General features: G+C 43.7%; 2 protein-coding genes and 1 non-coding gene across 10 annotated transcripts; 2 read left to right on the plus strand and 1 right to left on the minus strand.

The window, feature by feature from the left end:
* Window positions 1-15,001: 15,001 nt before the first annotated feature.
* C23H4orf19 (chromosome 23 C4orf19 homolog) lies at window positions 15,002-121,182 on the minus strand. 8 transcript variants are annotated; one of them, XM_053577643.1, is made up of 4 exons: window positions 121,165-121,182; window positions 48,160-48,209; window positions 18,428-18,482; window positions 15,002-16,689 (listed from the first exon to the last, which is right to left on the minus strand). In XM_053577643.1, the coding sequence occupies exons 3-4, from the start codon at window positions 18,457-18,459 to the stop codon at window positions 15,780-15,782; spliced, it is 942 nt and encodes a 313-aa protein (XP_053433618.1). In that variant the 5' UTR covers window positions 18,460-18,482; window positions 48,160-48,209; window positions 121,165-121,182; the 3' UTR covers window positions 15,002-15,779. The 8 variants fall into 8 exon arrangements, with proteins under 8 accessions (XP_053433618.1, XP_053433614.1, XP_053433616.1 ...); XM_053577639.1 differs by lacking the exon at window positions 121,165-121,182 and adding an exon at window positions 120,971-121,071; XM_053577641.1 differs by lacking the exon at window positions 121,165-121,182 and adding an exon at window positions 120,869-121,013.
* Window positions 36,065-37,540, plus strand: LOC128575874 (heterogeneous nuclear ribonucleoprotein A3-like). Its single transcript, XM_053577638.1, has one exon. The coding sequence runs from the start codon at window positions 36,096-36,098 to the stop codon at window positions 37,161-37,163; it is 1,068 nt and encodes a 355-aa protein (XP_053433613.1). The 5' UTR covers window positions 36,065-36,095; the 3' UTR covers window positions 37,164-37,540.
* LOC128576186 (U6 spliceosomal RNA) lies at window positions 54,169-54,275 on the plus strand. Its single transcript, XR_008377290.1, has one exon. It is a non-coding gene; the product is annotated as a U6 spliceosomal RNA (small nuclear RNA).
* Window positions 121,183-123,205: the final 2,023 nt, after the last annotated feature.

Here is a 123,205-nt window from a genome sequence, read left to right on the forward strand (position 1 = left end):
GAGGAATCACTATGTGTACAAAATGTATTTCTAAAACAAGAAGACTTGAAAGTCAAAATTACTCTTTGAACTGTGGGCTACAGACTGTGAGCAGGCATGAAAACAACACTCACCATGTCGGAGCTCTTGGGTGACCAGGTGTGTTGTTAGTGAGCAGTAATGTTTTGAAAGGAATCTTTTTTTTTTTTTTTTTTTAATTCCTGAGCAGTAGATCTCAACAGTGGGCTTAAAATGTTCAGTGCACCATGCTATTATATAATGACATGTGCTATCATTTAGGCTTTGTAGTTTCATATATAGAGTGCAGACAGGGTAGAATTAGCCAAATTGTCCTGTGGTCCCCACCATTTTCAGAATGGTAAATGAGCACTGGCTTTAACTTAAAGTCACCAGATGCTTTAGCCCGTAACAGTAAAGTCAGCCTGTCCTTAGAAGCTTTTAAGCCAGGTGTTGACTTCTCTCCAGCTCCGAAAGTCCTAGATGTCACATTCTTCCAACAGAAGGCTGTTTGTTTTGTAAAGTGGAACACTGTTGTGTAGTGCAGCCACCTCCATCAATGATCTTGGCTGGATCTTCTGGATAACTTGCTGCAGCTTCTTCATCAGCACTGTTGCTCCACTTTCTGCATCTCTGTTACAGAGTTGGCTTCTTTTGAGCCTCATGAATCAACCTCTGCTAGCTTCTAACTTTTCTCCTGCAGCTTCCTCTCCTCTCTCAGCCTTCATAGGATTGAAGAGTGTATCAAACTTGCTCTGTATTAATTAGGCTTTGGTTTGAGGGAATGTTGTAGCTAGTTTGATCTTCTATGCAAACCACTAAAACTTTTTCTAATAAGTCTGTTTACTTTCTTATCATTCATGGGTTCACTGGAGTAGCCCTTTTAATTTCCTCCCAGAACTTTTTTTACTTTGCGTTCACAGCTTGGCTAACTGGTGTGGGAGGCTTAGCTTTCAGCCTCTCTTGGCTTCCCTCAAGCCTTCCTCACCAAGCTTATTTCTAGAGTTTGATGTAAAGAGAGAGATATGTGACTCTTTCATTAGAGACAACTATAGGGTTATTAATTGGCCTACTCTAAATATTGTTCAGGGAATAGGCCCGAGAAGAGGGAGAAAAGTAGGGAAACGGCTGGTTGGTAGTCAGAACACTCACACCATTTATTAATTAAGTTTGCCACAAAACTTCAATTTGTAAAAAACCAGCAGTATCTACAAAACGCTTTGTAAAGCAAAGTGCAATATAAGCAAGGTATGTCTGTTAATATTTTTTTAATTTGGAGACAATTTTGGTCTTATGTGTGTCCTTCACCCCATTTCCCCTTATGTCTTACATAATCATAGAACAATGACCCAAACTGAAGTTAACAGGGGCACAACATTAACTAGACTGCAACTGGGTCTCTGCCATTGTCCGACTCGTATCCCTTTGCTGGTCCAGGATCTCCCATTTTGTTTTTTGTTGGATCTAGTCTCTGAGCTGTGGTAATTACCCCTTACTGAGTAAGTATTTTCTTGTGTTTCATGGTTTTGACACTTTTTAATCTTTTAATTTATGGCAAACTAATTTATGGATCTAGTCTCTGAGCTGTGGTAATTACCCCTTTGAGTAAGTATTTTCTTGTGTTTCATGGTTTTGACACTTTTTTTTTTTTTATTGTTGGGGATTCATTGAGGGTACAATAAGCCAGGTTACACTGATTGCAGGTTTTGACACTTTTTAATCTTTTAATTTATGGCAAACTAATTTATGGATCTAGTCTCTGAGCTGTGGTAATTACCCCTTACCGAGTAAGTATTTTCTTGTGTTTCATGGTTTTGACACTTTTTAATCTTTTAATTTATGGCAAACTTCAACTCTTTTTTTTTTTTCTTTTTTTTCGAGACAGAGTGTTAAGCTGTCACCCTGGGTAGAGTGCCATTGCGTCACAGCTAACAGCAACTTCAAACTCTTGGGCTCAAGTGATTCTCTTGCCTCAGCGTCCCAAGTAGCTGGGACTATAGGCACCCGCCACAACACTCAGCTATTTTTTTGTTGCAGTTGTCATTGTTGTTTTAGCTGGCCCAGGCCTTGGTGTATGTGGCTGGTGCCCTACCCACTGAGTACAGGTGCCACCCAAACTCCAACTCCGGAGCTTGAGTGATCCCTTAGCCTCCTGGGTAGCTGGGACTATACAAGCACATGGCCCCTCATCCAGCTAATTTTTTTATTTTTTGTAGAAATGGAGTCTTTTTCTTTTCTTTCTTTTTTTTTTTTTGGAGATAGTCTTACTTTGTCACCCTCGGTTGAGTGCTATGGCATCATAGCTCACAGCAACCTCAAACTCCTGGGCTCAAGAGATCCTCTTGCCTTAGACTCAAGTAGCTGGGCTACAGGTGCCCACCACAATACCTGGCTTTTTTAGAGATGAGGTCTCCCTCTGGCTCAGGTGGTCCTGAACCTGTGAGCTCAGGGAAACCACCTGCCTCAGCCTCCCAAGTGGCTCACAGGTGTGAGCCAGTGTACCTGACCCTGATACTTTATAAAGAATGCCTTTCACCTTGTGTTTGCCAGCTGTTTCTTATGATTAGATGGAGACCTTATACCAGGGAAAGGATGAGGGGAACCTGACAATGTGTGTTACCAGTTATGTAAACTTCCTTTCACTGTTGAAGTTGGTGCCCACAGGTTTTGCTTTGACAAAGTCACTGTTTTCCCCTTTGTATTATAGATATTCGAGGGAAGTTACTTTGAGATTCAGCAAATCCCCAAGTATCATATTTCTGTTTAAACTTTTACCCAGTAATTTTATCATCTGTATTAGTTTCCTAGGGTTTCCATGACAAATTAACTAAAACTGGGTGGCCTAGAACAGAAATTTGTTCTTCGCGATTATAGTCTGTAATCGGGGCTCCTGCAGCCTTGATTCGTTCTGACATTTCTGAAGGAGAATCTGTTCCGTTCCTTCCCTGAGCTTCTGGGAGCTGACGGCGGTTCTTGGTATTGCGTGGTTTGTAGCTGCTTCGCCCCAACACCTGCATCCGTCTCCACGCGGCCTTCCTGCCTGTATGACTGTCTCTGTCCTTTCCTCATGAGGCCCCTGGACTTAGGGCCCACCTTAGTCCAGTATGACCTCATCTTAATTTGATTGCAAATTAAGGCGAAGACCCTATTTCCAGTTAAGGTCACATCCACCTGTCCTGGGAGTTAGGAGTAACACCAACACGTCTTGGGGGCGGGGCACAATTTGATTCGCTACATCATCTGTTGGTTGATCTTCGGTGGTTATTGCTATGGCAGGAGCTCTTCCAGGTTCCTGCCTGGGTCCTTTGATACGGATCCTTCCCTCCCCTCCTGTTCTTCATCTCTCTCCACTCTTTCTTCTCTCTCTCCCTCTCTCAGCAGTCTCACTCTTTTGCCCAGTCTAGAGTGCCATGGCATCAGCCTAGCTCACAACAACCTAAATCTCTTGGGCTCAGGTGATCCTCCTGCCTCAGCCTTCCTAGCAGCTGGACTACAGTTGTGTACCACCATGCCCAGCTAACATTTTTATTTTTAGTAGAGATGGGTCTCACTCCTGCTCAGGCTGGTCTCCAACTCCTGGCCTCAAGGGATCCACCTGCCTCTGCTGTCCAGAGTGCTGGGATCACAGGTGAGAGCCACCGCACCCTCTCTCTTTTTAAAAAGCCCTTTACTGCTTTCTGACACCACAAGATTCTCCAGGCTCTTCTCATCTTGTATTTTCCACGCTTCATCCTGGAATCAACCACTCATCCAAGGAGCCCTGGTTCCTTTTATTGGAGAATGATGTTTAGAAATAAAGACCAGGTGGACTCAGTGCTGTAGCTTAGTGGTTAGGGTGCCGGCCACATACACTGAGGGTGGTGGGTTCGAACCCAGCCTGGACCTGCTAAACAACAATGACAACTGCAACAACAACAACAAAAATAGTCGGGTGTTGTGATGAGTGCCTGTAGTCTCAGCTACTTGGGAGATTGAGGCAAGAGAATTGCTTAAGCCTAACAGTTTGAGGTTGCTGTGAGCTGTGACGCCACGGTACTCTACGGAAGGTGACATAGTGAGACACTGTCTCCAAAAAAAAAAGAAAGAAAGAAAGGTCAAGGCATTAGGTGCTCACTGATGTTGGGCTGTCACAGCTTCTAGCCCCCCACAATCTTTATATATTTCTGCATCCATTATCTGTAAAACAAAAGAACACACCTGTACTGATACCCCCTGACTCCCATCTTGCCCCAGAGGACTTGCTCTTATCTTCCTGCCTTCTTTTTATTTATTTATTTTTTTGAGACAGAGCCTTACTTTGTGGCCCTCGATAGAGTGCTGTGGCATCCCAGCTCACAGCAACCTCCAGCTCTTGGGCTTAGGCTAATCTCGTGCCTCAGCCTCCCGCATAGCTGGGACTGTCTTCCTGCCTTTTTAATATATGACTTTATTCTCCTGTAGTGAGAAAACCCAGCTCCTCCTATCTAACACTTTTACATAATAGTTCAACCCTAGTGTACATATTAAGTAGTTTCCAAATACACCCCTGTGAGAAACTCACCACCTGGAGTACGGAGTGGGTCCAGTTCCGTGGGTTCAGCCTCACAGTATCTGGGCCCAGCTGTTTGCCAGAGCTCCTCAGGTCAGCTCTTAGTTGTGAACCCCCTTTCACATGTGGTTATGATTCATTTGTAACACAGAGTCACCTGTCACCCTCTGTATTCCATCTCTCCTTCACATTGTGATGAAAAATTTTAGAATGTATATACAGCAAACAGGGCTGTTTGTGGGGCCTCATTGGACAGTGACTTTGAATTTATGTGTGTGTGTTTCCTTGAAAGCAAGATGATCAATAACAGTATGCTGAGGACGTGGTGAAGCTGACTTGGTAATTTTGGGCCCAGGGAAAGCAAACGCCCAAAATATATGCACTAGGGAGGACGTTAGAAATTCCCCCAATCCCCATTTATAGTTGAAAGGGGTCACTTGGGGTCACAGGCCTTGTTTCTGATTTATCAGGCTTTCTGATGTCCCCGCTAGAAGCAGCATCTTGCAGAATGAGGCACTGTTCTGCTTTCGTGTCTTTCCTGCCAGTCAGGGGAGGAGGGCGCAGCTGGGACTGTGGCACCCGGGGTCATTCTCTTCCACCGGAAACAGACGCCAGCCTGGCGGTTCCAGCCCGAAGGTGGTTCGGCCATCACCCAGCCCTGGAAGCTCCAGGTGGATTGGCGCGGGGAGACGACTGTCCCTGGGACTTGTTCTTATCTTCCTCCTTCTTTCTTCCTGGGAGACTGCCCATGGCCTTGAATGCTCCAGCACTTCCTTTCCAAATCTACCTTGACATCTGCCTCCCTCCATCCCGTCTGTAGGGAGCCCTTCCATCCCGCTCACGGAGGACAGCAGAATCGCACGGTTTTGTGGTTCTGGCTGAAGGCTCACAGCACGGCCAAAGGGGACTGTGTTTTGCAACTAGGGTCCAACCTGCGAATTCTTGGACCCTCTTGACTGTTTTGTCAGGGTGGGACATGTTGATTGTACCCAAAAAGTCCCTCGTTTTTTCTCTCCTCTTCCCAGTACTATATGGCAGGACCGTTCTCAGATCCTCCCCCCATCTCCCCGCACCGAACACCTGCAAGGACAGCTGGACATCTTTGTCTCGGCATTCTGTGGGTTGCCCAGGTGGCGTCGCTGCCACCCGGTTCAACAGGTGTCCGGCCGCTCGGAGCCGGCACTCCGCCTTCTGCTGGCCGAACGCGGGAACCGCAGCGAGGACGCTTCGGGCCGTTTGTTGGCGACGCTGTCTTCCCCCTCACCCCTCCTGGGTGCACTGAGAGCGCTCAATGAAATTTTGCTGAATGAATAAAAAAACAAAAGCTCAAGTTTACAAATGAAAAAAGATCATCAGCTATTTTATGAGAGTAAAGTTGGGGTTTTTCTGCAACCCATCCGCTGTCCCTGCTGACTTGTCTATTTTTCTCATCAGAAGCTCTAGTTTCTTGCGTCCCTGAGGGTGTTACCTTGGATGCTGGTAGGGCTGATTGAGTCGCGTTTGGGGAGAAACCCCAGGCATCCATCCCGTCACGGAAGTGGTGTGACTACCGGATGCAGTCACAAGGAGGCAGCCTGACCTGTTGCATTTGAACCCCAGGACGGCTACTCACCACTGTGTGATATTGGAAAAAATCACTTCACCTTTCTTTTTTTATTTTGTAGAGATGGGATCTTGCTATGTTGCCCAGGCTTACCTCGAATTTCTGGCCTCAAACCATCCTCCCACTCTAGCCTCCCAAAGTCCTGTGATTACAGGCCTGAGCAATGTTGGATGGCTGCCTTGCCTTTCTGAGCCTCTGCATCCTCATCTGTAACATGACCTGTCTCACCTGGGGTTGAAGGGTTAGAGAATGCATGCAAGATCACAGCGCCTGCCCCAGTCTCCACGTCCACCCTTCTGAGGATGCTTCTGTTGTACATGGCATGTTTGGTAACTTGGTAGAGGGTCTGTGTGCGTCTGTCCCCCCACAGCTGATCTAAGTGGCCTGGGAATGGCCCGGCACATACAGCACTGTCTAAGAGGTGGGCTGAGCCAGCACTGTCTTTGCTGTGAGTTCAAAGACTTCATGGGAGAATCACAGAACAAAAGAGGGGAAAGACAGGTGTGGGGGTGGGAGAAAGATCCAGACACTGTTGTGGTGTATCAGCCCCTCTCCTTTCTGGGAGAGACGCCCCCTCCCAGTTCTGGAGAACTCCTAGCCTTCCCTGGAAACCTTCCTGATCTGAGAAGACAGCAGCACATGCTGGAGTGAGAACACAGCCATGTGCAGCCTGGCCTAATGGTGCCTCTCCCTGGCAGGTTTGTAAACTGCAACTAGGGAAAGTGGCTTATTCCTCTGGTTGCTAAAGCTGTAGGCTCAGGGGCTGGAGGAGGCCACGTTTCCCAGCGTGTAGAGGTCGCTGGTATGAGAAAAGAAAGGCGACACATGGAGGGAGGAAAGGCAGTGACGATTGCTTTGAGCCCCAGATTCACTTGTCCCTGAGGCCCTGCTCCCCTTTTGAGTTTCATGAACATTTCAAGGAAATTCCTCTTTTGTCTTACCTAGTTTGAGTTTCTGTCACTTGCAGACAACCAACCAACCAACCAAACAAAAAGGACCCATGACTAATGCAGTTATTTACAGAAAAGCAAATATGAGGAGTTGTAGAGCCACAAGGCTGGTGAAGCCCAGGCATTCGGCCCTGCAGCTTAGTCTGTCTAGAGCTGCCTTGATCTGTGGCCAGGAGGCTTGGCCACAGTGCAGTTTTTGTTCTGAGATGCTCCTTCAAACCCTCTCCCCTTACTGCCTGGAGACAACCTCCTGCCTCTGCTTCTCCTTGCTAGATTAACTTGGGCTCCCAGTAAGAACATGGATTTGGCATTCAGAGGCCTCTGGCCATCTGTGATCTTAAACTCTTTGGATCTTAGTCTTCTAACTATTCACTGAAGATAATACGTGCCTGTATGGTGGTTGTGAAGGTCATATGAGGTCAAACATTATGTGCTCCCTTGGTATCTCTGAGACTAAATAGAACAGTCCCTTGGCCTCAGAGCTGTGGCATTCTGACCCCCTTTAGGAGAGGGAAATTTGGCCATTTGAGAGTCAGTTCTTGATGTTTCTACCACAGCTACTTTGCTTAATATTCAAGTGTCAGGTATAAGATGTAATTCTTGTCTCCAGGTCAAATACCTTATTTGAGAGAATGATGCTCTGATGTTGGATGGACCCCGATCTGTAAGATAAGGGGCATGTTCTCTGTTTATTTAGGCATCTCACTCCTATGATAAGGTGTGCATGCCATATAGGCATCTCAGTGGGTTTAAAAAGAACTCAGTTTATTTTCATTTCCACGTTAATTTAGTAGAGAAGTCATAGACAAAATGTTCTTGGAATCATAGCACTGCAGCCAAATTGCCAAATTTTACAGGTTTCCTTATTGTGGATAAGTATTTAGTGTTGACCAAATCAAACCAAAATCATACCCCCAAACCATACTAAACAAAAAGCGAACTAAACACAACCCCTCTAGAATAACCGCCCAATGGTCTCAAATCTCCCATGGTTTCCATCTCACATTATGCTTTTATTTATTTTATTTTATATTTTAATCTTATTTTAGACTGAGTCTCGCTCTGCCACCCAGGCTAGAGTGCAGTGGTACAATCAGTGCTCACTGGATCCTTGAACGCTTGGCTCTAGTGATCCTCCTATTTCAGCCTCTGCAGTAGCTGAGATATGTCTCATGTTACCACTCCTGGTTAATTGTTTTAGTTTTTGTAGAAACAGGGTTTTCCTATGTTACCCAAGTCAGTCTCCAACTCCTCATCTCAAGCACTTCACCCTCCTCGGCCTCCCAAAGTGTTGGGATTACAGGGATGAGCCACTGAAAATGCATTTTATTTTATAAAAACTTCTTCAGTGCAAGGAAGGGTAAAGAAATGACCAGTTTTAATGCCATAAATATTCACTTCAAACACGATGTGACTTGGAATACTAAGTAAGCATAAACTCCTGTGTATTCCTTAACTGTTAAATGATGAAAATAATGACAATGAAAATACATATGCTAAAATTTAAGTTCCCCCAAGAAGCATTTTGGCCTTTAGATGATTATTAATGATGTAGGTCGAAAAGGATTTACCCAGTTTAGAAATTAATATGATCAGAAGCGGCTCAGAAAGCTTTGGTGGGTGGCATCTAAGATTCAGTTATTAAATCAGGTGTCAAGTGTTACTCATATAAGTGATCCATTGACCTTCAGTGGGCAATAAAATCACATGTAACATTTGTTGTTTGCCCCATGCTGGGTGTGTGCTAAGTATTTCGTATATCGTTTAAGTCTAATTACAGGCAGAGGGAGGTACAGACATCACCTGGGCTTTATAGAACATGAAACTGAATATCGCCAGTGGCTCTTCATGGATGGGCGTGTATGGGCCCCCTAGATCCGCCTCCAAAAGGGGAGAGGAAATTCATGGTCCTGTGATGGTTATAAGAGCAGCCCTGATAGTAGACAGTCTCAGAGACTTTACAGATAAGGCCTGGACTAACTTTTCTATTTTTTATTAAAATCTTCTGCAGACAATGTTAAGTGTAGTCTAGCTAGGGGGAGGGAATAGGAGGAAGAGTGGGGGGGTGGAGGGAGAGTGATTAGTGGGATCTGACCTAACATGCACAATGTGAGGGCATTCAGCAAGCCCCCTGGGTGAAGGGCTTAACCACAACTTGAACTTTACTTTAGGAATAAAAACAGTGTCACCTAAACATTTGCACCCTCATATTAATCTGAAATAAAAACAAAATAAAATAAAATCTTATGCAGAACCAGAAAAAATACTTTTATCCCTGATTGACAATACGTATAATTGTGTGTATACAAGTGAGGATGCTCTTATTTCCACAACCTTGTTTTTTTTTTTTTGTAGAGACAGAGTCTCACTTTATGGCCCTCGGTAGAGTGCCGTGGCGTCACACAGCTCACAGCAACCTCCAAGTCCTGGGCTTAAGTGATTCTCCTGCCTCAGCCTCCCAAGTAGCTGGGACTACAGGCGCCCGCCACAACGCCCGGCTATTTTTTGGTTGCAGTTTGGCCGGGGCTGGGTTTGAACCCGCCACCCTCGGTATATGGGGCTGACGCCTTACCGACTGAGCCACAGGCGCCGCCCATCCACAACCTTGTTTTAAAGTTTCCTTACCTTTTTGATTTTTTTTTTTTTATACAGAGTCTCACTTTGTAGAGTGCTGTGATGGCATAGATCACAGCAACCTCAAACTCTTGGGCTCAAGTGATCCCATTGCCTCAGCTTCCCGAGTAGCTGGGACTACAGGAGCCCACCACAACACCGGGCTATTTTTTTTTTTTTTTTTTTTGTAGAGACAGAGTCTCACTTTATGGCCCTCGGTAGAGTGCCGTGGCCTCACACAGCTCACAGCAACCTCCAACTCCTGGGCTTAAGCCATTCTCTTGCCTCAGCCTCCCGAGTAGCTGGGACTACAGGCGCCCGCCACAACGCCCGGCTATTTTTTGGTTGCAGTTTGGCCGGGGCCGGGTTTGAACCCGCCACCCTCGGTATATGGGGCCGGCGCCCTACCGACTGAGCCACAGGCGCCGCCCAACACCGGGCTATTTTTAAGACGGGATCTCGCTCTGCCTCAAGCTGGTCTCAAACTCGTGAGCTCAGGTGATCCACCCACCTCAGGCTCCCAGAATTCTTTTGGATCCTAGAATTCAATTTATTGCTACTTGCTCTGTTACCTAACAGAGTAGAAACCTAAGGCTTTCTTTTTTTAGAAACTTTGAGTCTGGAAGGACAGCTCACATTTTGATTCAGCCCAAGGTTTTGTCTAATGGCAATGTGGGTGTCACCACAGAGAGGTTTTATTATATAGTCTGTGAAAGCACAACTTCTTGTTCAGTCTATCGGTTCAGTTGAGATTCTGGCCCTGTGTGTGATTGTTGTGTGACTGTTATCAGCTTTTTGGGTCTCCACTCCTCCATCTTCCTACAACTCCCCTGATCCTGACAGCCTTAAATGAGAGGATGCACCTGCCAGACTCAGGCCGTGCCTGGCTGGGGTGGGTGGGGGAGAGTGGCTCATGCCTGTAATCCTAGCACTTGGAGGCCTAGAGAGGTGGAATGCCTGAGCTTAGAGTTCGAGACCAGCCAGAGCAAAGTGAGACTCCGTTTCACTTAAAATAGAAACAAACAAACAAACAAAACACTAGCCAGGTGTTGTGGCGGGCACCTGTAGTCCCAGCTACTGGGGAGGCTGAGGCAAGAGGATCTCTTGAGCCCAAGCGTTTGAAGTTGCTGTGAGCTATGATGTCACAGCACCCTACCTAGGGTGACTGAGACTCTGTCTCAAAAATAAATAAATAAATAAGAAAAGCCATATTTGTGCCTATAAAATACCAAAAACTATAACTTTGCAGAATTTTTTCTCTCATTACCTTCTTTTCCCCTATGAACTTTTAATTTAAAAACTGTAATACTGTAGTCCCAGCTACTTGGAAGGCTGAGGCAAGAGGAGCTCTTAAGTCCAAGAGTTTGAGGTTGCTGTGAGCTGTGATGCCACAGCACTCTACCTCATAAAAAAAAAAATTTGTCTTAAGAAAAACAACTGTAATAGTCCTTACTGGTTTGTCACCTGGCTTATGACTGATGTCATGAAAATCTCATTGTAACTTAAGAGCAAACTCAAACTCTTGGGCTCAAGTGATCATTTTGCCTCAGCCAACGAGTAGCTGGGACTATTAAAATGCCCAACTATTTCAGTCTGGTCTTGAACTGGTGAGCTCAAGCAATCTGCCCGCCTCAGCCTCCTAGAGTGCAGGTGTGAGCCATGGCCTTCGGTGACTTACTTTAATGTGCATGCAAAAATCATCTGTAGGCTTGGCACCCGTTCTCAGTGGTTAGAGCACCGGGCACATACACTGGGGCTGGTGGGTTCGAACCTGGCCCAGGCCTGCTAAAAAACAATGACAACTATAGCAAAAAAACAGTTGGGCGTTGTGGCAGGCGCCTGTAGTCCCAGCTACTTGGGAGGCTGAGGCAAGAGAATCAATTAAGCCCCAAGAGTTTGAGGTTGTTGTGAGCTGTGAAAAAAAAAAAAAAATCATCTGTAGTCAGTGTACTGGCTTGCCTGAAATGTCATACCTTAAAGTGACCGAGGGTGCTTCAGAAGTTAGTTATGTTTGCTATAACCGGAAACATAAGAAGAACTAAATTTGTTAAGTAAATAAATGAGCTCCTTATTTTTCTGTAAGTTAACAGGAAAAGCATTTGCCAGGAAAAACAAATGTCAGCTTATCTGTGTTTGTCACCAACTACCAAAATAGAGGATTTTAAAATGAATGAGGTTAATCTAGAGAACAAAACAAAACAGAAAGCAAGACTACATTTTTGTCATAAAGTCATCTGCAAACAGGAGCGCCCCTGATGAAGAAGGAAGTCCAAGGCTGGAGGCTGCATCTGCTATCACGGTAGTGACCCTGCTCCATCTGCTGCCTGGCTGCACACAGGTGACCAAACTGGGAGGTCAGGAGATCTTTGCTGTGTGCTCGCATTTGGAGACTTGTTCATTTTTCCCAGAGCCTCCTGCTTGGAGGTACCGATGGGAGAGGTAGAAAGAAAATCCGAGAGACACAGTGGGACAGAAAAGAGGGAAATGACAGATGGCCACACTTGTGAGCAAGGACAAATGGCCACGTGCCACGTATAACACCTCTTCATTCATTGGGGCATCTGATCACCATCATAACGGTTTGCTACTATCTGTCTTGGCAACCAGGAAAAACATTTAATTCCATCTTTATATGACAGTTTAATTTCTCCTAACAAAAAGTCGAATGTAATTGCTTAGTGCAAGAAAGCTGTATGTAATATATAAATAAAATAATCTTAAATCAAAATCAAGATTTAACCTGACAAATATCCATACAGTGCAGTAGGCTAAGGATTGTGGAGAACTGTGATGTCTGTACCTAATTACAGCTCATGCCCTATAGTCAGAATTCATCTGTGCTTTCAAATTGTCCAGAATGTTTGAAAAGGGTCACCTTTTCAGCATCACCTTTCTGATAGATGTTGGCAGCAGCTACAGAGAGCAGAAATCACACACCAGGGTGCGCAGGAGTTACCAGACAACCTGATGGATAAGGCCAAAGGCTGGAACTGCAACCAAAAGATTCACTTTTCCTCCAATGCTTTTGGGGGAGCCCAGATACTAAGGTAAAGGTGAAAGGGGCCAAGACTGCTTTTAAAAAACACTTGGAGTTCTTGGCCATCTGTTAGCCTTTTGGAGCAGTTATTCACCAAAACACAATCTTCAAAACTTAAGAAAGTTGTCAATGACAGTGAACTCTGCAACTGTTCTAAATGTAAAATTACATATGTAAATGCAAATGTCTATTTCTGGGCAAGAGAAACAGACCTGTCTGCCTCAATCCCTCACCTCTTCCTTGTCTGAGTTTTCTTCTTCCATTTGATTTGGAGATAACACCAGGATGCTGGGAAGATGGTTGCTCTCCAGTCCTCCTGCCCCTGGACCTAAGGCTTCAACCCCTTCCGTGTCATGCTAAACGTAGATACAGTCTATCAACCTTCTGCAAACCAGCTGTAACGTAGGCGTTTACATTTTGAGGACCTGGTGTGGCAGAGACTGTCAGCTGACCATCTCAAAACACACTGTCTGTTTCCCCCTCTCTGTGTGTGTGCATTCGGAATTATTTGGGAGTAAACAGCTCACAGCTAGAAAGAACTTTTCCTACTCTCTCTTGCAGCTAGTTATGGGCAGGTGACCAGATGTTGGCCAATGAGGTATAGGTAGAAGGTTGAATATACTTCTGAGAGGCCCTTCAGAGAGAGGGAGGCTTTTGGCCTTTTATTTTTTTTTCTGCATGGAATGCAAATGTAATGTCTGGAGCCCCAGCAGCATTTAAGACCAGCAGGAACCTTGAGAAGAAAGCCAAAATGAGTGAAGGATCTTGGGTCACTGATACATGGAACACTTTACTAGGCTGGGCTGCTGCCTTCAGACTTCTTTTACATGCAAAATAAATAAACCTCTATTTGTATAAGATACAGATCCTTATAGCGGAACATCACATTTCTAATACCCTTGGGAAATTGTTGAAGGAATATACATTCTAAAATATTAAGCATTGGTATACTAAATTCAACAAGCAGACACACGCCAAACGTTTATCTTTGAAAGGTTCTGTGTGACGTTGTAGGTAGAGGTGGCTTGTCATTACAATACTAAATAAACCGAGGGTAGGTAATTAATGTACATCCAGTAAGCGCTTACAAGGGTGCCATCCTTAAAGGTGCTGGGAGGCTCAGAATTACCAAAGCAAAGTGATGACAAGATAAATACTTAATAGTATTAGAGTTTCTGATTGTGAGTATGCAAACAATTTTTTTTGAAACAGAGCCTCAAGCTGTTGCCCTGGGTAGAATGCCGTGGCATCACAGCTCACCGCAACCTCCAACTCTTGGGCTCAAGTGATTCTCCTGCCTCTGCCTCCCAAGTAGCTGGGACTACAGGCGCCCGCCACAATGCCCAGCTTTTTATTTCTGTTTTTTTTGGTTGCAGTCATCATTGTTGTTTGGCGGGCTGGGCTGGATTTGAACCCGCCAGCTCAGGTGTATGTGGCTGGTGCCTTAGCCGCTTGAGCCACAGGTGCCGAGCCAAAGAATTCATTTTTAACGAATAAGACACTATTTTTTGAGTACTTGCTGAGTGCCAGGCACCTAATTTCATTTAATCTTTACAATCACACACTATCATTATTCTCACTTAGAAAATGGCACAAGAGAAGGGATAAATTACTTGCCCAAGGCCACGTGGCGAAGCTGGAAGTCGAACCAAAGTAGTCAGATTTCAGGGCCTATATCAGGAAACACCAGACTAAAGCACTTTCCATGGTAATTTTTTCTGGATAGCTTTGAGCATCCTTAACTCCTCTCAATCCTCCAATGGCCTCTGAATGACTGCCTTTTTTTTTTTTTTTTTGAGACAGAGTCTTACTCTGTCACCCTCAGTAGAGTGCTGTGGCGTCACAGCTCACAGCAACCTCCAGCTCCTGGGCTTAGGCGATTCTCTTGCCTCAGCCTCCCAAGTAGCTGGGACTAGAGGCGCCCCTGACAACGCCCGGCTATTTTTTGTTGCAGTTTGGCCAGGGCCAGGTTCAAACCCGCCACCCTTGGTATATGGGGCCGGCGCCCTACTCATTGAGCCATAGGTCCGCCCAGAATGACTGCCTTTGTTTTTGTAAATTAGAAGGCTGAATCCAGAGATGGCTTGTTCATCCTTAAGGTAAGATTGGCACATGTCATTGTAGAATCACCAGTTTGACCTCACTCCATGGACAGAGAGGTATTGTCATTTAGCTCTTTAAATTGAAGGAAATTTCCAGCATCACTAATACCCAGTCTGGGAAAATTAGAACTACCTCTGAATTAAGACAAAAAAACACGTATGATGGTTATATTTTAATCAGAATCAGATATTTAATGGCAAAAAAAGTTCCGTATATGGCTTTGCTGTTCTGAAACTCATGAACTTAAACCCCAAATATGACACAAGCAGTTTTAAGAATCATTTTGGCCAGCCTCCCCAACCCCAAAGGAGATTAAAAAGTAATAATGTAAAAAAGTTAAGGTCAAGGTATCTTTAAAATCCCATCACAGCAATGACTAACCATTTGTTTACCTGTGACTTCTCCACCCAGAAAGCTGCTGGACTTAACTTGCTGTTGAACAAGTGGTTAGTTATTAGTTCCCTGGGCAATTGTCCCTGAAGTTAAAAGCCACGCTCTGGGGACACATTAGGCACTTTAAGTGGTGTAGTTACCTTTTCCAGGCTTGGGTACCATGATTGGCTCTCAAAAGCCAGGTAAGGAATTTATAGTCAAGCAGAACACTCTGTGAGGCTAAGTGTTGGGATCTCAGCGCGTTCTACAGAGTAACAGGTGTTCTGGAGAGCTTTGAGTGTTGGCAAGCAGGCTGCTTCATTTCTGCATTTGCTGTGGACGTGGGCATAATGACCCATGCAGACTTTTAATCTGGCATCCGAAATACACAGAGCCTTGTTACAGATACTTAACAAGCGGTACTGATAATTAGAACAGGTACTGATGCTGGATGTAAACAACTGGTAAGGCTGCACGGGTGCATGCTGGCAGAATTATCAGCTCCGCTTCGTGGAGCGGATGACCCTTCACACGCTCAGCATGCACTAGCTTACTTGCCTGCACACATCCCCTTTCCTAATCTGTCTCATCCACATCTTCTCCTGCGGTAGCAGCTTCTAAAGCCGCAAGGGCTTCTGCCACTGCTGCGTCCTCATCCACTGTCTCCCCGTCCCTGTCGGAGCCACGGTCATCCTCCTGCCTGTTTCCTGAGTCACCCACAGGCATGGCCTGAGCAGGACCCTCCTCTTTAAAGTAGACATTTAGAACTTCTGTGGCCACAGCCTCGTTTAATGAATCCCAGCTCCTCTTTACCGAGAAGGGCATGTTTAAACCATGCTCTCCCACCCCAGGGGGAGAGTCCTCCGGGGGCTCATCTGCAGTGTGGTTCTCGAAAAGACAATCTTTTTCTTCATGATCAACACTGTCTACAGCTGGACCCCATAGCTGAGGGTAATCTGGGGCTGGAATCTGGGGGACAAGCTCTTGTGAGTCTAAGCTGAGAGTTTGTGCCTTGGAAGGAGCTCTGGAGTCTCCTCTGTGTGTGACTTGGGTCGCTTCCAAGGCTGGCAGCGCACGGTCCTGGTTCCCGGTGCTCCCTGCTTCCAGGAAAGGTTGAGTTGGGTGGATGCTGTTGGCAGTACTGGCCCAGGAGTTCTTGCCATCCTGGGTGGGCCTGGGATTCCCGCCGGGCTGCGGAGCAGCAGTGGGGCTGATGCCATTGACAGCACCATCTGCAAAGTATCCCCCTCCAGAGTCCCCCTGCGGGAGCCACCCTTGCTGTGGCCGGTTGGCCTCCTGTGGACCAGTTCCTCTGGCTCTGCTCTGGGTCCTCCTCAAGCCCTCCCTTGGAGGGTCATTCTTCTGCACCAGGAATTCGCTGCTCTGTTTGCCTTTTAATTTAACAGTGTCCTCTTCATCCAACTTGCAGCTGTTGACTTCATTGTCGTAGCCGGGAGAGGGCAGTGGAACTGGATCAAAGAGATAGCTGGGGGGTGAGAAAAATGAACACAAAGCACTCAGGTTTGCCCCAGGATTCAAACTTCCTACCACAGGCTTTGCTTCTTTCTACTATTCCTGCTAATTGAATTTCTGTGATTAGTTACTTTTAAAATCTATTTAAGTGCATTGAAATCATATAGATATAGTTGGTATAAAAATGTTCTATCACTGGACATAGATCTTAATGAGAGATCCAAGTGGGGATGAGAGGGAGAGGTAACATACAGATTGGTTCATGGAACCTTAAAATAAAGTAAATAAAATGAATGTCCACTAATAGAGATATATAAGGTTAAGTATGAATGGTAATAATCCCATGAGGGATTATTCTTCAGTTAATATACTGATAAATATGAAGTCTGTAGTTACATGAAAGATATTTATAATAAATATTTTAAAAATAAAGCCAAGGTGGTGCATGTAGCTCTGTCGGCAGGGTGCCGGCCCATACACTGAGGGTGGCAGGTTTGAACCTGGCCCGGGCCAGCTAAAACAACGACAGCAGCAGCAGCAACAACAACAACAAAATAAAGCCAAACATGGCTCAGTGCGTAGGGCACCAGCCACATGCACCGGGGCTGGTGGGTTCGAACCCGGCCCAGGCCTACTAAACAACTGCAACAACAACAACAAAAGCCAGGCATTGTGGCAGGTGCCTCCCAAGTAGCTGAGGCAAGAGGATCGCCTAAGCCCAAGAGTTTGAGGTTGCTGCGAGCTGTGATGCCATGGCACTCTACCCAGGGAGACATAGTGAGACTCTGTCTCTCAAAGAATAAATAAGTAAAATGAAAAGAAAGAAAGAAAGGGAGGGAGGGAGAGGAGGAAGGAAGGAAGGAAGGAAAGAAAGAAAGAAAAAAAAGAAAAGAAAGAAAGAGAGAGAAAGCCAAATATCACATTCTGACTACAGTGGAGTGAAGCTTATAAATGTATGGGGCTGGAGCATAAATAGAATTAAAAACAGTTTTTCGCCAGGCATGGTGGCTCATGCCTGTAACCCTAGCACTCTGGGAGGCTGAGGTGGGTGGACTGCCTGAGCTCACAGGTTCGAGACCAGCCTGAGCCAGAGTGAGACCTTGTCTCTAAAAATAGCTGGGCATTGTGGCAGACACCTATAGTCCCAGCTACTGGGGAGGCTGAGGCAAGAGGATCACTTTAGCCCAAGAGTTGGAGGTTGCTGTGAGCTATGACACCATAGCATTCTATTGAGGGTGACGAAGTGAAACTCTGTCTCAAAACAAACAAAAACAAAAAACTCATAGTTTTATTTGTTAAGGAAGGAAGACCTAATTTTTTCCCCCTTTATCTTCTGTAGTTTACTCACATTATTGAAACTTTTATAAAATGTAATGTGGACAAAATTAAGAGCACATATGCATTTGGGGCAATTTATTTTCAGCAATGCCATTTCAGGCATCCTCTAAAACCCAAGCTTTTCTTTGCGTTGAGGATCTCTGGAGAAATGTAAATTCAACTCCAACCAAATTCAGTCTTAGAGAATGACGGTGTTCCCAACGTTCTTGGGGAAGTGAGTAAAAGAAACTTAAAAATCTAGGCCACATGTCCTCCTATATGTTACCTAAATAGTTCCAAACCCTTAATGTATCCAGCACCGTTGATGGTGTCCCAGGTTGGATAAATTCACTGAATTCGGGCCTGGTCTTTAAAAGTGACTCCAGGACAATCATCTATCCCTCCCTGTAGATGCAGTAGTTTTTCAACCTTACCTTTGAATCATTTTACAGCACCTGCACCCCATCTGGATGATTTTTTTGTTACCATCTGGAAAACAAAGGTAGGGAATGTAGTAAATGACATTTTCGTGGGAATTATGTTTGCTTGTTCTTTCGTAGATACTCAAAATTAATAGAGTCACAAATTTTGGCAAAAAGGTGACTGACAACTTGAGTCAGGAAGGGGCTGGTTACTGGAAATACCTCCAGGTTCCCAGGTTCTTCTTCTTCTTTTTTTTGGATAAAGCGTATATCATAGTAGAAAATTTATCAGTGTAAGTTCAGAGGCCTGGATTGTCAAGTGTAATCAGGCAATCACAAGCTGTGTGACCTTGGATAAGTTGCTCACCCTTCTCTGGTCCCTTTTTTTTTTTTTTTTTTTGAGACAGAGTCTCACTCTGTTGCTCAGACTAGAGTGCCTCAGCATCTTCAGCCTAGCTCACAGCAACCTCAAACCCAGGTTCAAGGGATCCTCCTGCTCAGCCCCCTGAGTAGCTGGGACTACAGATGCCCATCACAATGCTTGGCTAATTTATCTATTTTTAGTGGAGATGGGGTCTCTCTCTTGCTCAGGCTGGTCTTGAGCTCTGAGCTTAAGGAGTCCTCCCTCCTTAGCACCCCAGAGTGCTAGGGTTACAGGTGTGAGCCACTGTGCCCGCCCACCTCTGGTCCTAAAATCGTCGATTCCGAGTTCTCAAATGTCACTGACACCTGCTTCTGTGCCAGGACTCTCTCCCTAAATCTCTGAGTTATGTATTTCATCTCTACTTTGCAGATGAGGAGAACACACAAGGAAGAATGCCAGACAGTGAGAAAGGAGATTCTAATAAAATGAAAAGAAAGAAAGAAAGAAAGAGAGAGAGAGAGAGGGACAGAGAGAGGGAGGGAGGAAGGGGAGGGAAGGAAAGAAGGAAGGAAGGAAAGAAGGAAAGGAAGGAAGGAAAGGAAGGAAGGAAGGAAAGGAAGGAAGGAAAGGAAAGAAGAAAGGAAGGAAAGGAAGGAAGGAAAGGAAGGAAGGAAAGGAAGGAAAGGAAGGAAGGAAGGAAAGGAAGGAAGGAAGGAAAGGAAGGAAAGGAAGGAAGGAAGGAAGGAAGGAAAGGAAGGAAGGAAAGGAAGGAAAGGAAGGAAGGAAGGAAAGGAAGGAAGGAAGCAAGGAAGGAAAGGAAGGAAGGAAAGGAAAGAAGAAAGGAAGGAAAGGAAGGAAGGAAAGGAAGGAAGGAAAGGAAGGAAGGAAAGGAAGGAAAGGAAGGAAAGGAAGGAAGGAAAGGAAGGAAGGAAGGAAGGAAGGAAGGAAGGAAGGAAGGAAGGAAGGAAGGAAGGAAGGAAAGGAAGGAAGGAAAGGAAGGAAGGAAGGAAGGAAGGAAGGAAGGAAGGAAGGAAAGGAAGGAAGGAAAGGAAAGAAGGAAGGAAGGAAAGGAAGGAAGGAAAGAAGGAAAGAAAGAAAGAAGAAAGGAAGGAAGGAAGGAAGGAAGGAAGGAAAGAAGGAAAGAAAGAAAGAAGAAAGCCAAACATCACATTCTGACTACGGTGGAGTGAAGCTTATAAATGTCACATTCTAATGCACTGCCTTCTACGGAGGACCTGGGCCCGTACCGGGGCATGGTCTGCTGCAGGCGGTGTGAGAGCTTCTGAGAGGGCTCCCTGGCAGGGGTTAGTTCCTGAGAATTAAAGGACATCTGAGTAAGATGGCTGATCGATCATGCTCCATGATGCAGACCCTGAGGGGGTGTTACCATATTTTGGTGTGTACAATGCACACTATTTTACCCAAATTTTTGATGGAAAAATAAGGACATGCTTTATACATGGGTAGTATGACTCAGGAGCAGGTGAACCCAGTGGGCTTCCAGTCAGGGAGAACCTGGGATTGGGATCTGATGGAAGCAGGCTGGAGCAGCCTTTCCCAGGCACTGCAATCAGGGCAGGGGGTGGTAGCAGAGCTGGCAAGGTGGGCCATGGATATGTGGGGCAAGGGCCAGGGCTGCCTGTAGGCCAAGTGACCTCAGAAGCTCCTACCCTGCTGACCACATACACGGCTATCTCTGCCACATCCCCCAGTGTGGCAAGAAGGGCAGGGCTCCCAGGAGAGAGGGAAGGGACAGCCTCCACAGAGCTGGCAGCTGCAGGAGGCTGTGCGATCTGCACATTTACCAGGGGAGTGGTAACCCTCCCCAGATGTGTCTCTCCTGGCTAAGAGCTGGCCACTTCCTTGGGGAGAAAGTTTGGGGGAAAATGTGGGTGCACATTATATACAAGAGCACATTATGACCGGAGTCATCAGTAGCTACCCTAATGCCTCCTGTTTTGCCTTTCCCATCGCTAGGCCAACTTCAGCTCTGACTCATGGTCTCCTTTCTCTCACAGCTCAAAAATGTCCCCCAATGGGAACCCTAGCAGAACGGAGACTCACTTCCCACCTGCCCACTGGCCCCTGCCCTCCCCCAAGCTGCATTTTCCCCACCTTTTCCCTCTGAACAAAATCTTCTCTTCACATAAAATGGACCATGCTGGTCTGCTCTTTCCACAGAAAATCCTGAAAATCAGTGTGGAAGGATCTATCTCTAAGTTGTTCTCCATTTTTAACAGGTACGGTCTTTAGAAGGACAAGCCAACAGCAGACTCTAAAGCCCCTGCCCTCTGTCTCCGTGAGCCGCGGGCCCTGGGAAGACGAAGACCCTTCATCACTGGCTGTGTCCCTGCCTCCCTGTCATCCCTCTTTTCTCTTTCACTATGGATGGATTTCTGGAGATGCTACTTCATAAGCCTTTATGAAGTGAAATGACTTGTTGCTTTTTAAGATATACAGATTTGTCAGTTGGCTAAAGGGAACTAGATTTACACTGAAAAAGAAAATCTACAAATAACCTCCTGTGGTAGGCTGAAAAATGGCTCCCCAAAAGATATCGGGGTCCTGATCCCTGGACCCTGTGAATATCACCTTATGTGCACCCCTCCTCCTGAACGTCTTTGCAGATGTGATTAAGGATTTTGACATTGTGAGATCTGCCTGGATTTTGTGGGTGGACCCTAAATACAAGGATATGAATGCTTATGGGAAAGAGGTGCTGGGAAATTTGATCCTGGATAGAAGTGGAAAAGGCAACGTAACCATAAAGGCAAAGACTGGAGGAAAGAGGTCACAGGCCAAGGATCACGGGCAGCCAGCAGGAGCATGCGAGAGACAATGAATGGATTGACCTCTCTGGAAGGAGTGTGGCCCTGGGGACACCTTGATTTCAGCCCAACATACCAGTTTCAGGCTTGTGGCCTCTAGAACCAAGAGAGAATAAACTTCCATTGTTTAAAACTCCCAAGTTTGTAGTAATTTGCAACAGCAGCATGGGAAACTAGAAATCCCCAAATCACGTCGCTCTTGGGCACCAAACCCCTTGTCAGTCAGACTTTTCTCAGGAGGACTAACTAATCTGTAGAGTCCCTTGGGCCACCCCACGCCCCGTCTCTTGTCATCCTTCCTCTTCTCACTGTGTCTCATTTTTCATCCTGGCACATGTACGTTACCACTGCATTTTTTTTTTTTTTGAGACAGAGTCTCACTGTGTCACCCTCAGTAGAGTGCCCTGAGGACAGAGTCACACAGCAACCTCCAACTCCTGGGCTTAAGCGATTCTCTTGCCGCAGCCTCCCAAGTAGCTGGGACTACAGGCACCCACCATAATGCCCCGCTATTTTTGGTTGTAATTGTCATTGTTGTTTGGCAGGCCCTCAGGATTCGGACCCACCAGCTCCAGTGTATGTGGCTGGCGCCCTACCTGCTGAGCTACAGGCTCCAAGCCACCACTGCACTTTTTATCGTGCATTTATTTGTTTATGATTCATCTTTTCCCCAATGAAGTAAGGCTATGAGGGGTAGAGCCTTTCTTCAAGCCTGATTCTGTAGCACTCAGGAAGATACCTGGCACACAGTAGATAGTTAATAAATATTTATGGAATGAATAAATTACCTAATGGTAGATAGTTAATAAATATTTATGGAATGAATAAATTACCTAATGGCCATATGTTAAAAGAGCTGAGAGGGTCTGTGCCAGTCAAGGCATTCACAGACGTGACAAGGGTGGGCCCTGGGGACAGAAAACTCAGACGCAGGGCTCAGCTCTGCTTCCCACTTGCTGTGTGACTCTGTCCTCAGCCATCTCATCGGTAAACAAGGACAATAAAATTCTGACCACATGCCACAGTTGGGGGATTATGTAAGTTAATTCTCATAATAAGGATAGACCAGTGTCTTACCCAGTCCTATATGAATATAGTGTATTTAAAAAAAAAAATGGTGGCCTGGCACCCAAGGAAGGTACTATTCAATATTTTGGTTGCACAACATGGGCACACGAACAAGAGTATGAAGGAGCTAAGGAAATTTCACCCCCAAATATGACTTAACATAAAGAATATTTTGAAATTAAAGGCCAGTCACAATCGGAAAGCATGAGGGGCTGTCCCTCTATCTGCCAAAATCAGACCGATCTGATCAGGGGATCAGAGGGGGCAACTGACCTCTTTTCGTCCTGGCACATGTATGTTACCACTGCATTTTTTTTTTTTTTTGTAGTGGTAACTTTTTTTTCTTTTCCTCCCTGAAAGCTAGCAGACCTGGCCCAAATCATTTAAGACAAAATACCTGTCTCTCAGGATAAGTTACAAGTCAATCTGTTTCCCCCACCTATTCATCCTCCCTAGCAACCACTTTCTGCATCCATACTCGCCTTCTCCCCTTCCCTTCAAAAAGCATGTATAAAAGCATGACCATCTTTAAGACACTGGGTAATCACTCTTGTGGTTCTTCCTGTGCACATGGTATTTGGAAATAAACCTTTCTCTTCTTAATCTGCCATAATTATGAGTTGGTCTTTTAGCAAACCAAACAAGGGAAAAGGGGTGAGTTTCGCCATAATCCCTACAAGCATTAACAATACTCAGTAGTACTTGTGAGGGTTCCCCCGTTCAGATTGGACAGGGACCCCCATTTTCTGGTAAACAGGCCTTTCCAGCCCACATTCTCTGGACTGAGGCAAGATCAGAGAAAAGCAGCTTGATCTCATCTGGGTGGTCTCCCTTGCCCCCAGTGAAAACACAGACCCTGCTGCCTCAGTAGGGACGTCCACTGTGAAGACCAAGTTCATTTGCTAACGTAGTCACCTGCTGATCAACATGGGCCAAGTGGGACGTATATTCCTGTTACCCACTCTGCTCAGTATAAGAACCCCTGTTCTTAATTAATATTAATTATTAAGACACCTCAGGTCAACTTTATGATTAGAGCCATACACGGGGAAGGATTTCTTCTAAAACAAATGAGAGAAACAGAAAGAAAAGAAAAGAAATAAAAAAGAGAGAAGAAGAAAAAGAAAGGCATGTGTGGAGGGCCACCTGTGTCCCTAGCTCCTCAGTGGCTGACCAAGGTTGTCCCTGGGGCACCCTCCCCAGGGAGGATCGGGAAACCTCTCTTCACCTCCTGGTTCCGTGGCTCAGGCCACAGGAGCAATCTGTGCCAAAAAGAAATGACTGCTGAGATTTAAAAGCCCAACTCCAACACTACCACTTCCCTGCGTAATAAATTACACATGTCTGTGGCTTTCAGCCTCTTCTCCTCCCTCAGGCAAACCCCAGGACCAATTTAACACTGTTCTTCAGAGCCCTGCCATCCCATGGGAGGTTTGGGGGTCTCCCCCTGTCAGCACCAGGCCTGCAGTTTGGATTCTCTCCCATTACCTCTCTCCGGCCCCCTCCCCGACATGTTTCCTACAGACCTGGCCGTGCTTCCGTGCCTTTCCCAGCTCGGTGGGGACAGCCTCTTCCTGGTCACCTCACCCCGTGTTCTCCTTTCCCAGCGACATTCCTTCTCTCAACCAGCCAGGTTGTAATGTTCAAGGTTGTGTGACCACTGACAAAAAGGGTGGGGACTAATGTATTTACACCCAGCCCCTACACACCCTCACGGACAATTATTCTTCCTTGTATGATGTGTCAGATCAAATCCAGTCCATTTCTCTTTCCATATGTCACTCCCACATCCACATCTTGCTTTTCAGCAAGGAGTTCTCCCCAGTCCAGGTGCAAAAAGGAAACACTCTTGAGTTTGGCTTGTGACATATGCTCTTTCACACTGAGACTGAGTTCAAAACAAGCAGTCTGCCTGACTTCTCCCTCTCTTCCCTTTTGACAACAGCGAGCTTAAAGGTAAGAGCTCAGTCATTACTGAGCAGAACAGAAATTTGCTTTCTCTTTGGAGTAATGGAAGCAAAGGGCAAATCCTTTGCAACCACACGTTGGTTTACACAAGGGAAAAATAAACACCACTAGGACAGATGCTGGTGTGACCACTCCTGGAGCCCTTAGTCAGGGGCTCGACCCTGTCCTGTGTTTTGTGTTGAAGTTAAATCATCTTGTATTTGAAGGTGGCCATGCTAATACCTGGTCAGCTGCCAGTGAAGCCTCCTTGCTGGAAAATCCTATTTCACAAAGGGGGTAGCTTGCTCATGCTTGTAATCCTAGCCTGTAATCCTTTGGGACTCTGAGAGGCCTAAGTGGGCAGATTAGTTGAGCTCAGGAGTTCAAGACCAGCCTTAGCAAGAGCGAGACCCCCCCGTCTTTAAAAATAGCCAGGTGTTGTGGTGGCTGTCCGTAGTCCCAGCTACTTGGGAGGCTAAGGCAAGAGGATCGCTTGAGCCCAAAAGTTTGAAGTTGCTGTGAGCTATGATGCTATGGCACTCTGCTGAGGGTGACCAAGTGAGACTCTGTCTCAAAACAAACAAAAACACACACACAAACCCGCCCCCCCCAAAAAAAAATCAAAGTGGGTAGCTTTGGAGGTGGGGGAAGAGAAGACCAGAGAGGGCCAGGAATTTACTAACCAGGCAGAAAAACTGATGATTTGTTAAGAAGTTATGGGAATATAGAAAAAGCCTCAGCGCATCTGGAAAGAGCTACTTTTGAGCAGTGACAGTCTTACAAAATAACAAGGATAGGTCAGAAGGACAGAGGAGTCAGCCTGTAAGAAGCTAGCTGAAGCTGGAACAACGAGCATTAGAATAAATACTACTTCAATGGGGGTGCCTGTTGCCCAGTGGTTAGGGCTCGGGCCACAGGCTCCGTGGCTGGTGGGATAGAACCTGGCCCAGGCCTACTAAACCAAATAAATAAATAAAAAATAGCTGGGCATTGTAGTGGGCACCTGTAGTCCCAGCTACTACGGAGGCTGAGGCAAGAGAATTGCTTGAACCTAGCAGTTTGAGGTTACTGTGAGCTATGACGCCACAGTGCTCTACCCAGGGTGACAGAGTGAGACTCTATACTACTTCAAGGATTCATGAGTCCACACTGAGACAAATAAAATAAGGGAAATGGAATGATTTGTCTTACAAGTAGGAAGCCAGCTAACAGAGGAGAAATAATGGAGGTAGAAATGGCACCGCTTGGCAGCCATCCTGATAATATACATACATATTTTAGAGACAGAGTCTCACTTTATTGCCCTCGGTAGACTGCCGTGGCATCACAGCTCACAGAAACCTCCAACTCCTGTGCGTAGGTGATTCTCTTGCCTCAGCCTCCTGAGTAGCTGGGACTACAGGCGCCCGTCACAACGCCCAGCTATTTTCTGTTGCAGTTTGGCTGGGGCCAGGTTTGAACCCGGCACCCTCAGTATATGGGGATTGCACCCTACTCACTGAGCCAGAGGTGCCGCCCTGCCATCATGATACTATTATAACCGATCTGAGTCAGAATCATCAGTGATTCTGAGCCTAGTGAGTGAACAGTGTATTTAGTCTCAAGTATCTTCCCATCATAGCATCCTTACAGTTGAGAAATCTGGCACACAGCACTATAACTTAGTGATCAAAGACAATGTCGCCATAACGAGACTAATAAATTACACGTAGTTCCTGACACGGTGCCCTGAGAACTCAGCACCAGTTCTGTGACTTTCCTGCCAAAAGAGCAAACTCTAATTGAAACATGCAGAGTATTCTTTAAAGCAAGTGTCCTGAACTCTTTTAAAACAATACAATGTGCCTGTAGTCCCAGCTACTCAGGAGGCTGAGGCAAGAGAATCGCTTAAGCCCAGGAGTTGGAGGTTGCTGTGAGCTGTGTGAGGCCACGGCACTCTACCGAGGGCCATAAAGTGAGACTCTGTCTCTACAAAAAAAAAAAAAAAAAAACAACAATACAATGTGATGAAAAAACACAGAAAGACTGAGGAACTATCCAGGCTCAAAGAGACATCAACTGAACGCTGCACATTCTTCTTGCCAAAAGGTCATAGTTTATGTAATAGCACACATATTCCATCTGATTTCCTGATTTTCATGATTGTAGCAGGGTTATGCAAGAGAATGCCTTTGTTTTTAAGAACTTCATAGTGAGTTATTTAGAGGTAAAGGAATATAACTTACTAAAGTGTAACTTACTAAACTATGGATAACTTAGCAAAATGATTCAGAAAAAAATTGTGTGTGTGCACGTGTGAAGAGAGGACAAGAAAGCAAGTGTGGTAAATGTTAATATTCAGAGATTCTAGGCTGAGGATATGTGAGGATTCTTCACAGTTTTATTCCAACTCTTCTGACAAAGTCCGAAATGATGTCAAAATAAAAAATTGAGGCTGGGGATAGAGAGCAAGATGGCGGCCGAGTAACAGCTTCCCTGCATCTGGACACCGTGAGTCTGGGGAGATAGTACTCCAGGCATCTCTGGCTGGTGGGATCTGCCTATAATCATCCCTTTGAGGATACAGGGAGTCAGCGAGAGACTTTTGGACCCCAAAAGGAGGACAAAAACAGTGGAAAACTGGCAAGTGGTCGTGTGTGTTCGATCAGTCTAATCCCGCCAGCAGCTGTAAGTACAGCAGCAGCGAGACTGCAAACTGGAAAGGCCTTACCTGTGAACTGTTTTGGTGTTTTTGGACTTGACACTCAGTTGAACTGCCTTGGGGAGAGCTTGAGCAGGAGTGTGGAGAACTTTGGGCGTTCTCCAAAGGGCCCCAGACTGAGCTGCTGAGCCAGACGGAGCTAACAGTGTTTGGCTGTGGGCCACAGGGAGCCATTGTGAGAGAACTGCCCCGGCAAGCTCCGCCCTTAGGGTTGCAGAGCAAGGATTGGGCAGGAGCTAGTAACCTAGTGACTGAGCAGCCTAAAGGCAGGTACTGAGCCGCCTTACAGCCTTAACCCTCAGGGGCAGAGTAAGACCGGTTTTGGCACACTGGGTAAGTGGATAGCCACTTCAGCAGTGATCCCAGCCACAAGCACTTTCCTGGGAAAGCTTCTGCTTAGCAAGTTTAGAAGTTTAAAGTGCCCTTTAAGAGGGCTGAAGAGAGATTTAGGGTGTCTATCCTGTGGGGTTTGAGAAATCAGTAGAGGCCTCCAGTTGTATCAGCATTGTGATTAACATCTCATACCCCAGAAGACCACCTGTTGCCCAAACAATATTCAACAAGATATATATACTGCTTTGTTTTTGGTTGTTTTTTGTTTGTTTTTTGTTTATTTTGATGTTGTTGTTGTTTTGTTTTTTAATTTCAACCTTTTCCATACAGATTTTTTCTTTTCTTTTTTTTCTTCTTTTCTTTCTCCATTTTTCTAGTTTAAATACAATTTCCCATCGCTGCCTTTTTCAATAATTAGAACTTCATTTTTGCTAGTGTTTCTACCCCTATTATTTGGTTTTTCACCCAATTTTATCCTGTAAAGTTTTCTGTTTGCTTGTTTTGGTTTGATTTATAGCATTTTTGTCTTTCCTCTCTACTTGGTGGAGGGGGGGTACTGTGTCTGATCAGGCTAGCAAAGAGCTGCTGACCTCAAGGGAACCACCCAATCGGGCACCCCCAGAGGTTGGGGTTTTTTAAGGTTGTGTCAAAGTACTGTACTGTACACCTATATTGCTCTGTCTCCCTCTTTCTGTGCCTCTCTTCTTTTTGTCAATATTCCCTTTTACCCACCCCCTCTCCTTTCCCTATTTTCTTTTCATTCTTTCTTTCTTTCTTCTATCCCTTCTTGCTCTTCAACCTTCTCATCCTTCTGGTCCTGTACCAAAAGGACTCATCGAAACCTTAGTCCACAGTCACGGGAACTTAAAGAGCAAGAGGAAGTGAAAGGAAAATTAGGGCAAGGAAACAGATAAAAGAAATCACTCATGAGGAAGAATCAGCAGACAACTCCAGGCAACATGAAGAACCAGTCCAGAACTGGTCAAAAAAGACAAAGATGGTCACTTTATATTGGTGAAGGGAAAAATACAACAAGAAGATGTTTCAATTCCAAATATTTATGCACCCAATTTAAATGCTCCCAGATTCTCGAAACAGACCTTACTCAGTCTGAGCAATATGATATCTGATAATCTCATGCTGCAAGGGACCATGAGGTAGCTACTGCAGAGGATTCCACCAATAAACAAATGTTAGGAATGACAGAAAGGGAATTTAGAATATACATGATAAAAAAAATGAAGGAAATGATGGAAACAATGAAGGAAACTGCTAATAAAGTGGAAAATAACCAAAAGGAAATCCAAAAACAGAATCAATTAAGAGATGAACAATATGAAGAATATAGAAAGGATATAGCAGAGGCTGAAGGAACTGAATCAGTCAATTAGGGAACTTAAAGATGCAATGGAAAGTATCAGCAACAGGTTAGACCGTGCAGAAGAAAGAATTTCAGAGGTAGAGGACAAAGTTCTTGAGATAACTCAGATAGTAAAAGAGGCAGAAAGGCGGCGCCTGTGGCTCAGTGAGTAGGGCGCCGGCCCCATATGCTGAGGGTGGCGGGTTCAAACCCAGCCCCGGCCAAACTGCAACAAAAAAATAGCCGGGTGTTGTGGCGGGCGCCTGTAGTCCCAGCTACTCGGGAGGCTGAGGCAGGAGAATCGCCTAAGCCCAGGAGTTGGAGGTTGCTGTGAGCCGTGTGACGCCACAGCACTCTACCGAGGGCAATAAAGTGAAACTCTGTCTCTACAAAAAAAAAGAGGCAGAAAAGAAGAGAGAGAAAGCAGAACGTTCACTGTCAGAATTATGGGACTTTATGAAGCGTTCCAACATATGAGTTATAGGAATCCCAGAAGTGGAAGAAGAATGCCCCAGAGGAATGGAAGCCATACTAGAGAATATTATAAAAGAAAATTTCCCAAATATCACCAAAGATTCTGACACCCTGCCTTCAGAGGGATATCGGACCCCAGGTCACCTCTGAGCTTCTCCAAGACACATTGTGATGAACCTGTCCAAAGTCAAGACAAAAGAAAAGATTCTGCAAGCTGCCAGGGGTAAGCACCAGTTGACCTACAGGGGCAAATCCATCAGAGTGACCACAGACTTCTCTAATGAAACTTTCCAAGCAAGAAGACAATGGTCATCTACCTTTAATCTACTTAAACAGAACAATTTCCAGCCCAGAATTCTGTACCCTATTAAGCTAAGCTTTAAAAATGACGGAGAAATCAAATCACTTACGGATATAAAAACATTGAGGAAATTCTCAACAAGACCAGCTTTACAGGAAATACTTCAACCTGTTCTACACACTGACCATCACAATGGATCAGCAGCAAAGTAAGAACCCAGAAATTAAAGGACAGAACCTAACCTCCACACTGATGCAAAAAATAAAACTAAGCAATGGACTTTCACAAAATAAGATGAATAGAATACTACCACACTTATCAATTATCTCAATAAATGTTAATGGCTTGAATTCCCCACTGAAGAGACATGGATTGGCTGACTGGATTAAAAAACACAAGCCATTCATTTGCTGTCTGCAAGAAACACACCTGTCTTCAAAAGACAAATTAAAACTCAAGTCAAGGGGTAGAAGACAATTTTTCAGGCAAATGGAATTGAGAAGAAAAGAGGAGTTGCAATCTTATTTTCAGATACTTGTAGATTTAAAGCAACTAAAGTCAAAAAAGACAAAGATGGTCACTTTATATTGGTGAAGGGAAAAATACAACAAGAAGATGTTTCAATTCTAAATATTTATGCACCCAATTTAAATGCTCCCAGATTCTCGAAACAGACCTTACTCAGTCTGAGCAATATGATATCTGATAATACCATAATAACAGGGGACTTTAACACTCCTCTTACAGAGCTGGACAGATCCTCTAAACAGAAATTAAACAAAGATATAAGAGATTTAAATCAGACCCTAGAACAAATGTGCTTGATAGATGCATATAGAACACTCCATCCCAAAGATAAAGAATATACATTCTTCTCATCACCCCATGGAACATTCTCCAAAATTGATCATATCCTGGGACACAAAACAAATATCAACAGAATCAAAAGAATTGAAATTTTACCTTGTATCTTCTCAGAGCATAAGGCACTAAAGGTAGAACTCAACTCTAACAAAAACATTCAACCCCACACAAAGGCATGGAAATTAAACAACCTTGTGTTGAATAAAAGATGGGTGCAAGAAGAAATAAAACAGGAAATCATTAACTTCCTTGAGCATAACAACAATGAAGACACAAGCTACCAAAACCTGTGGGATACTGCAAAAGCAGTTTTGAGAGGAAAATGTATCACTTTAGATGCCTACATTCGAAAAACAGAGAGAGCACATCAACAAACTCACAAGCCATCTTACAGAATTGGAAAAAGAAGAACAATCTAAGCCTAAACTCAGTAGAAGAAAAGAAATATACAATATCAAATCAGAGATCAATGAAATTGAAAACAAAAGAATCATTCAGAAAATTAATGAAACAAGGAGTTGGTTTTTTTGAAAAAATAAATAAGGGCGGCGCCTGTGGTTCAGTTGGTAAGGCGCCGGCCCCATATACCGAGGGTGGCGGGTTCAAACCCGGCCCCGGCTGAACTGCAACCAAAGAATTGCTGGGCGTTGTGGCGGGCGTCTGTAGTCCCAGCTACTCGGGAGGCTGAGGCAAGAGAATTGCTTAAGCCCAGGAGTTGGAGGTTGCTGTGAGCTGTGTGATGCCATGGCACTGTACCCGAGGGCCATAAAGTGACACTCTGTCTCTACAAAAAAAAAAAAAAACATATGCAAGTCCATAAACGTTATCCACCATATTAACAGAGGCAAAAAGAAAGATCACATGATCCTCTCAATAGATGCAGAAAAAGCATTTGATAAAATCCAGCATCCTTTTCTAATTAGAACTCTGAAGAGTATAGGCATAGGTGGCACATTTCTTAAACTGATTGAAGCTATCTATGACAAACCCACAGCCAATATTTTACTGAATGGAGTAAAACTGAAAGCTTTTTCTCTTAGAACTGGAACCAGACAAGGTTGTCCTCTGTCACCTTTACTATTCAACATAGTGCTGGAAGTTCTAGCCAATACAATTAGGCAAGATAAGGAAATAAAGGGAATCCAAGTGGGAGCAGAGGAGGTCAAACTCTCCCTCTTTGCTGATGACATGATCTTACACTTAGAGAATCTCAAAGACTCAACCACAAGACTCGTAGAAGTCATCAAAAAATACAGTAATGTTTCAGGATATAAAATCAATGACTACAAGTCGGTAGCCTTTGTATACGCCAATAATAGTCAAGATGAGAAGCTAATTAAGGACACAACTCCCTTCACCATAGTTTTAAGGAAAATGAAATACCTAGGAATATAACTAATGAAGGAGGTGAAGGACCTCTACAAAGAAAATTATGAAATCCTCAGAAAGGAAATAGCAGAGGATATTAACAAATGGAAGAACATACCATGCTCATGGATGGGAAGAATCAACATTATTAAAATGTCTATACTTCCCAAAGCAATCTATCAAAATACCAACATCGTACTTTCAAGATTTGGAGAAAATGATTCTGCGTTTTGTATGGAACCGGAAAAAACCCCGTATAGCTAAGGCAGTTCTTAGTAATAAAAATAAAGCTGGGGGCATCAGCATACCAGATTTTAGTCTGTACTACAAAGCCATAGTGGTCAAGACAGCATAGTACTGGCACAAAAACAGAGACGTAGACACTTGTAATCGAATTGAAAACCAAGAAATGAAACTAACATCTTACAACCACCTAATCTTCCATAAACCAAACAAGAACATACCTTGGGGGAAAAGACTGAAACTGGACCCACATCTTTCCCCACTCACAAAAATTGATTCAAGATGGATAAAGGACTTAAGTTTAAGGCATGAAACAATAAAAATCTTCAAAGAAAGCATAGGAAAAACACTGGAAGATATTGGCCTGGGGAAAGCCTTCATGAAGAAGACTGCCATGGCAATTGCAACAACAACAAAAATAAAAAAATGGGACTTCATTAAGCTGAAAAGCTTCTGTACAGCTAAGGAGACAACAACCAAAGCAAATAGACAACCTACACAATGGGAAAAGATATTTGCATATTTTGAATCAGACAAAAGCTCAATAACTAGGATCTATAGAGAACTCAAATTAACCCACATGAAAAAAGCCAACAATCCCATATATCAATGGGCAAGAGACATGAATAGAACCCTCTCTAAAGAAGACAGATGAATTGCTAACAAACATATGAAAAAATGTTCATTATCCCTAATTATTAGAGAAATGCAAATCAAAACCACCCTGAGATACCATCTAACCCCAGCGAGAATGGCCCACATCACAAAATCTCAAAACTACAGATGCTGGCATGGATGTGGAGAGAAGGGAACACTTTTACTCTGCTGGTGAGACTGCAAACTAGTACAACCTTTCTGGAAGGAAGTATGGAGAAACCTCAAAGCACTAAAACTAGACCTCCCATTTGATCCTGCAATCCCATTACTGGGCATCTACCCAGAAGGAAAAAAATCTTTTATCATAAGGACACTTGTACTAGACTGTTTATTGCAGCTCAATTTACAATCGACAAAATGTGGAAACAGCCTAAATGCCCACCAACCCAGGAATGGATTAACAAGCTGTGGTATATGTATACCATGGAATACTATTCAGCTATTAAAAAAATAGAGACTTTACAGCCTTCGTATTAACCTGAATGGAAGTGGAAGACATTATTCTTAGTAAAGCATCACAAGAATGGAGAAGCATGAATCCTATGTACTGAATTTTGATATGAGGACAATTAATGACAATTAAGGTTATGGGGGGGAAGGAAAAGCAGAGAGAGGGAAGGAAGGAGGTGGGTGGGGCCTAGGTGTGTGCCACACCTTCTGGGGGCAAGACATGATTGCAAGAGGGACTTTACCTAACAAATGCAATCAGTGTAACCTGGCTTATTGTACCCTCAATGAATCCCCAACAATAAAAATAAATAAATAAATAAAAAAGATTAAAAATTGCTGTCCAATTTTAGGAAAAAAAAAATTGAGGCTGGGCACACTAGCCCATGCCTGTAATCTAAGCACTCTGGGAGGCTGAGGTGGGTGGATTGCTTGAGCTCAGGAGTTTGAGACCAACCTGAGCCATAGCGAAACCTGGGGTGTTGTGGCAGGCGCCTTTAGTCCCAGCTACTCTGGAGGCTGAGGCAAGAGGATCACTTGAGTTCAGGAGTTTGAGGTTGCTGTGAGCTATGATGCCACGACACTCCACTGAGGTGACAGAGTGAGATTCTGTCTCAAAAAAAAGAAAAGGTGTTGAAAAGAAAAAAAAAGTGTGACAGTAAATGAAAAAAGAAAGCAAGCAAGCACTAATCTAATGCCAGTTTTTTCTTTTTTTTTGAGACAGTTTCATTTTTGTTGCCCTCGGTAGAGTGCCGTGGTGTGACAGCTCACAGCAACCTCAAACTCTCGGGCTTAAGCAATTCTCTTGACTCAGCCTCCCAAATAGCTGGGACTACAGGTACCCGCACCATGCCCAGCTGTTTTTACAGAGGTCTCACTCAGGCTCCGGCTGGTCTCAAACTCATACGCTCAGGCAACCCACCTGCCTTGGCCTCCCAGAGTGCTAGGATCACAGGCGCTGCCCCCGCGCCCAGTCTTAATGTCAGTTCTTATTATACTTCTTACAACCTGGGTTAGGGCCCAATATCTCCAGGGATCACTGATGTTAAGATATTCCCTATAATTTAGATCATGGAGAAAGGTCTTGGAAGGGAGTTCATCAAAAGTTCTCTGGCCTTTCTGAATTTAGCTATTGTCCATCCTTCCTATGTCCTGAAGACCTTTGCTCAATACACAGCCCCACATACTAGAACTCAGGGGGCAAATAAGGGATATGATTCCTGTTCCGTGCTGCTGTTTCATCTTGGAGAAGGACTCACTCTCCAGAGCTCTGGTGCTGGCCAGCTGTTTGCCTCCCCTATCATATACATGCTTTTCCCAGGCAATGCCTAACCCCGCAAGCTTCAACACTTTATATTTGTTACTTAAAACAAAGAATTAACCAGTGAGTGGCAGGTGGGAATGAAAGAGTGATGAGTATGAGATTTTATGAATCATTCTCATAGAAGGTCTCTCCCCTTTCCATGATCAAATCTCACCCTACCCACTGATCCAAACTACAAGCCAAATGCATGAGCTGGAAGAGTAGGGAGAGACTGCAGTTCCCCTCTCCCAACCTGGGAAACAGCAAAACCTCCCTGTGCAGTTCTAAGGGTCAAAGACACTCTGCTTCAAGGGTTCTATCTAATTAGCTTTGAAAGCAGCTGCTGGGAACTGGTTTGAGTTTATAGAAGTTGGGATATTCAGGAGAGGTACAAGAAAATGGAGCACCTACATTTCAGCTCCGTCTTAGAAAACCACCGCGTCAATGTTTAGAAAACACAGCCTGCGATTTCACATAAGCTGGCCAGTGGAGAAGTCAGCAAATCTTTAGTGAGGCACTACCGTCTCCTGAGGTCCAGGCTCAAGAGAAATGAATGAAAGTAGGTATCAGGGCTTGGCTCCCGTAGCACAGTAGTTACGGCGCCAGCCACATACACCCAGGCTGGGTGATTTGAACCCAGCCCAGGCCAGCTAAATAACAATGACAACTGAAAGAACAACAACAACAAAACTAGCTAGGCGTTGTGGCAGGCGCTTAGTCCCAGCTACTTGGGAAGCTGGGGCAAGAGAATTGCTTAAGCCCAAGAGTTGGAGGTTGCTGTGAGCTATGATGCCACGGCACTACCGAGGGCGACACAGTGAGACTCTGTCTCAAAAAGAAAAAAAAAAAAGTTAAGTATCAGGTGAGCCCCTTTATAGAAGAAAGGAGAGCCTGCCTAACTAACCTCACAGTACTGAAACCCTTGTCCAATCGATTTCCATGGCACAATCTTTCTGGACAGGCTTAGAAAACTCACTGGAGGCCAGGTGCAGTGGCTCCCGCCTATAATCCTAGCACTCTGAGAAGCCTAAGCAGGTGGGCAGATTGCTTGAGCTCAGGAGTTCAAGACCAGCCTGAGCAAGAATCAAACCCCATCTCTACTAAAAATAGAAAAACTAGCTGGGTGCCTACTACTCGGGAGGCTAAGGCAAGAGGATCACTTGATCCCTGGAGTTTGAGGTTGCTGTGAGCTGTGATACCAGGGCACTCTACCCAAGGTGACAGAGTGAGACTCTGTTCTCAAAAAAACAAAAACAAAACAAACAACAACAACAACAAAAAAAAACCCCAAACCAAAAATCAAAAACCAACCAAACAAAAACAGTCACTGGGACCAGTTTTGCTGATGTGTTGGCTTTTGTCCTCAAGAAGCTGAGCTTCGGATATTGAACTCGAGTTGGAAGAGGCGAGTCCGGTCTCAAAATGGAGGGCCATGATCCAAAGGAACCAGAGCAGTTGAGAAAACTGTTTATTGGTGGTCTGAGCTTTGAAACTACAGACGATAGTTTAAGAGAACATTTTGAGAAATGGGGCACACTCACAGATTGTGTGGTAATGAGAGATCCCCAAACAAAACGTCCCAGGGGCCTTGGTTTTGTGACTTACTCTTGTGTGGAAGAGGTGGATGCAGCAATGCGTGCTCAACCACACAAGGTTGATGGGCGTGTTGTGGAACCAAAGAGAGCTGTTTCTAGAGAGGATTCTGTAAAGCCTGGGGCCCATCTCACAGTGAAGAAAATTTTTGTTGGTGGTATTAAAGAAGATACAGAAGAATATAATTTGAGAGACTACTTTGAAAAGTATGGCAAGATTGAAACCATAGAAGTTATGGAAGACAGGCAGAGTGGAAAAAAGAGAGGATTTGCTTTTGTAACTTTTGATGATCATGATACTGTTGATAAAATTGTTGTTCAGAAATACCACACTATTAATGGGCGTAATTGTGAAGTGAAAAAGGCCCTTTCTAAACAAGAGATGCAGTCTGCTGGATGGCAAAGAGGTCGTGGAGGTGGATCTGGCAACTTTATGGGTCGGGGAGGAAACTTTGGAGGTGGTGGAGGTAATTTTGGCCGTGGTGGAAACTTTGGTGGAAGAGGAGGATATGGTGGTGGAGGTGGTGGCAGCAGAGGTAGTTATGGAGGAGGTGATGGTGGATACAATGGATTTGGAGGTGACGGTGGGAACTATGGTGGTGGTCCTGGTTACAGTAGTAGAGGGGGCTATGGTGGTGGTGGACCAGGATATGGAAACCAAGGTGGCGGATATGGTGGTGGAGGATATGATGGTTACAATGAAGGAGGAAATTTTGGAGGTGGTAACTATGGTGGTGGTGGGAACTATAATGATTTTGGAAATTATAGTGGACAACAGCAATCAAATTATGGACCCATGAAAGGGGGCAGTTTTGGTGGAAGAAGCTCGGGCAGTCCATATGGTGGTGGTTATGGATCTGGTGGTGGAAGTGGTGGATATGGTAGCAGAAGGTTCTAAAAACACCATAAAAGGGCTATAGTTCCTAGCAGGAGAGAGAGCGAGGAGTTGTCAGGAAAGCTGCAGGTTACTTTGAGACAGTCGTCCCAAATGCATTAGAGGAACTGTAAAAATCTGCCACAGAAGGAACGATGATCCATAGTCAGAAAAGTTACTGCAGCTTAAACAGGAAACCCTTCTTGTTCAGGACTGTCATAGCCATGGTTTGCAAAAAGTGCAGCTATTGATTAATGCAATGTAGTGTCAATTAGATGTACATTCCTGAGGTCTTTTATCTGTTGTAGCTTTGTCTTTCTTTTTCTTTTCATTACATCAGGTATATTGCCCTGTAAATTGTGGTAGTGGTACCAGGAATAAAAAATTAAGGAATTTTTAACTTTTCAAAAAAAAAAAAAAAAAGAAGCTGAGCTTCGGTTATGTTTGAGAACTCGAAAAACTATGATTATCACCATCAAATAGTCCATTTTCTGCAGTCTCACTTGTCCGTGTGCTAGGATGTATGTGTTGGCATCTAGAGCTGGGATCGGTGATATATTTGTATGCAGAGATGTGCCTCCAGCCCCCCAAAAGGGCTCCCTGGTCAAAACAGGTTTGAGAATAGCAGAGATTAATCCTCTGATGAGCACGTTCATGGCTAGGAGAAGGAACTATTTCACTTTGTTTAACCCAATATTTCCCTGAGTTATTTGACCACAGAACTTTTATTTTCATATCAAACCAATTTTTATTTATTTATTTTTGGAGACAGAGTCTCACTATGTCACCCTTGGTAGAGTGCTGTGGCGTCACAGCTCACAGCAACCTCAAACTATTGGGTTTAAGTGATTCTCTTGCCTCAGCCTTCCAAGTAGCTGGGACTCCAGTGCCCACCACAACGCCTGGCTATTTTTTTGGTTGTAATTGTCATTGTTGGTTTTTTTTTTTTTTTTTTGTAGAGACAGAGTCTCACTTTATCACCCTCGATAGAGTGCCATGGCATCACACAGCTCACAGCAACCTCCAACTCCTGGGCTTAAGCGATTCTCTTGCCTCAGCCTCCCGAGTAGCTGGGACTACAGGCGCCCGCCACAGCGCCCAGCTATTTTTTGGTTTGCAGTTCAGCCGGGGCCGGGTTTGAACCCGCCACCCTCAGTATATGGGGCCGGCTCCCTACCGACTGAGCCACAGGTGCCGCCCAATTGTCATTGTTGTTTGGCAGGCCTGGGCTGGGTTCAAATCCGCCAGCTTCCGTGTAGATGGCTGGCGCCCTAGCCACTGAACTATAGGCACCAAGCCTTCATAACAAACTTATTAACAACCAACAGAACTCCTGTTTTGGGGGAAGATTACTAACGAAGCAACAGTCCTAATCATAGCGGAGTTTTTAGCCCCAGATGAATGCTGTTCTATGGTGTTTGGGTGAACTCAGCCAGGCAGGGTCTGTGCTCTGGGATAAGAAGTCCATGTCCTAGTCACAGCTCTGTCACCAATGGCCTGGACGTGGGAACATGTCACCTCATCTCAAATCTAACAATCTAAATGGTAAAGTGAGAGAGGGAATGTCTACTTGTCGCCTTGGCTTACGCTCTGTCTCAATGAATCCTGAGAACTACACTGCAGGCCCAGCTGCTGCCCTTCTGCAAGGGGGTGGGAGCACCCCACTCGGCAGTTTGCAAACTAGTCCGTTGGGATACTTCTGTTTGGGGGCCGAGTCCAAGCTCATCCCAGGCCACGATCCTGAATGAATGGACAAGTGTCCCTTCTGTTTCCTCCCCCCAGCCCCAGGTTCTCTGTTCTTCTTTCCTTATGTCTGCAGCTCGCTGGTGAAGGTCTCTTCAGCCTCTGCCAGGAGCGGTCGCTGACCAGCACCCAGACCCCAGAGATGCAGACAGTGTGTAGTAATAGCAAAGTACCTGGGAGGCAGGAAGGTCTCCGATCAGGGAGAGCCTGCGGGGTGGGAATGGGCTGGGGAGGTGCAAGCAGCCGGCCCAGAGTACAACCCTTCCAGAACATTGGCCGGAGACCCTGGGCCTCCTAGTTTCCAGGCCAGGCGTAATCCTAGGACTCTGGAAGACTCAGGTGGCAGGATCGCTTGAGCTCAGGAGTTTGAGACCAACCCGAGCAAGAGCAAGACCTCCCATCTCTGCAAAAAATAGAAAAATTAGCTGGGGTAGGGCTGGGCACGGTGGCTTATACCTCTAATCCTAGCACTTGGGAGGCTAAGGCAGGTGGATTGCCTGAGGTCATGGATTCGAGACCAGCTTGAGCCAGAGCAAGACCTCATCTCTATAAATAGCTGGGTGTTGTGGCTGGTGTCTGTAATCCCAGCTACCTGGGAGGCTGACGCAAGAGAATCACTTGAGCCCATGAGTTCGAGTTTGCTGGGCACTACGACGCCACGGCACTCTACCAAGGGTGACAAAAAAAAGAAAAAAGAAGAAAGAAAAATCAGCCAGGGCTTTGTGGGGGGCACTTGTAGTTCTAGCTACTTGGGAGGCTGAGGCCAGAAGATGACTCAAACCCAGCAGTCTGAGGTTGCTGTGAGCTGTGACATCTATGATGTCACACCTAGGTGACTCCAGCCTACATGACAGAATGAGACCCTGTTTCACACTAAATAAATAAATGAATAAATAAGTTTCCAGGAGCCATAGGAATCAGAAGTGAAATGTCTGAGCTAAAATTGGTGCCTCTCAGTGAAAAGCCATCCTGGGCATCTTGAAACTGTCCTATTTAAAGGGCTGCCTCTCCAGCCCCCCAGGGCTGGCCTTGCCAGTGCTGTTCCCCGGAGGCGGTGCCTGTACCTCACCTGGAGCTCCTGGTCCTGTGACTTTACTGCTGCCAGGTTCACAGGGTCTTTGAGGTCTGTGAGTATGTCACAGTCAGGTCGATGAATCTGAACAACACTTCCTCTGGCCCTTCCCCCCATTTAAGATCTAGTGCCTTTCCCCCCTTTTTGATGAGGTAATCAGTGTGCTGTCCTTATGACAGATGTTTGGGGAGGGGTCACAGTCACCCTGCAGCCTCCTCACGGACCTCACAACTCCTTGTTGAACCCCTGGTATGCAGCAGGCCCTGTGCTAGATTCTGAGGATATAACAACACCTGGGTACCCCTGCCCCCAGGAGAGTATATTGTGTGTACGTGCGTGAGCACGCACAGATGTACGACACTTGCCAAGTACGATGTAATTTATATAAACACACAAAGAGTTGGGTGCGGTGGCTCATACCTGTAATCCTAGCAGTCTGGGACACAAGGCAGGTGGATTGCCTGAGCTCAGGAGTTCTCAACCAGTCTGAGTAAGAGCAAGACCCCCGTTTCTACTAAAAATAGAAAAACTCGCTGGGCGCCTACTACTTGGGAGGCTAAAGCAAGAGGATCACTTAAGCCCAAGAGTTTGAGCTTGTTGTGAGCTTTGATGACTCCACTGCACTCTCCCCAGGGTGACAGAGAAAGACTCTGGTTTTGAAAAAAATAAAAATAAAAATAAATAAATAAAACCATGCTTGTGGAATATCTTTAAACACTTGGAAAGTTCCCCCACACTACACCAGCAGTCCAGTCCAGTGGTGAAGCGAGTGATTTAGGATTGGAGTTGTGGTTTCCAATTCCATGTCCACTACTCTTAGCTTTGCAACTTCTAGGAACATTTGTTTGCCTCTATGAGCTTCAGTTATCTAACCTGCAAAATGGGAATGACAACATCTCTGCTTCTCAGGATTGTTTTTTGAATTATGTAAGACAAAAGTACGTAAAGCACTGACTATAATGTCTGGCAGACTGCCAGTACTTAATAATCACAGTTCGCAGTTGACAGTTGAGTCTTTGCTATGTACTGAGGACAGCTTCAGGGACCTTCACGTATTAATTCATTTCAACTTTACAACAACAATTTAAGGTGGGAACCATGTTGACAAGTCAGTGGGTACAGAGGTTCTGGAATCTGACCAAGGTTATAAAAGTTACAAAGTAGAATGGTGTAGTTATTTAAAATGTTGTTACTTATGTTTTCATTATTAATAATATTTCCTGGCATCCATCCTGGTAGGGTCTAGTTTTTTCTGAGCCCTCTGGATTACACAACAAGAAGCAGCTCGTGCTCCAGTAGCATTTGCAAAAGAGGACTGGATTTTCTTGATTTGGGCTTTGGCAGAATTTTATAGGTGTGGTTTCATCTATTCATCACCAGATGGCAGTATATAGCGGTAATTGCACACGATTTTCAGAAAGGCTCAGAATCTGGAGACATAACAGCACAGATAGTGTGGGAGCTTTGTTTTGCTTTGTGGCAAAGTTAAGGAGTAGGTGACATGGTCAGTATTTCAGATGGCTACTACCACCTTTAAGCCTGGTGGCCGTGGCACCACCATCTGGCAGGGCTTCCTCTAGCGCTGGCCGGGTATGGGTGGAATATGGTGGGGCCAAAAGGCTCCTGCAATTCCACAGAGGCCTCTGTTCATATTTTGACTGCACAACAGAAGCCTGAATGGGAGGTGCTGGGTTTCTCTTCTGCCACCTGTTAGTTTGGGCAATAATTGTGCAGAAAGGCCTGGGGAGGAAGGGACATAAGGAGTAGGGAAGGGTCCTTCCCCCAGGCTGGACATGACACTGCTGGCCTGTCCATGAGGCCCTCCTCTTCCGTGGCAGACCTTGAGCTTCCCCCCAACCCTCTGGGCTGCCTATGGTATGAACCCATCTTCTGGATGGGAGCACCAGGCCGTGGACTGAGAGGTAAAGATAAGCCACAAAATCGACATGGCCCAAGGAGAAGGTTTGGGGGAAGAGGTCCATTATTTGTATTTAAAATAACCTCAGAACATTGTAGGTGAAAAGGCACAACCTATGTGAGTGTTAGATTGAAACAGTAACTTGTGGTCAGCTTATCCTGGACCCTCATCAGCCTCCCAGGTCCCCCCGTATCCCTCTGGTGGCTGCTATAGGGAAAAATAAAGTTTGAGAAGCTATGCCTCCGTTCTCTGGACCGTAAGCTCCCAGGAGTGGTTTCTGTCTGGTTCATTATGGAATAAAGACCAGTGTTTTGAGCGTGGACAAGGTGGGGTGTTGGTAGATGCAGAGAGGAACAGAGGTCAGAACCCACGTGGGTCTGAGTGGGACCTGACAAGCTGAGGCTGCTGGGGGGATCACAGTCTGAGAAGCACAGCCTTACTGCTCTGAGGAAACAAAGGCAGTTTAGGCCTCCCTGCTGTGTTGTGCTGCTGGCCCATTCAACGGAGGGTCAGCATCCTAAGAACCCTGTGGCTCAGTGTGTCCCTGGCACATCAGTGGGGCTGCTACCTTTGGTGCTGGTTCCTTTGGGTGACAAATGACATGGCCCAAACCAAGCTGGCCAACACAATCTTTTGGTTAGAACAATGTTTTGGTCATAAACCAGTACCTGTAGTCACTGTTCCTAATCCCATCCCCAACTAGTTCAGTTTTAACAATTCTCTTAAATATCTAAATATTTTGTCAGAGGCCAGAGGAATTTTAACAATTCTCTTAAATATCTAAATATTTTGTCTAAATATTTTGTCAGTGGCTCACACCTGTAATCTTAGCACTCTGGGAGGCCAAGGTGGGTGGACTGCTTGAGCTCCACCCAAGTCCCAGCTACTCAGGAGGCTGAAGCCAAAGGATTGCTCAAGCCCAAGAGTTTGAGGTTGCTCTCAGCTATGATGACATCATGGACTCTACCCAGGGCGACATGGTGAGTCTCTGTCACAAAAGTAAATAAATAAACAAATAAATGAAATTTTTGTCCATGCTTCAGAATTTGCTTTGGAACATTTTCTGATTCATGTTCAGCCTATTATCCTTCTCCATGGGGCCTGTTGTAGAGAACAGTTGGAATGAACCAAGCTCTGATAATATGGGATTCACTAGAACCACCTGAGTGTTTAATAATTGGGGAGTAGTTAGGACAAACCTCAGGCACTGGGCCGGCCACACTTGTTTGCTCTCAGTCCATTTCCTGCCTCCCCGAGGTCAGCTCGGTTTCTCTGACCAGTGCCCTGCAGAGGCTCCCCTTGTCTGCTGGATCTGGGGGTTGGGGGGAGGGCAGGCAATGGAAGGCACTGGTGGAAGCTGGGAGAAGCCAGGCTATTGCCCCTTCTTCTCTTTCTTACAGTGGACAGTATCCTGTCCACCCTGGCAGGATGAACTAGATAACTGCATGTCCTCCAGAGCTCTAACTCCCCTCCAGGGGCCCGGCTTGGCAGCCCTTCACTGTGGTTCTAGCCACTACCCAGCATCTGGTTCAGTCTGTCACTGCAGGCGGAAACGTTGTCCTGTCCTGACAATCTCTGTGCTGCCCGACCATGTCATATGGTTCTCAGCTCTTCTGATACCTGAGAACCAAATGACCATATCAAATTCCCTCTGAGAGGAGGGGGTCTTCGGTCCTTGCTGGATCTCCCCTACTATAGATAATATCCTGGCCAGAGGTTTTCTGTGTAAGTGACTAACATACAGTAACAGTCTTGGATTCTGCGAAGATTGTTATCTTGTAATGTGCCTGCTGCTCTTGCTGGGGAAGGACTTTAGCCCCCTAGTCATCAACTTCTCTTCCCTTTCCCACCTCAGACCAGGCTGTTTGCCTGCAGTGTCACTATAGGACAAGTCTCCTAGTGTCCCTTCCAAGCACCTAAACTCATCCTATATGTCAATATTCTTTTTTTTTTTTTTTTTGAGACAGAGTCTCACCTGGTCACCCTCGGTAGAGGGCTATAGCGTCACAGCTCACAGCAACCTCCAACTCTTGGGCTTAAGCGATTCTCTTGCCTCAGCCTCCCAAGTAGCTGGAACTACAGGCACCTGCCATAATGCCCGACTATTTTTTGTTGCAGTTGTCACTGTTGTTTAGCTGGGCCGGGCCGGGTTCAAACCCGCCAGCCTCGTTGTATGTGGCTGGTGCTGTAACAATTGTGCTACAGGTGCTGATATATGTCAGTATTCTAAAACTGCCACCGGAGCGAGGAAAAGGGGCCTACGGACCTTTGTAATGTTTTTAGTAATTGCATGAAAATACCAAACATCATCACTGGGTATGAGTGATGGTTATAAAATCAGTTTAGATCTTCTTCATGGCTGCTAAAACACAGAAGGTACTTCCTGGTGTTGATGTAGGCATCAGGTCCTATTAATCCATTATCAATATAGTTTTGGGAAGTTGATTTTTAGTATACCCCTAAATGCTTCAGTGAAGCTCCAATTCAACAGGTGAAGAAAAATATTTAAAACTCTTAGAGCTGGCAATCCAGGTATCCCCAAGGGCTTGTCAATGTGCCTTGGAAGTATATGGTGGGAGTCATGCAAATTAACCTGGATGGCTTTTAGTTTCTCAGAGTATGGACAAGTGTACTCTGTAGAGTTCTCAGATAATAGAAACATAGTTTACGTGAGAAGAAGATTTTAAAATTTAAAATGAAGACCGTCTTTTTCATTCAATAGAGAAGTTCTGTGTCTTTTTCCTGTGGGATGCAGTGAACTCTGTTCTCTCACACTCTTGACCCATTGCAATAACACCATCTGACAAAACTCATCTCCACCCAGCTGGTGACGCAGATTTGCCTGACTTCCGTTCATGTTACAAAGGCAGCTCAGCATCCACGGTCATTATTAAGGTTATCGGCTTGAAAACCTTGGAGCACCCTTGGCATTACTGCATGAGCACTTCCCTTTTTTATGTTTACATTACCAGAAGGACTGGTCAAATTTATGGATAGCAGGTTGGGGTATATTAAGAAATATGTTTGGTTTTTGTCACTGGTTCCTGGCAGGGAGCACCTAAAACCCCCTTGGTAGAGAGCCATGGCTTCCTAGCTCCCTTGGAATTTCCCCAGTGGTAAGAGTAACTTTTGTTATTCATAATCAGTCCCTTTCTTCATGCCTGAGTCTGCACTAATAATGTCACTTAGGGTGGGGACAGTCAAGAAAAAGACCAAGTGATTAGAGTTGGAACTTTCAGCCTCATCCATTAACTTCCGGGGACGGATTGGGGCTTCCTGGAGATGAAGCTCTATAAAATCTCTTAGACAATGTGCTTTGATGCATTTCTGGGTTAGTGAGCTGCATCTAAGTACTGGGAGGGTGGTGTACCCCAACTCCACGGGGACAGAAGCCCCTACACTCAGCACCCTTCTGGGCTCCCCCATATACCTCTCCATCTGGGTATCCATCTTTATCCTTTGTAATAAACTGATAAGCATAAGTGAAGGGTTCCCCGGAGTTCTCTGAGCCCCATTCTAGCAAATTATTGAGCCCGAGGAGGGAAGTCCTGGAAACCCTGATGCATAGGTGGTTGGCTGTAAGTACCAAAGGTCTGGACACGTGACTGGTGTTTGAAGGGGGGCGGTTTTGTGAGGTCTGATGCTAACTGCAGGTAGAGAGTGTAAGAACTGAATTATATGGTGGGGCAGCCAGCTGGTGTCCAGAGAGTTGAAGAATCGCTGTTTAGTTTTGAAAAACCCCACCCATTTGCCATCAGAAATAAAGTGTTGTGTGTAAGAACAGAAAGAAGAGACAGTGAGGGTTTTCTCAGAAGGGTTTGGAAGAGGAAGACGAAAGGGTGGCGCCTGTGGCTCAAGGAGTAGGGCGCCGGTCCCATATGCCGTAGGTGGCGGGTTCAAACCCAGCCCCAGCCAAAAACCACAAAAAAAAAAAAAAAAAAAAAAAGAAGAGGAAGGAGAACTTAAAAATTCAATACTGTAATTAAGTGAGTGGACTCTGAAGTCAAAATCTGGAGTGCTAAAACCTGGGTGTTGGCTGGGTGCAGTGGCTCACGCCTGTAATCATAGCATCCTGGGAGGCCAAGGCAGGTGGATTGCCCGAGTTAATGAGTTTGAGACCAGCCTGAGCTACAGCAAGACCCTGTCTCTAAAAATAGCTGGGGTTTGGGAGGGTGCCTGTAGTCTCAGCTGCTAGGGAGGCTGAGGCAAGAGGACTACTTTAGCCTAAGAGTTGGAGGTTGGTGGTGTCTGTGGCTCAAGGAGTGGGGCGCCAGCCCCATATACCAGATGTGGTGGGTTCGAACCCAGCCCTGGCCAAAAACTGCAATAAAATTAAAAAAATAAATAAATAAAGAGTTGGAGGTTGCTGTGAGTTATGACGCCACAGCATTCTACGAAGGGTGACAAAGTGAGACTCTGTCTCAAAAAAAAAAAAGAAAGAAAGAAAAAAAAGCTGGGTGTATTTGAGTAAGCCACTTAACTTCTCTGAATCTCAGTTTTGCCAACCATTAGACAAGGAAAATGGGAACATCTAACTTTTCAGGGGTCTTAGGAGAACCACGTGATTTGAATGTGACAGGCCTGGCAAAAAGTGAGTCTGGCAAATAGTAGGCTCTTAATCAGTGCTGGCTGCTGGCATGTTCATGGCCCTTGTGAGACTATTCTTTAAACATTGGGTGCTAATCACTTTTAGACACTGAAGAGAAATGGGCAGTGTTTTGACCGCATCCTCTCTGGAACCACACAGGAACTGGGACATTTCTCTAATTTTGTGTTATCTGGAAGAGGGCAGAAATCTGGCAGAAACCTGTGGTTTTTGAAAATGTTAAGCTCCAAAATGATGAGGAAATTTTAGAGGAAGGCGTGTGGAGAGAAGTTTATATGTACAGTCTATATGGTACAGTCTTATAAGTCTGTAAATAATGATCGCTTTAAAAGCAAGCACAGCTCAGGGCCACATGCTTCATGTCTGAACTGCGTCTCCCACAGATTCACATGTTGAAGCTCTAACCCAATGTGACTGTATTTGCAGATAGGACTTTTTGGGAGGTAATTAAGGTTCGATGAGATCATAGCGTGTGGTCTTAATCTGATAAGATTGGTGTCCTTATAAGAGAGGAGAGAGAGAGAGAGAAAGATGGAGAGAGAGAGATCTCTTTTGAGTAGCTTTGGGAAGGTTAGAACAGGCTTTTGAGCCTAGGTGAGTAGATGGTGGTACTGGTGGATTCAGAGCACACCAAGGAAAGGCCATGTGAGGACACGGAAAGGAGGAGACACACAGACTCGAGAGAGCAGGTTGCTCTGCTAAGGAGATTGTGTCAGACGTTGGGATGTAGATGGAAATGGTAAGGAGGTTGGGGAGGAGACCCAGAGAAAAACCTGAATCTAGGACCTGGTTGCCATGCCTTGGATATGGTTTGTTTGGTCCTATCAAATCTCATGTGGAAATTCGATCCCAGTGTTGGACATGGGGCCTGATGGGAGGTGTCATAGATAGCTTAAAGCCCTCCCTGGAAGAAGGTTAGTTTCACTCTCTTAGTTTTCCTAAGAGCTAGTTGTTACAAAGAGCCTGGCGCCTCCCCCTTCCTCTTTGCGCTGTGATCTCTGCACACTCTGTTCTCTCCTTTACCTTTTGCCACAAGGCCATTGGCAGAACCCCCTGAAGCCCTCGTTTGATGCAGCTGCTGACACCATGCTTCTTGTACAACCTGCAGAACTGTGAGCCACATAAACTTCCTTTCTTCATAAATTATTCCTTTATAACAACACAAATGGACTAATGCACTCACCCCTAAACTTGAGAGTGTACTAGAGTCACCTAGAGGGTGACATCACACCCAGAGCTGCTGATTTAGTAGATCTGGGCCAGGGCCTGAGAACCTGCATTTCTAACAAGTGCCCAGGCGAGGCTGATGCTGCTGGTCCTGGGACTACATTATGAGAGCCACTGTTCTGTGGGCCTGGCATTTCCTGGAGAAACCCCCAATCACCTGTGGGGATAGACGGATGAGAAAGCTGTCGATGTGAAGCTACGATTGAGTCATGACTCAGCACACATTTTAAAGTTGTATCTCCAAATAGCAAGAGTGAAAGGAAGGATCAGATTCTACTTAAACCTGAACAAGTCAGAAAGAAATGGACTTTGGGGATTGGTCTGCCTGCTAGCTGTATGATTTTAGGTAATAGAAACTCAAGTAAAAGATTGAGAGATAGATACTTTGATAAAAAATGTAAAGAACAGACTTCTCATGCCTCCACCCAGTGCGTAGAAAAATAAAATAACTTACCTGTTGTGGAGATTGTCCATTCGGTTTCTCTAGAAGTTTAACTTCTCTGCCTGTGACAAAAAAAAGTTGAAAGTTGGGGTCTGTGAATGGCCTCCTTTCCACAGCTAGAGTGCGTCATGAGTGTGACAGTAGGAAGTGTTTCTTGAGGGGCTCTGGGCAGAGATGTGGGGATGGACCTTCCAGCCTAGGATGGGTAGCTCAGTAGGTGAGGAGTTTAAATTTTTTTTTGAGAGTCTTAAGCTGTCACCCTGGGTAGAGTGCTGTGGTGTCATAACCTCACAGCAACCTCCAACTCTTAGGCTCAAGTGATCCTCTTGCCTCAGTTTTTCTATTTTTAGTAGAGATGGGTTCTAGCTTTTGTTCAGGTTAGTCTCAAACTCTTGAGTTCAAGCTATCCACCTGCCTGGGCCTCCTAGAGTGCCAGGATTAAAGGCATGAGCCACCATGCTCCGCCAAGGGGTTTTACATTTATAAAATAAGATTGCAGTGAAATTTAAATGGTGCTATGTGTAAGCTGTTTACCACACATTTGATATGTTGGACTTGTTCAATAACCCAAAGCTATTCACTAGGATATGAATGTTTATTCCCCCAGAAATTTATATTTTGAAAGCTTATTCCTAATGTAATAGTATTAAGAAGTACAGCCTTTTGGGATGGAATTAGTGCTCTTTTAAAAAGAGCCCTCAGGGGTGGCGCCTGTGGCTGAAAGGAGTAGGGCGCTGCTGGCCCCATACACCAGAGGTGGTGGGTTCAAACACCCTGGCCAAAAAAAAAAAAAAGAGCCCTCAGAGAACTGTCTTGTCCCTTCTGCTAATGAGGTTACAGTGAAAAAAAAAAAAAAAATGGCTGCGTGGGAAGCAGGTCCTCACTACACACTGAATCTTCTAGTGCCTTGATCTTGGACTCCCCAGTCTCCAGAATCATGAGAAATAATTGTCTGTTGTTTATAAACCAACATGGTATTTTTTTTTTTTATAGTAGCCAGAACAGACTAAGACACTTTAGTTGTTATTACTGTTGATAAACATCACATGACAATGTGCCTCTTCTCCGTTGAGTAAAGTTTTAACAAACAAAACTGATAGGGCCAAATGTAGGTAAATGAGCTAAGAAAATTTCACCCCAAAATATGATTCCTTGGTATAAAAAATATTTTGAATTAAAGGTCATTCATCATTCATGATCAGAAAGCATTGGAAGAGGGCTTTCCCCTATCTACATAAAACCTAAGTAACTACATTGGGAATCAAAAGGGGCTGTTGACCTATGGTCTATGCTAATAGACCCCGCCCCAAGGTCATCTGAGCATAATACCTGTCTCTCAGGTTAATCTACAAATCAGTCCGTTTTCATCCATCTACACCCCCCACCCCAACAGCAACCACTTACTGCACCTATACTTTCCACATTCTCCTCCTTCCCTTCCAAAAAGCATCTATAAAGATTTCTGACCATCACTAAGACTTTGGGTAATCATTTTTGTGGTTCCCCCCAAACACATGGAATTGTTAGTTGATCTTTCAGTGAACCAGATTAAGGGAAAAGGGAAGGTTTTGCCCTGATCCCTGCATAGGGACCTGCCCAAAGAGAAACTCCAGTCTAGGAAAGAATGAGTGCATGAACGTCCTGCACAGGAGGAATGAATGTGCCAATACCTACCCCTCCGAACTTTTATATTCCCATCCACCTTAACCTACATTCTGAACTCAGCTCACTTGCACCCGAGTAGAATAAATGGCATGTTGCCCACACAGAACCTGGACTCCGATTCCTTTTGTTCATGTCTCAGAATAATTCCTCATTTTCGGTCATTAACCTTCCCAAAACAAAACTAAAACTAAAAAAAAAAAAAAAAAAATTCAAGGAATTTGAAAGTACCAATGAATAAATGTATAGACTTTCAATAAAATATGTAATTTAGAAAATATATTTGCTTAAAATAATGATGTATAGCACTTAAGAAATTAAACTAAACATTCAGATTTTCACCAGTATCTCACTGATTATTTGAATAATTTACTATATATAGATACAATCTTTTTGAAAAAGGCTCTGTTCTACTTCAAAGTAAACTATGTATTGAAATAATAAGCTGTGTCTCAAATTCATCATACAATATTAGAATGATCATACCCTTTCAGTAATTCAATTTCATATTCTTGTTGGCCACATCTTTTCTCTTGTTATTATTTAATAACTCCTTAAAATCGAATACATTGCTCAACTATCACATGATTTCATTGTTCTCAATTTTTACCATAGTACTCATAATTCAATTCAAATGTTACTTGGAAAGAAAGACACACAAAAAGCAAAGCCCATATCCTCAGGAAGTGAACTTCTACTTGGAGAGGGCAAGAAGAGCTTCCAAGTAAACACACTATTGACAAAAGGTTTCCCCATTCAGAGCTGGATGAGGACACCCATTTTCCAGGCCTAAACAAACAGATTTTTTTCTATCCAAACTGCACTCTGAATACAAGCAAGACAGGAGAACCACAGTTTTTCCAGCATTTTGTGTAAGCTAAGCCCCTTCTGGAGTGGACCTCCTGCCGTTTTTTCCCAGAGCAGGAGGAACTGCATTCATTTGTTAATACCCTCATTCAGTTTGTAATCAAGTTCTGGCCAAGTATAATCCCCCCAAAGCATAAAGACCCTAGAGGAAAGACCCTAGACAAAGACACAGGGATTTCCCACTTGGATCTCTCCACCCCAGGCTCTGCTGCCTTTCAGAGTGTGAGCCATGAATCCATCGACAGATGAGAAGAACTGTGGCCCATGGAAAACTAATAATGACTTGGTGTGGTGGGAGGGCCTTTCAGGCAGAGGGAACATGACAAAGAGGGGCAGGAAGGGATAGAGTATTGCTTATCCAGCCAGCAAATAAATTCTGAACTCCTGCTCTGTGATAAGCCCTATGCTAGGTACAAGGAAACTGGAGTGAGTGGGACACCACATGGCATGCCCTGCAGAATGACGGCCTTATGTACGGAGGAATAAATATTCTGGATTGCTTAGTGTTTAAAGAGGAGACTTAGGAGGGATAAGCATTTACTTGGAGGACTAGGACTCAAACCAAGGAGTGAGATGAGAAGATAGAAGATGGAAGAATTCACACCCACAGAGGAAAAAACCTCGGTTTAATTCAGGTTGGGGGGATGGGGAACGAAGGAGGGAGAAGAGAAAAAAAGAGGGCTTGGGGGTCTTCCCCTACAATACAGGGGTGTATGGCACACCTTTTGGGTGTGGGACACAACTACAAGAGGGACTGTACTGAACAAACTCAAATATTGTTACCTGGTTGTTTGTACCCTCACATTAACTTGAAATTAAAAAAAACAAGTATTCAGTGTTTATCTAAAATTTAAAAACAGGGGGCTGGGTGAGGTGGCTCACTGGAGCTCAGGAGTTCAAGACCAGCCTGAGCAAGAGTAAGACCTTGTCTCTACTAAAAAAATGAAAACTGAGGCAAGAGGATCACTTGAGCCTGAGAATTTGAGATTGCTGGAGCTATGATTCCAGGGCACTCTAGCTTTGAGCAAAAGTGAGACTCTGTCTCCAAAAGAAAAAAAAAATTAAAGATCCATTATAGGAAGTCCAATATCCAAATAATGGAAGTATTAGAGAGAGGGAGAATGAACCAAAGAAGGGCAGAAATTCATCACAGAGCAGTGCGAGAAAATCTCACATAATTTAAGGACATGAGTTTCTGGGAAAGGGCTCATCCAGTGCCTAACACAATGGATAAAAGTAGAACCAACACCAAGGTACCTCATTGTCATACTTCAGAATGAGGATTTAAAAAAAGGACCCTACAGGCTTTCAGAAAGATAAAAAAACCAATGACATACAAAGAGCTGGGGATCAGAATGATTTAGGACTTCTTATACACACATACACTTCCATAACAAATGATTCTAAGCCTGGCCAAACTACCAATTAAGTGCAAGGGTAGGATAAAGACATTTTGGCATAAGAAAGATCTCTAGGCCGGGTTCAGTGGCTCATGCCTGTAATCCTAGCACTGTAGGAGACTGAGGCGGTGAATTGCTTGAGCTCAGGAGTTCGAGACTAACCTGAGCAAGAGTGAGATCTCTGTCACCACTGAAAATAGAAAAACTAGCCAGGTATTGTGGCAGATGCCTATAGTCTCAGCTACTAGGGAAGATGAGGTATGAGAATCTCTTGAGCTCAAGAGTTTGAGGTTGCTATGGCTAAGATGGCACCACTGCACTCTACCCAGGGTGACAGAGTGAGACTCTGTCTCAAAAAAAGAAAGAGAGAAAGAAAGAGGAAAGGAAAGAAAGCAAGCGAGAGAGAGAGAGAAAGAGAGAGAGAGAGAAAGAAAAGAAAGAGACCGCTGAACATTCACCATCCATACAGCTTTTCCCCAGGAGGCTATTGGAAGATATAAACAGCAAATGCCATGGTAAACCAAAAGGGGATGACGAGGGCTACAGAAGTAGGACATTAATTACAGAAGAGAAACCAAAGTACGCCCCAGAATGATGGTGCTGGGAGGTCCCAGAGTCCCAGCAATTGAAAAGACCCCTCGCTCAGATCGGAAGAGGTGAGAAGGCTCTGCACAGCTTCCTTCTAAGAGATAGAATTGACAGAATAACTCACTAGTCCCAAACAGAAAAGATTTATACAACAGGGAAAGAATTTGGGGTTGAATCCGTGACAAGGACACAGAACACCCAGTAAATGAAAGTGAGCTTTTTGTTACCTCCAGAAAAAGGTTGTACAGGGAAGAAAATAGAATTCACTATTTGTCTTCTCCGTGAATAGTATTTACATAGTGGTAATGTTCAACTAACCAAAATTAAAGGAGAGGTTCAGTGGAGAGTGAGAACATTCCTTCTGTGTGGCAGGGCAGAGAGGGCTCATGAATTACCTTCTTCTAGGGTCGGAGATGATACCTAAAACTGGGAAAAAAACCCCAAGAAATGCTAATAGACACATTCACGTAAGGAGAAAGAGGCAAATAACCAGAATGATGAGCTAGCAACTGTGATTTTTTTGAGAAAAGAGAAATGTGCTTCCAGGTAAGGAATCTAGGCTTCCTGTGAAGATTTGGGAACCAATGTATTCCTAAGAGCAAAGTCGTGAGAGTTATTTAGATTCTAGAAGGCAATAACAGCCATACTTCTGAAAAGCCAACTCACTCTTACGTTTTTTTTTTTTTTTTTGATTCAGTGTCTTACTTTGCCACCCTCAGTAGAGTGCGGTGGCATCACAGCAACTTCCAACTCTTGGACTCAAGTGATTCTCTTGCCTCAGCCTCCCAAGTGGCTGGGACTACAATGCCCGGCTATTTTTAGAGATGGGGTCTCTCTCTTGTTCAGGCTGGTCTTGAACCTGTGAGCTCAGTGCAATCCACCTGCCTCGGCCTCCCAGAGTGCTGGGATTACAGGCATTAGCCACCAAGCCTGGCCTCACTCTATTTTTTTAACCTACATTATTTATTAAACATCTAGTGCTGCAGGCCAGGCCACGTACTAGCAGTGATTACAGCAGGATGAATAAGACATAAAGCTTACAATCTAGTAAGGTGAGTAAAATGCAGAAATAATTACAATCCAGTGATGTACTAGAGATTATAGGCAAAGTACTATTAATTTTTTTTAATTTTTTTTTTTTTTTTGTAGAGACAGAGTCTCACTTTATGGCCCTCGGTAGAGTGCCGTGGCCTCACACAGCTCACAGCAATCTCCAACTCCTGGGCTTAAGGGATTCTCTTGCCTCAGCCTCCCGAGTAGCTGGGACTACAGGCGCCCGCCACAACGCCCGGCTATTTTTGGTTGCAGTTTGGCTGGGGCCAGGTTTGAACCCGCCACCCTCGGTATATGGGGCCGGCACCCTACCGACTGAGCCACAGGCGCCGCCCGGCAAAGTACTATTAAAATGGGGGGAGGGGTGTAGCAATCAACCTTTCAGAATATTCTAGAGCTGTGCAGTCCAAATGCTAACTACTAGCCACATGTAACTAATTACTTAAAATTAGTGCTTGCTTCTGTAGCACATATATTAAAATTGGAATGATACAGAGAAGATTAGCATGGCCGCTGTGCAAGGATGACATGCAAATTCTTGAAGTGTTCCATATTTTTATTAACCTGGGTGGAGTTGAAACACATTCTTCTTTAACCTGGGTGGAGTTGAAACACATTCTTCTTAGTGAAGTAGCATAAGAATGGACAAGCAGGGTGGTCCCTGTGGCTCAGTGGGTAGGGCGCCGGCCCCATATACCGAGGGTGGCGGGTTCAAACCAAGCCCTGGCCAAACTGCAACAACAACAACAAAATGGTCGGGTATTAGGGCAGGTACCTGTAGTCCCAGCTACTCGGGAGGCTGAGGCAGGAGAATCGCCTAAGCCCAGGAGTTGGAGGTTGCTGTGAACCGTGTGACACCATGGCACTCTACCAAGGGCGATAAAGTGAGACTGCCCTACAAAAAAAAAAAAGAATGGAAAAGCAAGTATCCAATGTACTCAGTATTAATATGAAACCAGTTGACCAACTAATACATGTCCACATAAGAGAAAAACGAAATTCAATTCAAGTTGGGGGGAGGCCTGAGGAGGGGATAGGGTGGATGGGGGACTGGCGTGCTCCCACCCAAAGACACCATGTAAAGGTGTACAGCACACTTCCTGGGTGTGCGGCACACCTACAACAGGGACCTTATGTAACAACACAAACATTGTAACCCAATTGTCTGTACCCTTATATTAATCTGCAAGGAAAAAAAATAGTCACAGTAGATGTATCAGAAAAAAAATAAATAAATTACTTAAAATTAAATACAACTAGAAGTTTAAGTCCCAAAGTTGCAGATGCTGGCATGGATGTGGAAACACTTTAACATTGTTGGTGGGACTGCAAACTAATATAGCCTCTTTGGAAAGAAGTATGGGGGCGGCGCCTGTGGTTCAGTCGGTAAGGCGCCGGCCCCATATACCGAGGGTGGCGGGTTCAAACCCGGCCCCGGCCAAATTGCAACCAAAAAATAGCCGGGCGTTGTGGCGGGCGCCTGTAGTCCCAGCTGCTCGTGAGGCTGAGGCAAGAGAATCGCTTAAGCCCAGGAATTGGAGGTTGCTGTGAGCTGTGTGAGGCCACGGCACTCTACCGAGGGCCATAAAGTGAGACTCTGTCTCTACAAAAAAAAAAAAAAAAAATGGAAAGAAGTATGGAAAATCCTCAAAGAATTCAAATTAGATCTCCCATTTGACTCCACAATCCCTCTACTGGGCATCTACCCAGAAGAAAAAAAATCCTTTTATTGTGAAGACATTTGCACTAGATTGCTTATCGCAGCTCAATTTACAATCGCCAAGATGTGGAAACAACCTAAATGCCCATCAATTCATGAGTGGGTTAACAAACTGTGGTACTTGGATACCATGGAATACTATTCAGCCATAAAAAATGATGGAGATTGGGCGGCGCCTGTGGCTCAGTGAGTAGGGCGCCGGTCCCATATGCCGGAGGTGGCGGGTTCAAACCCAGCCCCGGCCAAAAACCACAAAAAAAAAAAAAAAAATGATGGAGACTTTACATTTTTTACATTAACCTGGATGGAGTTGAAACCATTCTTCTCAAGAAAGTATCACAAGAATGAAAAAGCAAATAGCCAATGTATTCAATACTAATATGAAGCCAGGAGATGAACTAATTCATGCCCACCTAGGAGGAAAACTCATTTCAATTCAAGTTGTGGGGAGAACAAGGGATGAGGGAAAGAGAGGTTTGGAGTGCTCCCACTTAATGGGCACAAGGTAGGGGTGTATGGCACACCTTTTGGGTGTGGGACACAAATTCAAATATTGTGACCCGATGGTTTGTACCCTCACATTAACCTGAAAAAGAAAAAAAGTTCAAATTTCTCAGATAACCTAACCAGTCTTACTTCAAGTACTCAAATGCTACATGTGGCTAGTGGCTCCTGTATCCTACAATGGGGACACAAGATATTTCGTCATCACAGAAAGTTCTGTTGGATGGTGCTACTCAGGATGGAGGTTTCTCAGCATTTTCAAAGACAACATTAAACCCTTGAAGCACCACATTACGTGGTCTGTTAGCAAACAGAATCTTGCTTGATATTTAACCAGCTAAGCTATCTGTCCATAGAATGGAATTTTTACTTTGTTAGCAATTTAGCTTTCAAGTGGAGCTACCCCTGGACTAGGCAGGGGCACATCTTCTCCTGTACAGTCCGACCACCTACAGGGATTGGAGACAAACACTGCTGGTGGCCGGCTCACTGGGAATCTTTGGAAAGGGACTTTTGCATAGTGGAAGGAGAGGTGGGCTCTGTAACCAGTAACTCTCAAGTTTGAATCTTAGCTGTACTTGTAAACTGTGTGGCCTCAATCTCTCAACCTCTCTGTGTCTTCATGGGGGTGTAGAGATGACACATGACTCAGGATGAGCAAGTGGCAAAAGCACAAAAATGACCGTGGCCATTCTTTCATTGTTACTCCCAGCATTCAATGAGCAGGCTGGTAGAGAGGGGTCCAGACTCCTCTGCCTTCTGTCTTCACCGCTCTGCTTTCCAGTATTCATTCAAGAATCTATCATTGCCCAAGAACTGCTCTAACAGGAAGGGGCATTTCTGTTCAAAGGGCAAAGGGAAAAAGAAGGGAAAGGGCATCAACTTTTACCCAAAGGCCAGGCCTGCCATGCCCACCTGTAGGTACGTTAGAGTCTATAAATCATCCCTCCCAGCTGGGGGACGGAAGGTTGCAGGACATGAGGAAGTGGCTGGGGGGAAGGTTTGTGGGTGCTTGGAAAGAAAGCACAGTGGGAGATCAGTGCATAAGGATGGGGTGGGATTAGGTGGGGCGGGACCCTGAACACCAGGAAGGACCTGATGCAGCTCATCATGGTAAGCCTAGACCCACAGGTGCAGCAGAGCACAGCTAGCCCAGGTGACCAGAGCCAGCCTAGGACTTACCACACACAGACAGGGTTTTTATGAAGAGTTTATGCAGCAGATGGGACAGTCTATCTGAGTTACCTTCTTTAACTTCCATGAGAGGAATGACAAAGTTTCTCTCCAAGAGCAGTTAAGTTTTAAATATGATGAGCATGACTTGGCACCAGCGCTACTTGCAAGAATTAACATTTCCTTGTCATTGGTCGATGCATTCAGGTTTGTTTTCCCTTTTGCTTTGATCGGTTTCCCTGCCCCCAGCCCCAAGTGGGGCCCATATCTGAATAGAAAGCAAAGAGCTCAAGCTGGGCTCTATTCTCTGAACAAGCTTTGCAAGCTTTGCAACATCTTCCCTTGGATACGATTCAGCTGGGGCCTTCCCTGTATTCCAAGAGGAATTCCTGCGTCCTCACACAGGGGCCCCTTTGTTGAATGAGGTTATGAGAAGTTAACCACTACTTTGCACAAGGAAATATCTTTCCATTGTGGGGAGTAATGATCAAAGAGGACCTCATTTAAACCAAGGAAACAAAACCGTGATTTATATCTAGAATCTCTAGAGAAACAAAGAGAAATTCTGGCTACTCCAATAAAGGGCAATCATCTGTGTTACAGAGTGTAAAACTCATCTTATTGGTGAATTTTAAAGTTTAGTCCTTAGAAGAGGCCAGATTCTAAGTATTCTATTAAAGTATAAAAACTTTCTTTTTGTACTTGCTTTGTTCACAAAACCTCTGATCTTTTCTAAATGCTTAAAGGCCTTTTGTTCATTAAGTTATGTGATTTATATACGTCTAACTTATAGTTTATATCAATATACATGTAAAACAGAATCACGCACACACACGTACATACAGCACACAAAATTTAATCACAGAGCCTAACCTTGTATTACGTGTTCAATTTTTTTTCAAGGTTTGCTTTAATTTATGTCCATCTGCAGACCAACTGTACACAATATATGAACAACATGTCCTGTTTTTTTTTTTTCTTTTCTCTTCTTTGGTGATTTTAAATTTTTATTTATTTATTTATTTTGCAGTTTTTGGCTGGAGCTGGGTTTGAACCCGCCACCTCTGGCATATGGGGCTGGCACCTTATTCCGTTGAGCCACAGGTGCCGCCCTAAATTTTTATTTATTTTTTTGACATATTGTAATGACTGTAAGCTAAAGTATGTTATAAAGTGGCTAGAAGAGAGGCTTTTGAATGTTCTCACTATAATGAGAGGATAGAGCATGTGATGATGGAGAAGTTAATTACCCTGAATTGATTTTTTTTTTTCTTCCCTTGACACAGAGTCTTAGTCTATTGTCCTGGGTAGTGTGCCCTGTGGAGAGAGATCCTCCTGCCTCAGCCTCCCCAGTAGCTGGGACTATGGCTATTTTTAGAGATGGGGTCTTGCTCTTGCTCAGGCTGTTTTTGAACTCCTGAGCTCAAGCAATCCACGGGTCCATGATCATTGTTGTTTTTTCACTAAGCATTATGTTTCTGACCTTTCCCATGACAATACATAATGTTTATAGTGATTTCTTTTCTTTTCTTTTCATGGAGAGGGGAACAGACAAAAAAGTTGGAATTTTTCACAGTTGAGTCCTCTGTATATAGAGGAACACCTAGTATACAAAATGCATTCAATCAACTCTAGTTGAATAGAAAAAAGAATTTTCACCCACTTGGAGATTGTTCTTTGCTAGAATATTGCTATGGTCTGAATGTCACCCCCAAAATTCATAGGTTGGAATTTAAACCCTGAAGTGAAAATACTAAGGGACGAGGTGTTTAGGAGGTGATTAACTCAGGAGGACTTGTGATTGATCAGATAGAAGGGGGCGGCTCTCCCCTTCTGCCATGTGAGTCACAGGCACAAGGACCCATCTACCCAGCAGAGAGGAGCCTTTACCAGACACCAGATCACATCCTAGCCTCTGGAACTATAATAAATAAATTTCTATCACTCATAAGTTATCCACTCTAACTTATTTTGTGATGGGAACCCAAACAGACTAAGACAAATGTAAATTCCATAAGAAAGCTGCCCAGTGTTTAACCCAATACCACGCACATAGTAGATGATGATCAGCTCAATAAATATCTAATTGACCGGCCCTAGATGGACTCCTATTGTTAGATTCAGGACAGTCTAGTCAGAGAAAAAGAAGGAGAATGTAAGCAATGGCTTTAAGGTTAAGGAGGGAATTGACTGGTTGTGGTCCCAGCTGTGGCCAAACCAGAATGGATTCTCATGGGTTCTTGGGACTTAAACAATTCTAGAGCTTCCTGATGCCATAATATTATGGTTGTGAGTTCATCTTTTAGGGAAAATATTATGTTTATTCTGATAGATGCTGATAACTTAGGATTTATTTATTTGTTCGTTTATTTTTTCCAGTTTTTGGCTGGGGTCAGGTTTGAACCTGCCACCTCTGGTATATGGGGCCGGCAACTTGCTCCTTTGAGCCATGGGCGCTGCCTAACTTTGGATTTAAATTGTATTTTTCTTGGAGTAGTGATTTTTTCAAATGTTAAAAAAAAAAAAAAGGACTGCTATTTCTATGTGGATTACTGATTTCATTTTGGTTCCTTAAATGCCAATGAAACCCAAACAAACAAACAGCATTGCTTTCCCCCAAACACCAGCAACATTTAGAGGCCAAAAAACTTACCAGGTTTCCTTTTAGCATCATTTGTGATGAAGTAGGTGAAATGGACATCTTAAGAAAATAAAGAAGCTGGCACATACTAAGTATCAAAAGCAGAAAAAAATGCTGCCTAACAATCACTAGGAAAATATGCACTGTATTGCCCACTATTATTTGGCAATCCATCCACTGTCATGAAAGAATCAAAAAGGTTGAAGATCTGATTTGTCTCCGTTAGATGACTGTTCAAATCGGAGTCAAGTACAACGTAGCCAGGTATTATTTTTATTCCCTCCACTTAAGCACTCCAACTCCTACAAATAGAAAGCAATTTTTAAGAAAATACTAGAAGGATCCCTAGTTCTTATTTTTTCATTCATTTGTTGATGGAAAAGAAGCCATACTCTGTAAAATAATTTAAGAAGGTTTATTCTGAGCCAAATTTGAGGACCATAACCTGGAGCCAGACCCAAGAAGCTATGAGCAAATGGACTCCAGATGGTGGGGTTACGGTTTGGTTTTATACATTTTAGGGAGACAGGGATTACAGGGGAGGTCATAAATCACGGAAAACGTACGTTGGTTTGGCCCCCAAAGGTGGGACATCTGGAAGCGGGGAGCTTACAGGTTATAGGTGGGTTTAAAGATTCCTTAGCTGACAATTGGCTGAAAGAGTTAGGTGGCTCTTCTACAAGACCAGGAGTCAGTGAAAAGGAATGCTTAGGACAAAGGGTTTGTTAATTAGAGGCAAATTACTGGACACAATTGGTTTGTTATGTATATTAAGGACCCGTGGCAGGTCTTGCATAGCCTTAGGCCTGTTAGCTACTCACAAAGGGCACCTCTAAGCAGGTGGGGGGAGCATGGGGAGGGCTTGTCTGATCTCCTTTCTCATGGCCAGCAACTTAGTTTTAGGGGATCTTCCAGCCCAAGAGGTCAGTCAGTCACTGAGGTGGGAGCCTTAAGATTTTATTTTAGTTCACACATTCTTTTTTTTTTTCCCAAAATCAACAAACATTAGATATCTAGAAGAGTCAGGTGGGAAGGAAGGCAGTGAGAAAATTTTTTAGGTCAAAGAATGTTTGCTTCCTTAGAAGCTAAAATCAACAGAACAGCCCGGCCTTCTGCAGCGTGGAACGTAAGGAGGAAATAATCCCAAACCAGTTGAAGTAACCGAGCACATAGAGGTATTCATGACAATTTATAGCTCATAAAAGTATTTCTAGAGAATAGGACAAGGTAGAAATAAAAAAACAGACATTGATAAGCTGTTATCCTACTTTTCATTCATTCAACTAAGAGAATATGAGACTGGCTTAAATTCCTAATTTTCAATCATTAGTATTTTCTTAGCTGGGTATCGTAGCGTGTAAAGTCATTAACTTACTGTTCTTTGGGGGGAAAAAATCTCACTGTTTAAGTCAGAGATAGCAGGAAATGGATCTTATATTCATTACCAAAACATGGTTCCTGTATGCACTTCGCAAAATGCGTGACATTTTGGAGATGTTTATCTGTAACCAGTTTTGGGGGTAGTTTGAAGACATCTTGCCAGTATTTACTCTCGCTAGTGGATAAATGCAGAAAATTCAATACCAGAAGTAGTCAGCTTACTTTTTAGCTTCTCTTTATTAACAATGGGATGAAAGCTTTTTTTTATTTTTAATTTTTTATTGTAGTTGTCATTGTTTGGCAGGCCCAGGCTGGGATTGAACCTGCCAACTCCAGTGTATGTGGATGGTGCCCTAGCCTCTGAGCTACAGGCACCAAACCTTTTTTTTTTTTTTGAGACACAGTCTCACTATGTCGCCCTCCATAGAGTGTCATAGTGTCATAGCTCACAGCAACCTCAAACTCTTGGGCTTAAGCGATTCTCTTGCCTCAGCCTCCCGAGTAGCTGGGACTACAGGCACCTGCCACAACACCTGTTTTTTTTGTTGTTGTTGTGGTTTGGCAGGCTCAGATGGGTTCAAACCCACGAGCCCCAGTGTATGTGGCTGGTGCCCTAGTTGCTGAAAGCCCTGTTTTTATTTCAACAATGTTCAAAATGGTGCCATTGTTTTGGGGGAGGCATGATGTTTTCTCTGTGGTTCTGGCAGGCACACAATTTGTATCTTCCATGTAGTGGTGTGCTGGCAAGTATGTATCAAGTTGTTCTGCAGGGAAAGAAAATGCTGACTGTAAATAAAGGATGTGTAGCACGCAATTTACAAATAAAACAAATAGAACTTGTTAAAAATAATAAATTCCATATGGACAATTGATTTTCACAGAATGTTTTAAATGAGTTTTCTAACTGATGAATAGTGTGCACATGAATATTGGTTGATATCTGTGTTTTAGTTAACAAATTTAGAAGAAAGTGAAACAAAGAATATGAACGTTGGCTTTTTTTTTTAATGTCCTGAGCAAATTCTTCACAAATCTGATAACAGCTTTTTTTATTCGATCATAACTGTGTACATTACTGCATTTATGGGGTACAATGTGCTGATTTTATATACAATTTGGAATGTTTTCATCAAACTGGTTAGCATATCATTCACCTCACTTATTTGTTGTATTTAGACATTTACACTCTACTATTTATATATATCTATATATCTATCTATATATATATTTTTTTTTGGCCGGGGCTGGGTTTGAACCCGCCACCTCTGGCATATGGGGCCAGCGCCCTATTATTAATATATTTGACATGTATCTTGCAATATGCACAGTAGGTGAGGTGCCGCCGATTACCCTCCCTCATAGTTTTTGAATGTTGGAAGAAATGTTTCCTCAAGAATTTTTCTGAGTTATTCTCATGTAACAGCTGTTAATGCAAGACAATTTTTTTTTTTTTATTGTTGGGGATTCATTGAGGGTACAATAGGCCAGGTTACACTGATTGCATTTGTTAGGTAAAGGCCCTCTTGCAATCATGTCTTGCCCCCAGAAGGTGTGGCACACACCTAGGCTCCACCCCTCTCCCTCCTTCCCTCTCTCTGCTTTTCCTTCTTTTTTTTTTGTTTTGAGACAGAGTCTTTACTCAGTTGTCCTGGGTAGGGTGCTATGATGTCATAGCTCACGGCAACCCAGACTCCTGGGTTCTAGTGATTCTCTTACCTCAGCCTCCCGAGTAGCTGGGACTATAGGCGCCTGCCACCAGGCCCACCTACATTCTCTTTTTTCTACTTTTAGTAGAGATGAGGTCTCACTCTTGCTCAGGCTGGTCTTGAACTTCTGAGCTCAGGTGATCCACCTACCTTGATCTTCCAAAGTACTTGGGATCACAGGTATGAGCCACTGTGCCTGGCCTGACTCAACACAACTTTAAGTTTAATTTGTATTAACATTTCTTCATCACATCTTTTTCTTTTCTTTTCTTTCTTCCTTTCCTTTCCTCCCTTTCCTTCCTTCTTTTCTTCTCTCTCTTTCTCCCTCCCTCCCTCCTTTCCTTCCTTCCTTTTTTTTTTCTTTGACAGAGTCTCTGTCGCCCTGGGTAGAGTGCAGGGTGCTGTGACATCATACTTCACAGCAACCTCAAACTCCTGGGTTCACGGGATCCTCCCACTTCAGCCTCCTGAGTAGCTGGGACTACAGGTGCCCGCCACCATGGCTGGCTAATTTTTCTATTAGCTCTAAGTAGAGATGGGGTTTCACTTTGCTGAGGTTGGTCTCGAAGTCCTAAGGCCAAGTGATCTTCCCACCTTGGCCTCCTTTTTTTTTTAAGGGAAATTATTTTTTCTAAATTACAGAAAATATTCCAAGTGTCCTCACTATGTAGGTAGCTTAGTGAGGACACTTACTGGCTATATAATAAACAATAATCTTTTGGCATTTCTTTCATTTCTCTAGACTATGGAAAAATTACAGATATAAATTTGGAAAGTGAGAGTTACTGAGACTTCTTGTTAAATTAGTAAATTCATGTTCAATTGTCATTTCTTATTTATAAAAGAATCCAAGCAAACTGGAATGAGTAGTATCAGCCATATAATTTCTTTAAAAAAGTGAAAATTCACATATAAAATTACAAAGTCATGATAATCACATTATTTCATCTATATAAGTATTTCTTAAAGATAGGGACTATTTTAAAAAACATATGCTATTGTCATAGCCACATATAATTCCTTAATATCACCCACTATCTAGAAAGTCTTTACATTTCCTCAAATGTTCCATTCCTTAATAGTCAGTTTGTTTGAAACAGGAACCAAACACATCCTATAAGCTTACTCCTCTCTTTTCTCCTCCAACTTGTCAATATACCCCAGAAATAAAGCCCTACTGATTGTTTATTATTTTTTTTGTAGAGACAAGAGTCTCACTTTATGGCCCTCGGCAGAGTGCCGTGGCATCACACAGCTCACAGCAACCTCCAACTCCTGGGCTTAAGCGATTCTCTTGCCTCAGCCTCCAGAGCAGCTGGGACTACAGGCACCCACCACAACGCCCAGCTATTTTTTGGTTGCAGTTCAGCCGGGGCCGGGTTTGAACCCGCCACCCTCGGTATATGGGGCCGGCGCCTTACTGACTGAGGCACAGGTGCCGCCCAGCCCTACTAATTGTTATGGATGGTAAATATATGTCCCTTCAAAATTCACATGTTGGAACTTAAACCTGGGGCTTTTGGGAAAATGGTTAAGTCGTTTTTTTTTGTTTTTTTGTTTTTTTTGTTACATGAATGGATTTTATTTTTTAATTTTTCAATTTTTTAAAAAAAAATCTGGGATTCATTGAGGCCACATAGAATTAGGTTACTGATGGAGTCTCATGGAGGGACCTGCCTAAATAGAACTGACAGCCCAAATGGAATGTCTCACCCAGTAACTGCTGCTCTTTGGACCCTTTAAATTTCCATCTACCTTAACCCACACGCTGACTTCCTTTTTGAACTCAGCTTGCCCACACCAGGTGAAATAAAAGTCGCTGTTTGCCCACACAGAACCTGGACTCCATTTCTTTTTGTTCACGTTTCCAAATAATCTTTTATTTTCCATCTTTGACCTTTCAGTTATACTGATTGAATTGGTTAGGTAAAGTCTGTCTTATAATTTGTCCTGCCCCCAAGAGGTGTGCCATATACTGTGACCCCCCATCCCCCTCCCTCATTCCCCTGCCCCCCTCCTTGTATTAGCTCATCTGCTCCCTTCATAGAGAATTGAGTACATAGGATTCTTGCTTCTCCATTCTTATGATGCTTTACTAAGAAGAATGTGTTCCAACTCAATCCGGGTTAATACAAAAGATGTAAAGTCTCCATCTTTTTTGAGGCTGAATAGTATTCCATGGTGTACCTATACCACAATGTGTTAATCCATTCCTGGGTTGGTGGGAAGGGATTAAGTCCTGAGGGACTGCCCTCATGAATGGAATTGATGCCTTTGTAATAGGACTAGAGCAAAGAGCCAGGCCTCCTTTGCCCTTCCATTCTTTCTGCCACCTGGGACACTATTTATCCTTTTGAAGCACTCAGTTAGAAGGTACCAACAGACAGCAGCCTTTGTGAATTTCAGCAGCCACCTGAATTTACTGCTGCCTTGACCTTGGACTACCCAGCCTACAGAACTTTCTGTTATTTGTAAGTAATACATCCTGTTCTCCAGAACAGAAATTTCTATGATTCTGTGCATGGTATTTTGTTATAGCAGACCAAACTAAGACATCAGTATACAGTGTCATTTCTTCTGACAACTGTATATTACTCCATTGCCTGTGTTACAATTCACGGAGGCGGTTCCTTGTACGGAGAGATCTGGGCCATTACAAATAGTGCTGTAGCGAATTGCCTTGTGCGTATGTCTGGGTCAAAGGAAAAGCCTTATTCAACATGTTTCTTGTCAAATTCCCCTACGTCAGATTGTATCACGTTGCACTTGCACCAGTAGTGTATTAGAATCCCTGTTTCCTCAGTCTTACCAACAGGCTAGATTAGCAAACTTTAGACGTTCTGCCAAACTGATAGTTGAATAATGGTATCTGAGTTTTTTAACTTTATAACATTCTTTAATTAACATGGGGGAGTATAACTTGTGCTTCATACAACAACCTTACAAAAATATTCCTTTGGGACCTAATGCACGTTTGGAATAATGAACAGCATCAAATTATGGAAGGGATCAACAAAAATGGCGATACTGTGCATTTTCTAATCGGTAATGGATGCATTAAAAACATTATGATTTTTATATGAGTAAAAATGCATAATTTTACTCATTATGCATTCTGGACATTGGTTGGAAAAGTATGTTTTTCAACTGTTTACATCTCTTGGCTATATAATACACCTCACTAGTAACAGAGAGTTGAGCATCAGTTATGCACTTGGCCATAGTAAAGTCTTGTCAATGAAATGAACTTCTAAGCCCCCTGGGTTTACATATCAGTTATATAATTCCAATGATCACACACATAACAAAAACAGTTTAATGTCAGTATTTCAGAATCTTCATCATATTCTTAATCACAGACAAGCAACATAGCAATAAATCAAGCCCTGATTTATAACGGTTGCCATTTTCTATGGTGTAAATGTTCCAGTCATGGCTGATTTCAAGCTAGTAATCTTAAGCAATTTAACACAAAATTGTAAAGGGAAGTATGAAAGTACAACATTATACGGTATTGCTACCACATAAACACAATATCTGTAGATGACCTCAAGAGCATAAATGACAATAAAATAGAGCAGAACCTCTGTAAGTTGACCACCCAAGCGACTGTAACAAATTGGTGGTGGTCAGCTTAGGGAATTAGGCCTACTGTACTGACACATAAATGTGGTGCATGTCCTAAGACAAGTAGGTCAACTTAAGGAGGTCAGTGGGGGAGGCGGTCAACTATGGAGGTTCTACTGTTTTAGGAAGTGATGAGCTTCAAGTGTTTATTTACTTTCCTTTTAATATAATTTAATTATGCTTTAATATCACAATTTTTAAAGTTAATAAAATCTCACAAAATTTCTGAAATTCCAAAATCTTGTGGTCAGTTCTGGATGGCTCTGGTCCAAGCTTTCTGGGTTTTGACCTTCAAGGGCAAATGTATTTCCTAAACAATTTTCGGTCAGCCACACACCACTAACTTTCAATTAACAGCCACCCTGAGGCTCACTTGCCAGGCTGAGTTAATCAGTGTAAAGGGGGTGGGTTGTTTGGTATGACCTTTCCCATAGGGTATTAACATTTGGTAAAAAAAGCAGGTGGGGGGGCGGCGCCTGTGGTTCAGTCGGTAAGGCGCTGGCCCCATATACCGAGGGTGGCGGGTTCAAACCCGCCCCCGCCAAACTGCAACCAAAAAATAGCCGGGTGTTGTGGTGGGCGCCTGTAGTCCCAGCTACTCGGGAGGCTGAGGCAAGAGAATTGCTTTAAGCCCAGGAATTGGAGGTTGCTGTGAGCTGTGTGAGGCCACGGCACTCTACCGAGGGCCATAAAGTGAGACTCTGCCTCTACAAAAAAAAAAAAAAAAAAAAGCAGGTGGGGGAAAATGACTTGGGCATAGCTGTGTGACTTTGAGGCAATACCAAATGTCCTCAACTGTAGAATGGGCGGGAACACTAGGGGGTGCTGTAAGGATTAGACACAAAGCTGCCCAGATTAATGCCTTTAAATACCGTGAATGCTCAATAGTTAAATGCCTATGTTGAGATGGTAACAGAACCACTGTAAAAGATTCCATTTCTGGACACATACGGGTCAGTTGGGTGAGCTATTTCCTTTCCTCCCCTGAGAAGCAGGTTTCAAATGTGACTGACTGATGAGCAAGTTTGAAAAGCCCAGCAGCAATCAGTTTTCCTGAGCATGCTACCTGGCTCCTGGGATTGCTATTTTCATCTCTTCTTAGGAAATAACTGGAAAAAAAAAGAAGCCACGAAAAACTTGTAATAGGAGAACTTTAGCACAGACTCCAAGGATAATCATGGCTTGTCTCTGAGTGGCTAGAAGTTAGGAAGACTTGGTTGCCACCTGTGTAATCAACATCTTGTTTAGATGGAAGATGAAATCTTTTAAAGAGTTTTTAGAATACTAATTATGACTTTTGAGATTCAGACCTTATTAGATGTTTTCTTTAGATATTACTTTTTATTTTTGTTAAGCAGACTTTTGAAGAACAAAGCAAAACAATACAAGCAGGTTTTCATTATTATTATTATTTTTTTTAGAGACAGAGTCTCACTTTGTCACCCTTGGTAGAGTGCGGTGGCGTCACAGCTCACAGCAACCTCCAACTCCTGGGCTTAGGTGATTCTCTTGCCTCAGCCTCCAGAGTAGCTGGGACCACAGGTGCCCGCCACAACATCCTGCGATTTTTTTTCTGCTGCAGTTTGGTTGGGGCAGGGTTTGAACCCGCCACCCTCGGTATATGGGGCCAGCGCCCTACTCACTGAGCACAGGCACTGCCCTTCATTATTTTTAATATGAAATTGGAGTAATAATACCTAGCTTATAGGTTTGTCATATTAAATGAACTAAAATATTTAGCCATGGAACGTGTCTAGCTCCTGCCTGGGTGAACACCTCCAGAGAGCTATGGTAGTTAGCACACTATACTCTTCCCTTCTTTCAGATCAATTCAAGGTTAACCAAGGGGCTACAGACAGGATGCAGACCTGTCTTCTAAATGGGCAGGTAGCAGACTCAATTGATTCCATTTCCCCCTCCCAGAATACATTATGTTCTTCCAAACATAAAAAGGATAACCTACTTGTGATTGGTATTATCCAGGTCAAATCTCAAGGAAGTAAGGAGACTGAAGTCCTCACTTGTCCTTTTATATACATTTTTAAGCCATATTATTTATTTTGGATTTCATTGATAAACCACAGACTACTTCAGCAAACACTGAGAGTTGCAAGAACAGAAGGGATAATATGTAGAGCCCCCAGGGGTCAGCCTACATTTAAACTTCAAGTCTAAAATGTATACAAGTTGTCCATAAAGTTCGTGTGTGTGTGTGTGTGTGTGTGTGTGTGTGTGTCCTGTTTAGTACACATCACAGTACACAGCCATATGGTTAGGGAGAAAATACAAAGAGAGAAATACATGTGATTCTTAAAGCTAGAAAAATTAAAAGAAAATAATAAATGGCTTGTAACTTAAAATACTGAGATCTAGAACACATATTATTTATGTAACACATTATTGAAGACAATTCCACATGTGTTTCTGGAGATATCACATAATTTAGCCTAGAAATATCTTAAGGCATAAGGCTTTTAGGTAATTCATTGTTAAATTTACCATCCCTCAATTCAGAGATTTGCGTTCTAGCTGCCGTATCATCATGATTTATATACATTTACACTGGATTTCTGGATAGAAAACCTTCTAAATAAAAGAGCACAACATCCCACAAATTAAATCTTGGCTAGTTGTTGAAGTTGAAATCTCTAACCATGAGTACTGAACCAGATTACCTGAATAGAATTTTTTTAAGTAATAACAATAACAATAAAATATGTGTGAGTCTGTGTGTACGTGCCAAGCTTAAGCTAGAACAAAGTAGGAATTTTATCTCTGGTTGTAGAGGTTATACAATGCATGTTAGGACTAGAACTGTTCATGAGAACAGTTCCTTAAAGGATAGTACCTTTAAATTTGAAGGCATGCTGTTATACCATTGAACATGAATTTGGAAGAAATACAAAGAAAATTTGTATTTACTTGATAGGACTTGTCTTTCTGAGAGTTGAAAAAAACAGAAGGGATAATACGTAGAGCCCCCAGGAGTCAGCCTAAATGTAAACTTCAAGTCTAAGATCCATACAAGGTGTCCATAAAGTTCATGTGCAAAGTGTGTACATGATTCATTGCTACTCCAGATGACATGGGGAAGATTCCTGCCTAGGAGAACACTGCAGTGAATTCAGATGGGCTTCTTTCTCTTTCTGGGTAACTGTGGAAGGAACTAGATTTTTGGTTTCGGTTTATTTGTGTTTTTTTTGTAGAGACAGAGTTTCACTTTAATGCCCTCGGTAGAGTGCCGTGGCCTCACACAGCTCACAGCAACCTCCAACTCCTGGGCTTAAGCGATTCTCATGCCTCAGCCTCTGGAGTAGCTGGGACTACAGGCACACGCCACAACGCCCAGCTATTTTTTGTTGCAGTTTGACCGGGGCTGGGTTTGAACCCGCCACCCTCGGTACATGGAGCCGGCGCCCTGCACTGAGCCACAGGCGCTGCCCATATTTGTGTTTGTTTATTATTATTATTATTATTTAAGGCATGTTTTCCTTCATCAGACAGACACTGTTGGCTCTTCTTTCCTTTCCCCAAAGAGGTGCTCCAGAGACTTTTATCCTAAGGCTAAAACCCTAACCCTAGCAGATTCTTAGAATTATATTTTCTTTCTTTTCTCTCTCTCCATGTTTTTGTTTTTTTTGGAGAGAGAGCCCAGGCTAGAGTGCCCTGGCATCATTACAGCTCACGGCAACCTCAGTGTTGGACTCAAGCGATCCTCTGTTCTCCGCCTTTGGAGTAGCTGGGACTACAGATGCCACCACGTCCGGCTAGTTTTTCTATTTTCTTTGTAGAGACAGGGGTCTTGCTCTTGCTCAGGCTGGTCTTGAACTTCTGAGTTCAAGCAATCCACCCTCCTGGGCCTCCCAGAGTGCTAGGATTACAGATGTGAACCTCAGTGCCTGGCCAGGTTCTTAGAACTCCAGTTGTGCAATGGTTAAAAACAAAACTAAAAAGCCAGCCCTGGGCCTTCCTGGGGGGCGTGGCTGCAGGTTGGCTGTGTGGCTCACTGCTATTGCATAACAAAACCAAAGACGGCTCTAACTGCTGGGAGGTGCAGTGATTACATATTAAATACTAGGAGCTGTATGCCTTTCCTTGCTGAGAACATAAGTGAGGACATGAAACCTCTTCGGGGTGAAATCTGACAGTGCTTTTCAACTATTAGCCTTCAAGTAGTACCTGGACTAAAACCCAGCCCAGTGCTAACTCCTGTCTCCTGGAGTTGGTGCTCAGAAGAATTATATTTGGTGGAAGTGAACAAACTCAATTTAGAAAATTCTGAAATGAAGCCAGATATCATCATTTATATTTATTTCTTTGTTTCTCTTTTTGGGTAGAGTGCCGTAGCCTCACAGCTCACAGCAACCTCAAACTCTTGGGCTCAAGGGATTATCTTGCCTCAGCTTCCCAACTAGCTAGGATTACAGATGCCCGCCACAATGCCCAGCTATTTTTAGAAACAAAGTTTCTGCTTCAGGCTGGTCTCCAACTCGTGAGCTCAGGCAATCCACCTGCCTTGGCCTCCAGAGTGCTAGGATTATAGGTGTGAGTTACCGCCCCAGCCCTATATATTTGTTTCTTTTTTTTTTTTGCAGTTTTTGGCTGGGGCTGGGTTTGAACCCACCACCTCCAGCATATGGGGCTGGCGCCCTGCCCCTTTGAGCCACAGGCGCCGCCCATTATATTTGTTTCTTAATGACAGGAATACATTCTGAGAAATGCATCGTCAGGCGATTTGGTCATGCAGACATCGCCGAGCACACTTACACAAACCTGGACAGTACAGCCTATGACACACAGCCTCGAAGGCACAGCCTGTTGCTCCCCTCGACACACCTGTGCATAAACCTTGCAGGCAACTATTGTGCCTGCAGGCAACTATTGTGTTTCTAAACACAGTACTATTTGTGTTTGTATACTAGAAACACAATAGTATTTGTGTATCTAAACAGAAAAGGTACAACAATACAAATACAGCGTAAAAGATTAAAATGTGCACAGGGCCCTTACCATGAATGGAGCTTGCAGGCTTAGAAGTTGCTCTGGGTGAGTCAGTGAGTGGGTGGTGAGTGGATGTGAGGGCCTGAGACATGGGTGTGCACCGCTGCAGACTTCACAAACACTGTACACTCAGGCCACATGAAAAGCATGGAAAATCCTTTTCTGTCATCAATAATAAATTCGCTTTACCTTGCTGTAACAATTTTGCCTTATTAACTTTTAATATTTTAAACCTTTTGATTCTTTTGTAATAATACAGCTTAAAACACAAACATATTATCCAGCTGTATACAATGTTCTTTATATCCTTACTCTGTAAACTTTTTTCTATTTTTAATGAAATGTTTTTGAAAAATTTCTTGAACTTTTTTGTTAAAAGCTAAGACACAAACACACACGTCAGCCTAGGCCCACACAGCGTCTGGATCAGCAATGACACCGTCTTACACCTCCACATCTTATCCCACTGGAAGGTCTTCAGGGCAACAACATGCATGGAGCTATCATCTCCTTTGGTGCCTTCTTCTGAAATACCTCCTGAACCTATCTGAGGTTGTTTTACAGTTAATTTATTTGGCAGCCAGGCAAGGTGACTCACGCCTGTAATCGTAGCACTCTGGGAGGTGGAGGCAGGTGGATCACCTGAGCTCAGGAGCTTGAGACCAGCCTGAGCAACAGAGAGCCCCCATCTCTACTAAAAATAGAAAAATACTAGCTGGGCATTGGGGCAGCTGCCTGTAGTCCCAGTTACTTAGGAGGCTGAGATAAGAGGATCGACTAAGCCCAAGAGTTTGAGGTTGCTGGGAGCTATGATGCCACAGCACTCAACCTGAGGGTGACTGAGTGAAACTCTGTCTCTAAAAAAATAAGTAAAACAGGGCGGTGCCTGTGGTCAAGGAGTAGGGCGCCGGTCCCATATGCCGGAGGTGGTGGGTTCAAACCCAGCCCCAGCCAAAAAAAATAAATAAATAAAAATAAGTAAAACAAAATAAAGCAGTTAATTTTTCTTAATAAACAGAAGGAGCACTACTCTAAAATAATGATAGAAAGTATAGTACAGTGGATGGGCACAGTGGCTCATACCTGTAAGCCTAGCACTCTGGGAGGCAGAGGCAGGTGGGTTGCCTGAGCTCAGGAATTGGAGAACAGACTGATTAAAGCGAGACTTGCCTCTACTAGAAAAAGAAAAAAAATAGCCAGGTGTTGTGGCTAATTGGGAGGCTGAGACAAGAGGATTGCTTAACCCCTATAGTTTGAAGTTGCTGTGAGCTATGATGTCATGGTGACTAAGTGACAGTGTCTCAAAAAAAAAAATATTTCTTCTAGACCAAATGAATACCCATATGTACCTACATGTATTCAGCACTATGCTAGTTAGTACAGAAGAATAAAAAAGTTTATAATTCTCACTTCAGGGATTTTATGATCTGATTAAGAAGCCAAATTCAACACATGAGGCGACTGGATAACAAAGCATAGAATAGCTGGTACTGGATTCCAGTGGGATAGTAAACTCAGTCTTCAGCTTAGCTCCCACGGCCTCCACCGTCTCCACCGTCCAGGCTAAGAATTTGCAGGTCTCCTTTGCTTTGACACCTACAACTTACTACGCCATGAACAGCATGATACAAATGTAGATTTCAATTCACTGAACCCTACTGAACTGAGATTCACATGTGAGGAATGATCAACTGGTATCTAAAGAGGACGGCCACACACACAAATGCCACACATTTGTCCATTGATTAAGACGTGATTTAATGAATGGTAGAAATGGGTTCTTTTTGGTGAAATTAATGGCTTATTTCATCAGGAAGAGAAATGTCAGAAATAGACATTACTTGTGGGATTCAAGATATGCGGGTGGGTTTCCCTGGCCCAGTATGAACAGGGAACAGCAACCCAGTGATGTTAGTAGTCTGCGCTCTCAGCTGTGCTGGCGGAGGCTGGATTTCTGGCGCCTGGTGCAGACCGTAAGGTTAATAGACTTTCCTGTCTGGAATACTACGAGATTGACTCAGGATCTTTTCTGTAGGATGGTGGCAGGAGAATCTGAGAGAAGAGCAACTTGAGACTACAAGTTTACAGAGCAGGCTGAGGTATTGCTTTGGGCCTGTCTGCTCACAAATGCAGTTTAAAAATACGCGTGGAGAATTTGGTCTGAGATTTGTTTTCATCAGGTCCTGGCAGGGATTACACTAGAGACAGGCTAATTCCCACCCACCTTGAGTTTCCCCGTGGCCACTGTTATCTACACTTGATCCAATTTTGTTTGATTTTTAGATGCTGTAAAGACCTATGTAGATGTTAAGTTCAATTTTGGCTCTGCTTAAGTGGCTGTCCATAAATCCTTCAGGTTCGATTTTTTCCCCCATTAAACAAGGATAACAACACCTGTCTGGAGCTACCTTGAAAATTAAAAACCATCATGTGCCTGGCCCAGGAAGCTGCTCCTTCCTGGTTGGTTTCCTTCCTGCCCCATCCCTGCCCCCTCACTGTCCCTTTCCCATCCTAGAAGAAACATGCAAAGGTTTGCAGAGTTGAGATGACAAACTGTTTTCTCTGTAGTTTCCAGTTTTAGTTCTTTGGACTGAACCAATTTCGGAATTGTCAATTTGATGCCTGTGATTGTGCCATCTTAAATCAGGATGCTTGAATCATCTGATAAGCTGAAGAAGTCCTTTAGCTCTTCCGTTCTCCAGTCCCCAGGGTTCTTCTGGAAACCACCAGGCCCACTCACACTTGTTGGACTCTTCACGGGCGAGGCCTGTGTTGGCCTCTCCTGAGATCCATCGCCTGGGTCTTTGCTTTACATGCACTCAGGATGAGGCGTCTGTCTTGCCTTCACTTCCCCTGAAAAGCCCTGTCTTTACTGAGCAGTAACAACAGAAAACTATCATAGAATGGCAATTAGTGATCCTCGTCTCCTGGCACAGTGTACTCGCACGGTCCCCTTTCTGCGGTGAGTCAGGGTTGGGGAAACCCTGTCTGTGTGGGACGAACAAAATATGGCAGAATGATGGAGTGAGATCGTCAAGGCCGGTTAGGAAGGGTCCTGCCGCTTCTGTAATGGCCTCTCAAGTTGCTCCCTCTGGGGAAGCCAGCTGCCATGCTGTGAAGACGTGGGAGTGGCCCAGTGTAGAGGTGCTGGTGGGAAGGAACCCACTGGACTCTTCTCAGAGGTACACCCCGGCCCCGGTCAAGGCTCAGTGATGAAGGCTGTATCCGAGTGCAGTCTCATGGGAGGCCCCAAGCCAGAAAAGGGCCACTCCCAAATTCTGGACCCACAGGAACTGCCAGAGCTGATGAATGTCTACTGTTGTCTTAATTCATTGAGTTTTGGGGTAACTTGTTACACAGCAATAGAGAACCAATACAGTCAGAATGCATTTCCTGTTCTGAAAGTCCCTCTTGAGGGAGATGACATAACTCAGGCAAGGTGTTTAAAGAAGGAACCCACTGTAGGGGGGTGTCTGTGGCTCAAAGGGGTAGGTGCCGGCCCCATATGCCAGAGGTGGCGGGTTCAAACCCAGCCCTGGCCAAAAACTGACCTTCAACGTGATAATATGAGGGGCAAGGCCTTTGGAAGGTGATCAGGTCATGAGGGTCGAGCCCCCGTGATAGATTAAGGCCTTTACCGAGAGAGGAAAAAACGCAAGATCACGTTCGCTTGGTCTGTGTGCACACATCACCTAAGAGGCCGTGTGAGGACAGGACCCAGGAAGGGGTGAACAGCCCATTTGGGACCCCTAGCCTCCAGCTCTGTGAAAAATAAACGTTTGTTATCTAAGTCACATGGTCTATGGCAGCTGGAATGAACTCAGACAAGAAAAGTATGTATATGTGTGTGTAACATACGGGGTGTGTAATTTCTGTTTACTTACAGAGGAAAACAGAGATAGCACATAACCCTCCCTTTAATTTTATATGAAGACTGACTCGCAGACCCTGGTAACTCTGCAAAGAATGGATTCAACCCCTGCCAGGATCCCCTAGCTCAGGGCATTTATCACACAAATAATGCATGGTTATTGCAGAATTATTGTAATATACAAATTAAACAAAAATGTAATGAATTCCATTCAAAGATAGTCACCAGTTACTACTGGCCTTTACTTCTATTTCACAAAAAAAAACACCATGTTTTCCATCTCTCTCTCTCTGTATATATATGGGCACTTTATCATTTATAATGCCTATAGTACATTTTTTAGAATTAGAAACATTGGATCATTTTAAAATTAGCCCAATAAGCATTTATGGTTACCGTTTCATAACCAACACTGGCTATTAGATTAGAGTTCCTTAAAATAAGCAGTTAAGGGGGTGGCACCCGTGGCTCAGTGAGTAGGGCTCTGCTCCATATACTGAGGCTAGCAGGGTTGAACCTGGCCCCGGCCAAACTGCAACCAAAAAATAGCTGGGCGTTGTGGCGGGCACCTGTAGTCCCAGCGACATGGGAGGCTGAGGCAAGAGAATCGCCTAAGCCCAAGAGTTGGAGGTTGCTGTGAGCTGTGACACCATAGCACTCTACCGAGGGTGACAAAGTGAGATTCTGCCTCAAAAAAAAAAAAAGAAAAAGAAAAAGAAAAAAAAAGGCAGTTAATTTCAAGGAAGCCAAAATTTAATGATCTATACGGTATGTCAATAAATATTTGCTTTTCAAGAAGGGAAAGAGGGGTGGCACCTGTGGCTTAAAGGGGTAGGGCGCCGGCCCCATATGGCGGAGGTGGTGGGTTCAAACCCAGCCCTGGCTAGAAACTGAAAAAAAAAAAAAAAAGGGAAAGAGTTTTAAATGCACAAAACTTCATGAATTATTTGTTCACACATGTGTGTGGGTCGACAGCGTGACACAGTCAGTATGAAGCTAATTCAGCTTATGCTATAATTTAGGCCAGCAGGCTCCCAGATGGGGTGCTTGTACCTCTGAAAGTTATTAAAATAAAACATTAAGGATTGGGAGAAACGTATTAGAACTCCTACTGATATCTGTTTATCTCATCTGTTAAGTTTCTATTACATAACACTATTTATACAATTTAGTATAGAAGGATACACGTATTATGCAAACACACACATACACAGGTTCATGCCCAATTTTTTTACTGTTAGGTAACATCCTCTAAATACTTTAGAAAACACCAACTTGGATCAATATTATGCAAATTTGAACGTGCCAGGAATCTCCTGGGGCATCTTGTTAAAATGCAGATTGGATTTGGCAGGTTTAGATTGGCACCAAATCCTATCTTTTTTTTTTTCAGTTTTTGGCTAGGGATGGGTTTGAACCCGCCACCTCAGGCATATGGGGCCGGCACTCTACTCCTTTGAACCACAGGCGCCGCCCCTAAATCCTATCTTTTCAATAAACTCTCAAGTAACATCCGTCCCAGGCCTCCACTGACCCTACCACGGGAGCAAGGATTTGGATCACGCTTCCTCTGGTCTCCACACTACCATGCGCTTAGTTAGACATCCTGTCACCAGGACCTTCAAGTCTATACTTAAAGATTTGCTTTGGGTGAATAAGTAGAGAATCAATGAAAATTAAAAGAGTGCATTATAATCCCTTGATGATGCATATTGTTAACAATAGGATATTTTGTATAAGAAAATCATAAGAAGCATCATGGTGCATAGTTACAATGATTTTATTATATGTTAGTCTGAGCCACTGATATAGGTTAAGATTTTGACTCAGTTATAAAATAAATCAGCTGACATTGCCAAATCTTGCTTTGATGAATAATTATAAAAAAGCAAAAATGGGGCCAGGCGTGGTGGCTCATGCCTATAATCCTAGCACCCCAGAAGGCTGAGGCAGGTGGATTGCTTGAGCTTGGGAGTTTGAGACCAGCCTGAGCAAGAGTGAGATCCTGTCTCTACTAAAAATAAAAAAACTAGCCAGACCAGCCTGAGCAAGAATGAGACCTCATCTCTAAAGAAATAGCCAGGCATTGTGGTGGGCACCTGTAGTCCCAGCTCCTGGGGAGGCTGAGGTAAAAGGATTGCTCAAGCCTGGGAATTTGCTGTGAGCTGTGATGCTACAGCACTCTAACCTGGGGCAACAGAGTAAGACTCTGTCTCCAAAAAAAAAAAAAAAAGGCAAAAATGGTAAACTTTGTTTTGCTCAAATATTTTTACTTTAATATTCCTATTATATTTTGATAAGCCCTATATTTATTGTTCTTAAAACATTTTGCCAATGTAGACAAGCATTCTTTTTTGGATTACTGCCCCCAGGTAATAATTACTCAGGTTAGTGTTTTTCAAATTGAGTATAGTGAGCCGTTAGCAGATTTTTTTTTTTTCGGTAGAGACAGAGTCTCACTTTACTGCCCTCGGTAGAGTGCTGTGGCGTCACATGGCTCACAGCAACCTCCAGCTCTTGGGCTTACGTGATTCTCTTGCCTCAGCCTCCCGAGCAGCTGGGACTACAGGCGCCCGCCACAATGCCCGGCTATTTTTTTTTGTTGTCGTTGCAGTTTGGCCGGGGCTGGGTTTGAACCCGCCACCCTCAGCATATGGGGCCGGCGCCCTACTCACTGAGCCACAGGCGCCGCCCGCCGTTAGCAGATTTTTAACACAATTTAGTGGTAATCACAGCATTGATGAGAATAAGCTGTTAGTACAACAGTATACAAAGTTAGTGTGGCAAAGTGTATTTTCTACAGATGTCCAGAATAACGTCTCCTGTTCCGTGTGTTCTGGTAATGTGATCTTGACCTTCCACCTAGTGGGTAGTGGGGTCTTTTCCTCTTCCCCACAAACCTGGCTGGAACCTTAGCACTGCTTCAAGCAATAAGATATGTCTTGGGCTGCTGTAACAAAGTTTCATAGACTCGGGTGGCTTATAAATAACAGGAATTTATTTCTTATAGTTCTGGAAGTTGGAAATTCGAGATCAGGGTGGCTGCATGGTTGGGTTCTGGTCAGGACTCTAGTCCCGATTTCAGAGTGCCATCTACTTATTGTATTTTCTTTCTTTTTCTTTCTTTTTGTTGCCCTCGATAGAGTGCCATGGCATCATAGCTCGCAGCAACCTCAAATTCTTGGGTTCAAGTGATCCTCTTGCCTCAGCCTCTTGAGTAGCTGGGACTATAGGCACCTGTCATAATGTGTGGCTGTTTTTAGAGATGGGCTTTCACTCTTGGTCAGGCTGGTCTTAAACTCCAGAGCTCAAGCAATCATCCAGCCTTGGTCTCCCAGAATGTTAGGATTACAGGTGTGAGCCATTACCCCTGCCTATCTTGTTTTTTCATGGAGCAGAGAGAGAAAGTGAGAGAGCTCTCTGGGACCCCTTTTATATGAATGCTATTCCCATTCACAAGGGTTCTGCCCTCATGACCTAATGACCGCTCGAAGACCCTATCTCCTAATACCATGACATTGAGGAAGAAGATTTCAACATACACATTTTGGAGGGACACATTCAGTCCATCACAGTGGCAAAAGTGACACAAAGTGTTCTTTGAGGTTGCGCATAACAATTCTCTTTATTGGTGGCACCTGTGGCTCAGTGAGTAGGGCGTCAGCTCCATATACCAAGGGTGGCGGGTTCAAACCCGGCCCTGGCCAAACTGCAACAAAAAAATAGCTGGGCGTTGTGGCGGGCGCCTGTAGTCCCAGCTACTCAGGAGGCTGAGGCAAGAGAATCACCTAAGTCCAAGAGCTGGAGGTTGCTGTGAGCTGTGACGTCACGGCACTCTACCGAGGGCGACAAAGTGAGACTCTATCTCTAAAATAAAAGAAAGAAAAGGAAAAAAAAACGGATACATAGAGCTAAAAAGCAAAAGCTTTATCAAAATGGAATTTATGTGATGTCAGTAATTAATTTTTGGGGTGCTCACTTTCCTTTTTAATAAACACAGAGATGTGGACTAGATAATTCCTAACGTCCCTGAACCACCACTTGTCTACTTCTTGTATTTCTTTGTGCTTGTGTACACAGAGAAATCTGAATACCGGCAGCAGAATTCCCTAATTATTTGCATCATTGAAATTTAAAATACATTTATTTAAAACACACACAGACAATGAAGGCAGCCATGCAGTGTGACAGTTTGTAGAGAACCACCTGATGCTGTATTTCTCCTCTGCCCATGTGAGTGGAGGCGCAGGGAGGGACCAAAGTTCCCTGCTATTTAGACTTTGGCCTGTGACATACAGTGGTGCTGACCTAAAAGTTAATATTTATCCATCTTAGTGAGTTAAGCTCTGCTTGCGAATAGGGGCAAGGACAAAGAACTACAAACGCTGGTGGGAGTTTGCACCAATGCCAATGCTCCTGTTGGTGGCATGAGCCAAGTCACTCAGACAAGTCTCTGGCTCATGCCAAGGAAGAACATACAAGTCCTTTAATGACACCAATACTAAAGTGGGGGAAATTAAAGAGAAAAATGAAGGTCACCCAGTTCAAACCTTCCATTATCTACAAACTCTATGATTTGGGGTGAGTCATTCAATCTCGCTACGTCTAGGGTTCTCCATCCATAAATTGCGGATAATCATACCTATTCCATATGGTTGTTGTGAGAATTATATGTGTCAACACCTAAGAGCACAAAAGCTAAGCTTTGATACACGCGTACCTTCTCTACAAATTGGTGCAAAGAACATAATTTGATTCACAGGGGCCTTGGATTAATTCATATCACTCTTTTTTTTTTTTTTTTTTTTTAAGTTTTTGGCCAGGGCTGCGTTTGAACTCACCACCTCCAGCATATGGGGCCGGTGCCTTACTCTGTTGAGCCACAGGTGCCGCCCAGAACATTCTTTTTTTCTATCTTCTTCTTCTTTTTTTTTTGAGATAGAGTTTCACTCTGCCACCCTGGGTAGAGTGCTATTGCAGCATAGCTCACAGCAACCTCAAACTCTTGGGCTTGAGCCATCCCCCTGCCTCAGTCTCACAAAGAGCTGGGACAACAGGTGCCCAGCACAACGCCAGGCTAGTTTTTCTATTTTTTGTAGAAACGGGGTCTCACAACTCAGGCAATCCTCCCACGTTGGCCTCCCAGAGTGCTAGGATTACAGGCCTGAGCTACCTTGCCCAGTCTTTTTTTTCTTTTTTTAAGTTATGTAACCTGGTGTTAACAATGATAGAAGATCTAAAAGGAGAGAATTTCCCATGACAAATTTGGTCCAGTCAATCTCAAAAGGTCAAGGGATGCCCTGTGCATTGACTGGAGTAATCCCGTTTGGGGCCATCTCAGGTTACATCCATTTGCACTACCATTTTGGATCTGACAATAAAGCTTTCTGTTGCTTGCCAGATTTATTTGGCACTCTGGGATGTGCTAGAAAATCTCAGCTTCGTGCCAAGTCAGGGAGCACGACCATTGGTTTATGGACACTTTTTTCATTCTTTTTTGTTACCCCAGGTTCTCAACAATACCTGGCACACAAAGATGGTGCTCAATAAATACTGGTTGAATTAAAAGCGGAAAAATACATTGATATGCCACTTACATAAGTTATATAATCATACTTCGTTGTCACCCATAATAAACTCAATCAACAATGTCGTCTTACTTTTTCTCACTCATTTTCCCATTTAAGTTAAAACTTTTATAATCAAACCACCATTTTTAAGTGGAATGTTGCCATATCATATTATAGTATGTGCAACTGTCCTTTCAAAAATTAATAAAGAAGATTATCATCTTAGGAATGTGCTTTTTTTTTTTTTTTGAGACACAGAGTCTTGCTATTGCCCTCGGTGATGCCCAATACCTGGGGTCACAGCTCATAGTAACCTCAAACTCTTGGGCTCAAGCGATCCATCCTCTTGCCTCAGCTGGAATTATAGCAGCCTGGGATTACAGGAGCCTGTCATAACACCTGGCTATTTTTAGATATGGGATCTCACTCTTGCTCAGGCTGGGCTGGAACTCCTGAACTAAAGCAATCCACCTGCCTTGGCCCCCACAGTGTTAGGATTACAGGCGTGAACCACTGTGCCTGGCCAGAATGTGCTATTTATAAGTGGTGTGCTATCTTTGCCTTAAAACTCCCAAAAAGCTAAGGCAAAAAAAAAAAAAAAAAAGAGATATGACAATGATTTACAACAAACACTCATCATCTCCCCCCAAAACGAGATCATAAATTGATAAATTTGCTGCATGGAAACATATAGAATTTTTAATAAATGGCTTTTATTTTATTCATTTTAATGTGGTAAGAAGACTTAATATGAGATCTACCTCTAAACAAATTTTAACTATAATACAGTACCGTTCGCTAATTATAGGCGCTGCTGTTGTACTCACCTTGCATAATCGAAACTTTACACCCATTCAACAGCAATTCCCCACTTCTCCCTGGAAACCACCAGTCTACTCTGTTTCTAATAGTTCTTCCGATAAGTGAAATCACGCAGCATTTGTTCTGTGACGTGTTTATTTCACTTAGCATAATGTTCCCCAGGTTCATCCATGTTCACCCATATGGCAGAATTTCCTTAGTTTTTTTTTTAGAGACAGCATCTCACTTTGTCGCCCATGGTAGAGTGCTGTTGTGTTACAGCTCACAGCAACCTCCAGCTTTTGGGCTTAGGTGATTCTCTTGCCTCAGCCTCCTGAGTAGCTGGGACTACGGGCACCTGCCGCACCGCTTGGCTATTTTTTTTTTGTTGTTGCAGTTTGGCTGGGGCTGGGTTTGAACCCGCCACCCTCGATATATGGGGCTGGCGCCCTACCCACTGAGCCACAGGTGCTGCCAGAATTTCCTTAGTTTTAAAGGCTCAATAGTATTTCATTGTAAAGAAAATACCACATTTTCTTTATCCATTTTTTCCCTATTTTGGCGCTGGCCCCATATACCAGAGGTGGCGGGTTCAAACCCGGCCTCAGCCAAAAATTGCAAAAAATAAAAAAATAAAAATAAATAAAATAAAATAAAAATAAGGCTACAATGAACATGTTTAAGTGCAGGATTCCTTTTGAGATCCTGATTTTAATTCTTTTGGATTTAGACTTGGCAGTGGGATTGCTAGATCACATGGTAATTCTATTTTTAATTTTTAAAGGAAACTTTATACTGTTTGCCAGAGAGGCTGTATCATTTTGCATTCCTACCAACACTGTGGGAATGCAAAAAGCTCCAAATTTCTCCATAGCCTCACCAACACCTATTATTACTTGTCTTTTTTTCTTTTTTCTTTGTATTGAGACAGAATCTTATTCTGTTGCCCTGGGAACAGAACCATGGCATCCTAGCTCACAGCAACCTCAAACTCTTGGGCTTGAGCAATCTTCCTGCTTCAGCCTCCCAAGTAGCTGGTAATATAGGTGGGTGTCCTAAGCCCGGCAAGTTTTTCTATTTTTAGGAGAGATGAGGTATCACTCTTTCTCAGCCTGATCTCAAACTTCTGAGCTAAAGCAATCCACCTGCCTCATCCTCCCAGAGTGCTAGGATAACAGGCGTGAGCCACAGTGCCTGGCCACTTGTCTTTTGATAATTGCCATCTTAACAAGTAATATATCACGGTAGCTTTGATTTGCATTTCCCTGATGATTAGTGGTGTTGAGCACATTTTCATATACCTGGTGGCCATTTGTATGTCTTCTTTGGAGAAGTATCTATGTAAGTATTTTGCCTATTTTTTTTTTTTTTTCAGACAGTCTCACTCTGTTACCCTAGGTAGTGTGCTGTGGCATCATAGCTCACAGCAATCTCCAACTCTTGGGCTCAAGAGATCCTTGCCTCAATTTTTCTATTTTTAGTAGAGATGGGGTCTCACTTTTGCTCAGGCTGGTCTTGAACTTGTGAGCTCAGGCAATGCACCCAACTCAGCCTCCCAGAGTGCTAAGATTATAGGCCTGAACCACTGATCCCAGCCAATTTTGCCTATTTCTTCATAAAGTTCATTTGCTATTGAGTTGCATGTATTTCTCATATATTTTAGATATTAACCCATAATCAGACACATGGTTTGCAAATATTTTTCCCATCCCATAGGTTGCCTTTTCATTTTATTTACTGTTTCCTTTACTGTGCAGAAGCTTTTAAGCTTGATGTACTCCCACTTGTTTATTTTTGCTTTCGTGGCTTATTGTGTTGTATCTTAGAAATCATTGCTAAGCCCGATGTCATGAAGATCTTCTCCTATTTTATACCAAGAGTTTTATAGTTTCAGCTATTATATTCAAATATGTAGTCTATTTTGAGTTGATTTTTGTGTATGGTGTAAAATTAGGTCCAATTTCATTATTTTGCATATGGATATCCAGTTTTGCCAAGACCATTTTTTGGAAAGACTATTCTTTCCCCACGGTGTGTTTTTTGAATCTTTGTCAAAGATCAGTTGACAGCATGAGTGGATGAACTTCCAGGCTCTCTATTTTGTTCTATTGGCCTATATGTCTTTTTTTTTTTTTTTTTAATGCTGGTACCATATTATTTTAGTTACTATAGTTCATTAAATATTTTTATTTATTTATTTATTTTTGAGACAGTGTCTCACTATGTCGTTCTTGGTAGAATGCCGTGGCATCACAGCTCACAGCAACCTACAACTCTTGGGCTTAAGTGATTCTTCTGCCTCATCCTCCCAAATAGCCGGGACTACAGGCCCCCGCCACAATGCCTGGCTATTTTTGTTGTTGTTGTTGCTGTAGCTGTCATTGTTGTTTAGCAGGCCCAGGCTGTTTCGTACCCACCAGCCCTGGTGTATGTGGCCATTGCCCCAACTACTGAGCTACAGGGGCCGAGCCGATTTGTATACTTTGAATCCTTGAATCCCAGGAGTATATCCCACTTGATCATGGTGTGTGAGCCTTCTAATGTGCCCTGGAATTTTCTAGTATGTTGTGAAGGATTTTTGCATTTTATATTCATAGAGATTATTGGCCTATGATTTTCTTTTCTTGTAGTGTCCTTGGCTAGCTTTGGTATTAGTGCAGTATTGGTCTCATAAAATGAGTTTGTTCCTTCCCTTTGATTTTTTGGAAGAGTTTGGGAAGGATTGGTATTAATTTTTCTTTAAATGTTTGGTAGAATTCACCAGTGAAGCCAGGGGGTCCTGGGGTTCTCTTTGTTGGGAGCATTTTAATTACTGATTCATTTTCCTTACTCACCATTCATCTAGTCACATTTTCTGTTTCTTTATAATTCAGTCATAGTAAATGATATGGCTGGAATGTTTGTGTTCTCCCCCCAAATTCGTATGTGAAACCTCACCCCAGAGTGATGGTAGTGAGAGGTGAGGCCCTTGGGAGGTGACAGGCCATGAGGTTTCTGTCCTCATGAGTGGGGTTAGTGAGGGCCTGTCCCCACTTCTGCCATGTGAGGACCTCGTCAGTGCCAGCCATGGAGACAGAGCCCTCACCAGACACGGAATCTGCTGCACCTTGATCTGGGACTTCTCAGCCTCCAACATGGTAAACAACACATTTTTGTTGTTTATAAATGACCTACTCTAAGGTATTTAGTTATAGCTGCTTAAATAGATTAAAACAGAAAGATGTATATTTCTTTCTTTTTTTTTTTTTTTTGTAGAGGCAGAGTCTCACTTTATGGCCCTCGGTAGAGTGCCGTGGCCTCACACAGCTCACAGCAACCTCCAACTCCTGGGCTTAAGCAATTCTCTTGCCTCAGACTCCCGGGTAGCTGGGACTAGAAAGATGTATATTTCTAAAAATTTGTCCATTTCCTCTAGGTTTTCAAATTTGTTGGCATATAATTTCTGATGGTAGTCTCTTATGATCCTGTGATTTGTGAGTATGACACCAAATGCATAGATAACAAAAGCAAAAAAAGGAAGCAATCAATACAATAAAAGTGCCACCTATGGGGCGGTGCCTGCGGCTCAAGGAGTAGGTTGCTGGCCCTGTATACTGGAGGTGGAGGGTTCAAACCTGGCCCCGGCCAAAAACTGCAACAACAACAACAAAAAAGAGCCACCTAGGAAAAGAGAGAAAAATATTTATAAGCCCTGTATGTTATCAGGGCTTAGTATCCAAAATATACAAAGAACTCTTACAACTCAATAGCAAAACAAAGAAAACTTGACTAATAAATGGGTAAAAGATGTGGATAGACATTTATCCAAAGAAGAAAGAAGACATACAAATTGCCAACAGGCTTATGAAAGGAGCTCAGGATCCTCACTAAAGAACAGGAAAATGCAGATCAAGACCACAGTGCGAGTTCACCCCAGAAGGTGATGATCTAAAAGATAAAACAATAACAAGTGTTGGTAAAGATGGGAGAAAAGGAGAGCTTTGTACACTGCTGGTGCGGATGTAAATCGGTACAGGCATTATGGAAAACATTATGAAGCTTCCTTAAAAAACTAAAAATAGAACTATCAGATGATCCAGCAATTCCACTTCTGGGTACATATACAAATGTAATAAAATCATTATGTCAAAGAGATTCAGCCCTCCCATGTTCATTGCCGCATCATTCATCAGTCAAGATATGGAAACAACCTGTCTGTCAATGAATAAATGGGTAAAGAAATTGTGATATACAGAAACACACGCACACATATAGCTTCAAAATCAAGGAAATCCTGTCTTTATTTCTTTTCTTTTCTTTTTTTTTTGCATTTTCTGGCCGGGGCTGGGTTTGAACCTGCCACCTGCAGCATATGGGGCCGGTGCCCTACTCCTTTGAGCCACAGGCGCCACCCTCCTGTCTTTCTTTTTAAGACAGAGTCTCACTATGTCACCCTGGGTAGAGTGCCATGGTATCACAGCTCACAGCAACCTCAAACTCTTGGGCTCAAGCAATTCTCTTGCCTCAGCTTCCCAAGTAGCTGGGACTACAGGAGCCCTTGACTACGCCCAGCTATTTTTAAAGGCGAGGTCTCGGGCAGCGCCTGTGACTTAAAGGTGTAGAGTGCCGGCCCCATATGCCGGAGGTGGCAGGTTCAAACCCAGCACTGGCCAGAAACTACAAAAAAAATAAATAAATAAAAATAAAGGCGAGGTCTCGCTCTTGCTCAGGCTGGTCTGGAGCCTATGAGTTCAGGCGATCGATCCACCTGCCTCAGGCTTCCAGAGGGCTGGGATTACAAGTGTGAGCCACCCAGCTCGGCCTGAAATCCTGCTGTTGGCGACAACATGGATCAGCCTGAAAACATTATGTTAAATGAAATAAGCCAGATCAGACAGATAAATATTGTATGAGGTCACATATAGGTAGAATCAAAAAAAGGTCAAACTTTGAGAAACAGAGTGTAGAAAGGTTGCTGTTAGGGTCTGGTGGGATGAGGAAATGGGGAGATGTTGGTCAAAGGGTACAAACTTGCAATTGTAAGATGAACAAGGTCTAGGGGCGGTGCCTGTGGCTCAAGGAGTAGGGTGCTGGTTCCATATGCTGGAAGTGGCGGGTTCAAACCCAGCCCCGGCCAAACAAAAAAAAAAAAAAAAAAAGATGAACAAGGTCTAGAGCTCTACCGTACAGCATGGTGACTATAGTTAATAATACCACATAGTACTACCGCAATTTGCTAACAGGTCTTAAGTATTCTTAGCACACACAGGACACCGTACCTATATGTAGTGATGGATATTTTAATTAGTTTGGTTGTAGGAATCATTTCACAACGTATATCGTATCATTGTATGATGATTGATAAGTATGTCAAAACACCGCATCGTATACTCTAAATACACTTTTAAATCTGGCAATCATTATTTTAATGAAGTTAGGAAAACAAAGTTGATGTGCGCTGTAATCAGTGATATCTTAGAGTGGAAGAAACATGACGTATGCTGTCTTTAGCAATAAATACAAAAAGGAAAATAGAGGCAATAAGTTGGATGCTGAGGAACCCAGGGTGACAAAGCATGGAGCAGCCACAGGAGCAGAGAAAATGAATAAAGAGCAGTTTGCAGGGTGATGGAAGCAGGGAAGGTGTTTCAGAGTAAGAAAAGGACAGTCAATGCCTTTTAGATTTAGCACCAAGGCTATCAGCGACCTTGGCAAAGGTACTTTTGGTGGAGTGGTGAATCTGGAAGCTAGATGGCTATGAATCGAGCAGTGGTAGGGCAGGAGGTGAGGGTGAATGCAAGGGGACAGATAGGAAGCAGGAGCGTCACCATCCTCAGTGTCCTCGGGGGTGGGTTCCAGGCCCCCCACTTGGCCCTGCAGTCACCCCCAAGAACACACACTTAGAAAGGTCTGGTCCTCCATATACAAGATTTTCCCTCCTGCGAATAGTATATTTTGGATTCAAATTTGCTTGAAAAAAAGTCTTTGTAGACCTGTGTGGTTCTAGTGTTTAGAGGCGAAATGAACTGAAGTCTGTAATATACTCTGAGATGCAGTTTTAACAAGATGGATTGGCTTGGCGCCTGTGGTTAGGGCGCCAGCCACATGCACCGAGGCTGGCGGGCCAGCTAAACAACAATGACAACTACAACCAAACAATAGCTGGGTGTTGTGGCAGGCGTCTGTAGTCCCAGCTACTTGGGAGGCTGAGGCAAGAGAATCGCTTAAGCCCAAGAGTTTGAGGTTGCTGTGAGCTGTGATGCCGGAGCCTTCTACCGAGGGCGACATAGTGAGACTCTGTCTCAAAATAAATAATGGATTGCTGGATAGAGGGATAATGAAATGGATTATGTATCAGGCAAATATGCTAAATGTTAATTATAGACTCTAGATGGCACATGTGGTTCATGCACAATTCCTGCAATGACTTGAAATGTTCATACTGAAAAAGAGAGTAGGAGGGCAGCGCCTGTGGCTCAAGGAGTAGGGCGCTGGCCCCATATACCGGTGGTGGTGGGTTCAAACCCGGCCCCGGCCAAACACTACCAAAAAACAAACAAACAAACAAAAAAAGTTAAAAAAAAAAAAAAGTAAAGAAAAAGAAAGTGGGAATGAGGGTGAATCTCTTTTTACCTTTTTGAAGTATTTCATTGATTTTTGGGCAAAGAAAAGCTACTTTGAAGCGAGCATAGCATCTCACATGGCTCTTGCCCTATTTTAGCAAATGGATCTTAAAATGTCACGGATACCATTTTCATCCCAGTAATAACCACGCCTCAGCCACTCCTATTAGAGACACCACCACTTCTGATCACTTGGGCTGGTCCAGGGACTGCCCTGATTATACATGTTACCCTTGTGTTGACAAATTTCATTACTGTTTAACCAAAAGCTCTATGCTGACTCATGTCTTTACAACTTCCATACAGTCAGGAAGTAGGACAGACAAGTGTCCAACAGGAAGGTAACACCTTTGATGGCATTTTTAGCGGAATATATTATTCAAATACAACATGACGGTATGGGGCAATGTAACAGTGTGTGTGTGACTATGTGCATGTTTGGGGGGGTGTGCTGAAGTGCGAAGAAAGAAAATACATTTTAGAAGGAGGATTCACACGGAATCCTTGGTCCTTTGCCTTCCCCCCTTTTTAAGTTCATGTCTGATGCAATACCGCACTGTCACCTGGCAGAGGGGTATGACAAAGGCTGCCTGACTTTGGCTCCTCCAGCTCTTTTTGTGTCTTTCCTTTCTCCATAAACCTTTGGCAAAGGTGCAGTATTTGAAAGGTTGGGCTGTTCCTTGTTTGGCCTAAGTATTTCTTGCTCAGGAGAATGATTAAACATCTCTTAATGCCAATAAATAAGTGGTTTCAGTGAAGCTTTTTGGAATCTGTTTCCATAAAGGCCGCTTGGTGGTGTGTCCAGGATTAGTTTGGTTTTGTGTGAAACCAGGAAGTAAACGATGTGATTACCGGGCTGCCTAGTCCCCAGGGCTCTCGATGCCTGCAGAGCCACAGATGCGAGCACAGAGCGGGAGGGGAGGGGGGGGAAATATCTTCACCCGCAAGTGGGACTCAGAAGCTTTGAACTTCAACTTAGGCTGATAAAACGACAAGGTGCTAAAGCAGCAGAAGCTGGATTTGAACTAAGGAGATCTCAAGAACACTGGTGTGGACATGGCTGTGCTGGAAATATGTGAATTCTGGAACTATTTATTAGGAAAAAAAAAAAAGGCAGTGAGCCTGCCATGGACAAGGACACGTAAGCCTCCAATTAACTTTTTTTTATGTTCTGGATAAGGACATAATTCCAATCTGCTGCACGACACAGTTCCTAATTACTGGTGATATGCGGGGAGGAATCTGCTTTCACTAGCCACAGTGACCCCTGTCAGAGACGTTCAGGGTTATCTGCTCAGTTTCTTTCACTTTCACAGATCCTTGTACTGCTATTAGGACAGGAGTTCTTTGTTTTTTTTTTGTTTTTCCTTAAAGTGAGGTTTAACAAGCTCTTCGTGGAAGTAGCTAAGTGACATGTAAACTAAGCATCCTTTGCTGCCATGTTGGAATAAGACAGTGGGCGTATTTCACTAAATGACTCAACTCATGGTCTCCAGGTTCCGAAGAAAGAGTTCGAGGCTTAACGACTGAGGAGGAAAAAAAATCCTGGATCCTTTTGTCCTAGTGTATTTTGTGTGGCTGTAGCAGAGGCCCTGAGACTGGGCAGTGTGTGAAGAGCAGATTTACTCTTTACAGTTCTGGAGGCTGGGAAGTCTAAGGTAGAGGGGCCCACATCAGACAAGGGCCTTCTTGCTGTACAGGGAGGTATAAGGGCAAGAATGTACCCCAAAGAGAGAGAGAGATGTGGGGCAGGGGGCTGAACTCATCCCGTTACCAGGAATCCTCTCCCTTCATAACCAACCCACACCCATGATAGCAAGAGCCTGATCACTTTCTAAAAGCACCACCTTGCCTGGGGGGAGGGAGGAACACATATTCAAACCATACATAGCGCCTTCCTTAACATAAATGTATCTCACCAGCAAAGCAGCAGGCAGTTTTGATTGTGATTCACTTGAAACTTAATTCCAATAAAGATGACATGATGACATTTAAAAGCTTGGCTGAAACTAGAAACAGAACACGAGGGTGCTAGGATTATAGGTGTGAGCCACTGTGCTGGCTGGGGTTTTTTCTAAGCCCAGGTCTGATTATGACAGCTAGGTTTTTAAACATAGTTGGATAGTTTCCCATTGTCCATAAAATGAAAATAAAATATTCCTACTCATTTCTTCAAGCTTATCTTGAACCATCTTTCTGGGCTCCAGCTTCACAAGTCTTATTTTAACTAGTTTCATGTTGTTTTGCCTTTGACCATCCCTCCTGGCTGGCTAACTCCCGCCTTCTTCCTCAGAGAAGCCTCTCTTTCCCTCCATCATTGGGTCAAATCCTCCTCTTATTGATTTACATTGTACTTATCCCTACTGAAAATGTTACATTTCTGTGATTTGTTTAATCTCTGAATCTAACTCTTCAAGCCTGAAAACTCCCAAGTTTATAGAACAGCTTTTGTAAAATACTCAGTTGATTTATTAAGGTTGAGGATACATCTGAAACTAAATGTAAATAATTTTTACAAAGAAAGCAGAACAGTAAGATTAATAAAGACAGATTTTGGGTTCCTTAGGAACATGTAGTTATTTGCTATAATTTAGCATCCTTTGAACGAAATAGTCCACCTGTGAAGTTGAATATTGAAAGGATATGATATTTGATCTAAGCTCTGGAGATACATAATGTAATATATATGTTTAACTTACTTTTCTTTTTTTTTTTGAGACAGAGTCTTACCATGCCACCCTTGGTAGAGTGCCGTGGCGTCACAGCTCACAGCAACCTCCAACTCTTGGGCTCAAGTGATTCTCTTGCCTCAGCCTCACGAGTAGCTGGGACTTACAGGCACCTGCCACAATGCCCAGCTATTTTTAGAGATGAGGTCTCACTTTGGCTCAGGCTGGTCTCAAACCTGTGAGCTCAGGCACCTGCCACCTGCCTCGGCCTCTCAGAGTCCTGGCATTACAGGCGTGAGCCATCGGGCCTGGCCCTCAAAAAAACTTTTGATTTTGAAAAGTTTCCAAAGGTACAGAAAACTCAACAGACTAGTACAACGAACAGCCACGTACCCCTTATCAGTCTGCTTAATGTGATCATTTTCCTCTGAAAAAGCTGCTTTGTTGGTGTGACCTTTCTGCTTTACTGTAGCTGGTATAACTCGATTGTATACTTCGACTGTACTTTCAGAAAGACATGAGGCTAAGTCACTAGATCACAAACGCCATACTTGAGGAAGAATGGCTAGCTATGCCTATTGGCAAATAATCAAGATACCCCATTAAGGACTGGGCCTCAAATAAGGTAAGGAGATACAGAGGTGCTAATGGGGTATACTTTAAAAAAACTTATAGCCACTTGAGAAAATAAAACACTTTTTTTTTGGAGACAAAGTCTTGCTCTGTCACCCTGGGTAGAATGCAGTGATGCCATCACAACTCCCAGCAATCTCCAACTCCTGGGCTCAAGCGATCTCCTTGCTTCAGCCTCCCCAGTAGCTGGGACTACAAGTGCCTGCCACTACCCCTGACTAGTTTTTCTATTTTCAGTAGATACAGGGTCTCACTCCTGCTCAGGCTAGTCCTGAGCTCAGGGGATCCACCCACCTTGGCCTCTCAGAGTGCTAGGATTACAGGTGTAATCAGCCACTGCCCCCTCCCCCGGCTCAAAATAAGACATTTTTGCATGAAAGAATAACCAGTGATAAAAATAAGTAGTATATCCCAAGGGAAGAAGGGCAGAAAGTACTGAAAGAGTTAAGAGGATGAGTTTGCTTCTAGTTATGTTTCTTTATAGAAAAAGATTCCCTGTGGACAAAAAAGACCAACACAGGAAAATCATTTTATAAGGCAAGTTATAAATAAGCATGTATGCTGTGAACAAACAGAAGTGCAAAGAGTCTTATTCCTTACCTGAGTTATATTTACAATTATTTATTTCCTTAAAAGGAAAATTTAAAGCTACAATAAATATTTTAAGTGGATGTAAGCCAAATAATTAATCCATTTTTTTTTTCCTAGCAAAGAATAGGCTACTTTATTCACCTGACATATCAAGTCAGACCCGTACTAAGCTCCTGCTTTGGGTGAGACTGATTCTCCGTGAATTGGCTCCAAGCCTGGAGATCTGGGCTGCACTTTCCTGAAAATTCATTATTTTCGGAGGGCTGCATCCGGGCTAGAGAAATCAGAACTAGGTAAATAATGAATGAGATCACAACCTGGTACAAATGTTCATAACTTAAGAAGAAAAAGACCATGTAAATAGTGGGGTAAGGTCGGGGAGACCACTAATGGTGGCACAAGATAAGTGAGGGATGTTTACAAAATAATCAAAACTGGGCGGCGCCTGTGGCTCAAAGGGGTAGGGCGCCGACCCCATATGCCGGAGGTGGTGGGTTCAAACCCAGCCCCAGCCAAAAAACTGAAAAAAAACCCAAAAACTTAAAATAATCAAAACTGGACCAAGAAACACATGCAAAAATGCTCAATGCTCCTCATTATCAGAGAAATGCAAATTAAAACCACTCTGAGATATCACCGAACCCCGGTAAGTATGGCCCACATCACAAGGTCTCAAAGCAACAGATGCTGGTGTGAGTGTAGAGAGAAGGGAACACTTGTGCATGGTCCAAACTAGTCCAGCTTTCATGGAAAGAAGTATGGAGAGTCCTCGAAGAACGAAGATCCACTAAGTAGATCCACCATTTGATCTTGCAATCCCATTACTAGGTTTCTACCCTAAAGCTGTGTCATACGTATACTATGGAATATCATTCAGCCATAACAAGATGGGGACTTTGTATCTTTTGTAACAACCTGGATGGATTTGGAGAACATTCTCCTAAACTAAGCATCACAAGAATGGAAAAACAAGCAACCCATGTACTCAGTACTAATTTAGAACTAGTAGATTAACAACTCCATGCTCACAAGAGAGAATAATTATTCAAATTAAAGTAGGGGGGTTAAGGGGGAAGGGGCTGGGTAAGTTCCCACCCAATGGGTACGTTGCACAGATATATAACACACACATTTCTGAGACACAACCACAACTCAGACTTTAACCTTATAAAAGCAAACTATGTAACCTAATTTTATGTACTCTCGAATGTAGTATTAATCAGAAATAAAAAATAAATAAATAGATTTGAAAAGGATAATACAGGATAAAAATAAAAAGTTACTGCATTTGGGCATTATCCAACCCATACAGGACTGGAAATTCCCTGCAGAAAGATGAGCTGTTCAGGTCCAAGGGATTGTTTTAGAGACGGTTCTATAAAGACGCAGTTCATGTATGTACTTGACGTGAGAAGCTGGTTCTCTAAAACCTAAGTTCTAAATCAGATTTTCCAACCTGGAAAGGAGCCAAGGAAGGATATTGCCCTCAGATCACAGGGTGATGATGTTCTTTAACTTATGCTCCCAACCCATACTTCTCTGGGTTTTTTTCTCAATGGGTATGTATTAATTTTATAATTGGGAAAAAGAACTCTCATAAAACCATTAAACAAAGATCAGGGTTGAAATCTCTCATTTTTACACATGAGAAAACTGCTTCCACAGGCAAGGGAAATTCCCAAGTAAAAGCTGCTGGGAGGTCAAAATCCGGGGATTTGGGGGGCACATCTGTGACGGGGTAATTAACAGATATCTACTTACCTCTTGTCTAAAAACCTTCACGCTTAAAAAGTCCCTGAATTACTTAGAACCTGCCATGTTATTAATTTACATAATTCATACACCTTACAATTCACCCACTTTAACTACTGGCTGTTTTTTGGGTATTCAGAGTTGTACGACTATTGTGACAATAAATTTTAGTGCATTTTCATCACTGGCAAAAGAAAACCCACAGTCATAAACTTTAGCCATCATGTCCCAATCCTCGTATGCTCCCCAGCCTTAGGCCATCACCAGCCTCCTTTCTGTCTCTCTGTTTGTCTAATCTGGACCTTTCACAACAATGGACTCACATAGTAAGTGGCCCGTTGTGTCTGGTTCTTTTGCTCAGTGTGATGTTCTCAGGGTTCATCCATGTCAGTCCTTTGCTGTTCTTTCAGGATAAATGATGATATACTATAAAGATTAATCACATTTTTTTTGGCCAGGGCCGGGTTTGAACCCACCACCTCCGATACATGGGGCCGGCGCCCTACTCCTTGAGCCACAGGTGCTGCCAGGATTAATTACATTTTATTTATCCATTCATCATTGAACATTTCAGTTGTTTTCACTTTTTGCCTACTATGAATAATGCTGTTCTAAACCTTTGTGTACAAATTTTATGTGGATGTATGCTTTTATTTTTCTTGGATATATATCTAGGAATACTATAATTCTATATTGAACCTCCTCGACTGTTTTCCAAAACATTACATTCCCATCAGCGCTGGATGAGGGTTGCAATTTCCCTACTTTTTTGCCAACACATATTGCACATCGGTTTGATTACAGCCATCTGAGTCGGTGCTGCTACAAAGTGGTACACTTTTTTTTTTTTTGCAGTTTCTGGCTGGGGCTGGGTTTGAACCCACCACCTCCAGCATATGGGGCTGGCGCCCTACTCCAGTGAGCCACAGGTGCCGCCCTACGCTTCATTATTTTTAATATATATGATTAAAAATTATTTTCTGATTCCAGAAGTCACACAAGTTAACATACAAAACCTCTTCACCTGTACATACTGATTTGTCTCTTAGCTTACAGGCCAAGAAGGATCCCATCTATGCATCAGCACAATCATTGTGCCCATTTTACAGACAGAAAAGTCAAGGCTCACAGAAGTTAAGAAGCTGCAGAGCTGAGATTCCAACCAAAGGGTCTCTAAAAGCTTGTGCATTATCCTGTTTCCATGCTAATGTGTGCACACATAACGGTGGGAGGATCGGATGGGACAATGGGGGTAAGCGAACTTTATAAATTTAAAGCATAGAGTAATGATGATTTCGAGGCTGATGGGATATGGCTTTTTAGGGAACAGGGAATTGATTTCTGTGGTCACAGAGCAATTTAAACGAAGACCTGAGATTACCATATCTGCTTTACTATTTTGAGAAAATTATTGTTTTTATCATTCCATTTTGTCCTAGGGTGATGGTGAGAAACAGAATTCAAATGTGCTACGTGTATTTGCTTTTTGGTCCTTTCCATTGTGAGAAAGCGGCCAGCTTCTTGTGAATGGCTGCATCCTCTCAATGTAGCCAGATACATTATTTTAACTTTCGGGATGATTTTTCACCTTACATAAAATATTTCCTTTCTCTCCCTCCTTGGAGTTGAGGAAAAATTATTTCGTAATAATAAAAATTATTTTGAGCTTTGGCCACAATAACAAGCAATTCTAGAAATTGAAATTCCTCCTGCTTTAATTACATATTATTAGTGAAAAGCTCCCACTCACTGGAATGCCTTTACAGAGATCTATTCTGTGGTGCTATCTTTATAAAACATATAAATTCTTAGACCTTTACCTAATTTTCAAATTTATATATATGACTCAATTAGACAGAAGAGCTCAAAGACAACTGTTCTTCTAAATAATTCATAAATGCTGCTAAAAATGGTATAATTTTATACATACATTTCCTGAAGTGAAACTAGACAAAGGTTCCTGTAACACTAAGAATCTTAAAAGGGACAGGATAGTTTTAAGTGGGACAGAGTTAATTCAGAAATGAGAAATTTAGACTATGACTAGAATTCTCATTATTTTAAAAATGTTTACTTTGAGCAAAGCATCGCGGTTACCTCAATCCTTAGCTTGTACTTGGCAGCTTGTAGGTAAAGTTCATTCTCCACCACGGTGGGGTTGGGGGAACGTGGATAAGACAGCAGGTCCAGTTCTACAACTCTTACGGATTTTGTGCTGGGGGTGAAGTGCTCAGTGGGAAAAAAGGAGCATTGTTTCTATGTATGGTATAAAGGAGAGGGAAGGAGGAAATATTAGAAGAATGATTTCTCAATTTCATTTCTTGAAAGGCACCCTTGTAATTGCCTTTCCTCCAGACCCAACCTTTGTGTCCAGCGTGACTGAGACCCATCCTCTTTGATGGGACAGTGTAAAATAGAGAAGGATTTTTCTGAACCATTGGTAGGTCATGGAGGAGTTAGGAGAGCTGGCTCCACTGATGTCCCTTCAATATGTGACAGTATTGATACTTAAACTGATTGACCTTGGTATTTTTTTTTTTTTTTTTTGGCCAGGGCTGGGTTTGAACCCACCACCTCCGGCCTATGGGACCAGCGTCCTACCCCTTTGAGCCACAGGTGCCGCCCAGACCTTGGTATTTTTAAATTTTTATAAATAGGTTAATTTCTGAATTTGTAAGGATCACCCTTGATCGTCATAATCCTATCACTAATACGGCCGCATAAAAATCAGTCAGAGGGAATCTAACTTAACATGAACTAGCCACTTTGAGGGGAGGTAGGAACGCTGAAGAGGTTAAGAGGGTGATTCTGGAATCACAACAGATCTTCCCTGAGTTCCACTGCTGTCCCATACTAGGTTTGTCATCTTGAACAACTTGCTTAACCTATTTGAGTCTGGCCCTTTTAGTAAAAGTATAAACCACCTACAGCAAGTGGTCCCCAACATTTTTGGCACCAGGGACTAGTTTCACAAAGGACAATTTTTCCACAGACCAGGTTGGGAGGTAAGGGGGATGGTTTTGAGATGAATCAAGAGTATTATACCTCCACCTTGGATCATCAGGCATTAGATTCTCATAAAGAACATGCAACCCAGACCCCTCACATTTACAGTACGATTCCCTCTTTTATGAGAATCTAATGCTGTCACTTATCTGGCAGGAGGTGGAGCTCAGGAAGCGATGTGAGTGACAGAGCGGCTGCAAATACAGACGAAGCTTTGCTCCTTTGCTGCTCACCTCCTGATGTGCGGCCTGGGGGATGGAGTACCTGGCACATAGTAGGTGCCCAGTAAATGTTAGCTATTCCTGCTTTCCTGCCATAGAGAACTTTAGCTCATAACAACACGATAGGAAGTCCTTCCCTTCCACTTGTCCTAAAACATGTATTCATGTCATCCCCTTTTTTATTAATATTCAGGCTTCAAGTTCATCTACTGAACTTGAAGTTTTTGAAGTACCTACTGTTGTCAGGTTATGGGCACTGAGGAATCAAAGATATAAGCATTCCTGACAGGTGTCAGGTTTTTGTTTGTTTAGCAGACCCAGGCCAGGTTCAAAGTCACCGGCCCTGGTGCATGGGGCTGGTGCTCTAACCATTGAGCTATGGGCACCCAGCCCTAACAGATGTCTTTGCCTATGTTTGTGCTGCTATAATAGAATACCTGAGACTAGGTGATTTATAAAGAACAGAGATTTATTTCTTATAGTTCTGGAGGCTGGAATGTCTAAGGTAGAGAGGCCCTCAACTTGCAAGGACCTTGCAGCCCTTGGCAGGGGGAAGGGAAGGGATAGGGCCAATCACTCTTTAACCAGGAACCTACTCACGTAATAACAGCAGTAATCCATACTTGAGGGCAGAACCCGAATGATCTAATCACCTCTCAAAGTTCCCACCTCTCAACCGTGTTGACTGGGGATTCAGTTTCTAACACAGGAACTTCGGGGGACACATTCAAACCCAAGCAATGCCCAAGCCATAGTCCTTGCCCTAGAGAGGAAGGCAAATGTGATGGCGTCATCAGCTAGGACAGTAATAGGAGGCAGAGCACATCTGTGGGGTTGGAGGGGGCAGGGCAGATTCTATATCAGACGAGTTGAGTTTGATGGGCACCAGAATATGGCAGTGGGTCAGCCCTGCAGGCCATCATTTTCTTTTTTTAACTTCAATTATTTTTATTAATTTCCTTATTTAACAGCTGAGGAAACAAAGGGGCAGAGAGAGGTTAAATAACCTGCCTAATATTACACACTCAGGAGGACACTTGAGGTTCAAATATAGTCTAAGATAAATACTATGTTATTAACTTACAATCTCTCATGGATAATTGCTAAATCAGTAAAAAGCAATTTCTCTCCAAATATAGTAGAACCTCCATAGTTGACCATCTCCCTACACTGACCACCTTCTTAAGCTGACCTAATTTTCACGGACTGGACATGCACCACATGTATGTATCAGTACGATAGGCCTAGTTCCTTATGTTGACTGCCTGTGTATATTTGAAAAATGCCTTAGCTGAGATAATGTCTTCAATCAGGCAATCATTTTCAATGGATGTATAGCTGAGTGGGAGGGCAGGTCTGGAGATAGGCATTTGGTATGAACTATATACACATATAGTTCATATGTACCTGAATGTATATATATACATATATATATAAAATACACTCTGATGCTATTCCAGAGCCTGTTCAAGGAACTCTCAGGCCGTACCAGAGCCTCTTCAAGGAACTAGCAGAGTGTAGGGTAAGCAGCAATCTCACTACTGGGTATACATCCAAAGGAGGTGAAATCAGTATATTGATTGGAAAGCTATCTTGGCCAGGTGTGGTGGCTCAGTAGAGTGCCGAGGTGTCATAGCTCACAGCAACCTCAAACTCTTAGGCTCAAGCAGTGCTCTTGCCTCAGCCTCTAGCACTGTGGGAGGCTGAGCCCAGGATTTTGAGGTTGCAGTGAGTGTTGATGATGCTACTTACCTGCATTATACCTGGGGCAACATACTGAGACTGTCTCAAAAAAGAAAAAAAAAAAGGCACAACAGCCTTTGGCTATTCACAATAGCCAAGATTCGGAATCAACCTAAGTATCTATCAGCAGATGAATGGATAAAGAACTTGTGGTACGTGTACACAATGGAATATTATTATATGGCCACAAAACAATGAAATCCTGCCTTTTTCAACAACATGGATAGAACTGGAGAACATTATGTTAAGTGAAATAAGCCACACACAGAAAAACAAATGTAGCATGTTTTTCATTCATATGTGGAAGCTAAAATACTAAAAATTAACCTCATGGAGACGGATTGTGGAATGATGGTTATCAGAGGCTGGGAAGGGTAAGAGGGAGTGGGGAATAAAATGTGAATGGTTAATGGGTGCAAAATAGATAGATAGAATGAACATTCGATAGCACAACAAAGTGACTATAACAAACACTAAGTTAAGGTATACTATAAATAAAACAGTGGAGTTGGAATGTTCTTAACACACACAAAAAGATAAATGCCCGAGGTGATGGATACCCCAATTACCCTGATGTGATTAATTCACATTGTATGTCTACCTCAAAACATCACACGTACTCTATAAAAACATACAACTGTTGTGTACCCATAATAAAAATTAAAAAATATTAAAAGTTAAAAAAAAAAAGTGGAGGGTGAGGGATCAGGAGTGGCAGTGAAGGTTGCTGGGTGTCCTGTAGGGACCCAAAAGACATTATTCTGTTTTTTAACAGTGATATTTAATTCATTAATGTAAGTCCAAACTGTAGGTTTTTCCTGAGTTGAAACCGACTATAAACCTTATAGTCCATTCAGAACTCTCTGAACTCTGTCAATCCTTTTACAAGAGTGGATTTTTCAACTTGGTAAATTAAGTAACAAATATACATTTTGATACAGTATTCAACATGGCAAAATTATTTTAAAATTTTCAAGTTAAAAAATCCAAAGCCTAAATCTATCAACCAATAACATATTTTACATTAATAATCTGCGTTTTTAAAAAACAGTCCCTGCTGCCAAAAATGTTGGAGACCACAGCTCTAGGTGGTTTATATACATTAACAAGCCTGGCCGGGCACAGTGGCTCAGGTCTGAAATGCCAGCATTCTGGGAGGCCAAGGAGGGTGGATTGCTTGAGCTCAGGAGTTCCAGATCAGCCTGAGGAAGAGTGAGACTCTCGTCTCTAAAAATAGCCACGCATTGTGGTGGGTGCTTGTAGTCCCAGCTGTTTGGGAGGCTGAGGTAAGAGCATTGCTTGAGCCCAAGAGTTTGAGGTTGCTGTGACCTATGACACCCTAGCACTCTACTGAGGGAGACAAAGTGAGACTCTATCTCAATAAATAAATAAATAATCACAAGTTTAATTGTATTAATGAACACATTATCTTAAAAATTACAAATATCGGCTCGGTGCCTGTAGCTCAGTGGCTAGGGCGCCAGCTACATACACCAGAACCCAGTCCGGGCCTCCCAAACAACAATGACAAATACAACAAAAAAATAGCAGGTGTTGTGGCAGGTGCCTATAGTCCCAGCTCCTTGGGAGGCTGAGGTAAGTGAATCGCTTAAGCCCAGGAGTTTGAGGTTGGCGTGAGCTGTGATGTCACGAAACTCTACCAAGGGCGACATAGTGAGACTCCATCTCAAAAAAAAAAAAATAAAATTATAAATACCTAAAATATTAATTAAAGACCCTCCCCCCAATTTAGCTAAAAGTATGAATACTTTGGGTTTTATTTAGTCCATCATAGTTACACCTAACTTTCAGTTTTCCTGGGGCTAAGATACCATCTTGTAATGAAACAATTTACCTTTCCAAAAAATACTTGGAGTTACTTTCCTAGATCATTTGCACCAGAGAGTCAGCCTGGATTCAGGATCTAATTTTCCCTATGTCCACTTGCTTTCACTGGGACTCAGCACCTCACAAAGAGTTCAGTCTTCTCACCCATGTCCCCAAGATTCAAACTGTTTGTCTTTTCCTTCTCAAGGCCTCTTTGATTCTGCAGCTTCCCATAGGATGCCAAGTGACCCAATCAATGGATCTGGTCACTGTTGAATCCTACTCTGAATTCTCTGTACGTGTGTCCTTAGGGACATAACTCAGAGATACGTATAGGGCCTGGAATTGGATTCTGTACCAGGAAAACCTCAGGGTCAAACTTAATAACAGGTGGGGGAAGAGGGACCGGTCACAGAAACAGGGGAAGAACCAGGAGTGAGAAATAAATGTGAATAGTGTGATATAATTCAAAGGAAAAAATAATTTCAAAAGGGAAGGAATCCTCAACATCACTAGTTCCAAATGTCACAGGAAGAAATATGACCACTAACTTTGATCAGTAGAATTTTCTTTTTTCTTTTGTAGAGACAGAGTCTCACTTTATGGTCCTCAGTAGAGTGCCGTGGTGTCACACAGCTCACAGCAACCTCCAACTCCTGGGCTTCAGCGATTCTCCTGCCTCAGCCTCCCGAGTAGCTGGGACTACAGGCGCCCGCCACAACGCCCAGCTATTTTTTTGTTGCAGTTTGGCCGGGGTGGGTTTGAACCCGCCACCCTCGGTATATGGGGCTGGCACCTTACCGACTGAGCCACAGGAGCCGCCCCGATCAGTAGAATTTTCATGTTACTATGTGGTACAAAAACTGAATAGCCATGTATGAAGAGTGAACTAGAAGTGAGGAACTGGGAATTGTAGTTAAAGGAAGCAATAACTTAAGACTTTTCAATTTTAATTTGATTTAATTTTTAAGTAAGGGAACAGAGAGATGAGGTGGTGGACCAAGGACTCAAAGGAAGAGATATTTATTTTATATTTTTTATTTAAAAAAATAAGACTCAGGTATGTTTACTGAGAGTTGCTCTCTTCAATCCCTTCTTCCTCACTTTTTTTTGGTTGGATTTTATAGATTCAAGACGAAGAACTAATCGGTAAAGCATTGTCCCAGAGGATGGGGGATGAAAGTTAAAAAGTCCAAATGAAAAGGCTGACCTTGAACAGGAAAAGGTACGCCTTATCCTCTGAAAACGGATGGAATGGGGAAAGGACTGATAGAAATGTAGATAAATCTGTAGACAGGGACGGGGCAGGAGGCTGAGGTCGCTCAAGCCTGACTGCCTGACTCCCGCAGACCCCGGCCAGCATCTGGCAGGGAAGCAGCTCACAGCTTCTGGGGACAGACAGAATCTGGGCTGACATGATGACAGCACCCGAAATGGCCCAGTGGGGGCCACTGGAGAGCTTTCTAGTCAGGTATCAGCTCATTCTAACCACGGATCACAGAAGAAATCGTAGCTGCCTTTATTCAACTCTGATTTCTCAGTTAATGAAAAGGAGGCCAGAGGTTCACATTGGTTCAAACATAGTTACTAGCATCTCCTAAGTTAGAAACCAAGTGTCTTGGCCCCCAGAATCATGACCTCCTCCCTTTAAAAAATTAAATATATACAGACCGTTTTCTCTACCTCTTTCCCTGGCCAACTTTCTCTCATTCATCTGCTTTCAGCACTCCATTTTCTCTGAAAAGCATTCCCTGTCTTTTCCCTCCTTCCACATTTATACGGGATCCTATAAAGGTTATTACACATCCCTTTGATCTTTCTTTTGTTGCCCCACAATTTAAGTTCTGTTTTTATTTCAGGATCATTTAATGTTCCTCTTTTCCAGTAGATATTATAGATCTGAAGGATGGGGACTCTGTTCACCTCTGAACCGTGGTCAGCAGAAAGTGCAAAGCCTAGCTCGGAGTTCTAGCTCCACAAATACAAAGAATGCATTGCCTACTGTTACAACAGAGGGAGCGGGAGCCCAGTGGTCTGAGGCTGTCTCCATAGTTTGAGTTCCTATCGTAGAACAAATCACAGCACGGTACGTAAACAAACCAAAACTGAACCAAGGAGTATATTTCTTGGAAATAAAAAGCTGTTTTAGTCAGGCAGCTAACTAATCAGACCTTGCCTAAATAAGGCATATGCCCAAAGTATTTCTATATTTCACTTCTGAGTTCAGCCTATTAAAGCTCCTTGACCAGGCTGTGAAAGGGCTTTCTGAACCTCTTCTGGTTCTGAGGGCTGCTTGACTCATGAATTTTTCTCTGCACAAGAAAACTCTGGAATTTACTTTGTCTAAAGTTTGCCTTTTAAAAAATATATAGTGCATGACCTGGGAGTACATGTATAGTGTTCAAGAATTACATTTGCAAATTAAAGATCTCCATTTGTGGGGGAAAATGAAACAAAGCCCTGGTTTCAGGAGGCTGACATAGTTTCTCTATAGTATATGAGAAATAAGGGAATTGTATAATATATGTCTGTTGAGTAGATAATCATTTCTGAACTCTTAGAATTTTAATTACTTTAAGGAAAAAAAATACTTTGCCATATCGGCAGTCAAAGTAATTTGAAGATATTTTCCAAACATTAAAAAACTTGTTTAGACAAGCAAATTCATTCTTCAAACAATGCCATTTAGAAAAACATTAAGGTTCATCAAAACTTTGAAAATAACTGACTTATAATAGAAGCATTGATCATATAACCAGAAGAGGTTCAGAAAGCCCTTTCACAGCCTGGTCAAGGAGCTTTAATAGGCTGAACTCAGAAGTGAAATATAGAAATACTTTGGGCATATGCCTTATTTAGGCAAGGTAGTTCCTGGGATAGTATATAAACAGAAAACCTAATTTTTAATTTCTAAAGTTTCACACTTTTGAAGCATTTCAGAAGTATCTTTTCTTATACCTGAATCTCAGATATAAAAGAGCTCATCAATTTTTGGTGCAAAAATTCATGCATTTGCAAACATTTAATAAGAAAAGACATCACCAGTGAATTGTCTACAACCTTTTCACAAGGAAGGTAATTTGCAAACACACTCATGAAGGCTAACACTATAGAGTAGGCAAATATTTTTCCATGTCCCACCCAAAGCAAACAAATGAAAATAGAAACTTCAAGGACAATTATAAAATATCTTCCAATTTAAAGGCACAGAACCCTTTCATTTTTTGGTTCCCTCTGTCTTTTCATCAGAAATAAATATTTCTAATCAGTCCCAAATGAGAATTTCTGGCAGGAAAGCATTTTTGATTGTGAAGGAGCTGAAGTTTTCATTACATTCTGTACTCTACAAACTTTATGAAGCAAAAAATGGATAGAAGGTCCTAGTTTGTTGATTCTGGATTCTAAGACACCAAAGTGAGCCTCCTGGTCTAGTCCTAATCATACTTATAGACACTTACATTCTAAATCTTTCACGGAAATTTTAATTTCCAAAATTAGTGATTTGCCCTAATAACTTGACCTTGGGAGAGTCAACGCATGAGGATCACCAATCCTTGAGTTTCAGGGCAGACTGATGCAAATGGTCTATCCTGGAGACCATCTCCAATGTTCTGCATTTTACCAGAAAGGGTGCCCATATACATAATCTAGGTTGTATAGAAATAGTGCTAACTCTTTTAATAAGCCCTCCAGGACGTTACAATCTTGTTATCTTCCACTGATGTCTTCACATTTTCTGACTCTAAGATCTGTTGGGCTGTGGTTCACTCACAGACCTTCCTGTTTCGCTTGCAGGTAAGTCTGCTGCTTATTTCCTGTCCCTTTGACTATGACACTCAGCTAGGTGAGGTTCGTGTTCAAGAGGCTTATTTGAGAACGTTTCTGCATTTTCAACAAAACAGTGTAAGCTCATTGAAAGGCAGAATTATGGGCGAGGAGAAAATCATTATTAGTATGTTAAATTTATCCTTATTTCATCACAGTTATACATCTCTTAATGAGAGGAATGTGTTCTGAGAAATGCTATCAATACGTGATTTTTTTCATTCTGAAAACATTGCAGAGTGTCCTTACACAAACTTAGATGGTTGCCAAGTGCACACCCACGCTATAATACGGTGAGAAGGAACATTAAGAAAGGGGCTTTAAGAGGGAAGACAGGGGGCAGTGCCTGTGGCTCAGTGAGTAGGGCGCCGGCCCCATATGCCGAGGGTGGCGGGTTCAAACCCAGCCCCGGCCAAACTGCAACCAAAAAATAGCCGGGCGTTGTGGCGGGCGCCTGTAGTCCCAGCTGCTCGGGAGGCTGAGGCAAGAGAATCGCGTGAGCCCAAGAGTTAGAGGTTGCTGTGAGCTGTGTGACGCCATGGCACTCTACCTGAGGGCGGTACAGTGAGACTCTGTCTCTACATAAAAAAAAAAAAAAAAGAGGGAACAGAGGAAACCCGGCCTGCTGAACCTGGAAGTCTGGAGGGCCCATAAGAATGTGGGTGTGAAGTAACCTAGGTAACCAATGACCAATAGAAAGAGACAATCAATGGCCAATAAAGAAGGGCAATACTGCCTGAACGCCAGAGAGGCCCCTGGCGGCCGAGGAGAGACTTGCAACCAACTTGGAGCAGAGAGGCTATTTACACCCCTGCAGGCCTTTGCAGTTGTCTCTCACCTCCTCTCCTCGTTAGAGGGACCCACTTCCAACTCTCTTTGGAAGTACTCTAAACTTTCTCTTTGTTCTTCCTAAATAAAATTCCTCTGTTACCCTGAAACTTCTGCAGGTTACTTTTACTCTCTGTTCACCTGCCTGTGCTGCTCCAGTTTTATTTCCAGTTTCCATCTGTTTTGTTTTCAATTACTGCCGTGCCTCAGTTGAACTTTCTAGCTCAGCCGAGTGATCGAACCAGGTCAACTGGGTTCTGAGAACCAGGGCCCGAAACCTCCAACATATGGTATAGCCTGTTGCCCCAGGCTACAAACTTGTACAGTGTGTCACTCATGTACTAAATACTGAAGGCAAGCATCTGTAACACTGGTGAGTGTAGTGTATCTGAAGATAGAAAAGGCAGGGGCAGCGCCTGTGGCTCAGCTGGGAGGACGCCGGCCCCAGATACCAAGGGTGGTGGGTTCAAACCCAGCCCCAGGCGTTGTGGGGGGCGCCTGTAATCCCAGCTACTCGGGAGGCTGAGGCAAAGCAATTGCCTAAGCCCAGGAGTTGGAGGTTGCTGTGAGCTGTGTGAGGCCTCATAAAGGGCAATAAAGTGAGACTGTGTCTCAAAAGAAAAAATACTTAAAAAAAAAAGGTAGAAAAGGCGATTGCAACATGATGGTGAGTACTTGTGTATCTAAAACCTACAAAAGTCATGGTAAAAACACAGTATTACCATCGAATGGGACCACTGTTATACCATGTGTGGTTTATTGTTGACCAAAATGTCTTATGAGGATATGACTGTGTATCAAAATACTAGTTTGGGGTGGCACCTGTGGCTCAAAGGAGTAGGGAGCCGGCCCCATATGCCAGAGGTGGAGGGTTCAAACCCAGCCCCGGCCAAAAACTGAAAAAAAAAAAAAAATAATAAAATAAAAATACTAGTTTGCTAAGACAGTTTAAGGGCATGAGACTTAACTAGTTTTGTTCTCCCCAAATTTTAAGATAAAATGTATAAATGCATTATTACAGATGCTTTAAACATTCAGAGCACTGCAAACCCACATAAGATTATCAGTAGGAGAAAGAAAAACTGATGTGAAAGAGTTTAAAGCTGAACTTTATATAAACACACATGTGTGTGGGTATACAAAGCCTATGAAATCAAGCAGATGGTAACGTAAAAAAAGGAAATGTTTAGGATATGGAAAATGTTCAGTTAAAATAAATTAATAAAATACTGGAAACAAGCTCACCAACTTTGTAAAATGGGAGGCAGAGGCAGAGTAGTTTCTGAAAGACAGTGGCTCATTTAGGTGATAAGCACCAGATGCCCGGTGGAACTGGGAGAGACAGAGGCTCCTGATTAGCTTCAACGGAGGAGGAGAAAAGACCCAGACCTCAGACGGGAAGAGTCAAACATAACCCCGAACAGGGGTGGCAACTCCCTAGTCACCCCTGGGATGAGGTAGCACCTTTGGGGAGGAGGCTGCTGCCCAGGACTACGATTCAGAAGCACCCATGTGGCTGAGCCCTCAAACATGAGGGCTGACAACCTGGAATGCTGCTCTGGGCCCACAATCAAGCCAGGGCTGGCTGTGTTTCTGAGAGGTAAGAAACAGTCCCTGAGACCCACTCTGTGAAAAGGGTCTATGATGGTCGTAGGATGAAACCATTCTGAATGCAGCTGTAAGAAATGACTGGCATAGTCGATGAATTAAAGGAATTGAACTTGAATAGCCAGCTGTTTCCTTTAGGAAGTTCAGGATATTGGTTTATTATTGTGGAGAGAAGGTACGTGCTGGCTGATACTCCCTTCGATCCAAAGTCCAATTCTCCAGCTTAACCTACTAGGCAACTAGTTTATTCTTACTCGTGTGTGTTTGTGTGTGTGATGAAAGAGAGACTGTGAGTGCAAACCAGGACTGGGAATCTGAATTCCAGTCCTGCCTCGTAGAAGTTTAACCACAGTCTGCGGATTGTTGTAAAGAGCGCTTTGCAGTACATGAGCGTAATGCTGGACACTGACTCTCTGAGTTTAAGCACGTAATTTACTGAAGGACAAAGGCAGATTTATTTACCTGGCAGTCCAAGGAAAGCCAAGTGACTCACAGATACAGTGAGTACTAGGGGAACTTAGTTCATAGAAGAAAGAATTCCAGACTGCAAGTCAGCATAGTGCTGGGTTCTAGGCTTGGCTCTGCTATTAATTGAGGGTTATGTGACTTTGGCTCAGCCATTAATCTCTCTGAACTTCAGTTTCCTCATCTGTGAAATGTGGATGTTGAACTAAACGATCTCTACAACCCTTTTTGGATGCAACATGCTGGAACGTAGGTGGTTTGTGTGTTCAGAAGAGGGAGCGGATCATTTTAAGATAGAACAATGAGAAGTGTTCATGAAAGAAGGGGAGTTTCTTTTTTTTCTCCAAAGCCTACTTTTTCTGATTACAGAAGTAAGCATGAAAATTGCAAAAAATCTGGAGTATAGAAATGTCAAATGTAGACTGCAAATGCTGTGTAATCTCCAGTTGACAGTTTGGAATTTATATAATTTGTGCATGATTTAACCAATGTATGGATGACTTACAAATTTTTTTTTTTTTTTTTTTTTTGTAGAGGCAGAGTCTCACTTTATCGCCCTCGGTAGACTGCCGTGGCGTCACACAGCTCACAGCAACCTCCAATTCCTGGGCTTAGGCGATTCTATTGCCTCAGCCTCCCGAGTAACTGGGACTACAGGCGTCCACCACAACACCCGGCTATTTTTTTGTTGCAGTTTGGCCAGGGCTGGGCTTGAATCCACCATCCTCGGTATATGGGGCCGGCACCCTACCGACTGAGCCACAGGCGCCGTCCGACTTACAAATTTTTTTTAATCACAAATAACACTGCAGCAAAACTCTTTGTATACCAGGGTCCAAAACTCCAATCTTGATACCTTTTACCTTGTTTGTTATTTCTAAGCCATCCCTAGATCCTGGTGATCTCATACGATACGTAAGGAATCCATCTACTGCCTGTTATCTAATTGCCTCTATTTTGTTCAAGTGGAGAGTACACCATTTCTTCTCATGCAACGGTACCTCCACTGATCCTCTCTCTCCTCACATGTTGGCTTCTTGTTTCCTACGCTGCAGCCAGAGTTGCGAATCTTAACACTTCCCAGTTTAATCTCTTCTCACTGTTCTCAAGATAAAGACCACTGACTGTAATTGTTTTACTGTTCATAATTTGCTTTAGGATATTATCAGCACAGGGAATCTGGGATTTATGAGTGTCATTTTAATCCATACCCTAGGATGTAGAATAAATTAGTTAATACAGTTTCTAGTATCCATTTTGGAGATGGTTAGTTAGAATTGATCAGAGGTGGGGGTGGCTTATAGAAGGCAAGCTGGCTTCTTTATCTCCAGCCAACACCAAGGACTTTATGAGTCAGCAAAATGGATGCTAGCAAAGTGATTCTTCTTGGTGAAATCAGTCTTGTACAAGAGAAATGGTACCATGAAAGGCATTCCCAGTCTTGCTTCAAACCACATAGATTACAGCAATCCAGTAGCCTGTCTCCTTCCCAAGAGTTCTACTGCTTGTTTCTGAAAAATGCTTTGTCCAGTGGCTAGTTCCAAGAATTCCTTCCTGCTGCTTAAGTCACACTGTCAGGTGAGCTCAAGCCTTCTTTTAGATGAGTGTCACATTTGCCTCTAATGGACTTTCCATGAAGTTGGAGAAACTCGGAGAATAGAAGGAGGAACTTCACCAAGCTCACTGCACAGGATGTGCCGCTCTTCTCATTCCTGCTTACTAAGCAGAATTGCGCTGTGAGGCTGAATCAAACCCGAGAGCGAGTGTTGAAGCTGTGAGAAGGAGACCTTCATCCTCATCTCCCCCTAAATCCTCGAGGGTTTAACATCCCCTGAGAGGGACCCAATATGTGTGCAGACCCAGATGAGCTGAGGTCAGTTGGCAGCTCGGGGCCTCCAAGGTTCTGTAGGATCCAGCCACTGCCCACCTCCCTTGGGATTCCCGGAGTGTAAGACATTTCTCGGAACAGCATCCCACTTGGGGCTGTGTCAGCAAGCCAGGCACTCTCCCACCTCTGTGACTGTCTCTGCCCAGTCAGGTCTCAGCTGGACATCCCTTCCCCAGGGAAGCTGTTCCTGCCTCTTAGTCAGGAGACGGCAGACTCTGCCCCTCATGCTGCCCTCTCCCCTCCTCCCTGCTGCCACACCGGGATGTGGTGTGGGATGTTTGCACAGCTCTTGGACCATCTCCCTGTGAGCCTGTGTCCAGGTCTGTTTTGTTCACCTTTGTACCCTTACCACTTGGCACCATGCGTGACCTCCGCAGGCCCTGGTTCAATAAGAGGGCATTTTATAACTAAGAGTAAATTATAAATCTCTTACCACAAAAAATAAGGGAGGTGATTATTATGTTAATCAGTTTAAGCATTCCACATTGTATATCAAATCACCATATTATATCCCATAAATGTATACAGCTATGATTTAATTGACAAAAAATAAATAAAGGGGCATTTTCATTTTATGCTACATATGAATTGGAAAAAGGGACAAAAGCTCTTTATGGCACTAGCTTCACCAGTAGGGGCCCTCTACAGTGAGAAGATATTACAATCATATTTTTTAAAAGTCCAACTTTTAGGCTCGGCGCCTGTAGCTCAACAGCTAGGGCGCCAGCCACATACACCAGAGCTGGCAGGTTCAAACCCAGCCTGGGCCTGCCAAACAACAATGACAACTACAACCAAAAAATAGCCAGACGTTATGGTGGGCACCTGTCATTCCAGCTACTTGGGAGGCTGAGGCAAGAGAACCGCTTAAGCCCAAGAGTCTGAGGTTGCTGTGAGCTGTGACGCCACAGCACTCTACCTAGGGCAACATACTGATACTCTGTCTCAAAACAAAAGAAATTTTAATAAAAGTCCAACTTCTGAGCTCACAAGTGAACACTAAAAGTGAGGCCGCAGCATTCTCTTTTAAATGCTATATGCAACTTCATCGTTTTGAAAACCCTTCATGGAAATGAAAGGCAAGAAGAGGTCCCCTTGCTCAGCTCTGTACTTTACAGTCTCCCCATTTAAACCATGATCATTTCCACATGGAAACAGCTTTGCTTTCTTGAAGAACTCCACTTTTACTTTGTTTCCTCACACCCTGTCCTGGGCACCCTCCCTGCTTCCTTCCCACAGATGCAAATATGGAACTGATACTACATTTCACCCCATGTTCTTTATCTGCTTGAAGTAGAGTTATATTTAGGAAGCATTTAAAATTACCCCTGCACAGATATTTAAGTAGACAATTTCATGATGAGGAAAAAAGTATCTATAGTCAGAAATTTCAGGGACATCTTAGGTGCTGAGGCTTGAAAACACCTATTATAAAAAAAAAAAAAACACCTATTATTTTGTGCCGCTTTTATCTGAGGTAGAGGTGGGGGGCTCACTGAGAAGACATGTGTAACTTGAGGCCCCCCCCCCGTTCTTTCCTTCTATTCTGCACCCCATGATATTGCTCTGGACTGACTTTTTTTGAGACAGAGTCTCACTTTGTCACCCTCAGTAGAGTGCTGTAGAGTCATAACTCACAGCAAACTCAAACTATTGGGCTCAAGTGATTGGCTTGCCTCAGAATCCTGAGTAGCTGGGACTACAGGCACCTGCCACAATGCCCAGCTATTTTTAGAGATGGAGTCTTGCTCTGGCTCAGACTGGTCTCGAACCTGTGAAGTAAGGCAATCCACCTGCCTCGGTTTCCCAGAGTGCTAGGATTACAGGCATTAGTCACCACGCCTGGCTGGACTAACCTTATTTTACAATTGAGAAAACTGGAGGCCACACAGGCAGAGACTCAGATTTATTAGACATTTGCTAAGTGCAGACTCTGCTAGGTGGCCGTGTTAAGGGAAGCAGTTAGCACCCCAGTTTTATAGGTAAAAAAGCTGGAATCCAAGGAGATTCAGTGGAATTCCTGAGGTTCCACAACAAATGGGAGAGCCAAGGTTCAAATCTGATGACAGCCGGGCCCTCATTCTAGTCTCTGCGGGGACAGCCGGGCCTGCCTCCAAGTGGGCCACAGCATTTCCTTCTCTGAGACTCACTCAAGAAGGGCAGTGGCCCAAACGGCTTACTGACGGAAGGAAACACAAGCCCTGCCCTCCCAGATTCTTCCAGAAGTACTCCTATGACTAAGTGGATGAGACGCACCTACAAACGGAAGGGAGTAGAGATTTAATGGGAGCACACATGCATGGGGTGCTGTCATCTGCACTGGGGGGACAGCCTGCTGATTTCTGCCTGGTGAGTGTGAGTGTGCACGTGCCTTGTCCAGCCCCGGCCACCCCTGCCATGAACGCTCATGTTTTCATTTGTTTGCTTATTTTGCTTTTTGTTTGTCTCCCCAACTTTTACAGGTGACTGGGGGCAGCAATTTCAGCAATTTTACTCCCTAAAGCTACTTTAGCTTTTTGTTCTCATTATTGTTGCATAAAAGTAACACTCCTTTTACCCCCATGAAATCCTGGATCTAGGCAGGGTATGAACAAAGTAACGGTCCAGCTTTCTCTCTACACCAGTGAGCTGTGCCTACTCTCCCTGGCTTTGTTTTTAGGTTGACCTCCCCAGAGCCACAATGCACCAGGAAACACTTGCCTTTTAACTGGAAGACAGCAAGCCTGCCACTGATAGGAAGCCTCAGCTCCTTTGACGGTGGGATCAGGCCTCCATTGCTGGGTCTGAGTGGGGCCTCTGTCTGGGGTGTGGTGCATCTCTCTGCAGTTTTTATTATGTCCACTCCTAGAACATTCGGCTTCTTTCTCCAAAACCCCGTTCTAGTGATGATCATAAAACTTGTCTCATCAAGTTTAAAAGAGAGTGTAGAAAAACTGTAAAGAAAATCTTGACTATCTAGCCAATTAACTCTGTTTTATGATTCTCTTTAGAAATAGCTATAGCATTAAATGTATTTTGTTATTTTATAGGGCAGGTAGCTAGCGAACCAGGATTCAAAGTCAGGTGTGACTTTAAAATGTGCCCACACTGTTTGTCAGCGCCTGGGAAACACCATGACGGGGGAAAGAACGGCCCTGAGTAGCTTAGGCCAAAATTGGAGGGAAGTTAGAGCATTTCACATAGAAGGCCCCAGCCCTAGGGTTATCTCTGACTTGTGGGGTTATCCTTCTTCTCCCCAGGCCATGGTTTTCTTATCTGTATAAAGAGAGGACATTGGGCAAGGCGCTGTGGCTCACACCTGTAATCCCAGTGCTCTGGGAGGTTGAGGCAGGTAGATTGCTTGAGTTCAGGAGTTCGAGACTAGCCTGAGCAAGAACAAGACCCCATCTCTAAAAATAGCTGGGTGCTGTGGCAGTTGCTGGAGTCCTGGGAGCTACCTGGGAGGCTGAGGCAAGAGGATCACTTGAGCCTGGGAGTCTGAGGTTGCTGTGAGCTATGATGCCACAGCTCTCTACCGAGGGTGACAAAGTGAGACTCTGTCTTAAAAAAAAATAAAAGAGAGAGAGAGGACATCTATGGACTTTTTAAAGTCTCAGCTTAGTTGATTAAGAAATAGGCTTAAATACTAATTTAAAAAATTCAAATTTTTTTCATCACTCCAAGAATCAAAGGAACGGGACACAAAATCGCTCATGTCATTTGAAATGTAAAGTGTGGTTTGTTGCCATTGGACTCAACACATGGAATTGATGAAATAAGAAAACCAGGTGGGGGGGGAAACCTTTTATTTTTGAGACAGAGTCTCACTATGTCGCCCTTGGTAGAGTGTCGTGACGAAACAGCTCACAGCAACCTCCAACTCTTGGGCTCAAGCGATTCTCTTGCCTCAGCCTCCCAAGTAGCTGGGACGACAGGCGCCCACCATAACATCTGGCTATTTTTTGGTTGTAGTTGTCATTGTTGTTTGGCAGGCCCAGGCTGGATTCGAACCCACCAGCTCTGGTGTATGTGGCTGGAGCCTAGCTGCTGAGCTACAGGTGCCAGAAAAACAGTTTTTAATGAAGCATTTTCAAGTTTCTGTGTAATAATTACTCCAAAAAGTCATTAATATAAACTTTGAAATATCTGAGTTTGGCACAGTGTAAATGAGAACAGAAAACAAAACCTAAAAAAGATGATCAATTTGATCATCTCATCCAGATACCAAACAGAAAACCTACAGACTACGTTAGTGGACAAACAGTGGACTGGCCTGGGAGCCTGCAGACTTGTGTTCAAACCTTACCTGAGTCAAATCGCCAGGTCTCATTCTCAGTGTCCCTAACAGTAAAAGAATCATAGTAACCCGACCTGCATACATGTCTCAGGTGGTTGGGAAGGCCTAGTAAACTACATGAAGAACCGTTTTCATTATAAATAATTGCCTGCCAAAAAACTATTGCCACTATTTCCATGAACATATAGCTTTGGAGCTTTAATCTTTGAACTATCTCTCAGCAAAATTAAAAAACCTCTATATATCCAAGGAATGGGGCAGTTGCCTTCATACAAATGAACAAGCAAACAAAAAACTCAAACCACTATCACCAAAAAGAATCCTTCTTTTTCAGTAGTAAAGATGCAAAGGTGGCATTCAACTTCAAGGTTAGAAAGTATAATTCAGGACACGGCAGTGCAAAATGACCCTCGCCTTTCTTTTCTTCCTTAGACTCCAATCTGACACCCGTCCCATGGGATGTGCCTTGAAACCTCCCAGATTGGACTTGCTCCTCCATGTCCCTCATCCCTACCTAAGTCTTAGCTATCCTCACGGCATGCCTGGATGGCAGTAAAACCCTACAACCAGAGTCACTGCTGCCCAGACATCCTCAGGGCTGCCTGATGAACTTTCCTAACAAGCCAATTTCATCAGTCTCACTTCCCTCTCCTGCGAAAATCAGACCCCTCCGCTCGACGGGGCAACCCTCCACTTGTCCTCAGAGCTGGGGAGCAGGCTGAAGCCTTGGGCCTCTTATCTCACAGTCTAATCTGGTTAGGAAGCATTTCCACCCTCCTTCACTGATCTTAATATGAGTCATTTCTCCCAAGCTCCCTTTAGTGCAGGGCCGGCTTCTCATATTTCACTGGGCTTATGGGCCATCAGGGCTTTAGTTAAGACGCAGATTCTGATCCAGCTGATCAGAGGTGGAGTCGAGACTCTGCATTCTCAATAGGCTAACAAGCTCCCAGGTGATGACCATGCTAGGCCATGACCATCCACAGACCCCACCTAGAGAAACAAAGTCTACTGGCTTATTGGAAAAGGTTGAAGGCGTGGGGTGGGGAGGGAGGGAGTGGTTTCTTGAGATACGCAGACCTGGGTTTGCATGCTGCCATTAACAAGTCTTACATGTAGCTGTGTGACCGGGGCAAATAGCTTCTCTTGGACAGCAGGAATATTACCTATTTTATGTAAATGATAGGAGGGTCTTTTAAGCTATTTATAGACACTATTCTTTTTGGATTTATCTTTTCCTCGGCTCCCTGACCTCATCATTTTCATCTTCTACTCAGTTTCTATGATAACCCAGTCTGCTTATTCCTCTTCACTCTGAGTTTTATTGTCAACATAACACGTGTGTACACACACACACACACACATACACAAATGACCATATGTTCTTTCAGGGAACAGTCATGTCTGATTTTATCTCTTTTAGCATGTAAATCAAGAAAAATTATTAAAGTCAGATTTTTTCCATGAAAAACTCTGTGCTGTATGATATTTAGTAATAATACCGCCCTTCACTGCAGCCTAACACCCAGCTGCCTTGTGGTTCTCAGATGGGCTTTGGAATCAGACAGTCCCAAGTTCCAGTACTGGCCCCCTGGCTCACCAGCTGTACTCACAACCTAATCCAAACTAACAGGTCTGGTTCACAGTCTGTCTCTCTCTCTTTTTTTTTTTTTTGAGACAGAGTCTTACTATGTCGCCCTCAGTACAGTGCTGTGGCGTCACAGCTCACAGCAACCTCCAGCTCTTGGGCTTAAGCAATTCTCTTGCCTCAGCCTCCCAAGTAGCTGGGACTGCAGGCGCCCGCTACAACACCCAGCTATTTTTTTGTTGCAGTTGTGACCGTTGTTTAGCTGTCCTGGGCCGAGTTTGAACCCACCACCCTCGGTGTATGTGGCTGGTGCTGCCACCACCGTGCTACAGGTTCTGAGCCAGGTTTACAGTCTCTTCACCTGTAAAAGAGGAATTCTGCTTTCACCTCTAGCAATTTTGTGAGAATTAAATTAAATACATTATGTAAGGCACAGGGGCAATACGGGATCAGGGGTCCTCAAACTCCACATGAGGTGGTGATTGTATTTGTTCCCAGGCTTTTTTTTTTTTTTTTGTACTTCAAAATAAGATATGTGTAGTGTGCATAGGAATTTGTTCACGGTTTTTTTTTTTAACTATAGTCCGGCCATCTAATGGTCTGAGGGACAGTAAACTGGCCCCCTGTTTAAAAAGTTTGAGGACCGGGCGGCACCTGTGGCTCAAGGAGTAGGGCGCCGGTCCCATATGCCGGAGGTGGCCGGTTCAAACCCAGCCCCGGCCAAAACAAAAAAAAAAAAAAAGTTTGAGGACCTCTGCCTGAGTAGATAGTGAAAATGGCCATAATTCTCCATCCCTCCCTGAATCCACGCCATGCTGTAATATCACTTGGCAGCCCCACCCATCATAAGGTGGAGTGTATTTCCTCACCCCTTATATCTGAGCTGGCCTCTTGACATGCTTTTAATATAGACTGGAGTGCAAGTGAGTCGTGTCAGCTTGGGCCTACGCCTCAAGGGGCCTTGCTATCTTCTTGCAACCACGCTGAGCCTACATACAAACAATCCCAGGCTAGCTCAGGCTAGCTTGCTGAATGATGACAAATGTGAAGCTCAGCTGGTTGACAATACTTAGAGGCTGAGCCATCTTGGTGACAACAGGTGCATGAGGGGGCCTGTACAGGACAACAGATCCACTCAGCTGAGCCCGGCTCAAACTGCGGACCCAAAGAAATGATGGTTGGTTTAAGCCATTATGTTTGGGGTAGTTTGTCACACAGTTATATGGAACTGATACTGTACATATAAGTTATTTCTCAATGAACAGTGGCTGTTACGTATTTTGGGAAAATATAATACTATTGTACTTAACAGAAAATGAGTTTTCTACTAAGTACTAACATGTATGCCTGAATCGGGAATTAGGACACTTAGACTCTGGTCTCAGTAGCTTTTCCAATGGTAGCCGTATGACCTTGGATAAATCATTTAACCCCTCTGAGACTCAGTTTCCTCATCTGTAAATTACAGTGGTTAGATCAAGTAACTTCTAAGGTTCTTGGCCAGCTCTAAAAAGAACTGAAGGTACATTCTCCCAAAATGCAGCTAATACTTATTTTCTTGCTAATAGATAGTTCTTGCTAACAGATAGTCCAACATAATGTTTTTCCTGTAAATGAAGGTTTAAGTGCAGGTAACTTTTCACTGTATTGTCTTTGCTGATGGATAATTGCTTGGGACCACACTTCTCACTTAAGACCCATACATTGTACGTATCAGGTGGCTTTCCTTGCTGTGGTTCAAGAACCCCGGTAGCCAAGCTCACAGGAATCAGAAGTGAAATAATGCCATATAAGTTCTAGTTGTTATCTAAGTCTGTGGCTCTTAACTATTTGAAGATGCCCCTTCCTTTCTTCGTTCAGTTCTCTCTCAACAGAGTGTTACTTTATCACCCTCAGTAAAGTGCTGTGGCATCATAGCTTATAGCTATGGGCTCAAACTCTTGAGATCAAGCAATTCTCTTGCCTCAGCCTCCTGAGTAGCTGGGACTACAGGCACCCACCACAATGCCTGGCTAGGTTTTTTTTTTCCTATTTTTAGTAGAGATGGGGTCTCCCTCTTGCTTAGGCTGGTGCCAAACTCCTGAGCTCAGGCAATCCACCCGCCTCAGCCTCCCAGAGTGCTAGGATTACATGCATGAGCCATCACTCCTGGCCTTAGATTTCTTTTATTCATTTGTAGGTTGCAATAAATATCATGGAAGACTCTGTGACATGCAGCAAGCCTTGTTGTAGCCAACTGAAACAAAAAAAAAAAAAAAAGAAGGAAAAGAAAGGCTATTCCACTTCCAGTAGTGTTAAACAATTAAGAATGAGGATGTTTTGACTCTAGAAGGAGTTAAGCTACATCAGAAAATGTGTATACAGTATGAAGGCACAGTTCACCTAACTTTGCCCTCTCCTACGTCCACGAAAAGAAGCACTAGTTGTTGAAAATGTGAAATATAATTTTCTCATGCTTTATCAGAACCTTTTTTTTCTGTGATGGAAACAAACTTGAGGGGCCCCAGGAGAACTCAAGTCCGCATGAAGAGCACTGCTAAGAAATATGCCCTATGTTTATCTACCTGGGAAAAATGTATTTTGAAACTATGTCAGAGAGTCGAGTCACCCAGTCATTTCTTACACTTGAACTCTTTAATACCACTGCTTCCCTCAATTATCTCTGAATCGATTCTCTTTTCTGTCTCTTCTCATGGGGAGTTTTGCAACAGCTGCTTTTGCTCTTGTTCATATCTTACCTCTTTCCCTCTTGGGACTGCAGCCTGAGTGAACTTTCTAAAATAGAGATCTGCTCTGTCTAAAATCCTTCAATAGCTTCTCCCAAGACTGCCAGATCCCTGAAGGCAAGGACTATGCCCCCAGAACCTCACCAACTATTTGGTGTTTCTGAGTCTACACACATGGTATCTTCAAGGTCAAGTGAGGGGTTTCATTTAATTTTGGAGAACAACTGTATATTGACTAAAACAGAGTTCACTGCTTGTGATAAAAGTTGAGACATGATATTCCTTTTGTCATATATTAGTAATATTCACAGCAACTCAACAGCATCTTTTCTAAGATACCTGACAACTCTCCAAGTTTTGCGTTCTTTTTAATTATTTGCTACAGGACACATTCGTCCACTTGCTGTTTTAAGTTTGTTTTAGGATAGATCCATCGGATAATCTACAGTCCTTCTGAAGAGTCCAGCCACTGTGGGACTGTGATAGTCTCAAGTGAAAATGGATGCAAGCAGATGAATAATTTAATTTCAGTTTATTCTCTTAAATAGCATTCAGAGAAAAACCATAGAAAGAAAGACTACAAGTAGGGGGCAGTGGTTAAGAGCATACACTCTAGAAACACATCTGACCTGCAAATGAGGCTCTAAGCCTGCCCTTCCCTAGGAAGAGCCTGCCAGCACTTCCCAACCAACTTTTTTCTCCCTAGATACCTAGAAAGTCTCTCTGTAACCAGATAGTCTGATGACCAAAAATTTTTTTAAAAAGGAAAAAGACAAGCGGGAGGTAGGTATTATTTAACCAAGACTCCCAAAGAACCCCAAGATTCAGGCTTCATAGAAAAATTGTGTAACTAGGGGAATGTAAAACACAGTCTAGGCAGAGGAAATCCAGCTACGGAGAGGTTGATATTCGGGAAGCTCGAGTCCGTTCCAAGAAGCACAGTCAAGGGGCCCCTGGGCACCAAGGGCAGGGCGGGCCCAGAGGAGAGAGGGCCGCACCTGCTCTCTGCCCTGGGGCTGCTATTGGTTTCTGGCCAGACCTTAGCTAGGTTGTTTCCAGGCTCAGAGAGGTTCTAGGTGGGGAGACCAGGGAATCACTCCCATGTTTAAGATAATGGAACATGTTTCATAGATATGCAAGTCTTTGTTTTGATTTAAATACCTGACAGGCCAAAAGATCTCATTGAAACATAGCTAAGGTGGGTCCTTTTTATCTTTAGGTATCATTGATATTTAAATCTTTAGAGCCATTGAGGACCAGGCCATGAGGCCAGGCTCCAGGAAAGAGGCACCTGTCACATACTTCCTGAATGAATGAAGGAGGCAGTGCAGAGGAGGGACAGGGAAACACACCTCCCCTTTCTGGACCAGCCTATTTCTCCTCACTGACCAAAACAAATGACTCATCACACTTCAGAGAAATACAAATGGCCCAAGAATTTGACTTCATCTTTGGAGCTTCAAATTATCATTTGAATAATCTGCCTCTCAACAGTGGCTTGACTGCAGGGGAGCAGAAGGTGTTTTATAGGCGCTGGTGTTCAGATTTAGAAGCTGTTACCATCTGGCTCGTCCTTAAACCGTATCAACTGAAGGACTACATGGGGCAAAACCACAAATACAGTATCTACTATCTTTAAAAACAGCAACCACTCGGGCGGCGCCTGTGGCTCAGTGAGCAGGGCGCCGGCCCCATATGCCGAGGGTGGCGGGTTCAAACTCAGCCCCGGCCAAACTGCAACAAAAAAATAGCCGGGTGTTGTGGCGGGCGCCTGTAGTCCCAGCTACTCGGGAGGCTGAGGCAGGAGAATCACCTAAGCCCAGGAGTTGGAGGTTGTTGTGAGCTGTGTGATGCCACAGCACTCTACTGAGGGCAATAAAGTGAAACTCTGTCTCTACAAAAAAAAAAAAAAAAAAAAAAAAAAAAACAGCAACCACTCTTCATGTCTTCCTCATTCACCTCTCCAGAGTTTCTCCTCTTTTCTCCAGCTTTTACTCCATCCGGGACCGGCACCAGCCCTGGGGAGAAGCCTCATCAATAATCCTCTCCCATAACCCGTGACAGGTAGAAAAAAAATACCTTTTTCTATAAGGATTTGAACCTCTTCTGACTTCGTCTAAATCCACCCAGCACACATCATATACCACCGTGGAAAATAAAATGTACTAAGTCGTCAAAGGGAGGTTTTATTTTGTTTTTAAGGTTAATTATAGTGCTGGGGGGGGGCATTGATTTCTGCCTTATATCTCTAGAAAAATTCTTCAGCGGTGGTTTGTGAAAAATCTTACCCCATCAGAGCTGCCAAGGTCAACGAAACCCAAGTAATCGACCTGGGAGATGCTTGCCTAATATTTAGCAAACATTCTGTGAACCTTCAGCTGTTTGCACCTGGTGCCTTCTTCAAGGCGATGACCTTTTCCCTCCACCCCTAACCCACCAGCCCGGCCGGCACCGGAGCAGCAGCGCCCAGCGGGGGGCAAATCCTGGGACCCAAGGACATTTCAAAGAAACCGCGGCGGTCACATTCCATTTCCGTTTTATTAACAAAAACCCAGATGCTTAAACATGGGGGAGGGGGCATAGAAATAAGGGGAAATCTCTTGCAGTGCTCCCAATTCAAGTTCTCAGGCACCGTTGGAACTTCATTAATTAGGGATTTAAATGCAGAAGTGTTTCGCTCACCGATTAGATGCTAAGCTTTGCGAACGTCTCGGTCTTTAGTTGGGAGTTTTGGGAATTTGTAAAAGTGCCCCTCTCCGTCCCGGTTTGGCCTCTCCTACAAGAGCCTTTGTTGAATTACAAGACTTTTCCCGAAGTCATCAAACCGCACCTTGCCTGCCTTCCTGCCCCCCATTCTTTTTTTCTTTTCGTTTTTAGGGCAAAAGCAAATAAAAAAAATAAAGAATGACCTGCAAGAGAAGTCGGGGAGATGGGTCCCAAAGCCGAGCTGGCAGGACTCAAGCCCTCTCCTCCCGGGCGGGCCCCACGCGCGGGCTGGAGACGGTCCCTACCTGGGCCCGGGCGGCGGCGGGGTCGCGGCGCCCATGGCTTCGCCGGCCTCGGCGGCTGGGCCGGGAGACGGGAGCGACTCGGCGCAGCCCGGAGCCCGCCGCGCTCGCGGTGGCCGCCCCGGCGCGGTCATTGGGTCGGCGCGTCACGTGGCCCGGGCCCCGGGCGAGCCTCTCCGGCACGCGTAACCCTTTACCTGCGCGGTGGCGCCGGGGCTCGAACCACTGGAGACAGACCCCAGACCTCTCCCGACCCGGCTGCCAGCGGCGCGCGCTACAGCAGAAAATCCAGGCGCTCAGCCTCCGAGCACCGACGCCTAGGAGGCATGCCCACCCGCTGACATCCTGGGAAACTTTCTGGTGCCTGCTTTTCTGTCGTGCTGTAGGCTCTGAAGTGGGGGATAAATAAATGCACCCCCGGCAGAGAGACTACTGGGCGTTTTTCGGTGTCCTAACTTCTGGCATGAGTTACCTAGACCGCTGTGCGCACTGCCGCGTGCGCTTTTGCGCCACGAGGATAATCCCTGGGGGAGTCGCAAAGGCTCGCCTGCGCCCCACAGGCCACACTGGGAATTCAATGAACCCAGGGTTCCTCTTCCCCTCCCTCTATCCTCTTTCTTTGTCCAAAGCCTTAAGATTTTAGCTGCTACACCCCACCCACCCAACCTGCTGGGCTCCACACTCGGCCGCGTTGGAAGTCTATGCTTAAGGTGGGTGGGGAACGGCCTGCTTTACCCTAAAATACTAATTAAGGATTGAACTTTCTCTTTTTTTCACCTGTGCTCCAAAGCTAATGCTGGGCTTGCCAGGAAAATGTGTTAAGCAGCTGCGCCATCTAGCTTAGCCTCTTCTCTTTCCTTTTCAACTCCTCCCGGGAGAGTTAGGGATAAAATAGGATGCTGGAGGGACGATTGCACAAAGTACTATTTAAAAGATGGACATGCTAATCATCAGAGAAATGCAATCAAAACTACTTTGAGATACCATCTACCTCCAGTAAGATTAGCCCATATCACAAAATCCCAACACCAGAGATGTTGGCGTGGATGTGGAGAAAAGGGAACACTTCTACACTGCTGGTGGGCATGCAAATCAATACATTCCTTTTGGAAAGATGTTTGGAGAACACTTGGAGATCTAAAAGATCTGCCATTCAATCCTATAATTCCTCTACTAGGTATATACCCAGAAGACCAAAAATCACATTATAACAAAGATATTTGTACCAGAATGTTTATTGCAGCTCAATTCATAATTGCTAAGTCATGGAAAAAGCCCAAGTGCCCATCCATCCATGAATGGATTAAAAAACTGTGGTATATGTACACCATGGAATATTATGCAGCCTTAAAGAAAGATGGAGACTTTACCTCTTTCATGTTTACATGGATGGAGCTGGAACATATTCTTCTTAGTAAAGTATCTCAAGAATGGAAGAAAAACTACCCAATGTAGTCAGCCCTACTACGAAACTAATTTATGGCTTTCATATGAAAGCTATAACCAGTTATAACCTAAGAATATGGGGAAGGGGGAGAGGGAGTGGGAGGATGGGTGGAGGGAAGGTGATTGGTGGGATTACACCTGCAGTGCATCTTACAAGGGTACATGTGAAACTTAGTAAATGTAGAATATAAATGTCTTAACACAATAACTAAGAAAATGCCAGGAAGGCCATATTAACCAGTGTCATGAAAATGTGTTAAACAGTCTATAAAACCAATGTATGGTGCCCCATGATCGCATTAATGTACACAGCTACGATTTAATAATTAAAAAAAGAAAAATAAATAAAAAAATAAAGATGGACATGCTAGCCTTAATTTTTCTTTTCTTTCTTTCTTTTTTTTTTTTGAGACAGTCTCAAGCTATCACCCTGGATAGAGTGCTGTGACATCACAGCTCACAGCAACCTCCAACTCCTGGGCTCAAGCCATTCCCCTGCCTCTGCCTCCCAAGTAGCTGGGACTACAGGCGCCCATCACAACGCCCGGCTATTTTTTAGTTGCAACTGTCATTGTTGTTTGGCGGGCCCGGGTTGGATTCGAACCTGCCAGCTTAGGTGTATGTGGCTGGCGCTTAGCTGCTTGAACCACAGGCGCCGAGCCAAGCCTTAATTTTTCAATGTGTCTAATGATTCCACCTGTGTTCACACATTTTTCCACACTTCATGGAAGGAGACTCAACTTTTTTGATCTTCCCGGTCTGGTAATAGGTGCACTCTGCAAAGTGGTAGAT

Source organism: Nycticebus coucang, chromosome 23 (assembly GCF_027406575.1).
Source record: "Nycticebus coucang isolate mNycCou1 chromosome 23, mNycCou1.pri, whole genome shotgun sequence".
Lineage (NCBI taxonomy): Eukaryota > Metazoa > Chordata > Mammalia > Primates > Lorisidae > Nycticebus > Nycticebus coucang.

Bases quoted from the DNA above. Each gene is read 5' to 3' on its own strand.
- LOC128575874 (XM_053577638.1), top strand. From the start codon at position 36,096: ATGGAGGGCCATGATCCAAAGGAACCAGAGCAGTTGAGAAAACTGTTT.
- C23H4orf19 (XM_053577643.1), bottom strand. From the start codon at position 18,459: ATGGGGTGCAGGTGCTGTAAAATGATTCAAAG. The intron at 16,690-18,427 runs GTAAGGTTGAAA...CTCACCCCCCAG, and splicing joins TGCTGTAAAATGATTCAAAG to CTATCTCTTTGATCCAGTTC.